Source organism: Mangifera indica, chromosome 6, assembly GCF_011075055.1.
Source record: "Mangifera indica cultivar Alphonso chromosome 6, CATAS_Mindica_2.1, whole genome shotgun sequence".
Lineage (NCBI taxonomy): Eukaryota > Viridiplantae > Streptophyta > Magnoliopsida > Sapindales > Anacardiaceae > Mangifera > Mangifera indica.
Window position 1 is genome coordinate 17,840,690 of NC_058142.1, and position 123,637 is coordinate 17,964,326.

General features: G+C 33.0%; 11 protein-coding genes, 1 long non-coding RNA gene and 1 pseudogene across 30 annotated transcripts; 6 read left to right on the forward strand and 7 right to left on the reverse strand.

Moving 5' to 3' along the window:
• Positions 1-10,813: 10,813 nt before the first annotated feature.
• LOC123219425 (DDB1- and CUL4-associated factor 4) lies at positions 10,814-19,209 on the reverse strand. 5 transcript variants are annotated; one of them, XM_044641388.1, is made up of 13 exons: positions 19,038-19,208; positions 18,890-18,955; positions 17,444-17,584; positions 16,843-16,973; positions 15,651-15,878; positions 14,962-15,140; positions 14,575-14,675; positions 13,975-14,130; positions 13,320-13,375; positions 13,184-13,241; positions 11,740-11,860; positions 11,547-11,657; positions 10,814-11,238 (listed from the first exon to the last, which is right to left on the reverse strand). In XM_044641388.1, exons 2-13 carry the CDS (start codon positions 18,935-18,937, stop codon positions 11,120-11,122), a joined length of 1,449 nt encoding a protein of 482 aa, XP_044497323.1. In that variant the 5' UTR covers positions 18,938-18,955; positions 19,038-19,208; the 3' UTR covers positions 10,814-11,119. The 5 variants fall into 5 exon arrangements, with proteins under 5 accessions (XP_044497323.1, XP_044497320.1, XP_044497322.1 ...); XM_044641385.1 differs by having other exon boundaries at positions 18,828-18,955; XM_044641387.1 differs by having other exon boundaries at positions 19,044-19,207.
• A 76-nt stretch (positions 19,210-19,285) lies between these two features.
• Positions 19,286-21,291, forward strand: LOC123219426 (pentatricopeptide repeat-containing protein At5g66520-like). Its single transcript, XM_044641390.1, has one exon. It carries the CDS (start codon positions 19,417-19,419, stop codon positions 20,713-20,715), a length of 1,299 nt encoding a protein of 432 aa, XP_044497325.1. The 5' UTR covers positions 19,286-19,416; the 3' UTR covers positions 20,716-21,291.
• A 373-nt stretch (positions 21,292-21,664) lies between these two features.
• Positions 21,665-23,668, forward strand: LOC123219427 (peptidyl-prolyl cis-trans isomerase FKBP13, chloroplastic). Its single transcript, XM_044641391.1, has 5 exons — positions 21,665-22,090; positions 22,414-22,506; positions 22,999-23,059; positions 23,145-23,213; positions 23,293-23,668. Exons 1-5 carry the CDS (start codon positions 21,734-21,736, stop codon positions 23,358-23,360), a joined length of 648 nt encoding a protein of 215 aa, XP_044497326.1. The 5' UTR covers positions 21,665-21,733; the 3' UTR covers positions 23,361-23,668.
• A 550-nt stretch (positions 23,669-24,218) lies between these two features.
• On the reverse strand, positions 24,219-26,921 carry LOC123219744 (receptor-like protein EIX1). Its single transcript, XM_044641727.1, has one exon. The coding sequence runs from the start codon at positions 26,919-26,921 to the stop codon at positions 24,219-24,221; it is 2,703 nt and encodes a 900-aa protein (XP_044497662.1).
• A 10,328-nt stretch (positions 26,922-37,249) lies between these two features.
• Positions 37,250-115,557, forward strand: LOC123219429 (vacuolar-sorting receptor 6-like). Of its 3 annotated transcripts, none has more exons than XM_044641397.1 (13): positions 37,250-37,885; positions 38,305-39,000; positions 39,087-39,175; positions 39,282-39,351; positions 39,451-39,534; positions 39,631-39,707; positions 39,789-39,870; positions 39,951-40,033; positions 40,133-40,196; positions 40,287-40,415; positions 114,792-114,895; positions 114,973-115,087; positions 115,180-115,557. In XM_044641397.1, exons 1-12 carry the CDS (start codon positions 37,594-37,596, stop codon positions 115,084-115,086), a joined length of 1,884 nt encoding a protein of 627 aa, XP_044497332.1. In that variant the 5' UTR covers positions 37,250-37,593; the 3' UTR covers position 115,087; positions 115,180-115,557. The 3 variants fall into 3 exon arrangements, with proteins under 3 accessions (XP_044497332.1, XP_044497331.1, XP_044497330.1); XM_044641396.1 differs by having other exon boundaries at positions 114,973-115,082; XM_044641395.1 differs by lacking the exons at positions 114,792-114,895; positions 114,973-115,087; positions 115,180-115,557 and adding exons at positions 40,504-40,607; positions 40,685-40,794; positions 40,892-41,272 and having other exon boundaries at positions 37,263-37,885.
• Positions 41,688-117,319, reverse strand: LOC123219432 (protein PHLOEM PROTEIN 2-LIKE A1-like). Its single transcript, XM_044641404.1, has 3 exons — positions 117,201-117,319; positions 116,975-117,093; positions 41,688-42,223 (listed from the first exon to the last, which is right to left on the reverse strand). The coding sequence occupies exons 1-3, from the start codon at positions 117,264-117,266 to the stop codon at positions 41,863-41,865; spliced, it is 546 nt and encodes a 181-aa protein (XP_044497339.1). The 5' UTR covers positions 117,267-117,319; the 3' UTR covers positions 41,688-41,862.
• LOC123219430 (pentatricopeptide repeat-containing protein At4g11690-like) lies at positions 44,629-47,560 on the reverse strand. Of its 3 annotated transcripts, XM_044641400.1 has the most exons (3): positions 47,404-47,530; positions 46,846-46,903; positions 44,629-46,757 (listed from the first exon to the last, which is right to left on the reverse strand). In XM_044641400.1, the coding sequence occupies exon 3, from the start codon at positions 46,723-46,725 to the stop codon at positions 45,016-45,018; it is 1,710 nt and encodes a 569-aa protein (XP_044497335.1). In that variant the 5' UTR covers positions 46,726-46,757; positions 46,846-46,903; positions 47,404-47,530; the 3' UTR covers positions 44,629-45,015. The 3 variants fall into 3 exon arrangements, with proteins under 3 accessions (XP_044497335.1, XP_044497333.1, XP_044497334.1); XM_044641398.1 differs by lacking the exon at positions 46,846-46,903 and having other exon boundaries at positions 47,404-47,560; XM_044641399.1 differs by lacking the exon at positions 47,404-47,530 and having other exon boundaries at positions 46,846-47,390.
• On the forward strand, positions 50,082-52,935 carry LOC123219435. 4 transcript variants are annotated; one of them, XR_006502880.1, is made up of 3 exons: positions 50,082-50,870; positions 51,195-51,359; positions 52,205-52,935. It is a non-coding gene; the product is annotated as an uncharacterized LOC123219435 (long non-coding RNA). The 4 variants fall into 4 exon arrangements; XR_006502879.1 differs by lacking the exon at positions 51,195-51,359; XR_006502878.1 differs by lacking the exon at positions 50,082-50,870 and having other exon boundaries at positions 50,884-51,359.
• LOC123219431 (protein PLASTID TRANSCRIPTIONALLY ACTIVE 14) lies at positions 54,148-58,851 on the forward strand. 2 transcript variants are annotated; one of them, XM_044641403.1, is made up of 13 exons: positions 54,148-54,307; positions 54,403-54,564; positions 54,856-54,993; positions 55,152-55,277; positions 55,483-55,611; positions 55,848-55,937; positions 56,051-56,201; positions 56,282-56,391; positions 57,165-57,236; positions 57,685-57,790; positions 57,865-58,062; positions 58,415-58,457; positions 58,542-58,851. In XM_044641403.1, exons 1-13 carry the CDS (start codon positions 54,251-54,253, stop codon positions 58,618-58,620), a joined length of 1,461 nt encoding a protein of 486 aa, XP_044497338.1. In that variant the 5' UTR covers positions 54,148-54,250; the 3' UTR covers positions 58,621-58,851. The 2 variants fall into 2 exon arrangements, with proteins under 2 accessions (XP_044497338.1, XP_044497337.1); XM_044641402.1 differs by having other exon boundaries at positions 54,166-54,307; positions 54,400-54,564.
• Positions 59,620-62,961, reverse strand: LOC123219433 (exosome complex exonuclease RRP46 homolog). Of its 4 annotated transcripts, XM_044641409.1 has the most exons (9): positions 62,805-62,958; positions 61,667-61,806; positions 61,473-61,586; positions 61,155-61,255; positions 60,898-60,918; positions 60,715-60,787; positions 60,597-60,627; positions 60,123-60,257; positions 59,620-60,000 (listed from the first exon to the last, which is right to left on the reverse strand). In XM_044641409.1, the coding sequence occupies exons 2-8, from the start codon at positions 61,770-61,772 to the stop codon at positions 60,251-60,253; spliced, it is 453 nt and encodes a 150-aa protein (XP_044497344.1). In that variant the 5' UTR covers positions 61,773-61,806; positions 62,805-62,958; the 3' UTR covers positions 59,620-60,000; positions 60,123-60,250. The 4 variants fall into 4 exon arrangements, with proteins under 4 accessions (XP_044497344.1, XP_044497340.1, XP_044497343.1 ...); XM_044641405.1 differs by having other exon boundaries at positions 60,123-60,627; positions 62,805-62,961; XM_044641408.1 differs by having other exon boundaries at positions 60,123-60,627; positions 62,831-62,959.
• Positions 93,950-103,608, forward strand: LOC123219428. Of its 2 annotated transcripts, XM_044641393.1 has the most exons (9): positions 93,950-97,247; positions 97,348-97,845; positions 98,016-98,558; positions 99,348-100,106; positions 100,516-101,121; positions 101,207-101,647; positions 101,770-102,264; positions 102,556-103,149; positions 103,263-103,608. In XM_044641393.1, exons 1-9 carry the CDS (start codon positions 94,419-94,421, stop codon positions 103,287-103,289), a joined length of 6,792 nt encoding a protein of 2,263 aa, XP_044497328.1. In that variant the 5' UTR covers positions 93,950-94,418; the 3' UTR covers positions 103,290-103,608. The 2 variants fall into 2 exon arrangements, with proteins under 2 accessions (XP_044497328.1, XP_044497329.1); XM_044641394.1 differs by lacking the exon at positions 99,348-100,106 and having other exon boundaries at positions 93,951-97,247.
• On the reverse strand, positions 106,342-110,466 carry LOC123219434 (annotated as a pseudogene).
• A 1,007-nt stretch (positions 117,320-118,326) lies between the features above and the next one.
• Positions 118,327-121,681, reverse strand: LOC123218184 (pentatricopeptide repeat-containing protein At4g11690-like). 3 transcript variants are annotated; one of them, XM_044639464.1, is made up of 4 exons: positions 121,516-121,681; positions 120,958-121,015; positions 119,194-120,869; positions 118,327-119,090 (listed from the first exon to the last, which is right to left on the reverse strand). In XM_044639464.1, the coding sequence occupies exons 3-4, from the start codon at positions 120,835-120,837 to the stop codon at positions 118,983-118,985; spliced, it is 1,752 nt and encodes a 583-aa protein (XP_044495399.1). In that variant the 5' UTR covers positions 120,838-120,869; positions 120,958-121,015; positions 121,516-121,681; the 3' UTR covers positions 118,327-118,982. The 3 variants fall into 3 exon arrangements, with proteins under 3 accessions (XP_044495399.1, XP_044495398.1, XP_044495400.1); XM_044639463.1 differs by lacking the exon at positions 120,958-121,015; XM_044639465.1 differs by lacking the exon at positions 120,958-121,015 and having other exon boundaries at positions 118,327-120,869; positions 121,516-121,679.
• Positions 121,682-123,637: the final 1,956 nt, after the last annotated feature.

Genomic DNA, 123,637 nt, shown 5'->3' on the forward strand with positions numbered 1-123,637 from the left:
TCGTAAGTAAACAATCTAATAGGTTTGATCCTCCTTATTATTATTATTATTATTATTATTTGGGTTATGCAGGCATACATCAACATAGATCAAAGTTCTAATAAATCAAAAGGAAATATGGTTAACGAAATCAAATTCTAAGAAGACTATTTGTGACAAACAAAGCCAATAAAAACAGATATATAAAAGTAGACTCATGAAAGATCCTAATATATGATATTTCACTTGTGATTCATCAACACTTCTAACTAAAAGTGAATCTAATCCGAACTAACTTAAATCAAATCTATAATTTCGTTTGAATGAGTTGATTTTAAATTAGAGTCCAACTCAATAATTGAGCTCAAATTGATTTGTTTATTCATATGATAACAATAAGTTTATCTATTATATATTGTTTACTTATCTAACAATAAATTATGTATCAACTCAAACTAGGTATTATGATTTCAATGTGATCTCTAATTTGATATTCAATTTGATTCGGATCAAATTTATCCATACTTCTAACCAGTTAATTCAGAAGTACTGGCATTCATACATCTTTGGCTTTTGGCGATAAACCAAAAAACGTTGTTTGACTCCTTGTGTACGTCTCTCCCATTCCCCAATCTCCTTTGTGGGCTACCCTTGGTCCTCCTTCTGGTAGACCTATACACAAAATCCCCTCCTCTCTCTCTCTCTCTTTTTCTCTTTCATGCACAGTCTCTCACAACGCAGCCCCTTTTATATTTATCTATTACTTTGTGTATTTTCACCGCCATAGCCAGAGTTTCACATTCATAAAGCCACCTCCATTCAGTCCTAAAGTATATCTCATCTCTCCTTCTTCCCTTTCCTCTTTCATCCCTCTTTCTCTCTCTCTCTCATTTGCATACACTTTTCACAAGAATATTATTGTGTTTTGAATGAACTCACTCTTAACTCTCTCTCTCTCAAACGTCAGAGCATCATGTTGATGAATATCACTTAAATTTATACATATATTTTGCATGGCCACCATGACCTCCTTCTCCCTCTTCTTCTTCTTCTTCTTCTTCCTCCTATTCTTTCACTTCAATAATCTCTCAAATGCTTCACCCTTTTTTCCCACAAGAAAACATGGCATGGAGAAGGACACGTTCAACACAAAGACTAATCCGTCATCGTCTTCTTCTTCTTCATCGTCATCATCGTTGTCGTCCTCTTTGCCATGGCCAAAGCAAGAAAGGATCTTCAATGCAAGTGCCCATGAAGTTCCTAGTGGTCCAAATCCCATTTCAAATAGGTAATTAAACTATATATTTTGTAGCTTGTGTTTTTCATAATTATTGTTCATGAGCTTCTTCCTGTTATATATATAAAATTACATCTGTTATCATTGTAAGATCACTACAGTTGATTCATATTATTATTTTTCGAAAGAGAAGAAAATTCCACCATCCAATCATTCGATTATTGAGGATGCTTATGAGCTTCTAGCAATCATCTTTCTTTCTTTCCATCAATATTTTCTCATGATTATGCCACATTTTCTTTTTTCTTTTTTTTTTCTTTCTCTTTTTGAAGTTGATACTATGAATTAATTTCTTAAATTTGAGAAACATCATTCCAGAAAAGTGATTACCCATATGATATTCTTTCACTTGCTTAATTATTCATAAAATTATAATTAATACTACCTTAATGGAAGAAATTGAAATTAATTTTGAAATTTTGAGTTATATCTTGAAGTTCATTCGTTTCACAACAATAACATAGAAGATCAGAAACCCTAAATTTGAGTATATGGGAGAAATGATAACTCATAGCCTTGAAGAGCTAAATATTTATTTTTCTACTTTATCGATGAACCATAAAATATAATTTAAATTTTTATTAATAATATAATAAGATATAAATAATAAAATATTTCATCCATCCAAAGTTTTAATATGTATTCTAATTTCTAATACCCTTATCACATATATCAAAATAATATATCTTATCATCTTTATGATGATCTATTAGATTCTTTTCTTATAAAATAATGATAAATAATAATGTTATATAAAGTAATGATTGTTTTTAATTAGATATTTAAATAATGTATTATCATATAATTCAAAATCATTCAATCATATAATAATAAATTATTTAAATATTCAATTGAATAATTTAAAATGAGTACATATGGTCTTATTGAACAATTAATAATATATAACATAACATAATATTCTTAAAAAATTATGATGAAAAATCTAAAGCTCACAAGAGCACAAAGTGTTACCGATATAACATAACATTGTTACATTCAAATTCATTAACTTGGATATTAATTTTAGGCGTAGATGGATAAAGAGAAAGGAGTTAAAAGAGAGAGGGGAAGGGGTGGGAGAGACATAATGATGCAAAATTGTATGTGGGTTGGGGGCTTTTTGTTGAAGACGAGATTAAAATGCAATCATGAAAGGGGTAAAGAGGTCCATAGAATTTCGTGTAAAGTCATACGGACTCTCTCTGGCATCCAAAGTAGCATTGAAGGGTACCTTTCTTTCTAATGAATTTCCCAAAATAACCCCAGCTTTCTTCCTATAATAACCTCATTCTGTCTCTTTCTCTTAAAAACTCATTCGCCCTTCAAAAGGCTCCTCCATGTCTTCTTGTGCCTTTGGTGCCCAATTTCTTGTATTCTTCTTTCTTCTCTAATGTCCTTCATCTCTCAACTTCTAATTTTGGGAAAAAAGCTTCACATGATTTTCATGGGTACCTCTTGTGTTCATTAAGACCATTAAAGGACCATGTTTGAGAACTATTTTTAAAAACTATTAACAATTCTCATTTCAAATTATTAAAATTATTCAAAATTTTGATCATGACAATAACCTAATTGTTAAAAGAAAAAAGTTCGATGAGTCAAGTTGGTTTGGGTTTGAACTAGTTGAAGTTCCAATTTGACAATTGGATTCAAGTTCAAGCGCTCTCCAACAATGATGTTTCATCAATGAGTCCTTTTCATTTTTCTTCTCTGGTGACTTATCGTCTTTTTTAACGTTATAGTTCACCATTTAAACCAACTGGAATTTAAACTTGAGTTCATCATTCTAAATTTAAGTAAAATTCAAATTAATCTTTGTTCAAACTTAATTTAACTCGAATCCACCCCTGATAATGAATCTACAATCAAGAAAAAAATACTTTCAAGTTTGGATAGTAAACACATATAATGTTACATTTTAATTAATTAATTTATATATATATATAAATGAACGTGTAAAAATAAATATTACTAATTTGTTTGTACAATTTGATATTGTAACATGTGATTGGATGATATAATGTTTACTTTTTTCGCATATTTTAAAATCATCTAATCACATATTAACATATGGGTTATATAGATAAATTTTGTATAAATAAGTTAGTAAAATTTATTTATATATATAGTTTCACTCATATTAACTGTTGTGGTTATGAAATAATTTAGTGATTAATTTGTGTTCACAATTGGATAAGATTCTAATTAAAAAGTACGTTACATCAATTTGTATATGATCATGAAGCATAAAGAATCGACATTATGGATTTGGTAATGTGTGACACTCTTATATTTATAAAAATTTAATTGACAATAGATTATATATATCTTTCACTAATAATCACTCAATACCACTAAACTAAGTGATGAATAATCCATTCTTTTTGTGCTTTAAAGGAAGACAAACAATCATTCCATTGATTAATACCAATAAAGCCATGATTCATTGAATATTCTCTTAGAAACCAATAAAAAATGCAAAACTCGATAACCCTTGAGGCCAGTTTCAGAAATTACAAATAAACCACATTGTTTATATATTTAATGAATTACTCCCCTATTTAAAGCTTCACATTGGGTCTTGTGTGTGAATTTTAAAATCTAATGGAGTTGGATAAAATTCGTCATACTAAAATATAAAAGTTTAACAAGGTAAATGTAAATTTTAGGGGGATGAATTTAAGAGTTTGGCATGTTAGGGATATATTGATATTATATTTTAGCCGAACATGAGCTTGCAAGCTCACCAAGCAAAAAAACAACAAGTTTAAGCTCGGTTCGACAATAATCAAGTTGAGCCGCAAATAGCTCACAAACGACTTGACTTGTTTGCAACCCTATACATATACAACTACAATAAATGGTAATGCCATTGTTTACTTATACAATAAAACTATATACATTTAGTTTTAAATACTTAATTGGGTATTCAGATGATGTGTCATCATATAACTTGATGAATTAAAAATAAAATAATACTCAATCACGTAATGATATATTATTCAGATACTTAATAGAGTATTTAAAATTAGATATACATAATATTACCCTTACTTATAAAATTAGTGTGTGTTTTTAATCATTTTGAACCTGTAATTTTCTTAACAAAGATATGTGTAAAAGACTTTATTCCATTACTTTTCATCATTCAAATGACTTTGCATAAAGCTAATTAAGCTTAAGTCAAGACAAAGACCCAAAATTAGACTCTCTCTCTCTCTCTCTCTCTCTCTCTCTCTCTCTATATGTATATATATGAATAGTTATTAATTTGATATGTCTTGGATTTGAAGAGGAGCTTATCAATTTAGATGACTTGCTTTTCGGCAATCAAATTGAAGCATGATTGTGTTTCATTTTTAAATTTTGAAGGAGTTGTATACATCACTTTAAAATCAAGAGACTTTTGTACCAATCACTCAGCCAAATTCGGCCCCATACATGAAAAGACACTACCAGAAAACTTAAGAGTTTTGTGATGATACATTTTCTTATAATAACATTATATATTTTGACAACATGAGACTTTGTAATTAGGATATTAATAAAAATAACTATTATTTTTATCTTTTATATATATATAGTTATCTTTTTTTCTATTATATATATATAACTACTTTTTAATTTAAGTTTACCTTTAAAAGAATAAATGATAAGATTTAAGATTGGCTAAATGAAATCAATTTTTAAAAATAAATTGGTTGGCTGAATGTTTAGCTAGTCGGTTGGTTGGGTGCTTGGCCGGCTAGCCAACCTTTCTATCGTCAAAGTTACTAGAAAATTTCACATTTTCACCTCATTTCATCTCATATTTCAGCTTTAATCGGGTGAGTAAGCAAGTTTAATGTCTTGATTTAGTGAGTTTATGCTTAGTTGGATAAGTTTTGGATAGGTGAGTACAAAGTCTAAAGTTGTTTTAGATATTTTATAATTTAGGCTATATATGTATATTAAAAAAAAAGAATATATATATATATATATATATAAGGGGAAAAAAAAAGAGCATTTTAATTAACATCTCTTTGTAATCATCTTGGCTTTTATTTTACGTTGTAATAAATATATGCTACAAGTTATAAGATGATATTGACAATACAAAAATATATGACTTTCCTTTCCATGTCATATGTATATGATACTTTACATATTATAAGATTAGGGCTAAATTGTATTTTCCCATAGAATAATAACAACATTATTAGGTGGATTCAATCTGAACCAAGTTAAGTTTGGGACCTACTTGATTTCGATTGAATCAATAATACGTAGTTTGAACTTAACCTCATTTGAACTAATATATAATGTCACAAATGGGTATACAACAAGATAAACATTGTCATCAAAGGTATGGACAATATCATTGACATATTGAGTAGTATTATTAGATGGATAAACAAGCTGATCTTAAATTGAGCTAAAGTTCTAAGTCAAAATTAGTTTGTTTTAATAGAATCAGTTTAGATTTAATCCACCCCTAAATATTTTATCAGTTAGCAAAAAAATGAGTAAGTTCTATTACAATAGAAATCTAATCAATGAGAGTATGTTACATCTGTAAAAGCATAACAACTTACTTCTTTTTGTCTGTGAATTCATTGTAATATAATGAATATAAGATTTCTTATTCTTAAAGGATTTGTTAGAATTACAATGATAATAAATTGATATAATAGGGGGTACAATTTCTTATAATTAATGTAATACTAATGTATCAACAACTTGATATAAACTTTGGGACCCAAAAAACTAGTTGTTGAGATCGTAGAGCTTAAAGTCATATAAACCTCACACTATAGAGCGCACACTTTCTTTTTTTAATATAGGATTCAAGTCTCATATCTTATATTTAGAAGTTCATATTTTTTCGATGCAGGATCTAAGTTCTATACCCTTACACTGAGATTCTAACATACCATTCTCCGTATGTAGCCTCAGTGCCCATGCGAACTAGATGTGAGTTATACTAAATTATATGAATTTTGAAAGAATCACACTTCAAAAACTAGTTGTTAAAAATAAATAGTCTAAAGTCACATAAACCCCACGCCCAAATTCATTTCAATACGAGATTTAAATCTCATACCTTATATTTGGAATCATAACACAATTATATTATTTGCAACCCAAATTTGATACCCTTATTTTGTATGTATAGATGATATAATTATTCCCAAAAATCACTAGAAATCTTGATAAATTTTAAGAAACATTTTTGGTGTTTTGATCTTAAATCGCCTGCAAAAATTACAGCGGACAAATTAACCTTCATTTATATTTTATCAAATGAATGATACTACACAAAAAATAAGAGTAAGCAGGTCCAGATATTCTGTTAAAACAACATAATTTAGAATTAATCAGTTCATAAGTTTTAAAAATAAAAATCAAGAACATGAATAAAAAGTTACCATTTGAAACTTACTCAATCGATTTCAATTTTGATTTCTTAGAGATGGAACTAAAACAAATTAAAACGTACCTATGGTTGATTGGTTTTGAGTAAAAATCAGAATTGAAAGTTGGATATCAGATAATTCCCCTCACAGACAAATAATTTGCTCACCCCTCTATACATATGAACACACTTAAATATTATTTACCCAATTGACTTTTTTATAATTAAAGATTTACTCTTTAATTATTTATTTTCTCCTTAAACTCATATAAAAAAATAGACAATCTAAAAGTTGAAAAGGTGGTAAACACTATTGAGTCTTGACTAGAGCAACACAGTCAAGGCATTGCATGAGAAAGAGAAAAGAAGTAGCTAGTTGTAGCAGTATTAGTGGTATGCAATTGCCACTTTTGATAAAAGTGCCTTCTGAATAAGCACTTTTATCTTTACTAAAAGTGAAGTTTGTAATGAGCAATGTTTTCTTGGGTGAAATGAAAATTAAATCAATGCTTTTGGGTTGATTTGATAGATTACAGTTTTGACATTTGTCTTGCATGCATTGCTCTCTGTCTATGCAATTTCTTTCTTTTCAGATTGGACCTTTCAACAGGGGATAAGACATTTTTTTTTGTTTTTTTTTAAAATTAAATATTATATATAAAAAAATAAAATAAAATATATTAATTATATTTTTAATTTAAAATTATTTAATCATATAATAATATATATAATATTTAAAATTTATTATTAAAATAAATAATTATATTACCTATCTTATATATTTAAAAAAAGATTTGAGATAATAAATTATATTTATACCGTATCTTTTTGTATTTAACATTAGAATGTATATGGTATAAAAAACACAAGTCAAATATAGCATATTTTAGATAAGGGTTGTGTCCCATTTTAATATGACATGACATATTTGGTATATTTTTTAGGCCAAACGACTATTTTTTATCCAAAGTATGTGTTTTTGTCAAGTTTCTCTCTATTAACTTTGAAAATACCATTTACCCACCCATAGACTGTTAAATTTAACGGAACCTTAACTCTTGAAAATTTTATCTCATTTTTTCTCTTAAAATTTTAAAAACTAACAATTTTTCCTAACCCAAGTTTTAAAAAACAACGTTTTCCCTCTTAGGGTTTTCAATTTTTCAGAATTAGTTTTCTGGTACCGTTTATTTCTCTCCGGTGACCTCTAGGCGACTCCTCTTCCTCTTTGGTGACCTCTAGGCGACTCCTCTTTTTTTCCGGTGCGACCTCCTTCCGACGATTATGCTAGGCACGGTTATTGAGTTGTCTTCGTCGATGACGAAGACGACATCTTTGTCGATGACGAAGACTCCTTGCCAACGAAGAGTCTTCGTCGTCAACGAAGACCTCATCTTCGTCTCTGGACGAAGACGATTCGTCTCTGGACGAAGACGATTCGTCTTCGTCAATGACAGTTTCCAAGACAATCGTCAGAAGGAGGCCACGCCGGAGAGAAAGAGGAGTGGCTTGGAGGTTGCCAGAGAGGAAGAAACGACGTCGGAAAACTAACTCAGAAAATTGAAAACCTTAGGGGGAAAAATATAGTTTTTTAAAACTTGGGTTGAGGGAAATTATTAGTTTTTAGAGTTTAAGGGAGAAAATAAAATCAAATTTAAGTTTATTTTTAATAATACATATAAAATGATAATTTTACCCTTGAAACCATTAATTTTAACTGGTCACGGGTGGGTAAATGGTATTTTCAAAGTTAATGGGGGGAAACTTGAGAAAAGCGCATACCTTGGGTGGGAAATAGTCCTTTGGTCTATTTTTTTTATTTATACATGAAATGAATTTAGCTATTTTAATATAAAACAATGTGATCTGAATAAGACATAACATTTATACACAAATTATATTCAGATTATAAACACAATCTTCTGATTATTTGTGTAAAAAATAGGTCAAAAGATTATTTTTCACCTAAGTTTTAATGTAAAGATAAATATATATTAACAAAATTTTAAAAACTCAAACATTTACCGATGAGTCAATTTTTGTTAATATTTTTAGTTATGGTGAAGAGTAAAACCATTATTTTAATAATATTATTAAAAATATATATATAATTCATTATATTTTCCCTTTTAGAATTTAAAAACTAACAACTTCACCATTGTCTAAAGTTTTTCAATTTTAGAAGTCACATTCCCCTAAAAAAAAACCTAGGGTTTCCATCTTTTTTCCATTTCATGCCCTCTAAATTTTTGAAAACTTCAATTTAACCCCCCTCTTCAACTTCAAATTACTCAAGCGACCTCTCCCATCGTCGACCTTTGCTTGTCTTTGGTGCTTAAGCTACCTTATGACAACGATGTGGCATGATGTCTTAGAGATCTCTTCATCGAGACGAATATCTCTTCGTTGGATGAAGAGATCTCTACTCATGTCTCTTTGTCGCACTTTGTGTGCCAACCAACTATTTCGATGGTGAGAGTCGAACGGAGGAAAAAGGAGAAGCCACCATATACAGGTGGTGGCTAGAGAGAGGAGAAAAAAATCAAAGATAACGAGAAATAGACACTTTTTAAAATTGAAAATATTTGAATAGAGATAAAATTGTTAATTTCTAAAATCTTAAAAGAAAAATAAAATAAAATTATATATTTTTTAATATTATTATTAAAATAATAATTTTATCTTTTAATTATAATAAAAAATTTTAATAAATCTTAGTTTATAAATGAATGTTTAATTTTTTAAAATATCTAAAATATATATTTATTTTTACATTAAACTCAATAAAAAATAGTGCTTCTGACAGTAAAAAATACCCAATCTGAGTTCACCTTTTTATCTATCATATCGAGTTTGTATAGCAACTTGTCAATTCTACATTGAAATAAAACAAATACCAAGTCAAAATAGGTCCAATCAAACATCCACTCTAAGAGATGTGACGATTGAAATAAATCAAAGTTTTGTCCCCCTAATAATGAGTCATGTTGCCCGACCAAACCTTATTCCAATCTTTCTATTAGCCAATTTCATTTTCATTGCTAGATACTAGTACTGACCAACATGTATAAATGTTTGAAAATTTTTAAAAGGCCAAAGGACTATTTTCCACCCAAGGCATGCTACCCTCTCAAGTTTCCCCTTTTAATTATGAAAATATTAAATACCCACTCATAAATAGTTAAAATTTTATCTCTTTTTCCCTCCTAACCCATAAAAACTAACTATTTCCCCCTAGCCCAAGTTTTGAAAAATAACATTCCCCCTCTCTAGGGTTTAGTTTTTAATCCCTGACGTCAAATCCTGTGTCATCGCTGACGACGAAGCTTCCCGATGCACCACCATGGTCCGATGACCTCTCTTCTCTCCTCTGGAACACTAATCGGCCCAGATCTGGCGAAGACGATGACCTAAAATTTGAAGAGCTTCGTCTTCACCAGATCTGGGTCGATCGACGTTCCAGAGGAGAGAAGAGAGGCCGTCGAACCATGGTGATGCGTCGGGAAGGTTTCGTCATCGACAATGGCTCCGGATTTGGCGTCAGGGATTGAAAACTAAACCCTAGGGGAGGAATGCTATTTTTCAAAACTTGGCCTAGAGAGAAATTGTTAGTTTTTAAAGGTTAGAGGGAGAAAAGAGGATTAAATTTTAATTTATTTTTAATATTACAAATAAAATAACGATTTTACCCTTGAATCCGTTTTTTTAACAGCCCATGGATAGTTAAATAGGTTTTTCAAAGTTAACGGGTGACAATGTACAGAAAAAGTATACCTTGAGTGGGAAATAGTCCTTTGGCCTTTTTAAAATTCCAAAGTTTCAATACAATCAAATAAAATATTATTTGACTTGAATACAATTCAATTATATATAAACGAAACTTCAAATCAATTATATCTAATTTTTTTATATAATTTATATATTTATCAATACTTTTTTATATTCAAAGATTGAGAATAAGATTTTAAAGATATAAATATTTAAACTTTTAAAAATTTATTGATAATATATTCAAATTTAGCCATTTACAACCCCATTGATACCATACTTCTAACAAGCATTTCAATATTTTCCAATAGTGCATTACCAAAATTTTCACCCTAAAAATACTTTCTACAAAATTAGAATCAGGTAACAACATAACCAAAAAATTGATATTTTATACAATAATAATACTTTGGTACTAGTAATGAATATAATCACAAATATAAACATTAACACATCATATTTGTTTGAAAATTTTAAATTAAAGATAAAATATTACTCTAATGCTTCCAGCTTCCCATCAATTGTAGGGTTTAACTGGAGCTTCAGTTTCAGACTGAATTTCCCAAAGGACTCTAGGATTATTGAAAAAGAAAAAATGTTGTAAATTTTCTTGCTTACAACAGTTGAAGACTAACTACATTCCTTTTTAGTTATATTTGATCTTGAAGACAATGGAAGAATCAGGGCCAGTGCATGTGGTACAGTCCATCCCGTGATCCAAACCAAGCTTCCCATCTGAGGCTCTCCGCAAACTGAAGCTCATTTTGGCTTTGCTCTTCGTCTGGCTTTCTGGAAAGCCCTGCATCAGAGATGAACACGAAATTACTATGAATGAAAGAAAAAAGCGAGTCAAATAGCATCCAGATATTGTTGATACACAGATGATACTTTATCATAACAAAAATGTTATAAAGCTTCCTGGCAATCATGATAATCTGCTAGTTTTTCATAAGAAACATGCGAGCTTGTATAAATTTAAGTATGATAAAGATGTGAAGCAATCCACCACGTATTTGTAATGTATTAGTTAACTTTAAAATCGGTGGAATGCTAAGAAATAAATAAGGAAAAAGATGATATAATAAATGAGAGGATAAGTGAAATTACTTTCGACTAGTCGCCAGCTTGCAGTGGATGGGACTGAATTAGAAACCTTTTCTTGAAAAAGCAGTTCTCCAGATTTGATACTCCAAATACATAAGTTGCAGTCCTCTCCACCTAAGATATCATATGTTTAGAGTTCTAATTTTTGACTGGTTAAAAAATTAATGTAAATTATGTGATTTAACATGTTTCAAACCTGCCATAACAAATCTCTCAGATTGGTCTACGGCAAGCTGTATCCGAGTGTGAGAATTTGCATGCCCTTCATATGATTGTAAGGGCCCTCTCTTAGTAAGCCGATGATCATAAAGCATAACCTATAAAAAGAACAATTAAAGTCCATCTGCACATAAAGGGCAGCTTTATACAATTTCTCCTATCCTATCAGTCTTGCTGAATGACACAGGTTAATAAAGTGAGATTCTGCAATGATCCATTAAAAGAAGGTTCAGATAGTTCATAAGTATTACACAGTTGCAGGCAAAAGAACAAATATCTCTCTTCACCGTGGGAAGAAAGATATGGCAACAATTAGTTGATTGAAGCATTTAAATAACAAAATTTAGATACATGAGATATATCTACAACTTACGGAAAGGATGTAACCTTAAGTTCTATCAATGCAGTAATTTTAATCTAAAACTAAATCCATGAAAAGATAATATTTAACATGAACTTCAATAGACCATGAAGCTAATTGACAGACCTTGTTCCTTTATGCCATGGCAGGAATTAATTTCAAGAATTTGCCCTATTATATATAATATATATTTTTTATAGTATCATCAAGAAAACAATGGTAAATTAACCAACAAAATATCTTGCTAAGTTGTGAGGTTTAGTACAAACACCTAGTACCGATTTGTTTCAATCTATTTTATTATTGAAAGTAGGAGTGGATTTGAGCTCAGCCAATATTTGAATCTATAACTTCTAGCTTAAGCCCTCGATCGCTTGGGCCAGTGAACAGTAACACAAGAGAAGTGAACAGTGACTCTAGCAAGGTGAATTGCCATTGAACCCTCTAACTATACTTGAACTACCAAACTAAAACTCCAGCTCAAGTTTGGCTCGTTTGAACCGAACATGGATTCAAACTTGAGCCAGCTTGGCCCAAATCCACCTCCTAATTGAAGAACATAATTTTACACCGAAAGGTATTTTGAGATTGTTATGGCTTCGAATGACCCTACATCCAGGCCAAGAAGCAGGCCCATGATGACTAGCTGTGCCAGGTCTAGACATCCTAGTTTGATGGATGTAGTCCAGGCCCCACCATTAGGGGCTTATAATTGCATGAGGCTACTGTCCATGGCATGCACCATTTTATAGAAGGGAGGAAAAGAAAAGAGACAGTAAAATGAGAAAATTAGAAATAAATATAAAATACAAAGATATATCCTAGATTAGGACTGGTTCAAGGAGAAATAATTTCTATCAGAAAAATACCTTGATGGTAATGGAGCCACAAAATTAAAAATCTAATTAATGTCTCTTCATAAATTCCTTAACATGACAAATTACACTGCTCACATCATACTAGCTGGTGCCATTTAATGTGATTTTGTTAAACCCAATGGAGGAATATGCCAAGTGAGCAAATATCAAAAAAGGAGTGCAAATGAAGAATGGACACTAACCGATCCATCCATTGCGCTAGCCAGAAAGTACTGATCATAGAAATGTAATGATACCAAACTACAATTTCAAAAACAGAGAAGTTATAAGATTGAAAGTGACATGTAAGATAATTAAATCTTGTATAAGTCAACTAACCTTGAAATTGATGAAGGCATAAAAGCAGTGCGTGCAGGACAAATGTTTCCACTCAGCTGCAAAACAAGAGTTTTTAGACTTATTATTACTGGTCTTTGTTTGACCAAAATAGCAGTTCCAAGCTGGTGTTCATGTTCAAAATTTATCTCATGAACAATCCAAAAAGGTCATATGAAATCAGTCAAACAAAATCAAAGGAAAAGTAATAGAAAACTACAAAAACTGTGGCAGACCTTTACCCAGCAACTACATGCTTGAATTAAGAAGAGTTTCTATATACACGTACAGAAGGGAAATAACTTTTCCAGAATTCACTAATAGTGGATGACCCTACAAAATGGATGATGAACCCACGGAGAACACCTCCCATCAAAAGCCCAACCAAGGTGTCCATGCATAAGGGTGGTACCCAAATGAAACCAATTACAAAATGCCCTTTGAATCAGAGCAACAAAAAGGACCCAAATAGGCAAGGCCATTTGATTTAAAAGAACAACCAAAGGGACCACTTGTTATAATGACACAACTACTCAGCATGCCAGACAAACTGGGGTAGGACCAACTATGTGACTTGCCAACAGCTGGAATGATGACAAGGGTGGTCATTCAGTAAAAATAATGGGTAGAATTCATAATATTAGAAGATTAGTCATACCTCAAACCATTGTTTATTAGTATTTTTAACGGTTCTTCTAAATGGTGAGTAAGGTATCCGGTGTCTAATAAGTCTTCTAGCAGACCCTTGCGGTCTCTCACGAACATCAACTGTCATAATCGCTCCGTTTCTAAGTCCACATAAAATGACCTTTCCCTGCAACAAGAAATAATTAGCTCAATTTTAAGAAATAGCAGAAGATGGTCAGCTTGATTGAAAAAATAAAAAGAACTCCAGAAACATGTCCATGTAATTAAGATTTCCAAAAAAACTGGAGCATTTTGAAATGCAAAAACATACACAATATGAAAACTAGCAAAGAATATATGCATATCTTTAGATTGGCATATTAGATTTCCATTCACTAATTATATAATGAATACCATCAGAAACAGAAAAACAAAAAAAAGTAAGAAAAGATAAAACACAGACAAAACCCAAAAAACAAATGCTAGACAATATAGACGTAAGTAATCCAAGTACAGATAGAATTGGGCTGATCAAGAAAACTCCATGACTGTAGAGAACCTTGAATGATTAAAGAGAACATGTGATGAACAAGCAACTTGAAAAATCTAAAAATTCTTAAATGAAAGTTACCGAGTCATCAAGTTGTTGCGCAAAAACGTCACTTTTACCACGGCACACCCATGATGTTGACCCTGTTTCCAAATTGACCATAGCAGCACCAAGATTGGTTCCTATAGCAAACAAAAGACCAAATAAAACATAGTAATATCTGAGAATTTCATGTTGCCCTGCCTACTCATTGAATTTACATTAATAAAGATTAGGATACAAGACAGTGTCTACATATTGAAATCTAACTAGGCTAACTTAAATTCATGAATTCAACTATTAAAATCAGAAGACAGAAAAAGCAGCAGTTGTCAATAGAAGAGAATATCAAAGTGAATTCAGGAAGAAACATAGTATAATGAAACAAAAATAGAAAATGAAAAATAATATTGGAAAAAGATAACTTGCCAACAACTGCTTTGCTTGCACTAGAGTCGCAATCTGCAGTCCATATGGTACAATTGAAAGAAGCAACTTGAGTCATCCTCTGCCCGATGGAAAAAGAGCTAGAAGAAAATTCAAATGGATCATCAAGACTAAGAACGTATATAGCACCACCAGATGTCTCTGATCCCAAAGTAGTTACCCTGTTTCGTTTCGTTAAGGCAAAGAAAAGAAATTATTCATGAGACAACTAACAAAGACCACATTGAAATCAATGGATGTGCCACAATGAGTTACTAAACTTCTAAGGACCAAAAGGTTGTAAAAGCGAAAATACAAATGCCACCAATCCAAGGAGGGCTTCTGCACCATCCATAGCATAAAAATCAGATACTGGATTTTCTTTCTTAAAAACCCAATGAAGACAAACTCCAGGATCATTACCAGGAAACTAGGGCCATTATTCTACCCAAACCAATAATAGATCCACAAGAGTAAAGACACTGACTAGATCCCTAACTGTTTCAGGAACCTGGGTAAATGACAAAAGATAAAATTTAACGAAGGCTTTGATCAACAGAATTGAAGTATTTTATTGTATCTCCAAAAAGTGCAAAGAAAAGCTATTACATACTAAAAAACAAACTAAAATTTGTCATATATGAAGCAACATATAGAAGAGTTCATGAAAATCATAAGTTGCAAAAGGATACACTGCACGTCGGCAGTTAAAATCATCATCCAGTTCACAAGAAGAGGATTTTCTAGGCAATTTTATAGAAGATAGACTAGATGACATTAGTATTGAAGCTCCTTCACGTATCCCAATATGCTCAGCTGCTTTATAACTTTCTGCTTTGTTTTCTTTAACTTGAGGCCACACAAGATCTGGAAGGAAATTGATTCCATAACCAAAACCAACTTTTCCAACTCCAAACAAACTGCGAGAGGACCAAACTTCAAAAGCAATAGCTTGTGATGAACATTTAAAGGCAGTATAAATATCTCAAAGAATCATATCAACAATAAAAAATTAAAGGGATGAGAAGTAAGATGCAGACATCATTTTGGAGCACTATTAAGAACAACAATTCTAAAGCAACAACAAGAAGCTTACTAAATATCCGTGATATATAAAAAGTGATAGTTCAGGTCAAACACTTTCAATCCAAAGTTCACTGGAATTCAGACAAGGTTTTCTTTTTAAGGAAACAGAGTATGCCATTAAAAACAAAGATCTTATATCATACACATATGGGCACTAACTAACCACAAAAGGCCTAAAAATGAAAACCTGTGAACTAAAAAGGCCTAATTAAAGGTTTGAAAAATAATCACAAAGAAAAGAAGAAGGTTAAGAGATCATCAGTTCCCAATTAAAAAGAAGGGAAAAGGAAAATCTCTAACTTCATAAAGAGAGAGGCCCATAATAAGAAGGACCAAAATTTAATCTTCATAAATGAAGCTCTTTTCCTCGATAATCTTCATAAATTCTTTTGTTCCTCTCAGTCCCCCAAGAAAACTACCCCAAACAATACAATCTCCCAAGAACTTGGACATCATTGCCCTTCATCAATCACTTAATTCCTGCCTATATATTTGTGAACCTCAGAGATGGCCTAATAAAAAACAACAAGTTCAATTACTCTTGGTTATTTGAAAAGAAAAGCACACACGCATGGAGAGACATGGAGTAAGACAAGAGAGGGAATCTGTCCAAACACCAATTAATGAAGTCACTGAAAGTAAATCATCCGGTTACTAACACATTATACTTCCTCTCAAATAATGATTACAGGAAGCTAATTGATAATGAAATTATCAACCATTAAGAACATTTTCTAGGTCTTGCATTTATTTCATAGGATGCAATAAAAATTCATCAGATTACAACTTTATATATACCTCAAAGTGCCATTTACACTACCAACTAATACAGCATCAGTTTCCTTTTGACCCGTAGTTGTGTATAATTTAACACGAACCGGCTGCAAAGCAGCATCAGCTCTATGTCCTGTACCTTGATACTTGAGTACCTAAATTGCATGAAATTTAACAAAAAACAATAAGATGATTTTGAAAAAGAAGAATTCCCAGAAGACATTAAAAAATTAAAATACTCACAAGTGATGAATTTACATCATTCCACTCAAAATATGTGAACTTAAAAAAAAAAAAAAAAAAAACTATCACTTAACATCTCAAGATTGATCACAAGAGTCAAAATCATATAAATGCATCATAAAATACAACCTATCAGAACTTTGATGAGAAAGCAAAAAAGGTCCTAAGTAAGTTATATTCGAATGTAAATATTCTTTTACTTTGTTTGTCCTCAACTCCAAATTTAATCTAGGTGTCACAAAAATTTTTCCAGTCATCCAACAAAATAACTTCATCACAACCAACCCCTTAGATTTGAAACCGAGGACTATGAGGGACTTAAGTCTATCAAAAAGAAAAGAAGTAACTTACAAAATTGCAATTTCATAGTCAATAAACTTACCATCGGTTGAGAAGCTAGCTTCTTTTGAAATTCCTCCATAAACTTGCACTTCCTTTTACTGAGAGACAGAACATTACCATTCAATTCCCTGACCTGAAGCAATTTCGAAGTTCTTTCTCCAGTCCAAGAGAACTTAGCTGGCTACAGTGAAACAGAGAAACTAAATCCAGGAATTTGTAACAGAGATTGATCATTAATCCTAAAGAAGAGAACTAATAACATAACCATAGTAACATGTTCAAAAGCAAGAATTTTTTAAATGTGAAATGAACATAATTTTAAAAGCTTATTAGCTTAAGTGACTTTAAAAAAACAGACATGGTTAAAAATTAATTTAAAAAAAAAAAGTGTCTTCCTGTCTTTCTCAAGGACGAATCAAACATCCAAGTACATTTAAAAAAATATACTAAATTTTCACTCTAATGATCAAGTGCTTAAACAAGGCACCAAAATTATGGTAACAATTAGTAAGTGGTCAGCACATAAATGCATAAACCTCAACTTAGAAGAGTTAAAAAAAGAGACCATTGAGTCCCCACAACTTGAAATTCACCTCCATCTAACAAATTCACTAATTCACCTTACATAGTCATATCTTCTAATCTAAAAATACATCAGTGGTCACATAAAATCATCTTCGCCTCTGTTATGATCACATAAAATGAACCCCATTAACTAAAACAGTTAAGAACACAAATGAATTTAAGCATGGTTTTTATAATACTCAATAGAATACATCTCTCAACAAAGCTATCAAATGCATTTGAAAGGTAGTTTAAACAACCACTAACATGTTCCAAAGAGTAAAAACATATGTAATCAACACTTAAAATTTATTTCTAAACTGGCAACGATATATGAGCACACATGCAATGCCTAGGTTGAAAAATAGAAAGGAGCCATTCTCTAGATTCTCAAAATCTTTATAAACCCTTCAACACTCTTCTAAAGTGTCAAACTTAATCAGTACTACGTAGTCCCTCCCTATTACTCACTTCAATTAAGCTTGCAAACAGCTCAAAATCTCAATGAAACTTTAAAATCAAGTACCAGCCTAGGGTTTGAATACCCTGAATGTTGACTTAATTATTTGCAAACAGTAACTCGAAAAACAGATCTCGGAATTTTCAGAATCTTCATAAAATAATTAACACCCATCTAAAGTTTCAATTTTTACCTAGTAATCAGCCAAATTACCAATGAAATTTTAAATCCGTAAATTTTAACCTACATATCTGCAAACTTTAATTTAAGAAACAGGCAAAAACCCTAATCAGATTTTCAAAATCTTGTTAAACCCGTAAACACCCATCTAACCTTCATCACAAATGCAAGGTCCCTGCCTCTAGATAACTTAAAATCTCAAAAAAAAAAAAAAAAGCACCTGAGTAGAATTTGAAAGAGGGTTCTGAGTTGAAGTAGTAGGAATACGAGGGCGAGAAGTACCGGGAATGGGACCTTTGATAGGGAAGTACCGGTTCTTCTCGGCATCATAATAAAACCCAGGAAGGTCTGCGACAAATAATTGAGTAATTAAATGTACAAAGCATATTACCAAAAAAAAAAAAAAGTGAAAGGAATCGGAGAGAGAGACCGAGACCTTGAGGCATCGTAGCTTGTTGTTCAGTTGAAAGAGTAAGAAGTTATTGTAAAGCAAAGTGAAGTGCTTGTGTTGTTGGAGTTGATAGAAGAGACGGTGGAAGCATTAAAAATACGGTGGCAGGTGGCCACTCGGCGGCGGCTCTAAACGGTGTCGTTTGAATCTTAAGTCGGACTCTGTTCAACAATTTTATATATAGGAAAAGGCATTTTGGAGCAATTTTCCCCTAAACGTTTTAATAAATCACATGGTGCCCCTATACATTTGAAATACTAATTTATCCCTACGGTACTTCTTCAAACTCGCAACAACGGTGGAGAACAAAAACTAGCAGCAAACTAAAAGCCATGCTGCCTCTTAAACCCTAAAAGCCATGCTAACTCTTAAACCCACAACAAAATATCCAATTTCCCATCTCATCAAACACCTCAATCCATGGGCTTTAGCCATAAAAAATGCTCTCACACCCAATGAAGCCTTGCATTTCTACTCTCAAATGCACCGCCAATCACTTCGCTTTGATAGCTTTTCAATCCTCTTCACTCTCAAATCGTGTACCCATTTGCGAAACCCCACAATTATTCAGCATCTCCACTCGCATATCCTCAAAATGGGCTTCATTTCACACGTATATGTGGCAACCGCTCTCCTTCATGCATACGTTGTCACGTCGTTTGAACACGGTTGTAAACTGTTCGATGAAATGCCTAACAGAAATGTCATCACTTGGAATATAATGATAACCGGGTATTCTAAGTCCGGAAATGTTGAAAAAGCGAGGGGCGTGTTTGATCATATGCCAATAAGAGATGTTTCCTCGTGGTCTGCCATGATTGCTGCGTATATGAATGATGGGGATTATGATCGTGGGTTTGCTCTTTTTCGAGAAATGATGAGGAATGAGGGTCTGAAGCTGGACCAAATGACTGTGGGTTCAGCTCTGTCGGGGTGTGCTCAATTGGGTTCTGTTGGTCTGTTGACGGGGAAATCAGTTCATGGAGTTACAGTTAAAAATGGGTGGGAGTTGAATGTGGATATTGGGACAATTTTGGTTGATATGTATGCAAAATGTGGTTTTTTGAAGTATGCTATTATGGTTTTTGAGTTGATGAAAGAAAGGAATGTGATGGCGTGGACTGCAATAATTTGTGGGTTGGCACAACATGGTTTTAGCAAGGAAGCATTGTGTTTGTTTGAGATGATGCAAGAAAATAATGTGAGACCTAATGAGATGACTTTCACCGGGATTCTTAGTGCCTGTGCACGTACTGGATTGGTAGAGGATGGGCGCAGGCATTTCAACATGATTGAAGAGTATGGACTGGAGCCCAGAATTCAGCATTATGGATGCATGGTTGACTTGTTTGGTAAGGCAGGGTTGTTGGAGGAAGCTTATGAGGTTATTAAAACCATGAAATTCAAGCCCAATGTGTTTATATGGAGCTCTTTCCTGGCAGCTTGTAAGGAGCATAAGCAGTTTGAGGTGGCGGATAGAGTGATTGAACAAGTGTTAAGAATGGTAAAGCCAGAGAATGATGGAGGAATTTATACACTTATTTGTGATTTATATGTGTTGAATGAGAAGTGGGATGATGCAGAGAGCGTGAGAAAATTAATGCTTGATAATAATGTAAGGAAAGCCAGGGGATCCAGTTTCATACCAGTGGGATAGATGATCCCTTTTCTAGCTGTTCTCAGAGTAGACATCAATCACCTTGGGAGATTTATAAAAACTACACACTGCAGTTTGAACTTCTAATATGTTTGAATGGTGCTCTTGTTTGCAAGCAAGAATCTTGATTTCATGAATATCTAATGTGCTCAAGTTCTTTTCTTTGATACTATTCTTTGTCCAAAGAACATAAAAAAGATGATGGAGAAATACATTGATGGAAGATGAAGAAGATTTCATTTACTCTAGAGTTTGTCAGGGTTTGAAGTATCTTATTATTGAAGAAAATATAGAATACACAGGGATTATTTTCTACCAATGTGAAGCTAGTTAGAGGACACATTGCATAGTTGCAATAGCTATATTTTGAATAGAACTGCTATTGCAGGGCTGACAACTAACTCAGCTGCATAAAGTTCAGACTGTTAAACTGTCTTATCTTTCAAACAAAATTGTTTAAATTTGAAAACTTGTCATTGAATGTAATCATATAAATTTTTGTTCCATTATTTAAAGTCATCTCTTGTTCATTTCAGTTCCCTTGATCTTGGGAAGAAAACAATATTTTTTTTGTTCTCTTGGTGTCAATCCTTTACTTTAAATTGAAAATCTTACTGTGCTATTCACTTCACCATAGATGTTTGTGTGAATCAAAAGGACTATATCTAATTTGAAGTAATTCATATCTAATTTGAAGTAATTCTGTTGCAAATATTTCAGTTTTAAATTCCTACTAAACTTATGATATAAAAGTGATTTATCTTCTGCATTTATAGAACTGTCCTAACTCTTTTTGGGAGAAGTATTAGTAGATGTTACTAAAAAAATTGGAAAAAAAGGTTGTTGAAAATAGTATAGTACTCCCAATTTCTTAAATCCTAAGAGTATTGAACAAACATGGGCTTATCCAGGCCCAGCCCAAATTGGATGGATATTTCTCTTAGAATATGGAGTGCCACTACTCTGATATGGCAGAGGTCTATCCTGTTTTTTACAATTCAAATTCTGGTTGGTCGAGATGACTTCATTAGCATTTTCAGTTGGGAATTGCTCTTCCACAAAACTAAGCACACCCACTGCAAGACTACTCATTACAAGTCTTGATAAATCAGATGTATCAACTATCAAATTCCCAAGCCAAAACTGTTCTTCTCAGAGGCTGCAGCTAAATGAGAACGAAACTTTGTTAAAGAGAAGAGAAGCCATTGGATTTGGCTTATGTTTTGGTCTCATTGATGTTTTTTGGAAACCACAACCCATTTCAGCAGCTGAAGGAACTCCACCATGTGAGTTAATTGTTGCCCCTTCAGGCCTTGCCTTCTGTGATAAAGTCGTGGGGTATGGCCCTGAGCCTGTCAAAGGGCAACTCATTAAGGTAAATATTCGGGAGACTTTATTTTCATTCTTTTTAAGGAAAAGGAATAGCAGGAAAGTGAAATGGTTGTATCTTGAACCGTGTATGCATTATGTTAATACTGTTTATAATTTCATTTGCATTGTTTGTCTTGGCATCCTGTCAGTCTTATGAGTGTTTAGTAGACTTGAGAGTGAGGAAAAGGAATCTCATTTTGGTCATTTGGTAACTCTAAGAGCTTAATTTCAGGTCATTATGTACTAGAATATGCTTTTTATACACAAAAAATTTTATTTTTTTTAACTTTTTTAGGGTTTTTTGATTGAAGAAATGAATATGAACAGGCTCATTATGTTGGGAGACTAGAGAATGGGACGGTCTTTGATAGCAGTTACAATCGGGGAAAGCCTCTAACCTTTCGCATTGGTGCTGGTGAGGTGTGTTCATGTTTGATACTCAGTAAATTCTCCTGATTTGATAACACCTGATTTAAATGATCATGATTTGTGCTCTCTATGGTGATTATGAGGAGACTAAAACTTACAAGTTAAACTTAATTCAACATCCTCAGTTAGTTATGAAGGCTGATGATCCGTTTTGCTTTTTCAAGAGGAGCTCAACCTGAAATTCATTTAGCTAGACCAGGCAGGCTTGATGAAAATCACCTTTTTGCATAGAAACCTTTTTCTTTATAATCAATATTTCTTTCTGGCCTTTAATCCTGTAAGAAAGTCATGCTTCTGATAATCAGTTTAGGCAACAAATTAACTCAGCAAACATAAAAGGATATCCTTTGTCCAACAAATTAACTCTGTAAAGGTTTCTGCTCATCATGACCGATAGGGTCAGTTTCACTGAATTATACTGGGTTCATATTTGCTATATATTGACAACTTAGCTGAAGAGTTGTCACTGTTGAATTTGAATAGGTCATTAAAGGGTGGGATCAAGGCATTCTAGGTGGTGATGGAATTCCTCCCATGCTTGCTGGTATGAATTCAAAACAATTCACTTTTTCTTTGTATCACAATTGGATCATAAACTTTCCTAATTTAATTTGTTCTACCTATTTTAGGAGGAAAACGCTTGTTAAAGATTCCTCCAGAACTTGCATATGGCATGAGAGGAGCCGGCTGTAGAGGAGGTAAGCGTTTGTTTCAATTTGTGACAGTATGTATGCTAAGCCCTTTGGATGTGTCTCATTTGGTAATACCTTCCTACAGGTTCATGCATTATCCCTCCAGATTCAGTTCTTCTGTTCGATGTAGAGTTCATTGGCAACGCATCATGAGAATCTAGAAACATCTGGAGTGCCTAAAAGACTCGATTTTTCCCATCCAAAAAGCAGTGATGAGATTTTATTTTTTTGTACTTAATAACATACCAGATGTTTTAATTATGTGAGAGATGAGTTGACAATGTATTTAAGGACTCAAAAGAGCAAGGTGAGTGCAAGAATTAAGTATCCTCTAGTTTAATGTTTCTGAAAATTGTACAAAGAAGCTATGATCAAGCTTAACAGGTGTACTGATATAATTTAAAATGCAGCAGCCTTATGTCATGATATGAAGCTTAATATGAGGTTCATATTTTATGGAATTTCCTTGATATTTATCATCGTATTTTTCATGAGATTTTGTCAATTTTTATGCTAGAATATGGGTTTATTTATAAATGTCTTCTATAGTTCGTGATTTGTTTGGGAAATGTTTAGAAATTCTAAGATACTGTTATCAATGATTATTGTGTGTTTTATGATTATTGTTCTAAGATTCTCTTTATATAAAAGACTTTATAAATTTGGTTTATGGATTTTGTGATATTATTATGATTATATAGATGGTTTGAGCTTAACCTATAAAAAGTCATTTTAAGAATATTAATAGATTTCTCTTCAAGAGAAGAATCTTAATATATGAACATATTATTCTTTTTATAGCTATTCAATATGTAAATACATTTATTGTAATGAGAGAGGTAAGCCTAATCCTATTTTGGGTGAACAAAGATAATATATATTGGTTTAAGTGTAACCGTGTGCTTTATTGATTTCATACACTCTCTAGTTTGTTCACATATGTCCTTGCAAATTTACTATGAAGATCTGAAAGAGAATATGGCTCCATGACTACATTATAACTCCAGAATTTTACAGCCATCTCCCTCCAGGGCATTTGGTAGGCAAAGGAGCTCCACATAGCGAGGGATTGCCCTCAAAAATGGATGGGTCATTGAATTGCGGCAGTGAAGGGATTCTTCCGACCAAGTTGTTATAAGATAAGTTCAACTGGGTTAGAGAGCTCAAGGTTGAAAAACTTTCCGGAATTGACCCTGAAAGATGGTTGTGTGATAGGTTCAACATTCTCAAAGCAGAAAGGCTTGCAATCTCTTCCGGAATTCTTCCTGTAATATTATTCCAGGAAAGGTCGATGGAGTTAACACTTGCAATAATGCTGCTGTACTCTGGATCTCTTCCATTTATCACAACATATATGAGCCATTCAAATACTTCTGTGTTGTTTCTGTAGACCAAGCCAGACAGGTTTCCAACACACTTGGGAATGTCCCCCGAAAACATGTTGTGAGAAAGGTCCAGGATGTGAAGATTGTTAAGATTGCATAGACTTTGAGGGATGTTCCCACTGAATAAATTTGATCGAAGGTGAAGCATAAAGAAAGAGGAGAAGTTTTCTATCCACAAGGGTAGATTTCCTGAAAATCTGTTTCCTCCAAGATCAATGCTTGTCAATCCTGTGCAGTTTTCCAAGGAAGAAGGGATTTCCCCATTAAGATAATTATTGTTCAACATCAGCACACTAAGGGAAGCTAAAGAGCCGAAGGAACTTGGAATACTGCCTGTTAATTTGTTGTTTGCTGCATCAATTCCCCATAACATCAGAGAATTGTGCCAGCAGTTTGGGAGTTTACCGTTCAGGTTATTGTTCCGAAGGGAAAGAACTTGCAGTTCCTCTAGTTCACACATTGACACTGGGATTTCTCCGTCAAGACAATTCCAGGAAAGATACAGTTTTTGCAGCCTTGGCATTAGGCTGCCTATGTTTTCGGGTAGAGATCCTGAAAATGAGTTTTCTTGAAGAGAGATATCAGTTGCATTTGTGGACCAAACTGGGAACGGGCCCTCAAAATGATTAGAACCCAAATCAAGTGCCCTTAAATTCGGAAATTCCAAATGCTGTGGCAGCTTCCCCTGGATCTGATTATTTGATAAAATCAAATAGGTGATTCGAGAAGATAGTTTTGAAAACCAGTCCCCTGGTATAGTGTCTGAGATTCCCGCATTTTGAATGCTAAAAGAGGTAAGTTCCCTTTGAACTTGAAGCCATACAGGAAAAAAAGGACCCACCAGGCAATTTTCAAAGTGAATGAAGTTGAGCCTGAAAGGAGGAACCCACTTGTAGGAAACATTGAAAACCAAGGACCTGGTTGGTTCTGTTGTGATTCTGATATATTCTAATCTTCCAAGCTTCATCAAGTGTGCTTCGTTTACGATTCCTGTCCAAGAATTCTCCATCAGGTCGACATGAAAGAGATCGGAGAGTTGGCCGAAACTTTCAGGAATTGTTCCATTCATCCTGTTGTAAGAGAGGTCCAATGTTTTCAATGATGACAAAATTCCTATGGATGATGGAATTGAACCCCAGAAAGAATTGCCAGAAAGGACTAGAAATTTCAGATTCTTAAGATTTCCTAATGATTCGGGTAATTCTCCTTCTAGTGAATTAGAACTTAGATCGAGAAATATTAAGTCATTAGGCCTGTTCGAGAAACCATCCAAAAAGTCCTGAATCTCGCCATTTAAATTGTTTGCTGACAGATCTAAAATCTTCAGCCTGGAAAGATTTCCAAACAGACTAGGAATTTCACCCCCAAGGTCCAAATTATTTGACAAATCCAGGACTTCAAGAAGTTTGAGGTTTGCAAACTCACCAGGAATGGGGCCACTAAAGAAATTCCATCGGAGATAGAGCTTGGAAAGGCTTGTCAGATTGAATAACCATTCAGGGATTTCAGAATTAAAAGAATTTTCTGACAAATCAAGAATTGAAAGTGAAGTGAAATTGATGAATGGCAATGAAAGTGGAGCTTGAAGTTCACACCAATGCAAACGTAGCTCCACCAGGGCAGAAAGTTTATTCAGTGCTTGCAGCCAATCAGTTCCAGCACTATCTAATTTCACAAATCCTAAGTTGAGGTACTTCAAAGAAGTGAGACCTGTAAGCCAGTTTAGATTCTTGGCGTGCGAATCCGGTGGACGAGTACTGCCATATGAATCTGCATAGAGATCAAGGTACTTCAAGCTTGACAAATTTCCAAGCTGAGGAGGAATGTTTCCACCAAATGATGCAAATGACAGATTGAGATAGACCAAGTCCTTAAACTGACCAAAGAAATCAGGAATTTGGGTTCCTTCAAAGTCATTCATGCTGAGGTCTAGGTACTTTAAACGTTCCAATTGCAACAACGAAGGATTGATTTTTCCACCTAAACAAGACCTCTTATAAGCTGTTGGATCACCTACTCCACCATTGATTAACTGATACGGATTCCTGAGGTTGAGCTTCACGATGCGACGTGTTCGGTTGCTGCATTCGATACCATTCCATTTGCAGCATTCTGCACCTGTCCAAGAGGAAAGCCTACCAGAAGGGTCAGTGAGAGTTGTTTTGAAGGAGAGAAGCCCTTCTCTCTCTGAGTCTAGGCATAAGATACTGATATTTGCGTCACACAGACACAGCTTAATGAAATCAAGAAAGGAAAGTGCAGAGAAAAACAAGAAACAAACTGGCAAAATGGGAAGATGAATTGAGCTGAAACCAGCATTAGCACCCATTTATGTCTTCTGAATTCTGAAAGGTCTTGTTCACAACACAACTAAGGATATTGCAACCAAATAAACTCGCAAAAATTTGGACTAACTGTCCAATGACGAAATTCACAACAATACATAGGATTTAGAAGAATCATGATGCTTATGTCAGAGAACTTTTGTATATATAAAGCAATCTCAAAAGAATGTGATAGGATAAGGAAATAGATAAAATCATAATTAAATATTGGAATTTAATAAGGTTGAATTAGGATAAGATTTTAGAATATAAAAGCATAAAAGGAGCAGCATAAAGAGAAATAAGGGAGGAAAGAAAATAGTCTTTTAGGCAACTTACGGTGTGGCAGCATCTTAAGGTTGATTGGGAGGCTTCTGACGTCTCCAATGGTTAAAAATGAAAGGTCTTGCTCCTTGAATTGCATATTTATTCATTGTAAATCTCTTTTATTAATAAAAAGTCCTTCTATTCTCGTTATCGTTTGTGTTTTTGCTATTATTTGATAAAATAATTGGTTCAAATCCCATCAAAATGTTAAGGATTATAATTCATTTCCTCTTTTAGTTTCTTTGTGAAGTTCAAGTTTGTATTTATTTAAGAAAACTTGTTACGATAGAAATAAAATTATAAAAGAAATAACAATTGTACAAGTATAAGATCTTAAGAATCATATAGCTTAACTATATGAAGGCATCACAAAGTTTGTCAACTTACAGAGGAGCTTTGGGAAACTCCTTTGAATATTAAAGTTTTTCGACATATAATGTGTTATACACGTATAATTTCTTGATTATAATATATTATATCAAACTAGATTATCATGTTATCACTCTTTCGTTTGTAAATGTAAATAGATTACATCAAACCACTTTAAATATAGTGTTTTTTTGTGTGATTGATGATTTATTTCAAGTATTGGTAATCTTAAAATTTATTATGTTTCCTCAAATTCCTAACAAAGAATGTCCCAACTCTTAATTTGTTTGACTTCTAAAAGAGCAGATAAAGACTGGTGGGAAAGAGATTGTGTGCTTGGTCCATTAATGTGGTGGAAATGCCCACTTAGAAAAGTGGTGCAAAGAATTTAAGTCATGGAATAATAATTTTGACAACATATTGAAATGCACTAGCTAAAGGGATAAGATAATATGCAAAATATAATCATTTAAAAAGTTGTATAATCTTAAAAAAAGACAAGAGTAAGATTACAACATTAATCAATACAAAATACACTAATTTTTATAATTAAGCTTTCTTCTATTCATTAATAAATTTGAAAAGGTAACAAATAATAAGGAACACAAATACTCTTAAGCAAGAACGCATAATTCATCTGTAAAATTCAGTATAGGAAAAATTTCAGATAGAAGATACAAAAAATTTTATTATGAATGAAGAAAACTACAAGATAGAGAAGAAATCATTTGTTTTATCTAATTTTGCGGCACGCTCGCTATATTTTTCACCGCATATATTTTAAAACAACTTTTACGTACAAATCTTAATTGCCCAATGCTTGATATAACATGTTGCACTTGTTCTACTTATAAGTTGCATCAGTTTTACTCTATGTTGTTATTATTATTTTTTTTAATCTAGTGTTCGTAGTATTTATTCAAGTATAATGAGAAGTTTATTTGTTCCCATACCATAAATCTTTTTGAAAATCCTTATGTGGTGGAATTCTTGCTTCGTTTTTTTTTTAAGAGCCCATTTCGGGCTCTCTCTGGGACCAACGGATAAACAAGGCCTTTACTATGGAAAATCATTAGGCCCACGTGTCTCTATATATATATACACACACCCCAAATACTCAATCACTACCTGATTTAAATTTGATTTGAATAAAAAATAATTTTATTAAAATTTATTAAACAAAATTAAAAATAATTCAAATTCAGTTTAAATAAAAAATTATTACACACTCATGCTTGATTTTATGGTATAAATTTGTGACTCGAGTTTATGAGTTTTTGACAAAACGTTATTATTTTGATAATTGATTGACATAATACAAATTGAGTTGTAAGCTAATGTTGAACTAAATCAAATCATCCCCTAGCTCATAAGTTATACTTTTTCTAACTCAAGTTCATTCTATTTAAAAAATAGTCGATCTTCTCGGTTTGAATTCAAACAAAATTAATTTAAACTGAGTTAAACCAAATCAAACTAGCTTTTAAGATTGAACTAGCTTGATTCGGGGATCAGTCTGAGTGGAAGGTTTACTAAAACCTGCACATTCTTTTTAACATTCCCTAATGATGATTCCTGTAAATTGTTTTCCCTCCGTCAGGTCTAAACTCTTCAGCCTGGAAAATGAATTTTCGAAGACTCCAGGAATTTGACCTGCCAGGCCCAAATTATTGGTCGAGCCTATTCATATGTGACCAGTAAAGAAACTCAGCGAGAATATGTTAATAATTATGTTTAACTTTACCTTTGATGTACTTTAAATTTTATTTTATTACTTAAAATTATAACTAGAAAATCAGGGTATTAATTAAAATAATATTTTTTTTACTTTTTATAGATATTTAGTAAATTTTTTTTACTATATTAATATAATCACTTTTTAGTTTAATTTATCAAGAAAACATGATTTAACGAAATAAATCATGAAATATATGATATTTCAAATTAAAGGGATTTTGAATCTTCTTACAAAATAAGCTATAAAGGTTTTAATCTATATTTACTTAAATTAAAATGATTTTAATGTAAGATTTTTAAGATTTTGTTTTGAATTTTACAAAACAGCAATTGAATTTGTTGAGAGTAGCCAACCAAAGTACTGGGCTTTTAATGTTAAAACTAAGGGTGGTTTGGTTTCGGTTTTTAAAGATTATCTTGATAATATATCTTTTATTTCTTTATTTAATTTATCAGTAATAAAATATTATAGTAATCTTTTATTATCAATACTGATATGACAGGTAATAAATGTGAGAATCTGATTATCACTTTCACCTTAGGTATTTAAAGATTACTAAGATAATCTTGATTTTATTATAATTATATTATTATTTATTAATTTTTTGAGACAAAAATAAATTTATTTTTAATTAATATGACAAATAGTATAAAAAATATTTAAAAATAATTATATTCAAGGTCATTTAAGTAAAATAATTTACTAATAATCTTTTATTATATTTAACTAAATACAATAATTATTTATACCTATCAAATATTATTAAATATAGTAATCATTTATACTCAGTAATCTTCTAAATAATCTATCTTCAAGGTAATCTTTCTATTTTAGTAATAAAATATTATTCAAATCAAACACCCTTAAAAATACGCGTAATATTATTTCAGATTTTTTATTATAACTGTATAATAAAAAATTATAGTTTAGTATTTTTTAATTTTTTAATTTTCTCTTTTCTCGATCTTATAAATTTATTAAAAAAATTCAACCGACTGCATGAACCAGCATTTATGAATCACATAAATTATTCCAAGGCTAATGCATAAGCGTGTGTGACCTTCAATGTACAAATGGGGTAGTGTTATTTGGGGTAGTAAAATTATTTTAATATCTCTACGATCTTTCTCCAATAAGATAACTTAGATTAATATTAGAGGTATGACGAAATCCAAGGTGTATTTGATTTTAATTGTCTCAATTGAATCCACGACTTTGCCCAATTGAGATTATTTTTTAACGAAAGTCGTAGTTTGACTTAACATTGATTTTTTATTTATTTGATTATATAATTTATTTTGTTAATGATATTATCTATTTTTTTGATAATACTATTTATTCAATTACGGTTTTGATTCGAACTTTATTTGAGACGCTAAAATATAATCTTTTATTGTATGAACTCTTTATAGAAAGATAAGAAAGATTGGAATTTTTATAACCACAAAAATGAAAAATAAAGAAAAATCATAATTTATACAAAATTGGAGATTTCTTAGGGAAGTAAAATCATTGGGGAAAAGTCCAAAGCAAGGATACTGAATACTTTTAGGGGGCGTTTGATTTGAGTTTTTTAATATTATTTTAGTAATTTATCTTTTATTCTCTTATTTGGTTTGTCAATAATAAAATATTACAGTAATATTCTATTATCAATACTAACATGACAGGTAATATGGGTGGTACTCTGATAACCACCTTCACCTTAGGTATTTAAAGATTCCAAGGTAATCTTAATTTTATTATTATTTACTAATTTTTTTAGACAAAAATAAATTTATTTTCAATTAATATGACAAATAATATAAAAAATATTTAAAAATAATTATATTCAAAGGTATTTAACTAAAATAATTTACTAATGATTTTTTATTACCTTTAATCAAACACAATAATTATTTATACCTATCAAATTTTATCAAACATAGTAATCATTTATACCCAATAATCTTCTAAGAAATTTATTTTCAAAATAATTTTTCTATTTTGATAATAAATATTACTCAAACCAAACGCTCCCTTAGATAAATTTAATATTAACAAAATATGAAAAATAATATTAGATATATATAAACATTTCACGTTACTTGAAAGCGATAATAAAAAATTAGTTAATCAGTTTATAAACTCCTCAATTATCCATATTTGTTTTATGTTTCAAATTGATATATGTATCCGATACAAATTACAGTTAAAGCTTTGTAATTTTCTAAGTCAATTCTTGTTTTTCGCATAGCCACAAGAAATTAAAGTCAACTATAATGTAAACATTATAATTACCAATTAAATGTATATTTAATTTAGGGGGATCACCAATCCAAACCAGTCATATATTTGTACAAAATGTAACTAATTATTTATTTAAAAAAAAAACCCCACTTATGTATTTGAAAATAATATTAATTTGATGCCACACATGAACCATGATGTATGAAATAATTATTAATTTATAAATTAAAAAAAAAAGTTTGGTGGTGATGGTGACACTTTTATATTTAATTTATAAATAATATAAGCATGTGTATTCTTGACTTTTATTATACTCTTGACTAAAGGTTATTAATTATTTTATTAATTGACTAATTTTATATTAACATTGCTTGCTTCAATGGACACTCAACATGCCTTTCTGGTTAAGTAATGTTATTCCTAACCTTTGGTAAGGGGTTAATGGTAATTTCGCTCTCAAATGTAGAAACGAATATATATGAATTTATTATAATACCCTTTATGATAATATATAGTTTAAATCTACCAAAATACGTATTAAAAGATAAATAATAAAATTATATATATATATTTTTTATATATAAATAATATTATCATATGATTAAATAATTTTAAATTAAAAATAAAATAACACACATAATAATATATAATTTATATATCTAAATTATATATAAAAAAATATGCAAATATAATAATACTAAAAAATAAATAAAATAACATAAAAGGTGATAAAATAAAAGATATTAAATTTATTTTTCAAAAAAGTTATTAGATACTTCTTAGTGCTTTTTTAATAATTAAAATAAAATTAAAAGAATGAAAAATTATATATATAATATTATATTATATTAAACATAAGGTTTTAAATTTGCCGTGAGTCATGGGTAATGACTAATGACCCTTGACTTTTAAAAATTTTCACTACAATTTAGCAACAAAATTTAACATGAACCCTTATATTTTATTATTAATTCACTTTGACCTTCAAAATTTTACAAGTAACCCGTCACTAACATTTTTTATGTTGATAAAATTATATACATAATTTTATGTATAAATAATAATATATTATTTTATGATTGAGTATTAGTTTATCTTTAATTTTAACTATATAATCACATAATGATATATTATTATTTATGCACATCGTATCACTCTTTTTATACAACAAACTAATTTAGTTTGTGGGTGTATTTGTAACGGTCAAAAACTTGTGTCATGAAACTGCTCTTAAACCTTAAGGTGGATGTTGATATAACTCCTCTATAGTAGTGACATCTCATCTCAATTTGTCTTTTTTTTTCAAATTACTATTATATTTTGTGATCTAATTTTATGTGAAAAAGAAATATAATTTTCAAGATTTTATTGTTAACCTTAGCAGTGACCGAATGCTTTGCATTCATTTATGTATTTTCTTATATTGAATCATGTTAATTATTATATTTTTGTGTATGATATATTATCGTCTTCATGTAGGATATTTTACTTATATTACATTATTAATAGGTCAAAAAACTTACTCTCGCCCAAGGTTTAGTGTGTTCCCAAAGTTTTATTTTTGAGATTTAAAAAACTCAAATACTCATCTATCATCTAACTTTTGTTAAATTTTTTAGTTAGTTACAAAAGTAAAATCATTATTTTATTTTTAATATTAAAATAAATAAAATTATATTTTTGTGATCCGACCATTTTGACCCTATTTTTGATAGTTTCCATGTCGGAAAACCACCGACTGACAACCTTCCCGAAATGGTCATCGGATTTGAAAAAATCAAACCCTATGAAAAAAAATATAAGTTTTCAAACTTTTAGGATGGGGTGAAAATATTTTTTTTTAAAACTAAGGGTATAAAAAATATAATTTTATTTATTTTAATATTAAAGATAAAATAACGATTTTACCGTTGAAACTAACTAAAAAATTTAATGAAAATTAGATGATGAATAAGTATTTAAGTTTTTGAAACCACGTGGATAGAATTTTAAGAATGTACTAAAACTTGGGTAAGAGCAAGACTTTTGGCTTTATTAATATTATAAATATTTTCAACAAGTAACAATATTTGATTTAAATAGTTTCGAGTAGGATTAAACAACAAAATACCAATAAAATTCAATTAAAAGTTATTAGTGATAATTTTAAATAATAAAATCCCTAAAATCGGATATTTTCGCTATTTAATCAAATTTAAAATAGAAAATAGATAAATAGATAATGTTCGTATTGATTATGTAAAAGCAATAATTAAATTATATATAGTAATACAAACTACTAAGTTATATAGTAATGTTGATATGTTATTATATAATTAAATAATCTTAAATTATAAATAAAATAATATTCAATCACATAACAACATATTATTTTAGTACTAAAGGTGTAATTGAGTCAAGCTAAGCTTATCTTGAACTTGAGTTGATCATTTTTTGACAAGCTTGAACTTAAGATAAATTTGGCTGACTCGAGTTTAGCTTAAAAATTAATTTTTAACTCTTGATTTTCAAAATGTTACATATAAATCATATTATTTATATATTTAATAATTATCTTTATATTTAAAATTTAAAAAAATTAGAGATATAAATATAAGCATTAAAGTTTTTAAAAGTTTATTAATATTTTACTCAAACTATGACCTCACGAGCTCACCAAGATAGCCCTCATTCAGCTTTAGCTTGACTAGACTTACATTCGTAATATATATACATACGAAGTAATACTTATTATTTATGCAAGTATGCAAATAATTTTCCATGGAGAAGAGCTATCAAAATAATTGAAGTGGTTGGCCATAATCAAATGCATACTTATTGCTAATTAAGAGACTAGCAATCTTGAAATCTCATTCTGATCCCACAAATATAATTTTTTATATTAATTATTAATTTTTTAGTACAGCCCATTTTATTGAGATTCCTTTACTGAATTTCTAATCCATCATTATTCTATAATTAAATTAATTTATGAAACAAAAAAAAGCTAAATCATGTGATAAGAAAATTATAAATCATTGATGGAAGAAAACTTAAGGTAATGAAATTGTTCTATATTTTTCAATGGCACGTATCGTATGTTATATATATGACAAAAAATGATAAAAATAAAAATACGAAAATGTTATAAATAAATTATTTTCTAATCGGAGGGCAATGACTACGGTAACTAAATTAACAAATGAACGTAATTGTCTGAATTCTTAATAGTTTCATTCAAACCGTTGATGAAAGATGTGGATAGATAATAGGAAAAAATTTCATTATGAATGAAAAATGTCATAAAATAAAAAAGAAATTATTTTGTTCTCACAATTTTGTGGTACAAACTCTAACTACTACATTACATACTCTTTAACACAATATTTATATACAAACTTTAGCTGACAAATATTAACATCTGAACTCGTTGGTCGTTTTTTTACAACAAGTCATACTCGCATTACAGTAAGCCACTCCAATCCATATATTGTACCCATTATATTCGATTATACTAACAAACGGATAGGATCCTAACTACTAAACTACTTAAGTGCATACAAAATTTTTATACATACCTAACAACATAATCCATCCGTTACCAGCACAAATTTCTTCGAAAATTTATCTTTTGAATCTACACTTCTTGAATTTGAGTAAACCCTTAGAAATTGAGTCACTAACATATAACAATATTAAAGAAGATAAAATATATGAGATCATTCTAACAATAAATATTATTACAATTTCATAGATATAGTGACATGAAAGTGATATATATAGACCTAATAATAATATTTATGAGTAATATTACTTGTACATATGTTTAGTACACAATTTACATATATAAATGATTTATTGATGCTACTTTATATTTAATTATATAATGACACATCATCTATGTATTCAGATTATATATAAAAAATATGTATATATTATTTTATTATATACTATTTTCAATGTTTAAACTAGAATATTGTTTTTTTTTTTAGATTTTTGTGTGAAAATAAAATTAAAAAAATTAAAAAAAAAAGAAAAATCTTTGGTGAGATGCCATTTTCGTGGTTCAAATGAAAGTATTTTTAATACATTGTTATTAAAGATTATATTATATTCTTGATATTTCTAAATAGGGTTGGATTCGAACCGAACTGAGCTCAGCTCTGTTTATATATGGGCGGCTCAAGTTCGGCTCAAGTTTGGCTAAGGCTGGCTCGTTTCGAGCTCGAGTTTGGCTCGGCTCAGTTGAGCTTATTTTTCGTTATCAAAACGACATCATTTTTAATATATATTGGTCAAAACGACGTCGTTTTGTATAAAAAAAATTAAAAAAAAAATTTACCGAGCCAACTCGAGCTCGATCGAGCTTGGTCAAGCCCGACTCGTTTCAGGCTTGATCGAATCGAGCTCGAGCTGGCTTGGCTCGAGTCCAGCCCTAGTTCTAAAAATCAAAATGAAATTAATTATGAAAAAGTTATTTCTCCTCATTCTCTTTCAATTGGAGGATAAAACATGATTTTGTACTTTAAAAGGGTTTATTTTATTTATCTTTTCTAATGTAGTTACTTAATAACTTAATATAAATTTAGATTGAGTTAATTCAAGTTTGGTCAGGTGTTCAACTCAAGAGAGTCAAACTTGAGTTGTGGTAACCCTAGTTGAAGTTCAAGTCCAACCAATTTAACTTAAGCAAGAATCAAATTCATTTTCTCTAATAATTTTGTTTTTTCTTCTTTAGTGCTTTTTAACGAGTAATATTATGTACATCCATTTTGATACATAATTTATATATACAAATAATATATTATTATATAAATACAAATTATTTTATATTAGAATATAAATTTATAAGCATAATTTTATATATATATATATAAAATTCAAAATTTTCATATTTTTAAAAAAGATTGAACATCTATTTCACGAATTTGAAGTAAATAATATATAAAACTTTAAAATGTAAATATATATGATACTATAATAATTGTAGAATAATATTATATATTTAAATTAAATTACAAAAAATGTTTTACTTTTTATTGTTTATTATGTGGATATTGTTTAATTAATTCTAAACTACTAATTTATATATTCGAATTTAAGAAAATTATGTATATATATTGTTAGAAAAAATAAATAAAGCAAAAAAAAATCAAAATTAACCATAAAAAAAAGAAAAGTTTATGTGTTTTCGCTGATAAAACTTATTTGATATAATTTAAATCGAGTTATGAATCAAATTTGAATCAAATCTAGCTATTTCTTGGTTTGTGAGTTAGACTAAATTGAACTAGCAACTCACGCTATTTTGGGTCGACTCTTTTGATTTAAACTTGATTTAAATTTAAATTAAATGGATTCAAATTAAATTAAACTAATTTCGAGGATTAGTTAAATTAGTTTAGGTCTAGCTCTTAGGAGGAAGAATTTTTGTCAGGATATTAATGTAATTTTCGGGTTAATAAGGTTACCAAGAGATTTTATTCAGTTTACTACTACAAAGAAACGACGACGCTGTGAAGATAAACGCATTACCGAATCACGTAAATCTGTGTCCTGTTGGATTGCCATTTTTGCCTTGATTTTTCTTCGATCTGTTGCTGATATCACAATTTTAAATTCCAGTAGCTCCAACAAATATAAAATTTTTTAAAAATTTCTGCATTTTCTTCCTCGGACCAACTCACATATGCCAAAATTTTCCAAAATCACAAGTGTCGTAATCAGTCATGGGTTCCAAGTTACTTCCCGAAGCAATAAGTAGTTGAGGAGTATTAGCTAGTAGTTGCCATGTACCCAGCAGGAAACGTCAGCTCTGCTGACTTTGTCTTCCACCTTACTTTTCCTCTCTTCTTCACGTCAGCTTCTGATTTTGACTCTTCACTTTTCTATCCAAACTTCCTTTAACTTCAATCTTCCACAAATCTCCTTCCTTTAACTTCCTTGCTATGTCTTCCCGTTAACTAAATTAACAGAACCCGGAAACAAAAACACAAACAAATACTAACCCAGTTCTCCTTTTTGCTTCTTCAGCTATGTTGTTGAAGCAATTCGCAGTGTTGGTTTTGATTTTGAGTGTTGGTTTGAGCTCTGTGTGTGCGAGGTTTGTGGTTGAGAAGAGTAGTTTGAGCGTGTTGTCTCCTTTGAGCCTGCGTGGAAAATACGACAGTGCACTTGGGAACTTTGGGGTTCCCGACTACGGAGGTTTTCTGGTGGGTTCTGTTGTGTATCCTGAGAAAGGAGCTTCTGGTTGTGAAGCTTTTGAAGGTGATAAGCCTTTCAAATCTAAGTTTCCCACGCCAACTATCCTGCTTCTTGATCGAGGAGGTGAGTTTTTCTGGGAATTTTTTCATGGGTCGACTTTGGAGTTTCTCTTGATTTATTAGTTTTAGAACCAAGATTTTCGTTTTGTAGTTTTATGTTTATGCTTCTGTTTCTGTTTTCATCTGCTTTATGAAGCATGGTTTGCTTTCGAGATTGGATTTCATACGGATTTAATAAGAGTTCTGTTTTTTGAGTCATATTTGAAATTAGGTGCTCGTTTTTCCCCAGTTTCTACTTTTGCGATTGCTTTATAGCATTTTGTAGGCCACAAAATTTTAACATTTCTCATAGCAGAAAAACTTTTAGTCTTCAATTGAGTGAGACTAAAATCGAATTATGTTTTGATTGAGTGATTTGAGATAGAGCAAATGAGGCATGAAGGTTTTTATTGTTTAATCTTGTGTTGATTGGTTTTCTTTTAGAGTGCTACTTTGCCTTGAAGGTATGGAACGGTCAACAGGCCGGAGCAGCGGCAGTTTTAGTTGCGGATAACATAGACGAACCGCTGATCACTATGGATTCTCCTGAGGAGAGCACTGATAAAGATGGGTATGTAGAGAAGATTGAAATCCCGTCAGCGCTGATAGAGCACTCCTTTGCCAAGAGCTTGAAGCAGGCCTTGAAGAATGGAGGAGAAGATGTTGTGATAAAAATGGACTGGAGAGAGTCAGTGCCCCATCCTGACCAGAGAGTTGAGTATGAATTGTGGACAAACAGCAATGATGAGTGTGGAACTCGCTGTGATGAGCAGATGAACTTTATCAAAAATTTCAAGGGCCATGCTCAAATTCTGGAGAAGGGAGGCTATACTTTGTTTACACCACACTACATAACCTGGTATTGCCCTATGGCCTTTACTCACAGCAGTCAATGCAAGTCTCAGTGCATAAACCATGGGAGATATTGTGCGCCTGATCCAGAACAGGATTTCAGTGAAGGGTATGATGGAAAGGATGTGGTTTTTGAGAATTTGAGGCAGCTTTGCGTGCATAGAGTTGCCAATGAGAGCAATCAGTCCTGGGTTTGGTGGGATTATGTGACTGATTTTCATATCAGATGCTCCATGAAGGAGAAAAAGTATAGCAAAGAATGCGCCGAGACTGTAATTAAATCACTTGGTAGGTCACTCGTGCTAAATTAGTACTGTTAAATTGAGATCTCACTGTGTTGTATCTAATGATTTCAATCTTATATATAAACACAGGTCTGCCCATTGACAAGATTAAGAAATGTATTGGGGATCCTGAAGCTGATGTAGAAAATGAATTGCTGAAAACTGAACAAGAACTCCAGGTAATTCAACTTCTCCGAAAAACAATATGTTATTGTGGTTCAATTTAGAGAACTCCTGGCAGCATCAACTAACTCATTGCCTTTCTGATTCATTTCTGAAATTTAGGTTGGCCGAGGATCTCGTGGTGATGTTACTATCTTGCCAACACTAGTTATCAATAATGTTCAATATCGAGGTTGGTAATTTAATGATCATCATTGTATCTGATCATTTGCTATCCTTCTACTGTCAGTTAAACCTGGATGATAAAACTCTTATTTTGAATATTTTAAAGGAAAATTGGAGAGAACTGCTGTGCTGAGGGCTATATGCTCTGGATTCCAGGAGACAAAAGATCCTCCAATTTGTCTAACTGCGGGTTGTTATACTTATTTGACACCTTATATTATGCAGTACCCAGAAACATGTTGCTTTTCATTTTCCCTTTCTGAATTTCCTTATTCTATTTTGGCAGATCTTGAGACTAATGAGTGCCTCGAAAGGAATGGTGGCTGCTGGCAGGACACGAAAGCGAACATCACTGCTTGCAAGGTATACATGATAGATTTTACAAAATTCATTTTTTGATTTATTCATATGTTGAATTTTAAGGGGAATCTGGAACTTGTTTAGGACACATTTAGAGGAAGAGTCTGTGAGTGCCCCACTGTGAAGGGCGTTCAGTTCAGAGGAGATGGATATTTATACTGTGAAGGTACATTTGTTACTATGAGATGACAATTCTGATATTCCTTTTCCTGTGTCCGCTACATACATTTGCTCCTTGATTTACAGCCTATGGACCTGGAAGATGTGAAATAAACAATGGAGGTTGCTGGACCGATGCCAAAAATGGATTAACCTTCTCAGCCTGCTCAGTTCAGTGATGCCATCCTGACGCTTGCAATTTTACTTGTTTTGTCATGCTATTTTATTCGTCTTTGGTAGCATACTGACATTTATTTCATACCGAGCAGGAGTCCCAGTTAACAGGATGCCAGTGTCCAAAAGGCTTCCGTGGCAACGGTCTTACATGTGAAGGTGCAATACTCTTCCCACTCATATAACGTTTTTGTCTTTGAAATCTTATATCTGATATTGTTTTGTTATGTTCTTCCTGTTTTGCACCAGATATAAATGAATGCAAGGAACGTTCTGCCTGTCAATGCAATGGCTGCTCCTGTACAAACACCTGGGGAGGATACGAGTGCAAGTGTAAAGGAGACCTTCTTTACATTAAGGAACATGATACCTGTATTGGTAAGACAAACAAATTTAGAACGTCCCATTTTTCATTGATCATATAAAAATTAATTTGCAGTCTAATCTTTGTTCATCCAATGTACAGAAAGAAGTGGATCAAAATTTGGATGGACCATTACTTTCGTGGTCCTAGCAGTTGTGGTGAGCGCTGGTTTAGCCGGTTATGTATTCTACAAATACCGACTCCGGGTATGTTTAAACATCTTTTCTCTGCATCCTAAACACTTGTCACATACTTCTAAACATGCTTGTTTTTCCATTTGCAGTCTTACATGGACTCGGAGATCATGGCTATAATGTCACAGTACATGCCAATTGACAACCAGCACAATATTGAAACGGCAGGTGAAGCACAACCGTCACGACAAACATCAGTGTAGGGTGACCACTTCTTGCTTCTAAGATCAACGCTCTATCCTATTTTATGCTATGGTTGTCAAAAAAGACTAAATGCGTCATATCGCTATCTGCAGAAACAAATTCTAAAGCAACTTACAAGACAAAAAAGTACTTTCGAATGTATAAGAGTCTGGCATTACACCAACCACAGAGATTCTTTACATCCTTTACTGTGCCTCTTCTGAGCAAACATATGAGTTATACGTACACAAACTCATTATTCACAGGACTGTTTCTTTTTCCACTTTGTAGATGCAAAGGTTGAGCTGTATATTTAAGTTAAAAGAATACCATTATCAGCACAAATAAGGGGGGGCCTGGTGAATGATGCACCATGTGTAAAAATGTGGATTGAAAGTTGCCATTGGGATGATACTGTGGATTGTGGAATCGGTTATCTTCACAAACTGGATACATGCATTGAGAAAGTGAAAACTTGAGCTCTACGTCTTCAAGTAAGCCTGTCCAATGAAAGGTAGTGGTTTAAAACCTGGACCAGATGGTTAGTTTGAGCATGAGCTAGTGAAAAATCTGGCCAGGTGATGGCTAAAATCCATTTTAGTCATTAGAACGGATTAATCCAAGGTTGAACTTGATGAATCGTACCATATTACGATTCAACTATCAAGTTAAATTGGTTTGACCAATATAATTAAAATCCTTTTAAAATTGTAATTATATCATTCTTATTTCAACCTTCCATCTTTGGATATGTTGACCCACAAATTGATCATTTGATTGGGTCAAGGCTTGGTACGAGGGAAAAACTGTTAAGGAAAGACAATGTTTTTATAATTAAATTAAACCTTAACCCAATCAAAGAGTCAATCCGAGTTTAAGAACAAATTGAGCCTTGCTTTGAGCAGAAAATAACTGTAACAAAGGACAAGCACTGCAAAAAATATTATTATGAAAATTAATCAAACATTTTTTTGGAGACTCATTATTTCAAACCGAACATAAGCTCATACAAATTTATTCAATCTCTCCAAATTTAGATCAACAAGCGACAAAATAGGGTTGATTAGCTAAGCTATATTGCTGGCTAAATCACGACTCCATTGATGATGATTCCTTTCTTCCAATGGAAGTCACTGGTTTCAGTCATGGAGAATTCCATCTCCCCTTGCTTCTCATCTTCATGGACTCTGAACTCAGCCACAAGGATCTCGATCCACTGGTTTTTGGGTTTATTCTTGAAGTTCTGTTTGCGTTGAATCTGGGTGCCATTCGGGAGATCAAGTTTCAGATTCACTAGATTTTCCCATTCAGAAGCATCGTCGTTAAACTTGACGACAAATGCAACCTTGTAAAAGGTCCCTGGAGTGAGCCTATTGGTGTTGAATTTCCCCTTGACCTCAGCCCAACATACTTGTAACAGTTCAGCCACCTCCACATAGGCACCACTGCAAGGAAAAACAATTCGAATCTAATCAAAATTTACAAATGAGTTTGATATGATCAACAGAGATAAATTTAATATATTTCATATGTTATTATATGGATATGTGAGATTCAATATAGGCTTTAGGGTCTAATAATATTCCACATCTTGTTTAAGTACCCTCTTCGAAACCACCACACTACTTTATTAATTGAAGAGCTCTACAGACTATATTCAAGAGCTCTACAGATTCAGAAGCATCATTTCCCCAAGTGATAGACATATTCCTTGCAAACAAGACGAAGCTATTGATCTTGGTAGTCTTGTCAACCCAATACTTCTGCAATTATATGTACAGTCAAGCATATAAGACCATATCCATCAAACTATAAAACAATAATAAGATGGAGAAAATATATAGAGATGGTTAATTAAGATGAGACTTGCCGTGAGGTTATTGTTCAGGAAAATTCCGAAGTGAAGCTGGTCATTGAACTTGTCCTGGGAGGACATGTCAATGTGGAGGTCTGATTCTTGAACAATTTCATGATAGTTGTGAGGAAGCAGAAGCTGAAGCGCCATGATCTTCTCTTGTTATTAATTTGCAAAGTACTTCTACTGACGATAATCTTGGCTTCCCATGCAGTAGTATTTATGGTTAATTGAGATTCATATGGTTAATTTTAGTAAGTAATTAATCATACTAATTTAGGGCGCATTTGGTTGGAGTTTTTAAGATTACCTTGGTAATCTATCTTTTATTTCCTTGTTTGATTTGTCAGTAATAAAATATTACAGTAATATTCTATTATCAATGCTGACATGACAGGTAATATAGGTGATAATCTGATTACCACCTTCACTTTAGGTATTTAAAGATTACTGAGGTAATCTTGAGTTTATTATAATTATATTATTATTTATTAATTTTTTGAGATAAAAATAAATTTATTTTTAATTAATATGACAAATAATATAAAAATATTTAAAAATAATTATATTCAAGGACATTTAAGTAAAATAATTTACTAGTAATCTTTTATTACCTTTAACCAAACACAATAATTATTTATACGTACCAAATTTTATCAAACATAGTAATCATTTATACCCAGTAATCTTTTAAGTAATCTATCTTCAAGATAATCTTTTTATTTTGATAATAAAATATTACCCAAATCAGAGTGTTAACACCAGCTCAAGTTTTAACGTTTGCTAGAATACCAACCCAAACTTTGCTTGTTAATAATAATATATTCAGATTTTCAAACTTCGTTGGACAGCATAGATTGCGAATGTTGAATACGGACCTAAAAAAAGAATTAGTTTTAAGAGGCTCGGCTCAAATGAGTCCAAACAGTACATGTATTTGTCAAATTCGAGCCTGGAAAATTATTTGTGGAAGCAGAAACAAGCTGCAAAACCACATGTTTTTTTTATTAAAAATAAAAAGAACTAAATAAAACATGAAACGTTATCGTGTCTCTCCAATATCCAAAAACGAAAATATCAATTTCGATTTGCATTTTAATCAACTTTGCACTTAGCACTCTCCACCCTAGTCTCTCCCAACCCATAGCATTATTTTCAAAATTAAATGAAATCAGCAACCAACAACAACCAAGCAAGTGGCAACCAATCGAGAGAAACAAATGATACCAAGCAACAATAATTGAGAGGACAAACGATCGATAGATGGCAATGAGAGATGAAATCTGGCTGACGAGATTAAGAGTCAAACCGAGAGGATGACCGACTGACTGATGAGAGTGAGAGACAATATTTTTGTTAATCTGCTTTCAGATTTCAAGTATGTAATCTGCTGTAGGTTTCAGATATGTAAAATGTATATTACAGAGAAGTGATAATTTCTCTTGGATATTATAGAGAAGTGATTTTGTATTCATTGTTGTCAAATCAGAATTTTTGATTAAGATAATTACAGATAAGTATTATGACATAGTGTTAATGGGGTTTACAAATAAAAAGCCCTAAAAAAGGCTTCACTCTAAAGATATGTAATAGAGGTTCAAAGTTTCATTCTTTATAAATATGAAGAGGTTAGATTACAATCTTATCTTTTACATATTAAACTAAAATTTGAAAATTAATTTCTTAATTTAGTTTTATATGAAGATATCCTAATTATCTCATCTTGATCCGGTAAAAAATTATTGTTTTCCTACTTAAACAAAAGATAATGATGAAATGTGTTATAGAAGATGGCTGTCTCTAGACAGCAGATTGCCACCCACATGCCAAGTTGTGTCAAAAATATATCTAGTTATTGTTCATATAGTTTATTGCTTTGTTGGGTGTCGTTTCATGAGTTGCCAACTCACGAAACAACACCCAAAAGGTAATAATCCCTCATAAGACAATGAGCCCACTTATACCAAGCTTTTCTTTCAGCAAGTGACAAACTTGTACATGAGCAACAAAGCTGAGGAAGTTAAATAATTAAATGAGTAGGACTAACACTTATAATGATGTTATATCACTATGTGATTGAATATTTCTTCATCTTTTATTCAAATAATCCAATCAAATAATAATATTACACGCATTAACACTGATTGAATATTTCTTCATCTTTAATTCAAATGTTCACATTCTGATCATAGATATATACCTTGGCTTTCAGCAATATGCAACAGTCTCCATCTTCTATTCAGCAGCTGGTTAGAGGGGCAAGGTTGCTCACCATTGAGGCTGAAAAAGCTTTGGTATGACTTTGCCCATTGAATCACTTCCCAACTCTGTTTCCATACATGTTGCTGAGAGAAAATAAAAATGCTTGAAATCTTCAGTCATCTAACATTTTTTGGCTCTCGATATTATGTTATATATAGAAACTGATGGTTTTAAACCTGACTCTACCATCTCATTAAGAAAAACCTCAGCCTCTTGCCATTTCCCATCCTTGCAAAGGACACCAATGGTGGAGCTATAGCTAGCAACATTTGGTACAAGTCCCTTCGTATCCATTTCTTGAAGCAACCTAAGGGCCCTATATGAGTTACCCTCTTTGCAGTACCCATGAATCATCATATTATATACAACATCATTCGGCTCCAACTGCATCTCACTCATTGATTTGAATAGTTTGGATGCTGCTTTCATATTGCCCCTCATACACAATCCGTGGATCAAAACACCATAGGTGTATACATCAGGAACCAAACCAGCCTTCTCCATGAAGGCATGTATCTGAAAAGCTTTCTCCATATCATCAGATCGAGCAAACCCATCTATTAAAATTGTGTAAGTAACTTTAGAAGGAGTTAGGCCCCTCTCCTCCATCTCCCTAATTATATCAAAAACTCTACGTAAATTTCCTGCTCTAGAAAAACATCTCATGAGAACATTGTAAGTCACTATAGATGGAGAATGACCAGTTGACTTTAATTGATCAAAGAATGTCAAAGCCTTTTCTAACTGCCCAACGTTACAAAACCCATCTATTATTGTGTTATATGTGATTAAATTTGGACTAATACTAGCATTTCTCATCTGATAAAATAACCTCTCTGCCTCCCGGATCCTCATCACTTTACATAATCCACCTATAAGAGTGTTATATGTAACAACATTGCAAGCAACATCTCTTTCACACATTTCATGAAACAGTCTAAAAGCTTCACTTATTTTTCCATCATTGCAATACTCATTAATCAAACAATTGTAAGTATACAAGTTCGGTGACACCCCATTAAACTGCATCTTCTCATATAGTTCAAACCCATCCTTTTTACGGCCTTTTTTAAACAGCCCACTCATCAAAGCTGTGTAAGTGTACTGATTAGCAATCAAACCTAGCTCACCCATTTTATCAAACAACTTTTTAGCTGTATCGATCTCACCATTTTTACAGCACCCATCAATCAAAGTAGTATATATAACAACATTAGGAGGCCAACCCGAATCCTCCAACTCATTAAAAACCTCAAATCCCTTTTTCAAATCGCCAGCCTCACAACATCCCTTAGCCATTATCCTAAAACTATGTGCATCCAATTTAACCCTACATTTATTCTCACTAAAAAACAACCAACTCTTCTCAAAACAAGAAGATTTGATAAGAAAGCTCAACAGATTATTAAACAAGTTTGATTTGGGTACAAGACCCTTATCAAACATTTGATTAAAATAAAACAGGGCTTGCTCTACAGACTCAGATTTTATAAGAGCATTTACAATTGCTTCATAGAGATGAAATTTAACAGTTGGGTTGTGATTTAAGTGTTGTTCTGTTAAGAGATGGAGAAAGGAGTGAGGAGTGACTACTGAAGAGAAAATGTGACCAGATAATATCTGTAGAATGAGAGACTGAACATGAGATTGCATATTTGAGGAGAGAAGAAGGTGGACAGTTATTACAATGGACTGTGGGGTGTGATGGAGGCCTTGGAGAGTCATGGAGTTAAAGATTGAAAAAGCTTTTAGAGGTGGAATTTTCATCATATTTGATATGAGAGCCAAAGCTTGCTGACTCTGAGACATTTTTGCAGCTACAGGTTGCATATCATGGCTTTTTTACTACAAAATTCTCCATACTGCACAAGAAAAAAAAAACTGAATATTAAGTTGTAACCGAACTTCCAGATCAAAGAAAAAATTTCCCATTTTTTAATTTTCCTCTACCATTTTTTTGCAGCTACAGGTTACATGTCATGGCTTTTTGACTACAATGTTCCTAATACTGCACAAGAAAAAAACAACCGAATAATATGCTGCAACCGAACTTCCAGATCAAAGAAAAAAATTTCCCACTTTGTATTTTTCCTCTTCCATTTTTGTTCTTACGCTACCAAATTATCCACAGATTCTTCAAAAGTACAGTTAAATCACCTCTTTCAATCTCAATACAATGATGTATCTCATCATCTTCACTATTACACAAACTGTCTATAAATGATTTTACCTTGTAACAATATAGCAAAATACAAAAACATCTCAAGCAAGAACTATTAGAAAAATCATCAAAATCATAATCTACCATTAATCCTTGAAAGAAACACGGGAAAATTTTTAAAATCTACCATCAACCCATAAAAGAATCAAAAGCACAGCTCAGTTTTACTTCAATTTTGAGTCTTGAATGTCTTTTTACTTAAATCTATTAAACAGAGCTCTAGCCAGATTGAATGCACCTTTCTTTAACTCATAAAAAAGATTAAGCATGAAAAAATTAGGACAAACCTCCATTGCGGAGTACGGCGGCGCGTGTGGCAGTGACTGACTGCAGCGACGGCCCAAGAATTTAATCAACCAGAGAGCTGATAGAGTTCGCGGGATTTGAAAGAGGGCCTTGTTTTAATATGATTTGTGTAATCACAGAGGACCCCTATAGATTCTCATGGTATTCTCTACTCTCCTTATAAATAATCATAGCCAAATATATGTCATTATTCATTAACCCTTTTTTATTTTTAAATAAAGGTAGGCCCAAATATGGGAAATTATAATAAATGGCCAAATTAACCCTTCATTAAACAAAAATGTCCAATTTCACTATTTCTAAGTAAAAATATCTTAATTCTCTATTTTTAAGCAAAAACGTCCTAATTTTTTTTAAAATACCAAAATTACCCTTCATCACATTTATATAAACTCTCTCACTCTCACTCTCATTACATATATTTCTTATATCATTTTTACTCTCATTTTTACTTAATATCAATTACTACAGGTAAGTTCAGAAAGAAAAAATTCGTATTTCTGAATTTGAATTAAAAAAAATCAATTCGTGAAAACTACATTGAAAATAACATGTTATGAATAAATAAATATATTAAAATATCCTAGAATATCAATAATAAAAAAATTACTCAAAAATCTAGAAAAAAAAATCTGAATTTTGAAAACTACATGTTCAAATAGCTTATGAACAAGAAAACTGAAAAATCAATAAAAAATTTTGTAATTACATCATAAAACGTGTCTAAAAAATCATAATTATAAATATCAAATTTGAAAATTACATATCAAAAAAGTTTAGCCCGATCACAAACAAACTCAAAATCATAAAAACCGAAAACCCTAAATTTGATAAAATAAAAAACTGTATAATACACATTGAAACAGTTTTATTTTGGCCTCCAAATTCGACGCAACTGCCAAGCTAGTTGTCGTTATAGAGCTCGAAACGAGCTTTGCGTTGATATATTACAGGCCCCGTAACTTCTTATGGATCAAAAGTTATGGTCATTCAAAGTCTGTCTCATATAGATCCTATAGTTTTAAAAAAGTTACTTTCCACCCAACCCATTACGGTTCAGTGTAAAATTTCCCACGGGCCCTCGTGGATCTCCCCCTGCTCCCCTTCCCCCTAAAATTTTGAAAACGTTAAATTTCCCTTCCACCCCATAGGCACCCATGAGAGTTACAGCAACGTCGGCAGATCTAATCCATTTTTCAGCCAAAAATCGGCATTTCAACCTCTAATTTCAACAAAAATCAAATCTATACATCTAATAACACAAAACCCCTCAAGAAATTCAAACAAAACAACCAAAAATCAAAACATTTTATGCATTGTTCAAAATCAAAACCCTAAACATTTAAACCTCAAAATCTCCCTCAAATTTTAATAATCCTAACAATAAATTGATTTAAACAAGAAGTAAGGTGATGTACTATCCTTATTTGTCATTTTCGGTTGTCGAAAAATACAAAAAGTCGACAAAAAAGACGAAAACCCGTTGACCCGTGGGAGATTCAAAATTTTCTCTGATTTTGAACAGTAAAACCGTGGGAAATGCGGGGCTTATATATACGGGCAGTTTGGTCATTTCCCAAATTGAGAGCATTTTTGCTTAAACCTTAGAGTTTTGAGCAATTTTGATTAACACCCTCTAATTTTGGACATTTATTATAATTTCCCGCCCAAATATGATCCAAGCGAGCTTGATTTAATTTAATTTAATTTGAATTTATTTGATTTAAATTTAAATAAAATCTTAGTTAGAAGATTTATCTTATTTTTTAAATCGAACTGAATTAAAGTTAGAAGGTATTCGATTCGATTCAAATTTATAACTCGAATTAATAATTCAGATTTATGACTTTATTCATTTCAAATCAATTCGAATTTATGACTCAATTTAACTTGAATTTGTTGATCGAATTAATATAGTGAATATTATTTGGGTGAAACGAAATTGTTTTATCAATGAATCATGACTCCGAATCATAAATTTAAATCATTAATTCAAATCATGAATTTAAATTGCATCGAACTATAAATTTGAACCATTGATTCGAGCTTCAAAATTAATCCAAATTCAAACAGAATTGAGCTGAACCATTTTTCATTTGAGTTGAACTCAAACCAAACTTTTTGGTTCGACCAATTTAAACCGAACTATTTTTTATTCGAAACAAACTTAATTCAAGATTTGTTTAGACTCATCTAGCTTGTATCCACCCCGAAAATAAAGAGTTATTTATTCATCCAATTATTAAAAGCATAGAGTTTTATAATACCAAGTCTTTATCATTGATTGGAATAAAAGGTAAAGTTAGATTCGATTTGAATTGAACGTTAGTAAGATCTACTTAAGATTAATTTAAATCTAAAGAGTTGGCATAAAATATGTTTAAGATTGACAAATTAAATTTTGAATTTGATTCAAAAATAATTTAATTTTAAATTTTACTATAATCAATTAAAATTTAAATATTTAAATTAATTCGAATTCAACTTATTTATAAAAACAAACTCCATTTTTAATTTACACTTAATCCATTTGAGTGAATTAATTTATGAGAAGACAGTCATTTGGTTAATTTGAATTTATTAATTTTTTTTTTAAAACAAAAATCGGTGGATGGTGGTGTGATTTTCTAAAATATAGCAGGTTTATAATACAGAAAACCCTTGGCAACTCCAGACTGGTAACTCAACATCTCCTGATGGCTGCAAAAATCAAATCTTTTAGAGCAAAACCTTTCCAAATCTTTTCCTCTTCCTCGAAGCTCTTAAAGTTGCAATCTTCTTCATCATCCCCAACAGCCGCACAACCTTCATTGAACCCAGAACCCAAAACCGCAACTGTAACAACACCATTAACCCAACAACAGCTGGCCAAAATCAACCTCTTAATACCACGATTATGCCTCACAAATAACATAAACACCACCATTAATCTTACTCTCACAGCTTTACAAACAAACCCACCTCCCAAGTCTTTCTCTTCCTCCGTTTTACTTAACAACCTAACTGGGTCCTCCGCATGGCTCTTTTAACCAAACTCAAACACACCTCGCAAGCACATTCACGGCTCACCTTAATCACCACACTTCTTGTGTCTTCATATCTCAAAAAGAGTAGGCCAAAAGAGGCATTAAAAGTGCACAACTAAATGCTGAGGACTGGCTCTCCATGTAAAGTGGAGACGGTGGTGTGTGAGGTTTTGGTTGATGTGTTGTGTAGAAGTCGTAGGTTGTGGAGGCTTTGAGGGTTTTAAGAGAAGTTTGGTGAATGAATTTGGCGGTGAAAGGTGGTTCGAGGAGAAGGGTTTTTAGGAGTTAGTTGAGAGAAGCTAGAATTAAGGGGGCTAAGGAATTGAATAAAGCTTTGGGGAGAGTTCAAGGGGAGGGCTTGAAGGAATTCTTGGCCTTGTTGGATCAGATTCTTGCTAATTGGACGGACTACTGCGGTGCAGGTTAGTCTCTATTGAAAAACATTTTGTGTTTATTTGGGATTTTATTGTTTATAGTTTTGTATAAGATTCCTCCATTAATTCAATATGTTAGCTTGATAATGATGTGGGAATGAACTTTAAGATTAATTGAATTGATGAGATGGAAATTACATTGTTTCATGATGAGCTTGAGTGTCTTTATCTTAAGTTACACAAATACTATTCTGATGTGTTTAAAAGAAGGAAGTTCTTGAAATCTTGAAATGATTATACTGAGTGAAAAGGGATTATAGTTGTTTCAAATTGATGTCTTATTCTACTGTGATTTGATGTTTGCTCGTGTAGCATTTATTGTTGTTGCGTGTATTTGGTGACCCGACATTGTGCTTGAGTTTGCTTGTTGATGGATGGTGGTGACTGGAGAAGATATATAACCATTGAATTGGGTACAACAACTCCTTTTAGTTTCCAATATCTGCAAAACAACAAAAGCTGATCAAGAATTTTGGTGTAAGAAATTTGACGATGATGCCCTGATAGATACATTTTTCTTTCGATGATATGTGCATATCCATGACACAAATTTGCATGGATAAGTTCTTATAGCATATATGTTAAGTAAACATTATCTGTATTCGTAGAAAATTTTGAGTGGTTCAGGGTAAAAAGGAAAAGGATTGTAAGCAAGATGACTGGTGTTTGACTTGCGGCATGCTTTACTTGATCTAGTCAAAGGAAAATTTCTCTGTATCTACTTGTGACATTTTCTGTAGCATCTGCTACTGATTAGGAACCTAGCACAGATTCCCTGTAGTACCTATGAACTGCAATATACATTCGATCCATTGCTTGATTAGTGAAGCAAGTTATTTAGGTTGGTTATCCCATTGGTCATGTCCCATCCTGGTACATGTTCATGCAATTAAATAATTTTAAAGTGAGTTTTTTGCTTTAGACAGCCCTTGCTTTTAACTACTCTGAGATAAATTTGCTTCAGTTTGATCAGTTGACCAGCTGGGGTTAAAGATAAATTAAGACAGAGATATTGAAGTGAACACTTGCTGATATGTTGTTGTGTAAATCTATATATCTGTCCTAGTGTCCTACTAGGTTGAGTTGGTCACTACAAACTGGGAAGACAGGTCGTCCCTGATAAACCCAATTTCAGTGATATGCAAAGGGTATATATTACTGAATGATATTCTAAATTCAAGTGGAACGTCAAAAATTTGTTGGGGTCATATTAAATAAGTTAGTGGAAGGTGAAAACTCATACTGTAACTTCTGTTCCATATGTTGCATTTTCGCATTTAAACATAATTCTATGTTTTTTATACTTTTTCCTTTGCATTTAGGGATATGGTGCAGCTTGTGAAGGACTACTAGGATCCAAAGCATCAACTTTTCACAGCCTCCATTTCTGATAGGAGCAAGCAAGTATCGAATCAGCAAAAGCATAGTAACCCATGTAAATTTTAGGTGAATTTATTTGTTTGATGGGTCGACTTAGGTGGCCTGAAATAGTAAAATGGGGTGAAGGCACAGTCATTTCATAAAAGGACATCGAAATTTCTACAGAAAAACATTCTTCCTTGAGAAGCCAGAGTGAGATGTCCTTAGAAATGAAATCTGTAAACATCTTTTATATACTGAAATTACTGAATGAGTTCTGTGTTTCCACATCAGGTACGTCTGGACTATCGGAACTCAAGCAAGTGACACTATTCAATCACTGTCTGCTCCACACACATACACAAAGAAAGAGCTTTACCAAGCGGTTTCTGATGCTGTTATTGCATGTTTAAAGATCGTTGAAGAAATCTGCTGGCAAAGTTTCTAAGAGCTGCAGAGTATTGTCACTCTAAATTCTATATGGGATGCTTAAAGACTGGAGAAGGCATCAAAGGAACAAGTTTTGACTTGGAGAAAGTATGAATCGAATTCATAATGAGGACCATTACAAAAAGCATCCCGGTTAACTTCACAATGTTGAGAATATTGATATGGACCTTGTGTTACTGAAATCATTTTGATTATAATTCTTTTTTGTTGTTGTTTTAATACCATCTGCCAATCAGTTCAACCAGCCTGAAATTTGCATCTGAAACCTTGCAAATGGATATAGTCACCAAATTTGATTTTAATTAAAGGCCAAAGGGTTATTTCCCACCCAAGTTTTAAAACAAATACAAATGTATGTGGTAGGATTTTAAAAATTTAAATATTTATTTATCATGTTATTTTTGCTAAAATTTACTGTTAATTACAGGGGTAAAATCATTATTTAATCTATAATATTAAAAAAATAAAATTTTATCTCATTCTCCTCTTATTATAATTAAAAATTCTTTTTATTCAAAAGTTTAAAAAGTTTTTTTTTTTTTTTTAGGGTTTCATTCATTCCCTTCTTTATCAGACAATGTTTTCTAACTAACATTCCATCTATCGACACTCTCTCTTGCATTTCAATTGATGATGTGGCCTCCATTCTCTTGTCACCAACGCAATGAATCATCCAAATATGTAGCTTGATAAATGCATTCTTTCCTACCATCTTAGTTCGTTTGTGGTTGAAGAATGATTTGGATTTGAATGAATCAACATTAGAAGATTTATTTGATGTCAATTTGTCAATTGGATGAAGAAGATTCGTTTGCGCCTGACCAAATAGACGAAGACAACAAATCGTCTTCGTCTTTTTATCAAACAAAGACAATTCGTTTTCGTCCAAAAAAAATTGGTCTGGTGAAAAGGTTGACAATAAGAGAAGAAGATGATAGGAAGGTTAACTGACAATAGAAACAACATCTATTTGTTAGAGAAGAAAGAAAAAATCTAAGGAGGATATAACATTTTAAAGTTTATTTATGAAAGAAAATTATTATTTTTTAAATTTAAGAGAAAAATTATTTAAAATTTTAGGATTTAGTGATAAAAGAACAATTTTATTTTTACTTCTAATACAAAATTTTAATATAGAAATTAACCTCTAAATAACTACTTAGGTTTTTGAACCTTGTAATTATGCATTTATCTTTGCATATAAGTTTGAGTGGAAAATATCCCCTATGACCTTAATTAAATGTAATTTAAATTTTCCATTAGTAATAAAATAAATAAAATTATTTTATATATTATTTTAATATTTATTGAAATGTTTCATGACCCCAATCGGTCAACTTATAAAAACTTGGGTCGGCCCTTCACCGAATCTAAAAACATTGTTTGTTTGTGAACAATAATGTAAAATAATGGATATGTTAATGGTTTTTACAAGAGGTAGAAACTGTAACTTGCCTGAACTGGATAACGCTGTCACTGAAAAACTTGTCTGAGGCACAGTTCAAAGTACAAGTTTTCAAAACACGAACTTGTAATAAGATTTTTCTTTTCTGTGTCCAATGGCCATTTCAGTTTCTCTTCATTATCTCTTTCGCTCTTTCTTCTCCAATTCCCAGGTCCATTTCTCTCTCTCTCTCTCTTTATATTATTTTATATGCGCGTAGATGTTTAGCCTTTGTAATTGTTTTGCTTTATGTGTGCGCAATAGCAGAACTTGACGCATAAAAATGGTCACTATGGATGGTCAGAGAGACCCAATTGCTGTTTCAGTAATAACTCCAAGAACAAACTCAGGCCTGTCAAAGCTTCCGTAGAGTCTCCTCCTTTTCCACTCTTTCAACCTCCCAAAGTTGAAGAATCAGATCCTGATGGGGTAATTTTTTACCCTTTCGACTTTGCTTAAGTTTAATAATCAGTCAAGCTTAGGATAGTGCAATTTATATCAAGCTTGTTTAAAGCGTTGTATTTTGCTTGAAGAGAGTTAAAGTTTGGTGTCGTTTCTAAGAGTTGAAATTATAGAAAACTGAGAAAAATGACTTTTTTAATTTTTTTTTTCAATTTATATTCATTTTTAGGAGTGCATCTGCAAAATTGTTCTTGAAAGCAATGAATTTTCTTGTATCCCTTGTTTCTGAATTTAATGCTTTTTGTTTTTGGTAAATAGTTGGAGCCAGCAGACCCGGATTTCTATAAGATAGGTTATGTTCGAAGTGTGAGAGCTTATGGAATTGAATTCAAAGAAGGGCCTGATGGATTTGGAGTGTATGCTTCTAAAGATGTTGAACCACGTCGTCGCGCTAGAGTGAGTTACATTGCTTGTAGATGAACAAATATAATTGATGGAACTATATATAGCTATGCTATTGCATTAGCTATCATGATTGGTGTTTCTCGTTGTCATTATGATCCTAATATCTGATTTTTCCTTATGTATGGATGATTGTTCACTTGACTGCACAGGTAGTCATGGAAATACCTCTAGAGTTGATGATAACCATAAGGCAGAAACTCCCATGGATGTTTTTCCCAGATATAGTGCCAATAGGCCATCCAATATTTGATATCATTAACTCAACTAACCCAGAGGTAACTTGATTATTCTTTAAAATTAGAGATAAGCTCTTAACCTTATTTCAATTGCATCAGTACGTATTACCATTTAAGCTTGGTCCTTAACTTTTATGCTTCCCACAGTAACTTCAATTTGGTTGTCTACCTTAAACACTGGTTGAATTTTAAACAGTTGAATGCCCTTTCATTTGTGCTTATGATGTGCATCTCTTTATGGCAGACAGATTGGGACCTTAGGTTGGCCTGCCTTCTTCTGTACGCATTTGACCGGCAGGATAACTTTTGGCAACTATATGGTGATTTCTTACCTTGTGCAGAAGAGTGCACCAGCTTGCTTCTAGCAACTGAGGTGAGTAAATGCTTAAAAGAGTAAGCATACTGTTTAGCAAAAATGTACAATGTATTCATTAAAATCCAATCATTTCAGCATATTTCCTTTTGTCATTCTAAAAGTTCCTTTTTTATTTTATTCATTTATTTATTTGGAGTCAATTTCATCTAGTTATCGTAATTACTTTTTACTTTACTGCTGTAGGAAGAAACATAACATTAGTTCTTGTGCTCATTGCTTTGTGTGTGCAATAGGAGGATCTTTTGGAGCTGCAGGATCCAAATCTTGCATCAACAATGAGAAAACAACAGCAAAGAGCATTAGAATTTTGGGAAAAGAACTGGGTAGGAAGAAATTCGATTTCATACAATATAAACACTCTGATCATCCCATTATGTTTATTTACTCCAATATTCCACCTTAACAATGAAACTCTTCGTGTGTTAACCTCACTCAGCACAGTGGTGTTCCACTCAAGATAAAGCGACTTGCTCATGATCCTGAGAGATTTATGTGGGCAATGAGTATTGTCCAGTCACGGTGCATTAACATGCAAGTCAGGATTGGTGCTCTAGTACAAGATTCAAATATGCTAATCCCTTATGCTGGTAAACCTTTTTCATTACATTCTAAATATTATGTGATGGCTTGCCATTATTGATATATAATCTTTTTCATCATTTTGCAGACATGCTAAACCATTCATTTCAGCCAAATTGTTTTTTCCATTGGCGCTTTAAGGACCGCATGCTTGAAGTGATGATAAATGCTGGACAGCGCGTTAGAAAAGGAGAAGAGGTCAATATCATACTTTCCTAAATTTTTTGCTTATTAGTGCCTTACATTTATTTGTATAGGTATATTCATGTAATGAATGGAGGAAATGGTACAAAACTTAAATTATATGCCAATATTTTATGTACCATGAATCCGTTATACGGTATGTATTCATTTATAGTCCTACTGGATTGGCAAATACCAATTCTGGATACGGTGAAGCCCTGTATGTGAGTGGTGAGTTTTGTAGAATTAGGTTACATTGGACCTGAAAAACAAGCTGATGATGCCTTTTGCCAATCAAGGCAAACATGAATCATGCCTTCTGCCGCATTTTTCTATTACCTGGATGCTGTTATTTAAGCGATATTCTTTTAACGTTTTATAACTCCTTGAATTCAAAACTTAAATCCTGGTATGACGCCGTGTATACCACTGTTTCAACAAGCTTTGTAGATTATATATTATTCCTTTTTTGTTTTTCTTTCTGGCCTCAAATATGTTATTGTTCTCAATAGAGTAATTATGTACAGAAAATTTCAGTAGTAGAGTCTGGTTACAAAAGTTTCAGTTGTTCCTTGATCTATACTGCATAAAATAAATTATTCTTGGAAGTGTTGCTTGACTGACAATCTGCCTAGAATTGGTCAGTTATTTTCTTTATTGATATAATTTTATTTTCTCCTGTATGCTGATTCACTCCCTTGTGCTTAGGATAAGATACTTATTTTGATAGTGCAAGCTTGTGGAAGTGATCTCTTTGATTTCAATTGTTTTCTTTCTCTTTTTTACAGATGACTGTCAATTACATGAATGGACAGATGAATAACATGTTTATGCAAAGATATGGCTTTTCATCACCTGTGGTAATTTGCTTTCTGCTTCGATCATTAAAAAAGATATTTCCTTAACTGTTTAAAACTGAACCTTCTTCACTATTACAGTTTGTTCTTTCAAATAGATTTTTCTTTGGTCATTCAGTGAGATAGTTCCAGATTCGTAAATAATGATATTCACCATGTTTAAGAAATAGCATTGTATATCATGGTAAATCTAAGAGATTGTTTGGTTTTGAAAAGTAATCATCTTTCGTGTGATCTAGTTGTCCTGGATATTATCGATTCTTGTTTGCAATTGTCAGTTGAACAAATTCTCTGATATTTTCAACCTAAACAAATCTGTCAAAGTTACTTGCATTTCAATTTTTGAAATCCTATTAACTTGCTTATTCTTACATTTCTGTTTAAATTTGATATTAAACTTGTAATTCTTCTTGAATTAATGCATAGGTATATTTCACTTGTAAAACTGCAGAATCCTTGGGACGTAATCCAGTTTTCTGGCAACGTGCGCATTCATTTGGATTCTTTTTTGTCAGTTTTCAACATAGCTGGCCTTCCTGAAGAATATCACCATAACAGTATGTGTTCTATGATCATTAACCACAATCCAGCTATAGTATTCGACCATCACAATCTAATAAATTTGCTGCAGGTCGGTTAGCAAGTGATGGAGATAGTTTTGTTGATGGAGCTGTCATCGCAGCAGCAAGAACATTGCCCACTTGGTCAGATGGTGATGTACCCCTGATCCCAAGCTTGGAAAAAAAAGCTGCGAAGGAATTACAGGAAGAATGCCAACGGATGTTAGCAGAATTCCCCACCACTTCTAAACAAGACCACGCAGTACTAGGTAAAGCTGCTATGCTTGTCTTGTATTTCTTTCACAACAAGATATTAGGATAAGTTTTCGACTCCAGTGAGAGCCTGTTAGAAGTTAAAACTCTGTTGTTGGCTTGTATCTTCTACGTAAGTGAAACATCCTGGTCTCATAGCTCAATCAATTGTTAAGATATTGTTCATTTTGGATACATAATGACTCTGATGTCATTTGTAATATCACAGACACAGATGAACTTTATGTCCAAAGTAGACAATAACTTGATAGTAGATTGGGCTATTGGACTGGGATATTACAATAAGTTCTTCATTGAAACGATTACTTTTAACTCTAATTTATTTTTCTTTATTCTGCCCACCAACAGATTCTATGTCTGAACCCAGGAGGACCCTGGAGGCTGCAATCAAGTAAGTAGTCCTGAAATGGTTTTTAAAAGTGACAATCCAGACCCACCTTAGTGATTTATTTGTCAAAAATTTGGAATCATGCAGGTATCGATTGCACCGGAAACTATTCATAGAGAAAGTCATCAAGGCGTTGGATATTTATCAAGATCGGATATTGTATTAATCATGAAGATCCAAGTTTTCAGGATCTCAGAAAGTTTTGATAAGTAACTAAAACCAACATTAGGTGAAATTTTTTCTGTTTGATGTAGAATTCCATGTTAATTTATCTGAGTGGTAGACTTTAATGTTCATTGCTGGACTGCATTGGATTCAATTGGCAAACTGAGAGGTTTCTAGAGAGTAATTTGTACCATGAAAGCAAAAATAAGGAAACAAGCAGTGTTTGCACAAATCTCTTCACATGTTCACAAAATTATGATATCAATAAAACTATGTGTATTTAATTTTGAATATTTAATTAGATATCTAAATAAAGTATCATTATGTGAATAAATGTTATTTTATCTTTAATTTAAAATTATTTAATTATATAATATCATATTATTTAAATATCTAGTTGAATATTTAAAATTAGATATTTATAGCATTACTCTTATGATATAAATAGGAAAAGTATAAAAATTAACAACAGGGGAGGTAGATTCTCACCTGCAGAATTCAGTCAAAATACAGCAAACAACCCAGCCAACAACTACCACAAAGCAACTAGTACTGAATATACTGGTTATTATTCATAAATTCAGGAGGATTACATGAAAGAATGAGTCGAAATGGAAATTGGATGGTTCTGACAATCCGAAGAGTTGGGGCCTGCCCTTTCAGCCAATGACAGCCTACAGCCCAAAACAATCGCCTCCTCCTTTTCTCACCTTCTGCTTATACTTTACCCTCTTGACACCTTAGAGGTCTATGTGCCCCAATTTTGAATTTTGAATTTTCAGCCAATACCACTCAGTTACATGTATTATTTTTATTTGTGAAGACTAGTGCGCTAAAAAATCCTAAAATAAAGTTAGAAGAAATAGAAGATTCTCACTAGCTAGCTATAATTTTTTAAATAATAAATAATATATTTCTGCTTATCTATTTGTTTCGTTGCATTATTTACTGTAAAAGTTGTAATGGGTTACATTCCAGTTTTAGTTGATAAGCAGGCAGGAACGACCAAAAATGAGATTTCTGCAATATATTGAAAAGTGCTTCCCAGTACAATGAGCAGGCTATGTTGTGGGATCAAGACCCCCTACTATTACAAAAGGTTTTGGTACCATTTGATGTTACACCAAGAGTTCTCATTCAGGCATACAATCTCATCAAATAACAATCTCATGAGCGGTGATAACAGGTGACCATGGATGGCAACAGTTTATCTGAACTAACCAGCGGAGAATTATGTGAAAAACGTTCAGTCTGTTGCCATGAAATCACCCTGCTTTGGATGAGTCTCTTGGGAATTGTGATTGCAAGCTCCTCCTCAGAAAATCAGACAACTTTGCACTCGCAGCATACCCTCCTTCGAGGCAGAGAAAATAGCCGTCCACTAGAGAACAAATTTATACAAGAAATCAGTAAGAAAAAGATCCAGCAACACAATAGTTCTCCCTGACACTGCATAATAAAATATCTAACAGAGGAAACATGGATAAGCTGGAGTTGGCATACCTGACATTGCACACCATGTGTAACAGATGTAATGATCCCATGCTCCATGGGTTCACCTTCCACCAATGACAATCCTTTTCGAAGGACCGAGAGAACTGAGTTTGGAAAGACTAAATAAGCAAATGCTTTCATTTTCTGTCATTGCACAAGATAAAGATTGTTAGGAGATAGGAATTTACATTAATTTCAGATGCCCCAGACTTGTCTAATTTCAGAACACACATTATCACACTTCAAAGAACATATATCATTCATCTACAACATCAATATCCATTGAGTAAGATCTAAATTTACAGGGACTTTGATGTCAGCAAAATGATTAATGTAAAATAGAGGAAGCAATTATAATTGAACTTTATTCTAGCTAGATAATTTCTGTAACCTCACTCAAATCATCAAAGAGATATTGTGAATTTAAACAAGGAAACTAAAGTAACCTCCTCTTCTAATTTCGTGTGGTCCAGAATCACATACCTACTCTCTGCCAAGCAGCAACATATGGCAACTGCAGAATCCAGTATAAAATAGTGAGCAGCAGTGCCTCAAGTTTAAAAAATATGAAAGATGACAGTAAGTTTTGCTGATTAACTACCAGGAAGATGCTTCATAGGAATTCCAGCATCTACAAGAGCAGCACATGCTGCATTTATGGCACAAGGTAGAAGCTATAAAAATATTCAGTCAAGAAACAGACATCAGCTTGGAGTACATGATGCATATCAGTCTTGATGCTAATGAAAACAGACTATTATAATATATAGTCATCAAAGGATACAGCACCATCATCGTGGACAACCTGCAAAGAAACCATAAAATTATTCAATTTTCAGATTGCATAAAGTAGATAGTGCAACATATAAGTAATATTAATGACATGGAACCATATTCAATCACTTGAAACCAGACCCTGAATCAAGAAATAGATTTGAAGCAACGGGTGAAGAAAGCAAATGCACAAAATAGGGGCAACTTCAATCACTTGATGAGAACTACTGCATTAATTTATGGTAGTATTAAAGGAAACAGCCTCACCTGAATTATAATTGAGGTTGTAGTATTTTGATTAACAGTCAAAATGCATCTGCTTTGTACAGTCCGCTTGAGTATCACCTCGTAATCTTTCTCCAGTTTCCCTTAAACATGTGGTAATTTTGACCAAAATTAGATGGAAAAATAGATGGCAAATTTGATATTCCTCAGTTGTATAAGAACTTATCAGAATCCTCCCCCTACATGTGAGCTTTCTACTTATTTTTCAAAGTAGGCATATCTGCCTACAATTAGACCAATTCTCAACCACAGAATTGACTCTAAAAGAATAAATGAATAAAGGAAACTAAAAGAGCTAACCAATTTGTCCAGTTTTAGGCTTCCAAATAACTTCAAAGCAGGGCTTCTCAGGATTTTCATTCTTTTTTGTTCCAGCTTTTGGTCCATAAACAGCAGCAAGAACTTTTGTGTCTCCTAGAATCAATCCCAAAAGACTTCAAAGCATGAATTTTACATATATATGAAAAAGGAGCACTTTTCCTAGAAGCATGTACCTTGAGACCAACTGGCAGAGCCATAGGCACGGTGGAGGGTGTTGCGAGAGTAAGAGAACAGTCTCAATCGATTTGGTGTATGACCAACAGCTCTATCAATCTCCATCAATATTTCTCTTAGTCAACACACAGTCTTTTTCCTTGTTATATTAAATAAAAAATATAACAAATATTAACTTCAACATTGGGGCATACATAAAGCAAAACAAAAAAAGCTGAGTGAAGGACACCAAGGTTTCACAACTAAGGTTTTAGCATTCTCTGTTATCCTCAGTTTCATCTTTCCTTGATGAACAATGACAATTACATCGAGTAGTGGCTGCACTGTGTGACCACTAACACCGCCAACGCCACACTGCTGAAGTGAAAGAAGCAGCCGCAATACACAGCACATCATTTCAATACATCTAATATATTCAAACTAAATGTACCAGGCCCATTGAGCTCAACACAATCACTGAATACATTGTAATCCAATATGTTCCAACTAGACTTACTGGACCACACAGTGATCAACACAACAACTAAAACAGCAATTTAAAAAAAAATAAAACCATATGCACTTATAATGAATATTAATTTGTGTACTAATAATGATATATCACCAAGTGGCTGGATGATTTTGAATTAGAGCAAAAAAATTACATCCAATCAAATAAAGATTTACTCATTTTAATTAGTAAACAAATTAGTTCACATTGTTAGTACAAGTAGATTCACTCATTTTAAAATGCATAAACCCTTGTTCAAAATAAAAATAAAAAATACAGTTAAGGTCCTTCCAACCAGATTAGTAAAATAAAAAGAAAAAAAAATAATCAAAAAGACCAACATTGCAAACTACAAAAATGAATCCATGTTTAGATATTTAGTGGAACCCATTGCATCAAACATTTGAAAACCATGAATTCAAATATATATATATATATATATATATATATATATATATATATATATATATATATATATATCTAGTTTATGTTTATATGCTGTTCAAAGTAGAATATATATATATATATATATATATATATATATATATATATATATATATATATATATATATATTTATATTCTACTTTGAACAGCATATAAACATAAACTAGAAACTTGTGACAGCTTAAGAAGCAAGAACAAATACCAAAATTTTGAAAGGAAGATGCCAACCAAGAGTCAAAGCGTACTAAGAACGGCTTCGCCGTTGATGGCGGCAGAGGACGGTTTGTCGTTGGCGGCAGGAGCGAGCAGCGGGATTAAGCGCTCATTCAGAAATTTGGCTTTTTAAATTTCGTCTCTATATTTTCGTTTAAATCTTTCTAATTTCTTTGACAGTTTAATCCCCTGAAAAATGATAACTGCCCATAATTTCCTTGAGGTTTTAAAAATGACAAAAGCCTCCCCATTATAATATTTTCATGCGATGTTTATAGTATTTTCTAGTTCTTGTTCAGTTAATTACCAAAGGCAGAATCATACCAAGCTATAAGAGAAAACAGAGAGTCTACAGCAAGTGGTTGAAGATAATGAAATGGAAGCTATGCATGAAGAAGATAGAGAAATTGAAGAGGAAGATGAATTATCTATTTTCCATGATAGTAATAACAATAGTAAAGATATAGATATTGACTTTGATTTTAATGATACGAATAATTGATAAGAAGATATTATGATTTTTGTTTGATGTGTTTCTAGCAATTCCTTTTTACTTTTGAATGATTGTGACCAAAAGTTAAGTTCATTCAAGAGTAAAAAGTTTAATATGTTATGTTATTGTTGTTTTGATTTGGTTATTGGATGTAATATTTAATAATATATTAAAGTTTGAAGTAAGAATGATTTTCTTATAGTAAAATTGGATATTTAATATATAATTTTATATTTTTATTTATTTTTTTATTGCATTATTATTTTTCATGATGAAATTGAATTCTAAATTATTTTTCTATACTCTTTTCTTGACTAAGTTAGTTATAATTTGATGAGATAATTTTAGTCTTTCATTTATGTTTGGATTGGAAACATTGGTTACATTAAATTTAAGTGGAATACAAAAAGAAAAATATTAAAAAAACTTTAATATATTTTTTAAAATTTATTATTAGAGGTCGGTTTGTTGTTGGCGATAGGATCGAGCAGAGGGATTAAGCGCTCATTCAGAAATTTGGCTTTTAAAATTTCTTCTCAATATTTTCGGTTTTATTTTTTAATTTCTTTCTTTTAATCTCCTAAAAAATGATAAGTTACCACAATTTCCTCGAGGTTTCATAAATCACAAAACCTCCCCATTATATTTTAAATGTTAACAGGGGTGTACACGATCTAGTTTGGTGCGATTTATAAATTTTTTCAAACCAAATCAAATCATTTTAGATTTCAAATCAAACCACAACAAACCAAACTGAAAAATATAATTTCACTTGGTTTGGATTGTATTTTGAACTTATTAATTATAAATATATATTATTTAATAAAATTAATTGAATTATAGTTTTTAAAAACATAATATAAATATGTAAAATAAATATGAAATATATATACAATAAAAATGTTATGGTGGATCATCTGGAGATGTTGATCTTCAATAAAATTAATTGAAAATCGGCATCTTCAAAATTGTCCAATGTCGATCTTTGGTCGGACAAAGACAAATTGTTTTCTTCTGACGAAAATGTTATGATGGGAAGGTTGACAGTAGGAGAAGAAGATCTTAGGAAGCTTGATTGACGACGGGAACAAATTTTGACAGCCAAAAAAAGAAGAAATATTTTTTTCAAACTTTTGGATAGGGAAAAATTGTTAGTTTTTTAAATTAATGGAGAGAAATGAAATGAAATTTTGGTTTTTTAAAAATTTTTTGTCAAAATTTTAACAGAATTACAAGTATTTATGTTTTTTAAGTCTTGCAGGAGGAAGTTTAGAAATACACCAAATCTTAGACGGAAATAATTGACAATTTCCTCAATATAAATTTCAAAACATGTAGTTATAGCCTCACAAAATGTATTCTCTATTTCTGACAACTATTATTCCTGACGATTCACTTCGTGGCATCGTCAACCATCTTGCTGATACCTTCTCCCTCACCAGTTGTATTGCCAATGCTTTTATCATGATTTTCCCAATTGAAAACGAGCAAGATATCCGACCCTCTTGCTCGTTTTCACGACATCGTTGACTAGTGAAGGAGAGGGTCAACCTTGAGCATCCTCCACTAATTGTTTAGTCTTTTGGGTATAGTATAGAATAATTGTATTGAAATTGTATTTGCAACGTACTATGAAAACATTAAGTATATAACGCATTGTCCTTGTTACATTAATAATGTTAACTTAGTGGACTCTTATAATTTGTTCACATTCTTGATCATTTATCTTTCTCAAAATAAAGCATAACACGAATGAATGTGATGGAGGACTACTTGAATATTAACACATAATGACAACTTTATATTGGTTTTGGGTAGGTTTCGACCGCTTTATAACATAAAATCAACATAAGAAACAGCCCCGAGCTTTATGGTGCAAAACATAAGTACGTGCAGTCTCCTTTTTCCTTTTCATGACTTGACACAAATTATATATCTACGACAAATAAAAAAACTCAAATACTCACCCAAGTTTTAATCTATTAGGACATACCTATAAATTTTTTATTTGGGTTAAGAAGTAAAATTATTATTTTATTAATAATATTAAAATAATTAAAATTATATCTTATTTTCTCTTCTTAGTTTGGAAAATTAACATTTCTCCTTCGATTAAGTTTTGAAAAATTCACTTTCCCCTCTAGGATACCAAACCTGAATCCAAGCACTTTCTCTGATGAATGGTGGACCAACAGTGAAGGAACAAGAGAGAGTCATCCAGAGGATGACTTCTAGACAACAAACATCATCCATTTAATCTGTTGTATCGGTCGCTAGTGGGCGGAGGGAGGGGTGAAAAAAAATTTAGGGATTTAGAGGGGGAAAGTCACTTTTCAAAATTTAGATACGAGGGTTAAATATTAATTTTTAAAACTTGAGAAGAAAAATAAAATAAAATAATATATATTTTTGATATTATTATTACATAACGGTTTTACTCTTATATTTAAAGAAAAATTTAATGGCTATTTAAAGATGGGTTAATATTTAAATTTTTTATTTACTGCATATATATTGTCAAGATTAAACTAAATCTTAAGTGGGAAATAGTCTATTGCCCTTATGCAAATTATATTTGTCCGGTGGTTGACAAGTAAAGGGGCCTGTGCCCAAGCCCATAGTAAAGCGCTTTTTTGTGGCACAACTTTCAAGGGTTTGGGATGTATTATGATAGCCCACAAATTGTGTCATAAGCCGGCTCAGTCCACTACAATACTATCTATAATTTTTTTAAAAATTATTATTTCTTTATTATTATATAGAAAATTCAAATAATTTATATGAAAAATCCAAAAATATTAACTACTGCTATGAAGAATTAAAAAGTAATATAAATTTATTATTAATTTTATGAAAAAACCAAATGATAATGTGATAAATCAAAATTTATTAATTATTTATCATTATTTTTATGGAGAAAACTAAAAAATTAGTATGGAAAACTCAAAAAATACAACAAAAACAATGAAAAATTGAAAAAATAAAAAAAATAATTTAATTAACACAATCCGTTATAATATAGGTCGTGTTGTAGGCTTATATATTTTTATGGATCAATGTGATATGAAGACGTATAACTATGTAAGTCTTGAACCCTATATGAACCACTATCATATCTATGTAGGGGTCATTCTTAACTATACACTCATTGTGGTAGTCTATTTTTATAAATCAAATTGTATTAATTAATCCTGCATTTTGTAGCTTTGAGGAAAGCTGTCATTATTTGGATGTTTCGAAATTATTGAATGGAAATATGAATGATTTTTGAGTGGTGTTAGCAGTAGTTGATGTTATAGTGGATCATTTGGAGATGTCGATCTTCGATAAAATTAATTGAAAATTGACATATCCAAAATCTTTTGATGCTGATCTTTGGTCAAATAAAGAGAATTGTCTTCATTTGGTGAAAATGTTATGACAGGAAAGTCGATGGTAGAAGAAGAAGATGATAAGAAGGTCAACCGACAATAAGAACGGATTTCGGTCACTAAAAAAAGAAGAAAAAAAAACCTTTAGGAGAAAAAGTGAACTTTTTAAACTTTTGGATAAGAAAAAATTGTTATTTTTTTTAAATTAAGAGGAAGAAATGAAATAATATTTTAATTTCTTTTAAATTTTTTGTGAAATAACAATACCTTGTAAGAGGAAGTTTGGGAATACATTAGATTTTTGAAACCTTGCAAGAGGAAGTTTGGGAATACATTAGATTTTTGAAACCTTGCAAGAGGAAGTTTGGGAATACACTAAACCTTGGGTGGGAAAAATAACAATTTCTCTAATTTAATTTTGAAAACTTACCTTCTAGCCCCCTTCAATCGGTCCTGTCAAATTTCAAAACATGTAGTTATACCCCCACAAAATATATTCTCTCTTTTTGACAACTATTATTTCTAACAATTCATTTAGTTGCATTGTTAAACATCTTACTGAAACCTTATCCCTCACAAGTGGTATTACTAACGTTTTTATCATGATTTTCCTGACTGAAAACAAGTGAGATATCTGACCCTATCGCTCATTTTCACGACATTGTTGACCATTGAAGGAGAGGGTCAACCTTGAGCATCCTCCACTAATTGTTTAGTCTTTTGGGTATAATATAGACTAATTGTATTGAAATTGCATTTGTAGCATAATATGAAAACATTAAATACTTAATGTATTGTCCTTGTTACATGAATAATGTTAACTTAGTGGACTCTTATAATTTGTTAATATTCTTATCATTTACATTTTCTCAAAATAAAGCATCATATGAATGAATGTGATGGAGAACTGTTTGAATATTAACAAATAGGCCAAAAGACTAATTGCCACTTAAGGTACAGTTAAAATCAAAATAATCCCCGTTAAAACCCAAAGTGACCCCGATTAATTTTCGAAAACCTAAATACACATTCATCCATTAGTTTTGGTTATTACAATCAGAGATAAAATCATTATTTAGAATTTTTATTAAAACAAAGAAAATGTTATTTCTTTTTTTCCTTTTAGTTTTAAAAACTAACATTTTTCCCTAGCTTAATTTTAACAAATTAATCTTTTACCTCCACCATATAGGTTTTTAGGGTTTTATATTTTAGAATGAACAACTAACCCACACAAACTTTGAAACATTACACTTTCACCCAAAAATTTTATTCCATCTTTTTTACTACCGTTCTTTTTCGCGTACCTCTTTGGCGACATCTCCATCCTCTCTAATAATTTTTCGATTCAGAAACCACCAAAAATCTTACTGAAATAATCAAATTTTTGTGCATGGATCTATGCAAAAATCACACAAATCCGTGCGATGATCTATGCATCAATAAACGCATAGATTAGCCGAATGGCATCACATGAATGTCAGCCACGTCTATATGACATCGTCAAACTGATTTGTGCATTTGCCGATGCATAGATGGTCACACAGATCCATGCGATTTTTTCACAAATTTGTGTACAAAAATCAAGTCATTTTGATTAGATTTTCGGTGGTTTCCATAGTAAGAAACCATCAAGGAAGGGGAGATGCCGTCAGAGAGGAACACTTGGAAGAACTATTGTCGAAAAGATGGAATAAAATTTTTGAAATGAAAGTGCAATGTTTCAAAGTTTGAAGGGGGCGGTTGTTCATTTGAAAATATAAAACCCTAAAAACTATATATGGTGGGGGTAAAAGATTAATTTTTTAAAATTAAGCTGGAAAAAATGGTTAGTCTTTAAAACTAAAGGGGAAAAAAGAAATAATTTTTTCTTTCTTTAAATATAAATTCTAAATGACAATTTTACCTTAAAGTATAATAATCAAAACTAACATATGGATGAGTATTTAGATTTTTAAAAGTTAATAGAATCACTTGGGTTTTTCACTAAACTCTAGGTGGGAATAAGTCTTTTGGCCTGACAGATAATGACAACCTTATATTGGTTTTGGGTAGGTATAAGTCACTTTAGAACATTATGGAAAACATGTGTAGGTGCAATGTCCCTTTTCCTTTTGATGACTTGACGCAAATTATTTAAAGGCCAAATGACTATTTCCCATCCAAGGTTTGATGTTTTCTCAAAAGTCTCCCCCTTTAACTATGGAAACACCAAATACCCACCCATGGCCAGTTAGATTTAACTAAACCTTAACTGTGGTAGGGGTAAAATCATCATTTTTGCTATAATATTAAAAATAAACTAAAATAGAATCTAATTTTGCCCCCTTAAACTTTAAAAACTAAAATTTTTCCCCAGCCTAAGTTTTAAAAAATGGCAGTTTCACCCTAGGGTTTGATTTTGAAATCTCCGGCGACCGTTCCGGCTCTATTGCCGATGGCCTCTCCCTCCCGAAGCAGCCTCTCCTTCCGGCGAATGTTTTCCTCCCATTTGGAGGCTCGATCGGTGTCGGCTTCGCCTTGGGAGACGAAGAACTTCGTCGTTCCGGCGAATGTTTTCCTCCCATTTGGAGGCTCGATCGGTGTCGGCTTCGCCTTGGGAGACGAAGAATTTCGTCGGGGAAGACGAAGTTCTTCGTCTCCCCAGACGAAGTCGACGTCGTCATCTTCATCTGGGAAGACGATCATCTTCCCAGAAGAAGACCTCTGAGAAGATGATCGTCTTACCAGATAAAGACGACGACATCGGCTTCGTCTGGGGAGACAAAGATTAAGAATCAGAGATGGATGTTTGTATTTTGTTGTTGGATGGTTTCGTATATTTATAATTTGAGTTTGTTGTATTGGAACATCACCATTTCATGTGTATTTGTCATTCTTAATTATGTATGCATTGGTGATAGTCCATTTTTATAAATTAATCCTGCATTAGGTAGAAAGTAGCTGTCAATGAGAAAAACTCGGCCATTTTTGTCTTTATATCGATGTTTCAAAGTTGTGAAATGGAAAAACTCACCCAAGATTGACCTAAAATCACTTTATCAGCATTAATCATATTTTTTATTCAAAATCTATCTCTATTAAATTTAAATTAATATTAAACGTATTTATTACATATATATATATATATAATATTATAATTGATTATTATTTTATCTTTAATTTAAAATTATCTAATTATATAATGACACATATTACACACATATATATATTTATTTAAATTCTCAAAATAAATACACATAATTTTATTATTAATTTTAATAATAAAAATATATTATAGTCATTTAATTTCCTAAAATTTTGATATAAACAAAATTAGTTAGAAGTTGTGAGCCAGATCACAACCAAGGTGCCATTAAACCAAATATAAAAATTAAAATCACTCAAAAAAAAAAAAATCAAATCAAAATGACACCAAAGCAAACCCACTCGAACAAAACCACCTTCTCATCTTGTCACATTGCCGAACCACTTTTACTTGCCATCCCAACCCATTAAACCAACAATACAAAACTTGCCAACTTTGGTGAAAGTCATAAAAGACCTTGGGATGGAATGTTTCAGTCATGAAAACCTCAATTTAGTCAAATCGTGACCCAGGTGATGCAGCTTATGTTGTGATAAAGCCAAAAAAGGCAGCTCAAGCAACATCACGGTAGAGTTATCTCTTAGAGACAATGTGATTTATGCATATGTAATTGAATATTTGTTGTTGTTATTATTATTATTAAAAAGGTTTTATCATTTGTTCGTATTTGTGATTCAATAATATGTTCGTAAAAATAATAAATCTTTAGAATGATACAACTGTGATGAGAGAATCATATAACTGATTATAAGGCCGTATGTACACATTAAATACTTATTCTATAATTATCTGTAATCCTAACATTACATTGATTAAGGGAACAAGTAACGGTGAAGAAATTTTCATAGTATTGAGTGACTCTACTAAAAAGTGGTAATAATTCCTATATATCAAAATTGTTAACCGGTGGTTTAGTGTAATATATAAGTGTATGTTATAGACATATCTACTAGATTGATACGATTGAGGATTTTCATAGGGATTGATGCTATCGTATGTATGGAATAAATTTTTTAACTTATGGATGCATATGATCATTTGACTGAAGTCATTGAAGCATCCTGCACAAAGATCCATGACTGTGTAAATCTTGAGCCAGACATAACCCACTACCGTGCCTACATGGTGGGCATTTTTAATTATATATTCATAATAGTAGTCCATTTTTATATATCAAACTGTATTAATTAATCCTGCATTATGTAGCTTTGAAGAATGTTTCAAAATTGTTGACTGGAGATATGATTGTTTTTTCAGTGTTGTTAGCAGTAGTCGATGTATTTATCAATATAGTAGTTATATTAGAAAGACTGGGGCCTATCATTTGACGATCGTCAGGTAGGCGGCCAGAAGAATCAGAGATGGATGTTTGTATTTTGTTGTTGGATGGTTTCGTATATTTATAATTTGAGTTTGTTGTATAGGAACATCACCATTTCATGGGCATTTGTCATTCTCAATTATAGATAGTCCATTTTTAGGAATAATTTTCCCGCGTTCGGTAGATATTAGCTGTCAACTATGAGAAAAACTCGGTCATTTTTGTCTTTATATTGATGTTTCAAAGTTGTTAAATGGAAATATTATTTTTTTAGTGGTGTTAGTAGTACCAATTAACATTTCTTATCCAAGTTTCGCCTACAATCACTTACTGAGATCAATTATTAATGGATATCAATTCATATTGAGAATTTACTTAGATAAATATGTATTTGTGTCTCAGTTTTGAGTATATTAATTGATAAAAAAATCATATTACATGTAATCGTGAACTTAATAAGATTTTAAAGTTGTTCATTGACACTTTGTTGACTTAATAGAGAGCTTATGAGTTGTACATATATACAGAGTTGTTTTAAACTTAAGAGGTAGAGGATTATCAAAGATAGATTTGATTTAGATACTAGATTGAGAGTTTTAAGTCTGAGAATGTCTTAAAGACCATAATGTAGTAATTTTAGAGAGAATAATGAAAAAGAGAATGGACAAAATTATTGAATTGAAATATGAATGATTTTTGAGTGGTGTTAGCAGTAGTTGATGTTATAGTGGATTAGCTAGAGATGTCGATCTTCAATAAAATTAATTGAAAATTGACATCTTCAAAATCTTTTGATGTTGATCTTTGGTCAAATAAAGAGAATTGTCTTCATCTAGTGAAAATGTTATTATAGGAAGGTCGATGGTAGAAGAAGAAGATAGTGAGAAGGTCGACCAACAACAAGAACAGGTTTCGGTCGCTAAAAAAAGAAGAAAAAAAAAACCTTAGGGGAAAAAGTTAACTTTTTTAAACTTTTGGATAAGAAAAAATTGTAATTTTTTTTTTTTTAAATTAAGAGGGAGAAATGAAATTAAATTTAATTTTGAAAACTTACCTTCTCCCCCCCGTCAATCATTCCTGTCAAATTTCAAAACATGTAGTTATACCCCCACAAAATATATTCTCTCTTTTTGACAACTATTATTTCTAACAATTCATTTAGTTGCATTGTTAAACATCTTACTGATACCTTATCCCTCACTAGTGGTATTACTAATGTTTTTATCATGATTTTCCTGACTGAAAACAAGTGAGATATCTGACCCTATCGCTCATTTTCACGACATTGTTGGTCATTGAAGGAGAGGGTCAACCTTGAGCATCCTCCACTAATTGTTTAGTCTTTTGGGTATAATATAGACTAATTGTATTGAAATTGCATTTGCAGCATAATATGAAAACATTAAATACTTAATGTATTGTCCTTGTTACATTAATAATGTTAACTTAGTGGACTCTTATAATTTGTTAATATTCTTATCATTTACATTTTCTCAAAATAAAGCATCATATGAATGAATGTGATGGAGAACTGTTTGAATATTAACAAATAGGCCAAAAGACTAATTGCCACTTAAGGTACAGTTGAAATCCAAAATAATCCCTGTTAAAACCCAAAGTGACCCCGATTAATTTTCGAAAACCTAAATACACATTCATCCATTAGTTTTGGTTATTACAATCAGAGATAAAATCGTTATTTAGAATTTTTATTAAAACAAAGAAAATGTTTTTTTTTTCCCTTTAGTTTTAAAAACTAACATTTTTCCCTATCTAATTTTAACAAATTAATCTTTTACCCCCACCATATAGGTTTTTAGGGTTTTATATTTTAGAATGAACAACTAACCCATGCAAACTTTGAAACATTACACTTTCACCCCAAAATTTTATTCCATCTTTTTTACGACCGTTCTTTTTCGCGTACCTCTTTGGCGACATCTCCCCCCTCTCTAATAATTTTTCAATTCAGAAACCACCAAAAATCTTACTGAAATAATCAAATTTTTGTGCATGGATCTATGCAAAAATCACACAAATCCGTGCGATGATCTATGCATCAACAAACGCATAGATTAGCCAAATGGCATCGCATGAATGTCAGCCATGTCTGTATGACATCGTCAAACCGATTTGTGCATTTGCCGATGCATAGATGGTCACACAGATCCATGCAATTTTTTCACAAATTTGTGTACAAAAATCAAGTCATTTTGATTAGATTTTCGGTGGTTTCCATAGTAAGAAACCACCAAATTTGTGAAAAAATGCATAGATCAGCCAAATGGCATCGCATGAATGTCAGCCACGTCTGTATGACATCGTCAAACTGATTTGTGCATTTGCCGATGCATAGATGGTCACACAAATCCATGCGATTTTTTCACAAATTTGTGTACAAAAATCAAGTCATTTTGATTAGATTTTCGGTGGTTTCCATAGTAAGAAACCACCAAGGAGGGGGAGATGCCGTCAAAGAGGAACACTTGGAAGAACTGTTGTCGAAAAGATGGAATAAAATTTTTGGAATGAAAGTGCAATGTTTCAAAGTTTGAAGGGGGCGGTTGTTCATTTGAAAATATAAAACCCTAAAAACTACATATGGTGGGGTAAAAGATTAATTTTTTAAAATTAAGCTGAAAAAAATGGTTAGTCTTTAAAACTAAAGGGGAAAAAAGAAATAATTTTTTCTTTCTTTAAATATAAATTCTAAATGACAATTTTACTTTAAACTGTAATAATCAAAACTAACATATGGATGAGTATTTAGATTTTTAAAAGTTAATAGAATCACTTGGGTTTTTCACTAAACTCTAGGTGGGAAAAAGTCTTTTGGCCTAACAGATAATGACACCTTATATTGGTTTTGGGTAGGTTTAAGTCACTTTAAAACATTATGGAAAACATGGGTAGGTGCAATCTCCTTTTTCCTTTTGATGACTTGACGCAAATTATTTAAATTATATTTGTCCTTTTAATGTGTAGTGGCAGACAAAGGGGGCCTGTGCCCGAGCCCAATCTAAACCCCTTTTTTATCACACACAGCTTTCCAAATGATGTTTTTAGGGTTTTATATTTTAAAATAAACAACTATCGTACTCAAACTTTGAAACATCATACTTACACCCCAAAACTTCATTCCATCTTTCTGACGACCATTCTTCTTCGTGTACCTCTCTGGTGACATCTCTCCCCTCTCTAATAGTTTTTTGATTTGGAAACCACCAAAAATCTTACCGAAATAATCAAATTTTTGTGCATGGATCTATGCAAAAATCACACAAATCCATGCATCAGCAAATGCATAGATCAACCAAATGGCATCGCATGAATGTCAGCCACTTTTGTATAATATCGTCAAATTCATCTGTGCATTTGTCAATGCATAGATGGTCACATAGATCCATGCGACTTTTACACAAATTTGTGTACAAAAATCAAGTCATTTTGATTAGATTTTCGGTGGTTTCCATACTAAGAAACCACCAAGAAGGGGGAGATGTCGTCAGAGAGGAACACTTGAAAGAACGATTGTCGGAAAGATGGAATAAAGTTTTTGGAATGAAAGTGCAATGTTTCAAAGTTTGAAGAGGGTGGTTGTTCATTCGAAAATATAAAACCCTAAAAATATATATAGTGGGGGTAAAAGATTAATTTTTTAAAATTAAACTGAAAAAAATGATTAGTCTTTAAAATTAAAGGGAAAAAAATAACTTTTTCTTTATTTAAATATAAATTTTAAATGATAATTTTACCTTAGACTGTAACAATCAAAACTAATATATGGATGAGTATTTAGATTTTTAAAAGTTAATAGAATCACTTGGGTTTTTCACTAAACTCTAGGTGGGAATAAGTCTTTTGGCCTAACAGATAATGACACCTTATATTGGTTTTCGGTAGGTTTAAGTCACTTTAAAACATTATGGAAACACCTTATATTGATGACTTGACGCAAATTATTTAAATTATATTTGTCCTTTTAATGTGTAGTGGCAGACAAAGGGGGCCTGTGCCCGAGCCCAGTCTAAACCCCTTTTTTATCACACACAGCTTTCAAAATGACGGTTCACAACAATGCAAGCCTATAGACCATTGTCGAGTCAATGTAGTGGTTATTCTTAATTATATATTCATAGTGGTAGTCCAATTTTATAAATCAAATTGTATTAATTAATCCTTTGAGGAAAGCTGTCATTATTTGGATGTTTCGAAATTATTGAATGGAAATATGATTGTTTTTTGAGTGGTGTTAGCTGTAGTTGATTGATGGGGAAATTTTAAAAAATAGCCAAAATGCCCAAAATCACTATTTCCAAGCCAAAATGCCCAAAATCACTGTTCCAAAAAAAAAAATGCCTATGACTTTTTTTAAATACCAAAATTACCCTTCCCCTCATATTTATATAACTCTCCCACTCACTATGGGGGTTTTAATGGAATATTAGATAAATATGGGGGGTTTTTGGATATTTTACACTATAAAAGCATTTTGATATTTATTTATTTGTTTAAAACTTTTTCTAAAATGACAAAATTACCCCTCCCTTCATTTATATAACTCTCCTCACTCACTATAGGGTTAAAATAATTTAGGATAAATATGGGGGGTTTTTGGATATTTACATTGTAAAGGCATTTGCATATTTATTTATAGGAAAATTTTAAAAATTAGGCAAAATTAAAGGGGTCTAAACGAAATTGCCCAAAAAATTCAGGTTTAAGCAAAAATGCCCAGGTTTTGTGAAATGACGAAAATGCCCCCATATATAAAAACAGCAAATTTTCACTGTGCAATTCAAAGAAAATTCGAATTTTTAACGCATCCCACAGCAATCCCACGACGAACGTTATTTTCGTCGATTTTCTTGCTTTCCGGCAACCGAAAATGGAAAATAATGTTATCACATCTCCTGTAATCTTGTTTGGATCAAGTTATTGCTCATATTATTGAGATTTGATTGAGAATTTTCGGTTTGAAATTTTAGGGTTACGGTTTGAACAATGCTTAAAATGTTTTGATTCTTGGTTGTTTTTGTTGAATTAGTTGAGGGGTTTTGTGTTATACAACGTGTAGATTCGATTTATGTGAAAATCAGTGGCTGAAACGACCAAAATTTGGCCGAAAATGACTGCCGAAGAGATCGGCACTCCGACGTGGGAACAGTGTTTCCCACGTCAAAATCATCAATCCCACGTTCAGCCAAAATTTAGGGGGGTAACTTAGCTTTTAAAACAATTGGGTTGTCGTGGGAGCTCCTTAGCCCACGTGGGGTTTTTTTGAAATTTGTCACGTCAACGTGAGTTTGGCGAAATTACGAAAATGTCCATATATATAACACAGTCAAATTTCCTATTTCCCACGTTAATATTAGCGAATTTACTGTGCATTTCTCTCAAATTTCAAAACATTTTCACGTCACCACGTTCATCCCACGGGCGAGCTGATTTCCGTCGATTTTCTTGATTTCCGGCATCCTCAAATGGCAAAGAAGGTTAGTATATCTCCCGTAATCTTGTTTCGATCAAGTTATTGCTCATATTATTGAGATTTGATTGAGATTTTTCGGTTTGAAATTTTAGGGTTTACGGTTTGAATAATGTTTAAAATCTTTTGATTCTTGGTTGTTTTTGTTGAATTGATTGAGGGTTTTGTGTTAGACAACGTGTAGATTTGATTTATGTGAAAATCGGAGGCTGAAACGACCAAAATTTGGCCAAAAATGACTGCCGAAGAGATCGATAGTCCGACGTGGGAACAGTGTTTCCCACGTCAAAATCGTGAGTCCCACGTTCAGCCAAGATTGGCTGTTTTTAGAGGGGTAAAATAGCTTTTTTAAAATATTGGAAAGCTGGGGAAATTCCTTAGAACACAGTGGACCTTTTAGAGTTTTAGTTTTCATGAGGGTGTAAATTGAGATTTTTCTTATCTAGGGTTTTTGATTGTGTAGTTTTCGAATTGTATATCCGTTTTTTCTGTTCTAGGGTTTTTCAACTTTTAGAATTCGAATTTCAATTCCGTTTTTTCGAATTTCACTGTTTTACGAGATATGGACTCGTATTTTTCAGATTTCCAAAGGATTTTTTGATTATTCCCATTCTAAGGTTTTTCAATTTTTAGAATTCGAATTTCAATTCTGTTTTTTCGGATTTCACCGTTTTACGAGATATGGACTCTTATCTTTCAGATTCCCGAAGGATTTTTCGATTGTTGTCATTCTAGGTTATTTCAACTTTTAAAATTGGAATTTCAGTTCCATTTTTTCTAGTTTAACTATTTTACGAGATATGGATTCGTATTTTCCAGATTTCTCAAGGATTTTTCGATTGTTCCCATTCTAGAGTTTTTCAACTTTTAGAATTCGAATTTCAATTTCGTTTTTTCGAATTTAACCGTTTTACGAGATATGGATTCATATTTTTCAGATTTTCGAAGGATTTTTCGATTGTTTCCATTCTAGGGTTTTTCAACTTTTACAATTCGAATTTCAATTCCGTTTTTTCGGATTTCATCGTTTTACGAGATATGGACTCTTATCTTTCAGATTTCTGAAGGATTTTTTGATTGTTGTCATTCTAGGTTATTTCAACTTTTAAAATTGGAATTTCAGTTCCATTTTTTCGAATTTAACCGTTTTACGAGATATGGACTCGTATTTTCCAGATTTCTGAAGGATTTTTCGATTGTTCTCATTCTAAAGTTTTTCAACTTTTAGAATTCGAATTTCAATTTCGTTTTTTCGAATTTAACCGTTTTACGAGATATAGACTCATATTTTTCAGATTTCTGAAGGATTTTTCAATTGTTCCCATTCTAGGGTTTTTCAACTTTACAATTCAAATTTCAATTCCGTTTTTTCAGATTTCACCATTTTACGAGATATGGACTCTTATCTTTCAAATTTCCGAAGGATTTTTCGATTGTTGTCATTCTAGGTTATTTCAACTTTTAAAATTGGAATTTCAGTTCCATTTTTTCAAATTTTAATCGTTTTACGAGATATGGACTCGTATTTTCTAGATTTCTAAAGGATTTTTCGATTGTTCCCATTCTACAGTTTTTCAACTTTTAGAATTCGAATTTCAATTTCGTTTTTTCGAATTTAACCGTTTTACGAGATATGGACTCGTATTTTTCAGATTTTCAAAGGATTTTTCAATTGTTTCCATTATAGGGTTTTTCAACTTTTAGAATTCGAATTTCAATTTCGTTTTTTCAGATTTCACCATTTTACGAGATATGGACTCGTATTTTTCAGATTTCTAAAGGATTTTTCGATTGTTCCCATTCTAGGGTTTTTCAACTTTTATAATTTGAATTTCAATTCCGTTTTTTCAGATTTCATCGTTTTACGAGATATGGACTCTTATCTTTCAGATTTTCGAAGGATTTTTCGATTGTTGCCATTCTAGGTTATTTCAACTTTTAAAATTGGAATTTCAGTTCCATTTTTTCGAATTTAACCGTTTTACGAGATATGGACTGGTATTTTCCAAATTTCTGAAGGATTTTTTGATTGTTCCCATTCTAGAGTTTTTCAACTTTTAGAATTCGATTTTCAATTTTATTTTTTCAAATTTAACCGTTTTGTGAGATATGGACTCGTATTTTTCAGATTTCCGAAGAATTTTTTGATTGTTTCCATTCTAGGGTTTTTCAACTTTTAGAATTCGAATTTCAGTTTCATTTTTTTAGATTTTAACCGTTTTACGAGATATGGACTCGTATTTCCCAAATTTTTGAAGGATTCTTCGATTGTTGCTATTCTAGGGTTTTTCAACTTTTAGAATTCAAATTTCAGTTCCGTATTTTCGGATTTCACCGTTTTTAGATATATCGACTCGTATTTTTCATATTTTTGAAAGATTTTTTGATTGTTCCCATTTTAGGGTTTTTCAACTTTCAGAATTCAAATTTCAATTCCGGTATCAGGCAGTTAAATCTTGTTTTTTAAGTTTTGTCATTTCTTTTTTGATTATTTGGTATTTTTCATCTTTTTATGTTTTTTCCACGTATACATTTGTTTACATATTTGGTTTTACTCATGTCTAACGAATTTTTTACATTGTCTCAGGATATTTCTCGTAAAAGAAGACGGGTTGACAGCGAGCTGCGAATCCCCGACGAGACTAGACACTTCCGGGCAGAGCGATTATGGTTACTTGCTGATATCCCGAGCTCGACCAAAAAAATTGTGGATATTGGTTCACAGGAGGAGGACTTCCAGGAGGACGATTTTGAGGCTATCCCTATTGAGGTATATCAATTATACTTAGTATATAAATAGTTGTATATACTGGTCATCGAGATGTTCAAAATTTGTATTTTCTAGTCTGCCGAGGGAGCACGCGTGGTGGACTTGACTGTGTTTCAAGATTCTCCAGCTAAACCTCCTCCCGCATACGTGGAGAAGGTAAGATAAATCGATTAATGCTAATTGTTGCGTAAGATGAATGATGAATGATGAATTAATTATTTTTTTGGGATCATGCAGATGATTCGTACAGCACGTGGCCAGATCGTCCGAAAGGGTCTGCTGGTTCGCACCCCGTATACGAATCCACTCAAAGGGAGGGCGAAACGGCAACCTACGGCCATTCCATCCTCTGCCTCTGAGCGTGAGGAATCTTTCCTCACGTGGTACACCAGCGCTGCGGCTTCCGACTCACATGATGTCTACTTCATCGGGTCGAAGTCAAAGGATAGCTTCTGGAGGCTTGTTGTAGAGTTACGCGAATGGTTGACCGACGATGTGAGTTGTTTATACTATATAATTTGATAAAAAGCTAGATATATTTATTAATAAATAACACGTGAACTTGTTTATACCATTTTAGCATGTGAATTCCTTTTTGGCTTTATTACGTCGGCAGCAGGACGATCACCAGTCGAATATCTCACAGCGTTGGACGATTGCCCACACATTCTTCGGAGGCCATATTGAGGTGGCCTGGAAGAGTTGGCAGACCACACCGATTGGAGAGTTTGAGTTTTCGGGGCTCTTCACAAGGATGGTTGATGCATCGTACACCCCGGGATTGTTGTACAAACCATGAGGGATGGTCGATCAGGTAGAGTTTATATATATTTCTATTATATTCAATTGGTTAACGACAACGATAAGTAACTAAAATGTCTCATTGTTTATAGGTTTTCATCCCTATAAACTTCGAGAACGCACATTGGGTCGCCGGAGTTATAGATTTCCGTGAGTGGTCGATTACGGCGTACGATTCAGATGTTTCATATTCGGGGAATATAGGGACTCTGGAGCAGCGCATGTGATCGTACATGACCTTTATTCCCGCGTTATTAGAGGCGACAACTTTTTGGACAGCTTCTATGAGGACTCCACGACGTGATCCCCTCACTTTACATCGAGCGTCGGATGTCCCTCAGCAGGGGTTGGGCTCCGGTGACTGTGGCATCTTTATGTTACGATTTTTTGAGTGTTTGGCGTTGGCACGGAGCTACGTTTTTCCCCGAGAGTCGTCTACCTCTATGCGTCGACGATTAGCGACACAGTTGTATTTTTATTGTATCGAGTAGCTCACGGATGTATATTTATCGTTATTCCTATGTTTAGATGTATATATTTATTGTATGTTCATATGTGTATGATATACTTTATTTGTGGTTATATATGGATGTGTATCGTATTTGAGTTCATTTTTTAAATAATCTTGTCATGAAAAAACAATAAAAACGTATAATTACTCAAACATTTACACAATTGAAACAATTAGAGAAAATAAAGTAATACTGAAATAAAGTAACACTAAATTTATTACATCAAATGACAATACAATTACACATTTGAAACAATAATAAAAATACATCGGTTACATAAACCTGAAGTACAACAATGAAGAATCATATAAAAAACAAAATTGAGTATAAGCATGTCAAGATCTCGTTCCTTTGCCTTTTGTATGTGAACGTTGAGGGGCAGAGCTCGGGACCGGTGCTGGGGATTTACATTGGGTTCGTGTATGCCCCGGTTCATGGCAATGACTACAAATCCTCGGTGTAACAATTTCTCCTTGTGATGGACGTCGATTTCTATTGGTTGGACGACCTGGACGACGACTATCGAGGACGGGGGGCAATATAACTCTGTCTTCCGGTGAGTGTAACCAATCACATTGATTTCCAAAAGGATTGATTGGTTCCTGATATATTGCACGATAAATATCGGTGCGGAGGAATGGATGAACCCATGCGTGCACATTCGTCAGTCTCATATGTCGTGCAACGGCAATGGCATGCTTGCACGAAATACGTGAAAGCTGAAACTTTCTACACGTGCATGACATGTCACCAAAGTCCACAATACCCATGAATCCACCAAATCCAACACCCTGATACCGAGTAGGTGTAATCGGTCGAACATCCAGACTTGCAGACTTTGAAAGACGATTACTGATCTTATCTTCCACCTAAGGGGTGAGGAAGTTATGACATTCACCTGTAATTCAGAAAAAATATTAAGAACACATTTGGTAATATGATTAACAAAGTGGAAAAAAGTATATGAGACAACTTTTAATTAATATCGATTTGATACTTACTTGCATGGGTTCTCCTCTCGTAAAACCATCGTTGCATTGTACCACGAATAAACTCCAAGAGCATGGTTATAGGTAGGCCCCGTGCATGTCTAACAAGGGCATTAAATGACTCAGCAATATTTGTGGTCATGATATTGTATCGATGCCCTGGAAAGTACGCTCTACTCCAACGGTGAAAGCTGATATCCCGTAGATAAGCTCCAGCTTGGGGGTTCAATGAGTCAATGGATTGCATCATCGAACCAAATTCAGACTTTGTGTATGATTTAGCGGCTTTCCAATATGCACCCGCGACCTGTAAGAGGGAAAAAAATATGAAAACTCATTGTAAGCAAAATGTTTGAAAATGATAAACTGTTATAAATTTAATTACTTGTTTACAATATACCTTTGAGTCCCGTTTATACTTTGCCCGCATGTTACACAGAAGGTGATGACAACAGCATCCATGGTGGACATCTGGAAAGACTTCAGCCATTGCCGAGTAGATAGCATGATGTCGATCGGAGATTATTGCAAGCTCAGAGAGGTCAGGGGTGCATTCTTTAATTCTCATAAGAAACCAACACCACGTGTCGTGATCTTCTTTTACATTGTAAAGGCATTTTCATATTTATTTATATATTTCATTACTTTTTCTAAAATGTCAAAATTACCTTTCCCCTCATCTATATAAACCCTCCTCACTTATTTTATTTCCACACTTCTCATATCACTTAAACACTCACTCTCACTTTCATTTTTTTTGTTAACATCAATTAGTAGGGATTCGTTCGGACGAAGGAAGTTCGTATTTATGAATTCGACTCGAAAAAATACTATTCATCAAAAAAAGGTATTTATGTCAATCTTATCCTAAAACTTCATTTTATTTGTTAAGTATAGTTTTTATGTCGTAATATGGGGGTTAAATATAATATTTGATAAGTATAGGGGGTTAAATGTAATTTAGGATAAATATGGGGGGTTTTTGGATATTTTACATTGTAAAGGCATTTTCATATTTATTTATATATTTCATTACTTTTCTAAAATGTCAAAAATACCATTCCCTTCATCTATATAAACCCTCCTCACTCATTTTATTTCCACACACTTCTCATATCACTTAAACACTCACTCTCACTTTCATTTTTTTTGTTAACATCAATTAGTAAGGATTCGTTCGGACGAAGGAAGTTCGTATTTTTGAATTCGACTCGAAAAAATACTATTTATCAAAAAAAGGTATTTATGCCAATCTTATCCTAAAACTTCATTTTATTTGTTAAGTATAGTTTTTATGTCGTAATATGGGGGTTAAATGTAATATTTGACAAGTATGGGGGGTTAAATGTAATTTAAGATAAATATAGGGGGTTTTTGGATATTTTACATTGTTATGGGGGTTTTAGATATTTTACAATATATACAGGATTTATATAACATGTTAAAAATATATAGGGATTGTTTTGATACAAGACGACATACAAGGGTGTCAAATGAAATGTTATTAAAATTAGGGCGTATTTTCATATTAAACATTGTAGGCGCATTATAATTGAAATTATAGGTTTTTTCGAGTTTCACCGCTTTAGGATATATCAATGCACATTTTTCTTATTTCTGAAGAACTTTTCGATTGTTGTCATTCTATGGTATTTCAACTTTTAGGATTCAAATTTCAGTTTTGTTTTTTTGAATTTCACCGTTTTAGCATATATCAACTCGTATTTTTCAGATTTTTTTAGAATTGTTCGATTATTACCATTCTAGGGTATTTCAATTTTTAGAATTCGAATTTAAGCTCAATTTTTTTTGAATTTTATCGTTTTAGGATATATCCACTAGTACTTTTCAGATTTCTGCAGAAATTATTTATTATTGACATTTTAAAGTAAGGCCAAACGACTATTTCCCACCCAAGGTTTAGCGTTTTCTCAAAAGTCCCCCCTTTAACTATGGAAACACCAAACACCCACCCATGGCCGGTTAGATTTAACCAAACCCTAACGGCTAAAAATTTTATCTCCTTTTGCCCCCCTAAACTTTAAAAACTGAAATTTTTCCCCCGCCTAAGTTTTAAAAAATGGCAGTTTCACCCTAGAGTTTGGTTTTGAAATCTCCGACGATCTCTCCGGCTCCGTTGCCGACGGCTACTCCCTCCCGAAGCAACCTCTCCTTTTGGCGATCTCTTTCCTCCCATTTGGAGGTCCGATCGGCACCCGGAGACGTCGTGGGAGACGAAGAACTTCGTCGAGAAGATGAAGTTCTTCGTCTTCCCAGACGAAGACGACGCCGTCGTCTTCGTCTGGAAAGACGATTATCTTCCTAGAAGAAGACCTCTGGGAAGATGACCGTCTTCCCAGACGAAGACGACGGCGTCGGCTTCGTCTGGGAAGACGAAGAACTTCATCTTCTCGACGAAGTTCTTCGTCTCCCACGACGTCTCCGGGTGCCGATCGGACCTCCAAATGGGAGGAAAGAGATCACCGAAAGGAGAGGTTGCTTCGGGAGGGAGCGGCCGTCGACAACAGAGCCGGAGAGGTCACCGGAGATTTCAAAACCAAACCCTAGGGTGAAACTGTGATTTTTTAAAACTTAGGGTGGGGGAAAATTTTAGTTTTTAAAGTTTAGGGGGGCAAAATGAGGTTCTATTTTAGTTTATTTTTAATATTATAGCAAAAATAACGATTTTACCCCTACCACCGTTAGGGTTTGGTTAAATCTAACCGGCCATGGGTGGGTGTTTGGTGTTTCCATAGTTAAAGGGGGGACTTTTGAGAAAACGCTAAACCTTGGGTGGAAAATAGTCGTTTGGCCTTAAAGTAATTCAAAGTATAGAATTTGAATATCTATTTCAAAGTATAGATATTATAAAAACGTTTTAAATAGAACGTTACAAACAGATAGATGCATTTTGATATAAGATAACATACGAAAGTGTTATATACATTGTTAAATAATTATAGAGGGATAAATAACATATTAGAAAAATATGAGGAGTTTTTTTAATTATTAATAATTGTACGGTTGATTTACATAGTTATTATTGATTTTTTTTTTATACCTGAATAATTATCTTCAAAAACTTGTCATTGCAGGATTGATATTTAAAATGGAGGGTTATGCATCGGTTCGTTACCAGGGAGAATGGATTCAAGGTCGCAACAACACAATGAAATATGTTGGAGGAGCCAAACAATTGATTAAAATCCCTTATGGAACAACATTCGAGGGATTTATTGAGCTTTTGACGGAGTATTGTAGTATTGATCCAATGAAAAACTACATTCAAGTATCAATGAAACCAAGAAAAATTAAGCTCGACTGTCCCATCCAGATCCAAAATGATGAAGATGTGCAAGGTCTTCTTGATATGTCCCAGTACTTTCAGGAATGTATTCCTATTTTTGTTACATGTACCCCAATTGAAGGGTAGAAGGAAGAAGATGAAGATGAAGATGAAAAAGAAAGCAGTTGGGTCAAAAAAGAATACGATTTGGAAAAGTTGATTGATTTCAGTAATGACCCATTATATATTGCAAACTCATGGGCTCATGGAGAAAAAGATATAGTTCCCTATTAGGGTGACTTCGATGGAAATGATATGCCCGACATTCCTTTAGACGATGTAGAGCCTGAGTATATGGCATCAGTAACCGAGGGTATGGATAGTTTACAGCTTGAAGATCCTACTTCAGGTGGTGGAAATTATTATGGGTCGTTTTTTGACAATGTCCCCACTGATCCATTTAGGTGGCTTCCTGATTTTCCTCCACAACCATCAGCATCATCAAGTGGTTCCAGATCAATCCGAGAGGAGAATGGGGTCAAGATTGGTGATATTTTTCACAGTAAAGTCCAATTGATTGACGCCATGAGACAATTCGCCTTACTTAAAGGATTTCAATTTGGTGTCAAAAAGTCTGACAAGAAACGGTGGGAAATTAAATGCAAGGCTGAAAATTGTAAGTGGTATATACATGCAACCAAGTCCACTGTCGGTGATGTGTGGGGGATCAACTCTATGAATCCTACCCACACATGTTTAGTTGATCAAATCATGCCACATCAGAGACAAGCTGGGGCCCGAGCTTTAGGTCAATTAATGAGATCAAAGTTTGTGATGATTGATCGAATTTATCGGCCTAAAGAAATAATTGTAGACATCGCCGACCGATATAAAATTGATATTTCCTACTCACAGGCTTGGCGGGCAAGAAATTGGGCTATCAATTCATTGAGAGGTTCACTGGAGGAATCTTTTATACTGTTACCAGATTATTGCTACAATTTACAACGTACTAATTCGGGCACCGTTACTGCTATTGAAACAGATGATGAGCATCGATTTACAAATTTTTTCATGGCGTTAGGATGTTCCGTTCGTGCGTTTAGTCAATATCTTCGTCCCGTTATTTGCATTGACTCTGCTTTCCTTAAAGGTTGATATCTGGGGCATTTATTTATTACGGTGGCTCTTGATGGTAATAATCAAATATACCCTATTGGTTTCGGTGTCGGCAAAAAAGAAGATCACGACACGTGGTGTTGGTTTCTTATGAGAATTAAAGAATGCATCCCTGACCTCTCTGAGCTTGCAATAATCTCCGATCGACATCATGCTATCTACTCGGCAATGGCCGAAGTCTTTCCAGATGTTCACCATGGATGTTGTTGTCATCACCTTCTGTGTAACATGCGGGCAAAGTATAAACGGGACTCAAAGGTATATTGTAAACAAGTAATTAAATTTATAACAGTTTATCATTTTCAAACATTTTGCTTACAATGAGTTTTCATATTTTTTTCCCTCTTACAGGTCGCGGGTGCATATTGGAAAGTCGCTAAATCATACACAGAGTCTGAATTTGGTTCGATGATGCAATCCATTGACTCAATGAACCCCCAAGCTGGAGCTTATCTACGGGATGTCGGCTTTCACCGTTAGAGTAGAGCGTACTTTCCAGGGCATCGATACAATATCATGATCACAAATATTGCTGAGTCATTTAATGCCCTTGTCAGACATGCACGGGGCCTACCTATAACCATGCTCTTGGAGTTTATTCGTGGTACAATGCAACGATGGTTTTACGAGAGGAGAACCCATGCAAGTAAGTATCAAATCGATATTAATTAAAAGTTGTCTCATATACTTTTTTCCACTTTGTTAATCATATTACCAAATGTGTTCTTAATATTTTTTCTGAATTACAGGTGAATGTCATAACTTCCTCACCCCTTGGGCGGAAGATAAGATCAATAATCGTCTTTCAAAGTCTGCAAGTCTGGATGTTCGACCGATTACACCTACTCGGTATCAGGTTGTTGGATTTGGTGGATTCATGGGTATTGTGGACTTTGGTGACATGTCATGCACGTGTAGAAAGTTTCAGCTTTCACGTATTACGTGCAAGCATGCCATTGCCGTTGCACGACATATGAGACTGACGAATGTGCACGCATGGGTTCATCCATTCTTCCGCACCGATATTTATCGTGCAATATATCAGGAACCAATCAATCCTCTTGGAAATCAATGTGATTGGTTACACTCACCGGAAGACAGAGTTATATTGCCCCCCGTCCTCGATAGTCGTCATCCAGGTCGTCCAACCAATAGAAATCGACGTCCATCACAAGGAGAAATTGTTACACCGAGGATTTGTAGTCGTTGCCATGAACCGGGGCATACACGAACCCAATGTAAATCCCCAGCACTGGTCCCAAGCTCTGCCCCTCAACGTTCACATACAAAAGACAAAGGAACGAGATCTTGACATGCTTATACTCAATTTTGTTTTTTATATGATTCTTCATTGTTGTACTTCAGGTTTATGTAACCGATGTATTTTTATTATTGTTTCAAATGTGTAATTGTATTGTCATTTGATGTAATAAATTTAGTGTTACTTTATTTCAGTATTACTTTATTTTCTCTAATTGTTTCAATTGTGTAAATGTTTGAGTAATTATACGTTTTTATTGTTTTTTCATGATAAGATTATTTAAAAAATGAACTCAAATACGATACACATCCATATATAACCACAAATAAAGTATATCATATACATATGAACATACAATAAATATATACATCTAAACATAGGAATAACGATAAATATACATCCGTAAGCTACTCGATACAATGAAAATACAACTGTGTCGCTAATCGTCGACGCATAGAGGTAGACGACTCTCGGGGAAAAACGTAGCTCCGTGCCAACGCCAAACACTCAAAAAATCGCAACATAAAGACGCCACAGTCACCGGAGCCTAACCCCTGCTGAGGGACATCCGACGCTCGATGTAAAGTGAGGGGATCACGTCGTGGAGTCCTCATAGAAGTTGTCCAAAAAGTCGTCGCCTCTAATAACGCGGGAATAAAGGTCATGTACGGTCGCATGTGCTGCTCCAGAGTCCCTATATTCCCCGAATATGAAACATCTGAATCGTACGCCGTAATCGACCACTCACGAAAATCTATAACTTCGACGACCCAATGTGCGTTCTCGAAGTTTATAGGGATGAAAACCTATAAACAATGAGACATTTTAGTTACTTATCGTTGTCGTTAACCAATTGAATATAATAGAAATATATATAAACTCTACCTGATCGACCATCCCCCATGGTTTGTACAACAATCCCAGGGTGTACGATGCATCAACCATCCTCGTGAAGAGCCCCGAAAACTCAAACTCTCCAATCGGTGTGGTCTGCCAACTCTTCCAGGCCATCTCAATATGGCCTCCGAAGAATGTGTGGGTAGTCGTCCAACGCTGTGAGATAGTCGACTGGTGATCGTCCTGCTGCCGACGTAATAAAGCCAAAAAGGAATCCATATGCTAAAATGGTATAAACAAGTTCACGTGTTATTTATTAATAAATATATCTAGCTTTTTATCAAATTATATAGTATAGACAACTCACATCGTCGGTCAACCATTCGCATAACTCTACAACAAGCCTCCAGAAGTTGTCCTTTGACTTTGACCCGATGAAGTAGACATCATGTGAGTCGAAAGCCGCAGCGCTGGTGTACCACGTGAGAAAAGATTCCTCACGCTCAGAGGCAGAGGATGGAATGGCCGTAGGTTACCGTTTTACCCTCCCTTTGAGTGGATTCGTATACGGGGTGCGAACAAGCGGACCCTTCCGAATGATTCGGCCACGTGCTGTACGAATCATCTGCATGATCCCAAAAAAATAATTAATTCATCATTCATCTTACGCAACAATTAGCATTAATCGATTTATCTTACCTTCTTCACGTATGCGGGAGGAGGTTTAGCTGGAGAATCTTGAAACACGGTCAAGTCCACCACGCGTGCTCCCTCGGCAGACTAGAAAATACAAATTTTGAACATCTCAATGACCAGTATATACAACTATTTATATACTAAGTATAACTGATATACCTCAATAGGGATGACCTCAAAATCGTCCTCCTGGAAGTCCTCCTCCTGTGAACCAATATCCACAATTTTTTTGGTCGAGCTCGGGATATCAGCAAGTAACCATAATCACTCTGCCCGGAAGTGTCTGGTCTCGTCGGGGATTCACAGCTCGCTGTCAACCTGTCTTCTTTTGCGAGAAATATCCTGAGACAATGTAAAAAATTCGTTAGACATGAGTAAAAACAAATATGTAAACAAATGTATACGTGAAAAAAACATAAAAAGATGAAAAATACCAAATAATCAAAAAGGAAATAACAAAACTTAAAAAACAAGATTTAACTGCCTGATAACGGAATTGAAATTTGAATTCTGAAAGTTGAAAAACCCTAAAATGGGAACAATCAAAAAATCTTTTGAAAATCTGAAAAATACGAGTCGATATATCTAAAAACGGTGAAATCCGAAAAAACGGAACTGAAATTCGAATTCTAAAAGTTGAAAAACCCTAGAATAGCAACAATCAAAGAATCCTTCGAAAATTTGGGAAATACGAGTCCATATCTCGTAAAACGGTTAAAATCTAAAAAAATGGAACTGAAATTCGAATTCTAAAAGTTGAAAAACCCTAGAATGGAAATAATCAGAAAATCCTTCAGAAATCTGAAAAATACGAGTCCATATCTCGTAAAACGGTTAAATTCGAAAAAACGAAATTGAAAATCGAATTCTAAAAGTTGAAAAACTCTAGAATGGGAACAATCAAAAAATCCTTCAGAAATCTGGAAAATACCAGTCCATATCTCGTAAAATGGTTAAATTCGAAAAAATGGAACTGAAATTCCAATTTTAAAAGTTGAAATAACCTATAATGGCAACAATCGAAAAATCCTTCGAAAATCTGAAAGATAAGAGTCCATATCTCGTAAAACGGTGAAATCTGAAAAAACGGAATTGAAATTCGAATTGTAAAAGTTGAAAAACCCTAGAATGGGAACAATCGAAAAATCCTTCGAAAATCTGAAAAATACGAGTCCATATCTCGTAAAACGGTTAAATTCAAAAAAACGAAATTGAAATTCGAATTCTAAAAGTTGGAAAACTTTAGAATGGAAACAATTGAAAAATCCTTCAGAAATCTGGAAAATACGAGTCCATATCTCGTAAAATGGTTAAATTCGAAAAAATGGAACTGAAATTTCAATTTTAAAAGTTGAAATAACCTAGAATGACAACAATCGAAAAATCCTTCGAAAATCTGAAAGATAAGAGTCCATATCTCGTAAAACGGTGAAATCCGAAAAAACAGAATTGAAATTCGAATTGTAAAAGTTGAAAAACCCTAGAATGGGAACAATCGAAAAATCCTTTGGAAATCTGAAAAATACGAGTCCATATCTCGTAAAACGGTAAAATCTGAAAAAACGGAATTGAAATTCGAATTCTAAAAGTTGAAAAACCCTAGAATGGAAACAATCGAAAAATCCTTCGAAAATCTGAAAAATACGAGTCCATATCTCGTAAAACGGTTAAATTCGAAAAAACGAAATTGAAATTCGAATTCTAAAAGTTGAAAAACTCTAGAATGGGAACAATCGAAAAATCCTTCAGAAATCTGGAAAATACGAGTCCATATCTCGTAAAACGATTAAATTCGAAAAAATGGAACTAAAATTCCAATTTTAAAAGTTGAAATAACCTAGAATGACAACAATCGAAAAATCCTTCGGGAATCTGAAAGATAAGAGTCCATATCTCGTAAAACGGTGAAATCCGAAAAAACAGAATTGAAATTCGAATTCTAAAAGTTGAAAAACCCTAGAATGGGAACAATCAAAAAATCCTTCGGAAATCTGAAAAATACGAGTCCATATCTCGTAAAACGGTGAAATTTGGAAAAACGGAATTGAAATTCGAATTCTAAAAGTTGAAAAACCCTAGAACAGAAAAAACGGATATAAAATTTGAAAACTACACAATCAAAAACCCTAGATAAGAAAAATCTCAATTTACACTCTCATGAAAACTAAAACTCTAAAAGGTCCACTGTGTTCTAAGGAATTTCCCCAGCTTTCCAATATTTTAAAAAAGCTACTTTACCCCCCTAAAAACAGCCAATCTTGGCTGAACGTCTGTTCCCACGTCGGACTGCCGATCTCTTCAGCAGTCATTTTCGGCCAAATTTTGGTCGTTTCAGCCTCCGATTTTCACATAAATCAAATCTACACGTTGTCTAACACAAAACCCCTCAATCAATTCAACAAAAACAACCAAGAATCAAAAGATTTTAAGCACTTCAAACCGTAAACCCTAAAATTTCAAACCGAAAAATCTCAATCAAATCTCAATAATATGAGCAATAACTTGATCGAAACAAGATTACGGGAGATATACCAACCTTCTTTGCCATTTGAGGATGTCGGAAATCAAGAAAATCGACGGAAATCAGCTCGCCCGTGGGATGAACGTGGTGACGTGAAAATGTTTTGAAATTTGAGAGAAATGCACAGTAAATTCGCTAATATTAACGTGGGAAATAGGAAATTTGGCTGTGTTATATATATGGACATTTTCGTAATTTCGCCAAACTCACGTTGACGTGACAAATTTCAAAAAAACCCCACGTGGGCTAAGGAGCTCCCACGACAACCCAATTGTTTTAAAAAGCTAAGTTACCCCCCTAAATTTTGGCTGAACGTGGGATTGATGATTTTGACGTGGGAAACACTGTTCCCACGTCGGATTGCCAATCTCTTCTGCAGTCATTTTCGGCCAAATTTTGGTCGTTTCAGCCACCGATTTTCACATAAATCGAATCTACACGTTGTATAACACAAAACCCCTCAATTAATTTAACAAAAACAACCAAGAATCAAAACATTTTAAGCATTGTTCAAACCGTAAACCCTAAAATTTCAAACCGAAAATTCTCAATCAAATCTCAATAATATGAGCAATAACTTGATCCAAACAAGATTACGGGAGATGTGATAACATTATTTTCCATTTTCGGTTGTCGGAAAGCAAGAAAATCGGCGAAAATAACGTTCGCCGTGGGATGCATTAAAAATTCGAATTTTCTTTGAATTGCACAGTGAAAATTTGCTGTGTTTATATATGGGGGCATTTTCGTCATTTCACAAAACCTGGGCATTTTTGCTTAAACCTGAATTTTTTGGGCAATTTCGTTTAGACCCCTTTAATTTTGCCTAATTTTTTAAATTTCCCTTGATGTATTTATCAAATGTACTGACAGACATGGGCCTCTCGTCAGGTAGGCGGCCAGGAGAATCAGAGATGGATGTTTGTATTTTCTTGTTGGATGGCTTCGTATATTTATAATTTGAGTTTGTTCTATTGGAACATCACCATTTCATGTGTATTTGTCATTCGTAATTATAGATGGTCCATTTTTAGGAATAATACCGGCGTTAGGTAGATATTAGCGTCAACCATGAGGAAAACTCGGTCATTTTTGTCTTTATATTGATGTTTCAAAGTTGTTAAATGGAAATATTATTTTTTTAGTGGTGTTAGTAGTAGCAATTAACATTTTCTTATCCAAGTTTGGCCTACAATCACTTACTGAGATCAATTATTAATGGATAACAGTTCATACTGAAAACTTAGATAAATATGTATTTGTGTCTCAATTTTGAGAGATATTAATTGACAAAAAGATCGTATTACATGTAATCGTAAACTTGATAAGATTTTAAAATTGTTCATTGACACTTTATTGACTCAATAAAGAGCTTATGAGTTGTGCACATATATAGAGTTGTTTTAGACTTAAGAGGTAGAGGATCACCGAAAATAGATTCGATTTAGGTACTAGATTAAGGGTTTTGAGTCTCAGAATGTCTTAAAAACCATAATGTAATAATTTTAGAGAGAATAATGAAAAAGAGAATGGATGAAAAGTAAAATTAGTTGGTGCTAGCATTTGCTTTTAGGCAGGATACAACCAATTCACTAGTGAAAGTTTTGAGGGTATTATGATAATTTTTCAAAATTTAAACAGTTATGGTTAGTATGTTAATTTAACTTTTTGATATTATTACATAAGGAATCCATCCTAATTTTTAAGCCACCGAATTTGCTTACTCATTCTTATATTATAACAATAATTTATTAGTTATTTTAAAAAATGTATTATTACATAAGGAATCCAAATAATTTACTTAGAGAATCCAAAAATATTCACTAATGTTATGAAAAATTAAAAAGTACTAATAAATTTATTATTAATTTATGGAAAAACCGAAAGATGATATGGGGAATCAAAAGTACTAATAAATTAAAAAGTACTAATTTCTAATTTTTTCTTCACTTTCCCTTTGGCCATCATCAACTGACATGGCTGGGGGTTAAACGATGAGCATCGTTCGGATCTGGATAATGCTCGTCGTCTTTCGTAAGACGACAGAGCATTATTCATTCTCTAACCGATGATCATCGTCCAGAGGACGACCTCTGGATAAAGACAACTCCACCGTTGGTTAGCCATTGCCAGAGAAAGTGGTTGGATTTCAAAGGGGAAAATAAATTTTTTAAAACTTAATTCGAGGAAAAATATTACTTTTTCAAATTAAAGGAGAAAAATGAGATAAAATTTAAATTATTTTAATATTATTAATAAAATAACGAATTTATCCTTTAATCCAAACAAAAAATATTTAAGTTTTTTATCTGTTATAGATATATATTTAAATTTTTTATCTATCATAAATATACATTTATCATTTGAATAAAAGTAGAGGGGATGGGGGGAAGAATGCCCCTCTCCCCTATATTTTTGTTTAAAATATTTTTTTTTTTTATAAGTTAGAGGATGAAATCGAATCTTTTAATTATTTTTATTGGGCAAGTCAAAGGATAAGATAAGTTGAAGATGAGGTTGAGGAGATTCTCAGCCAATTACATTTTTCTTCGTCTCTCTGGGACATTATATTATTTTTTATACTCAGTATCAATAAATTCCCTATGAAATAGCATTTTTCTCAACCTCTCTTAGCATTATTGCTCGTTGCTATCTGTTTGCTACAAGCTAGACTACGTTCATTCAGGGTTTGCTCTCAAAAACTCCAACTTTGATAGTTGTTTGTTGTGTGTCTTTCTCTTTTGTTTTCATTATTAATTAGCCATGCTTTTATTCTCAGTGTAAAGCTAGATTTTGTTTACTAAGCTTTTCTCTCAAGCATTTACTGAATTTTTTTGTTATATAATATTTCCAACTCCAATTCTTTTTCTTTCATTTCCCTTGCCTCCTAAGTACCCTTTCATTGTACAGCTTTACTCGAAACAAAAAAAAAAAAGAGAGAGAGAGAGAGAGTGTGTGTGTGTGTGTGTCTGTACAGGTATTTATCGGCAATGGCTGAGGAAATAGTAACCAGTACTGCCGCGCAACTTGCATCAGAAGCTACAGTGTCGGGATGTGATTTGCTTAAACAGCATATATCATATGTGTTCAAGTACCAGAGCTACATCAACGACCTCAAAAAACTAGTTGAGGATCTCAGAAATAAAAAAGAAACAGTGGAGAAACCTGTAGAGTTAGCTGAAAGACAGGGTGAAGAGATTTATAAAGCTGTTAAGAAATGGTTGAGTGATGTAGATGAGTTTACTGAAAGGGTAGCAAAAGCCATCATTGAGGATGAAGATAAAGCAGACAAGGGCAGCTGTTTAAAATTGAAGTCATGTCCTAATTTGATTCAAAGTTACAAGCTTGGAAAGGAAGCAGTGAAAGCTGCAGTGAGTGGGGCCGATCTGTTAGGGAAAGGCAACTTCAGTAGTATTTCCTACCGTCATGCTCTACAGAGGACAGAATCCATGTATGTCAGAGGCTACGAGGCCTTCGATTCCAGAGAGCAAGTTTTGCAAGAAATTTTGGACACATTGAAGGATGCTAATTTTAACATGGTCGGGGTGCATGGGATGGGAGGTGTGGGCAAAACTACACTGGTCAACAAAGTAGCTTGGCAGGTGAAGGAAGACAGGATATTTCATGAGGTGGCCATTGCTGAGGTAACACAAACCCCAGACTACAAAAAAATTCAAGAAAAACTTGCTTCCGATTTAGGCTTGGAATTTTGTCAGGAGAGTGAATATCAGAGAGCTAGTCAACTACGTTCCAGGATAAAGAAGGAGAAGAGTTTACTTATAATACTGGATAATATTTGGACAAAACTTGATTTGGATGCAATTGGAATTCCTTTTGGGGATTCTGAGAAAGGAAGAAAAGATGATCTTTTTGGGGATGCTCATAAAGAAAGAAATGATGATGAGATCAAGCCATGCACAATATTGTTAACTTCTAGATATCGGGATGTATTAAGCAAAGATATGAAGACTCAGAAGAATATCTTTGTTCGTCCTATATCTAAAGATGACGCATGGAATTTGTTTCGGAAGATTGTGGGTGATTCTGCAGAAAGCTCTGATTTTCATCCTTTAGCAGATGAGTTTGTTACAAAATGTGCAGGTTTACCGGTTGCAATCTCAACAATTGCAAATACATTGAAAAATGAGAGTCTTCCCTTTTGGAAGGATGCCTTGGTTCGACTTAAAAGGTCTACTCCAAGACATATTCCAGATATGGAAGAAAGTGTGTACTCTACTATAGAGCTGAGTTACAATTTTCTGAAAATTGAGGAAGCTAAATCACTATTTCTTCTTTGTGCTCTAACAGATGCTGGTAGTAGCATGTCCACTGATGACCTATTAAAATATAGTGTGGGTTTGAATTTGTTTGGACATGTATATACATTGGAAGAAGGAAGGGATAGATTGCACAGTTTGATAAATTATCTCAAAGCTTCTTGCTTGTTGTTGGACGGTGACAATGACCATGTTGTTAAAATGCATGATATTATTCATGATGTTGCTGTGTCGATTGCTTCAACAGAGAAATTCATGTTTAATATTCAAAATGGCATCTGCTTGAAAGAGGTGCTGGGGGAGAAAATACCGAAACATTCAACTGCTATTTCTCTGCCCTATAGAGATATTTATGATAAGCTTCCTCAACGATTGGAGTTTCCGAAACTGGAGTTGTTCTTTCTATTTATGAATAATCGCTCACTACAAATCCCAGATGCTTTTTTCGAAGAAATGAAAGAACTCAGAGTTTTAGATCTTATCGGATTTCTTTTCTTTTCATTACCTTCATCCCTTTCTTGCCTAAAAAACCTTAAAACACTATGTCTGGACAACTGTCTGGTGGAAGATTTAAGAATTCTAGGAGAGCTAAGTAAATTAGAGATTCTTAGCTTCTCGAGGTCTCATATTAAACAGTTGCCTACAGAAATCAGACGGTTGACTCGGTTGAAGTTATTAGATTTGAGCAATTGTATAAATCTTAAATACATTGCACCACAAGTCCTCTCTTGCTTGTCTCAATTAGAAGAACTATATATGGGCAACTGTTTTGTTCAATGGGAAGTTGAAGGAGTGGATAATCAAGGACGAAGAAATGCTAGCCTTGAAGAGTTAAAGCAGTTGTCGAACCTAACAGCTTTACATCTTCATGTTCAGGATGCTCGAGGTATGCCACAAGACTTTTTCTTCAAGAAATTGAAAAGTTATCATTTATTTATTGGAGATAAATGGAAGTGGTCTGATAAATATTACAGTTCAACTTCAAGAACATTCAAACTAAAGATAAGTAATCATGTTTATTTGGGCCAAGGAATTAAAACTTTGTTGGAGATGACCAAAGATCTCTTTCTTGAGGAAATGACTGGAGTTAGATTTGTTGTTTATGAACTCAATGTGAATGGTTTTCCACATTTGAAGCATCTGCATGTAAAGGACAGTCTTGATATTTTGTATATCATTAACTCGGTTACTTGGAAAGTAGCCTTTCCCAAGTTGGAGTCCTTGATCCTTTGTAATTTGATTAAATTGGAGAAGATATGTCACGGTCAACTCAATGCAGGGTCTTTTAACATATTAAGGATCATAAAAATAGAAAGGTGTGATAGATTGGAGTATCTTTTTGCATCCTTCATGGCAAAAAACCTTATGCAGTTGCAAGAAATTGAAGTGACAAATTGTAAGAACCTAAAAGGGCTTTTTGGTGAAGAAAGTGATGACCATGGTGATGGAATTGAAACGAATAATAAGATGGAGTTCAATCAATTGTGTTCATTAACACTACAATGCCTACCCAAATTCATTAAGATCGATTCCAACATGATGGTATGTTTTATATTTTTCATTTTTCATTTTCTTTTGATGTAAAAAGGAGTATTCTTTTTAGTTCTTAAGTTATGTTTGAGGGCAATGTTTTTTTCTACAGGTTGTCTTTCCAAGATTGGAGAACTTGAAACTATATTCAATTAATATTGACAATACATGGCTTAATCAACCTCTATCAATGTTTTCATATAGTCAGTGCTTAAAAAGCTTAAGCATTCAGGGGTGTCATGGCTTGAATTATTTGTTTTCATCTACTATGGTCAAAAGTCTTAATGAACTTCAAAGGTTGGTGATAAGCGGTTGTATGTCAATGGAAGTAATAGTCAACTTAAAAGGAGCACAAGGAGAAGAAAAGATCATCAATATGAGTTTTCCTAAACTGTTGTACATGAAGCTTGAATTTTTGCCAGAACTCACAAGTTTTGGCACTGGGAAGTTAATTGAATTCCCCTCCTTAAAAGAACTTCACATTAAGATGTGCTCAAATTTGAAGACATTCTTCGGCCAATCTTCTTGTCCAAACACTGTGAGAGAAGAAGAAGTAGAAGTGAATTTGGAAAACTACTTTATGAATATAAACCCTCTCTTCGACGAAAAGGTAATTTATTTTATTCTTTCTACTAAAAGTTAATGTTGCTGAATGCCTTCAAAATGTTTTATGGGTTTTGAGAACATATCAACTTGACATGATATTTTTACAGCTTCCTTGTTGTGTGCTTGTGGGTCTTTTGTACACAAAATATTAACATGATGAATTGTTTGCTGCAGGTTGCTTTTCCTAGCTTGGAGGAGATGGTGCTTTCACACTTGGATAACTTGCAGCTGATATGGCACAACCAAAAACTCCATGGGGAATCCTTTTGCAAACTAAAAGTAGTGAGAGTCCAATTCTGTGAAAAGTTATTGACTATTGTTCCATCTAATACTCAAGGAAATCTGAGCTTTCGCTATCTAAAGAAATTGACTGTTATGGATTGTTGGAGTATGAAAAGTCTCTTTCCAGTTTCTACCGCTACTAGTCTCATGCAACTTGAACATCTAACAATAATGTGGAGTGGGTTGGAGAACATTGTTTCTGAGGAGGAAGTTACGGGAGCCCCAACATTTTTGTTTCCACAATTAAAATCTATCTTCCTTTACTGTTTAAGGGAGCTCAAATATTTCTACCCGCGGTTGCATACAATAGAGTGGCCGATGCTAAGCAGTTTGCGTGTGTCTATTTGCAAAAAGATAAAAGTTCATGATTTTGAATTTTCTAGCTTCCAAGAAAGAGACGAGGAGAGGCAACCTCCTATTTTTTATTTGGAAAAGGTATTACTTTGCTTTTATCCGCATTCATACATACAACATCTTTACGTTATCCAGATTGATTTAATATCACACTAATTTAGTATGATAACTGTGCTACCCAAAAGACAAGCCCAATATGTGAAGGAACTCAATATTGAGTGGGATGTCAATTGGGCCAAACAGTACAATATTCCAACTGAAAATTAACATTTTAAATTAAATGTTTGTCAACTTCAGTTTCCAAATCGTGAGTGAACATTAATGTTTCTATTCCAATTAAAATAAACGGACGAATACTCTTCCTTCGGCATGATAATAATAAATTTATTTTTCTCTTTGAATCTATCCAGTTAATAGATCAATTAAATGTTTCAGTTGCAAGATATTATTTATTTTGTTGATTAAAATTTTTGTTCATTTATGTAATTCTTGTTTCAAGTGTATTCTTATTTAATTTATAAATTTTAAATTTGTATATATATATAAAGTAATCAGCTGAAGAAAGTAAGTTAGTGAGTGATTTGAACTGCCCACATTATAAACCAATTTCTTTTTTCTTGTATTAATAAGTGACTCATAAAAGTGGATAAGACTTTTGGCTTGTATTTTTCTATTTACAACAATATTATTTACATTATTTCCAGATTAAAAATCTGGTTAGATATGTTTTTCCTTATAATTAGATGTATATAACTTGTAACATTTTGTACCGTTTGTATATAAAATTTCTAGTTACTTATTTGTGTGTTGCTGTGGAATTGTTGATGACTTAATGCTTACACCTATTTATTTACTTTTCATGATTTTTAGGTCATACCAAATTTGGAAACGCTGGATTTAGGCGCTGATGACTTTGGATTGGCATTCCTTCACAGTAATCTAGCTGAGAGGCTTGGCAAGCTTAAACATCTCGGGTTGAGTAACTTTGATGATGAATCTGTTTCTTCTCTGGTCAATTTCCTTCAAAAATTAAATTGTTTGGAATCACTAAATATTCTTGATAATAGTTCAAAAGAGCTATTCCCTTACAAGCAAGGACATAAATGGAAACAAGATTTTCGAGGGGACTCATTTCTTCAGAGTCTTCAAAAGTTATTTGTATATGGATGTCATTATTTGACAATTTTAATGCCATCTGCGACATCTTTTAAAAATCTTAAAGATTTATCCATAAGCAGTTGCAATGGATTAGATAAGGTACTAACATGTGAAGCAGCCAAAACTCTTGTAAATATCACAAAATTGAAGATAGGAGAATGTAAGTTAGTGACAGAAGTAGTAGCAAATGTGGGAGACCGGGAAGAAGAGATTGTTTTTGGCCAATTGACCACTTTGGAGCTTTCCTGTTTGTCAAGCCTTACTTGCTTTTGTTCAGCCAATTATTCCTTCAAATTCCCTTGTTTGGAGCAAGTTGTTGTGAGTCAATGCCCAAAATTGAATATCTTTTCTCAAGGATCTTTAAGCACACCATTGCTAAATAAAATACAATTGACAGAAAGATATAATGATCAAAAAGATTTTTGGGAGGATGATCTCAATTCTACCATCCAGCAAATATTTACAAAGATGGTACTTACACTTTCACAAAATTTTTGTTTTTTATCCATTTACAGCATTTTTGTTGATATGTAATTTAAATATTACTAATAATAAATCTGTTTATTTTTAATCATTATAATTTCCATTTTACCATATAGATTAAGTTGCCAAAATCATGAATTCCACGAGCATTATCTTCTATAGAGGATGAAAGGTTGTCAAACTCGTATTTCAATTTGTTAATTCCATGAATCTCATTTGACTAATGACATACACAAATCAATTGCATGCTAAGCAAGTTTAAAAAACAAGGAAGATACTTGTTCAAAATTTTTGCTAAGTTAGTTTTTGAACAATTATTTTGCGTTCTAATTCAGGTTTTGGTTTTTTGAATATGCTATGTAAGAGTCATTATAATTTAATATTTTTTGTTTTATAGGTTGGCTACCGTAACTTTATTCATTTGACACTCTCTGAATTTCCCAACGTGAAAGAAAAAATATGGAACGGTCAGTTACCAATCAACTTTTTCGAGAATTTAAAGTCTCTGATGGTGGATAAATTTTTGGATATATCAACTGGTATTTCATCCAATGTGTTATGCTGCTTCAAAAATTTGGAATTGTTGGAAATAAAAAGTTGTGAGTCACTAGAACAAGTGTTTGATTTGGAGGAAAATCATCAAGAAATTTCAGGCTTAGAGAAATTGAAATCATTGAAAATTGATGATTGCAATAGCTTGAGATGCATATTCACTCCATCTATACTGTTGGGTCTCGTTCAACTCCAAAAGATAGAGGTGAAAAACTGTGCATTAGTTGAAGAAATCATCAAAAAGGAGGAGAAACAGGATGGAGTGAGTGATAAAATTATAATTCCTCAATTAAACTCTGTTATGCTTGAGTCATTGCCTAGCTTGACAAGCTTCTATTCTGGAAGAAATATTTTGGAATGTCCTCCCTTGGAGACTATTGTCATTAAGGACTGTCAAAAGGTCCAAATGAAGGAGTTCAATATTCATCTTGCTGCATGTTTCACCAAAAAGGTGAGCTTGTTTCAGTTCTTATTACAGGATAAGTTAATTTTATTAGAATGTTGTTCAATAATGCAGACATTTTATGTGCATGCAGGTTGAAATTCCCACCTTGGGATCATCTTCTTGCTTCCAGAATTTAACAATCTTGCGCATCGGTGGCTTTGATCATTTGAAATATTTATTCCCATCTTCTATGTTGAAAACTTTTTTCAAACTGAAGGAGCTTGAGATATCTAATTGTATGTTCATGGAAAGAGTAATTGATGAGGATGATGGAAGAACAACAACGATGTTGTTTCCTAAATTATGCCGGTTGGAGCTTAGAGATCTTCCAAAACTCACAACATTATGCAATTCCACTGCAAGTTTTGTAGAAATGTCCTCCTTATTCAAACTTTGGATTGACAATTGCCCTAGTATTCAAACATTCATCTCTAGTTCTATATATGGTGATATGACATCATCAAGCAAAGAACCTAAAGGAATGAATGCAAAGGAGGGCTCTACCTACATGCTCTCTCTTTTTGATAAGAAGGTGATCCATCCCTTCATTTTGTTTTCAAGCATTTCTCATACTTGATATCTGATTTATAATTTTTTATGATACTAATAATGGCTTTTTATATTGTACTTGTAATTGTATTTTGAAATCTTCAGGTAAGACTCCCTAGTTTGGAGGAATTGGAAGTCACCTATGCTGATCAGTTGCTAAAATTATGGGACAATCAAGTCTCTTTGGATTCATTTGGAAAATTAGTTAGAGTGACTGTAAGATTTTGTAAAAGACTTGTAAGTGTTTTTCCATCTAACATGCTCGGGAGTCACCAGAAGCTAGAATTTTTGGAAGTGCAAAACTGTGAATCAGTTGAAGAGATATTTGAAGTACTTGAGAAAAGCTTTGGCATGGTGGGGGGAATTCTTGCCAAGGAGGAAACTATCCCTAGCTTTGTGTTTTCTAAATTAATCTGGTTGAATTTACAAATGCTACCAAGTCTCAAAAGTTTCTACCCGGAGAAACATATTTCAGAATGGCCAGATTTAGAAGGGTTGAAGGTGCATGGATGTAATAACGTGAAGATCATTGCTTCAGAATCATTGAGCATCCCAGGGAGTGATGGAGACAGTCAACAAACACTGTTTTTTGTTTACAAGGTATGAGCATCAAGTACTCAATTAAATCATGTCTACAATTTAATAAGTGGAAGGCACTGCTACTAATTTTGCAAAATTTTGACTGTCTTTAACTTATTTTATCTTATTTCTTAAAAGATTATTATTAGTAATACAGAATTTGTCTTACTAGACAACATTATCATCATTATCATTATGGATATAGTAAGTCTCAAATATCACAGATCTCAGCAAATATATTGCTACCCACCTAAATTAATCGTCTATTCTTTTTTGGTTAAACACTCTTTTTGTGATTGATTGATTTCTCAGGACGCATTCTCTAGTTTGAAAGAACTAGAATTATGTGAAATGCCCAGGCTATCGCATCTGTGGAGAGGAAATTTTCAGCCTTGCAATGCTTTTCAAAATCTCGGGACTCTAAAAGTGTCAGAATGTAGCAGCTTAGAAAATTCCTGTTTCTCAGTTTTGTCTCTCCAGAATTTAAGAACTTTGCAAGTTTCTAAGTGTGATGGGTTGAGATATTTACTGACCCCCTCAAAAGCTAAAACGTTGAATCGACTTAAAAGAATAAATGTATCGGATTGCAAATTGATGGTGGAAATTATAACAAATTTGGGAGATGAAGTAGTAGAGAATTCAATTGTTTTCGGCGAGTTGGATTGTTTGGAACTTCACTGTTTGTCCAGCCTTAAAAGCTTTTGTGGTGGGGATTATTCTCTTGAATTCCCATTCTTGGAAAAAGTAATAGTTAGAAAATGCTTGGAGATGGAGACTTTTTGTCATGGAGTATTAAGCACACCAAGTCTCCAAAGACTACAGTTGACAGATGGAGGAGAGGATGCAGTAGAAGAATGTTGGGAAGGCAACCTTAATTCCACCATACAATATTTGTTCAAAAATATGGTAATATGACTGACTCACCAAGATACCTCATGCATTTCTGTTGTTTAATGAATTAAATTGATTGAATTCATGTTTTTCCTTTTAATCAAATCGTCTATGCTTTATGATTACAGAATGTGCAGTACTCCAAAGAAGATTGAAGTCCTTCCTTTTCTAGTGGGTGATATACCACAGCTCCATTTCCTCCGGGTGGAGAGGGACTCTGTTTCTACTATCTCAACTGACTTTATCTTCACATTTTGTTGAAGGTGGAATGCCCTCTGTATACATATTTGTTCTGTTGTTGTAGATGAGTTTGTTTATGTATGCCAATTTCTACTTTTGGGCAAACAAGACACAATATGCAGTTTGTTAACTTCAATGTGTATGCTTTATTGAATACTTTCTCCCAGGAACAACGATGATTTTAAAGTTAAATGAGGATATTTAACAATCTCCATTTCAGGCTAAAGCCACCCACGTGATGAGCTCGGTACAATTTAGTTGTCGTGGTTTCTCCTCGCGTTTGTGACTTTCTATTTTGCCATTCGCTTTGTCCATCTCCTGCCCATATATTTTCTTTTCATATTCTTCAACAAGAAAACCCAACGGAAATAACGGACTCATTGTAATTTCTGAGTTCTCTCCAAGAAACCAACATAAATATATGGGCAAGAAAAAACAACGTCCCTCTTCTTCCTGTCTCAACACACAACCATCATCATCCACCACTGCTTCCACCTCTCAGCTGCCACAGCTACAGCCACAGCCACCGGCTGAATCATCACTATACCCTGTGATCTTCCGCGAAGACTCAAAGTTTCAGGAGGAAATGAAATGTGGAATCTACGAGAAGCATGTAGCTTGAGACCAAATGGCAGAACCATGGGCACGGTGGAGGGTGTTGCGAGAGCAAGAGAAGGTTCTCAATTGATTTGGCGTACGACCATCAGCTCTATCAGTCCCCATCAATATTTCTCTTGGTCAACGCACAGTCTTTTTCCTTATTATATTAAATAAAAAATATAACAAATGTTCAACATTGGGGCATAAATAAAGCAAAACAAAAAAAGCTGAGTGTAGGACACCAAGGTTTCAAAATTAAGGTTTGGCCAAACGACTATTGTCTACTCAAACTATGTTGAATTGTCAAAGTTCCCCTTATTAACTATGGAAATACCGTTTACCCACCCATGATTGGTTAAATTTAACGAAACTCGAACCCCTGAAAATTTAATCTCATTTTCCCCCCTAAAAATTTAAAAACTAACATTTTTTCCCTAAGCTAAGTTTGAAAATATTGTATTTTCTCCCCCTAGGGTTTAGTTTCCAAAACCCTTCACTTTCTCTGGTGTCATCGCCGGTCGTCTCTCCCTCCTGATGGTTTCTCTTCCACCGACGGCCCCCCTCAACTCCACCCCAACCCATCTGACGCCGAGAGACGTTGTCTAGGAAGAGAAATCGTCTTCCTAGAAGACAACGAGTCATCTCGTCTTCGTCTGGGAAGACGATCGTCTTCCCAGATAAAGACAACTAGGAAGACGAAAACTTCGTCTTCCCCGACAAAGTTCTTCGTCTTCCACAGCTTCTTCAACGTCGATAGAGCATCCAAATGGGAGGAAAGAGATCGTCGAAAGGAGATGATACTTCGGGAGGGAGAGGTCATCGGCAATAGAGTCGGAGATGTCGTCGGAGATTTTAAAACGAAACCCTAGGGTGAAACTGTCATTTTTTAAAACTTAGGCTGAGGGAAAATTTTAGTTTTTAAAGTTTAGGGGGGTAAAAATATATTCTATTTTAATTTATTTTTAATATTATAGAGAAATGACGATTTTTTCTTTACCACCATTAATTTTAACTGCTTATGGGTAGGTGTTTGGTACTATCAAAGATAAATGATAGAAACTAAGATTGTAGCATACCTTAGGTGGAAATAGTTGTTTGGCCTTAAGGTTTTAGCATTGTCTATTATCCTCAGTTTCATCTTTCCTTGATGAACAATGACAATTACATCAACTAGAACAATAATTTTAAAACAATAAAATTATATGTATTTTATAATAAATAATAATTTGTATACTAATAATGATATATCATAATATAATTGAATAATTTTAAATTAAATATAAAATAATATTTAATTAAATAACGATATTTTATAATTAGTAAAAAAATTAAATTACATTGATTGTGCGCATAGTTTTTCCTCAATTTAAAATGCATAAACCATAGTACAAAATTGAAAATAAAAATTACAATTAAGGTCCTCCCAACCATATTAGTTTGCAAACTACAAAAGCGAATCCATGTTTAAATATTTAGTGGAACCCATTGCTATTTACTTTTAAATATAAATTATTTAATAAAAATAAATAAATTACAGTTTCATAAAATATAATATAAATATGTAAAATAAATATGAATTTTATATATATATAAAAAATATACATGTAGCTATTTGTATATTTACTAAAATTTGGTGATATTTACTAACTCATTACAAATTAAAAATTCACTAGCAATCTTTGCATATTAGATTATTTGATTGAATAGCATATTTTAATTTCCAATCAAACTATTTGTATCTAATTTTGAGTATCCAGTTAGTCAAAGATACATTATCAGATAATTATATGATTTTGAATCAAAGATAAAATAATATCAATCCATATAATCAAGTATTCAGTTGAATACTTAAAAGTTAAAACTGATTGTACATAACATTATTATTTAATTTAAGTGAAAACATTGTTAGAATTGTCAAAATCATATTTGTCAATATCCTACGATACGATACAGGTGAGAAACGATATATATCATAAAGTGTATCAAAATAATACGACACAGTGAATATATCAAACAATACAATACATATTATCAATATGGAACAATATATTTTTTTAGAGAAAATGATGATATAATAGATAAATATATGAAAATTTTTAAAATTTTAAGAATTTTTGTGACATTTTTAAAATGATAATGTATCAGGTGTAATTTTATTTTTTTATTAATATTATTTTATTTTTTAAAACGCGTATCACACAATACAATAAAATACACGATATAGAAAATTAGGTTTCAATACACAATTCGACTCTCATGATAAAAATACATATATGAGAAGGTTTTCTTAGAATCATACGAGGAGATTTACTTGACTAAACTAGAAATATAAGACACTTCTCTGGAAAACGGCTGCATTGGTGATCATCTAACAATTTCTTGTCTGTTTTTGATATAAATGTAGGATTAAAAGATACAAAGAAAAAAAATAAAAATTGGACATACTCTAGGAGTCACAAGAAAAATTTTCTTGCAAGAATAAACAATCAAGCTTTTCACCGGTAATCTCCACAGGAACAAACGGAACCCCTTCACATCTCTCAGGATGATTTTTCTATCCTCAATCTTTGAGATAAATTTACTAGCAAGATGGCAGTCATTGCAAACTCTGCGGTTCTTGGCAACTCCAATGGTGGTAGGAGGGGTATGGAGTATCCCAAAAGCTGTGGCCAATTTCTCGCTGTGTCCACGGAGTAAAGTTTCTTTCTCCTCCTCATCAACATTGTGAAGAACACAAGAAGTATCAGGCACATAACCCTCCTTTCTTATTCTTTTGGAAAGGATTTCGAGGAATCCATGGAGCCGCTCACTTTGTTCATGCGATCCATCCCCAGCTATAAACTTTGTGAATCTCATCCCCAAACTCAATCCAACTGCAACCCGACTCTTTTCTGACTCCCATTTCTCTCATCTTCATCCGGACATCCATTGCCTTGTCCCAGAGTCCAGCAGATGAATAGATATTGGAGAGGAGAACATAGTGGCTTGCCAGGTCAGGTTTTAAGATCAAGAGATTATGAGCTGCAGTTTCCCCAATTTTAACATTCTGGTGTATCCGACAGGCACCAAGCAAGCTACTCTATGCACCTATTTTGTCAAACTCTGCAGGCATTGTGTTTATGAGTTGATATGCTTCCTCCACTTGACCTGCCCAACCAAGCAATTCAACAACACAAGCATAGTGATCTGTTGTAGTTTCTATCCCATGGTCTTAGTTCATTCCGCAGAACAAGTTTATTCCTTCATCTACCATCCCTGCATGACTACATGCTACAAATATGGCAGTAAAAGTAACTTCATTAGGCTTTATGTCCCCGCCCTTAGCTCCTTCCATTACCATCTTTCTGAACAATTCTAAGGCTTCACCTCCTTTACCATGCATCCCATAAGCCATGATAACAACATTCCAGGTTATCACATTTCTAAAGGGCATCAGGTCAAAAACTCTTCTAGATAAGTTCAAATAGCCACATTTGGAGTACATGTCAACTAATGCACTTCCCACGGCAACATCAGTCGCCAACATATTTCTTGTGGCATAAGCATGGATTTCTTTACTATTTGCTAAAGCTGACAGAGCACCATAACCAAGTAGAACTGTCATGAGGGTTATTGAATTGAATTTGGTTTCAATGAAATTGATGTCTGGTGTGTTGTCGTAGGCAACCAAAAATTAAAACCTATACTTCTAAAAATATAATGTGATAGTGCAAGTAAAGGATCGTCCCACGAAGAGTGTCTAATCTAATTTCTATGCTAACGTGAATAAGATTAAAGAGAGGGAGTTTGTTTATAACGAAATAAAAGTAAAGAAACAACTAAAAGGCAAATTAAATTAATTATCAAAATTAATGAGAAAACACGCCTTGGTCCAAGTCAACATTCACTATCAGAACCTCAACAACTGATCATTGATGCACGAATAGATTTATTCATACTTTAAATATTCACCGTTAGAATTACTTTCCTATCTCTCCTTAGTCATAGTTAATTAGAAGCAAGCGATCTACTTAACCCTAACTGTCAAACAACCTAAGTCAAGCACTATAGATTTAATTTGAGAGCAACATTAAAAATTAGAGAGATCAATGAAGCTAAACAACACAAGCGATTGTATTTAATTTAGTTGAACGTTCTTCTTAAGATTTAATAATCGCTAAAGTAGTAAATCATTAACCCTTAGTTGCTTCATAGATTAGAAAAATCAAACTATTACGGATTTGATATCTAATCTAGCAGTAGGTTATAATGAATAATTAACTAGTAGGCCTCCTAGCAATCAAACAAAATAACTATTGAAATAAATCAAACACAGAAGAACAATCGATACTCAAAGCATAAATTGAACAATAAAACTAATTAGATCTCACAGTTTATGAATTCTGAGGTTTCAGTTTCCTTTGACCAAGCCAAATAAATCAGCCACGCAGGGCCATGGAAGAGCACGCAGAGAAGAGAAGAGAAAAAGAAAAATAGTTGTTCTTTTTTTTTCCTCTCCTAGAGTCCTCTAATAATAGGATATTCCCACTAATTATGGGAAATATTAAAAATAAAATAAAAGTCCTGATTTAAATAGGAAAGGACAACATAGCAGCTGTGAAAGTCGTCCACAACCTGGAGACTTCTAAAAGAAATATCATGCATCTGATCTGCCACTAAAATCACAGAGCAGGAAACGTTCCAGTCCGGGTGCAGCAAATTAAAGCCCGATTTCGACCCTGATTCGATCAGTTCTAGACAAATCCTAAAACATGAAAGTTGTAGATCTCTTTCTTGGCTTTCCATAGCATCTTGAATCGTCTCATTTGGAGCTCGGATGGGAAAATTATGCCCAAAATACGGAGACACGTCAAGACTGTCCAAAAATTGTGACATTAATTCCGTTTTTATTCAAATGCCTCCAAATGTTACCTAAATCAAAATTTAAACTTAATAAGTATAATTGGGCATAAAATAAACATAAAAGACTAAGTATTAAGGAGTAAAATTATAGCATTATGCAGTCTTATCAATGTCTCATCCTTATTTTCCTCATCATTCTCACTCAATTTTTCTTCCGTTTTTTGCATCTCACACAACAGAAGAAGTGCCTCACTATGACGTCCGCAAATAGCGTAGCCAGTGTTCATTGTGTTCCAAGATACTCTATGTCTAGCCTCCATGCTGTCAAAAATAGTTTCTAAAATCTCTATCTTCCCCCTTCTAGAGTACATATCCATAAGTGCATTTTGTACATATTGGTTTCTCTCTAAACCCCCCTTTACTACATATCCACGGATTCCCTCTTTGCAGGGAAACGCTTCACTATGCACACAAGCAGGCATGACACTCGCCATTGTGGTGACATTTGGACAAAGCCAAGCAACCTCTTCCATCTCAATGAATAGTTTCAATGCTTCCTCATCATACTCATTTTGTGCGTAACCAGTAATCATAGCATTCCAAAGTGCACTTTTTCTATCCAAAATACCATCAAAAACTCGCCGATCACCATCAATCTCTTCACAATTACAATACATATCAACTAAAGCACTACCAACAAAAGAGTTACCCCTCCATTTCTCAATGCATAAGCATGAATTTCCTTACCACCATCTAGCATCTCCAAGTGTGAGTAAGCAGGAAGGACATTTGCAATTGTGACTCCATCAGGTTTAATCCCATGTACCATACCACTCAAAAACCACAATAAAACTATCGCTTTGAGGCAATGAGCTTATAATTGTATTCCATGAAACCAAATCACGATCTTTGAATGAAGCAAACAAAAATTTTGCATCATCAACTCTATCGAACTTTGCATACACTGCCATCAGAGCAATAATGGTAAATGTTTTCCAGTTACCACTCTCAGACTATACCCATGTACTTCCTTCCCAAGCCTCAAACCCTGGCACTTTGGCAAATTTGAACACACAAGCGCCATGATCACCAAAGCAATAGTACTAGCCTCCACATCATCACCCAACATCAACCTAAACGCATCTAACGCCAGCTCCCACTCCTCAAAACGACACAATGCATTAATCATTGAATTCCAGACACTTGGTCTCTCTCACTAATTTTATCAAACACCTTATACACTGCCCACAAAACACTACTACATTTACCATACAAATTCACAAGAGAATTGGCTACGCTCACCGAAGATGACCCGTACCTGTATTTGAAAACATGAGCATGGATCTGTTTCCCCAAATTCAAATCCTGAAGACCCGCCACGGCCTTCAGAACTGCAGGGAAAGCAAAGTTATCGGTTGGGCCCCGGAACGGGTCATTTCAATGTAGGTGAAAATGGTTCATGGAATTGGTTGGAGCGGAGAGACTCGACCCATGAGGCGTTGGAGCTTGAATGGGAAATGGGTGGTGGCCGTGGTGGCGGGTGGGTTTGGCGGGAATTGTGTGGCTGTGAAGAGAGGGAAATGAGAGGTTGAGTATAGGACATTTGTTGAATGTCTGGCGATAGAAGGTAAATCGAACGCTAAGGTGTCGGTGTTGGCCTTAGTGGGCATTAACCCCACATAATTCAAATCATGTTTATTGGTTTATTATTATGATACATTATTCTATGATGTTATACCACATAAATTTTTAAAAAATGTATATTAAAATATATCGAATGAATTGATATAATATACGTATCAGTAGGAAATAATATATATTATTGATAAATTAATGCACTTAATAATATGGTTAAAATATAAATACAAGAAATTCTAAAATTTGAATGGATACTTATAACATTTTCAAGGTACATGTTTATTTTGTTTTGTTACTTCAATAGGTTTTTCATTGCTTTGCTTAAAGAAACTATATTCTTGAACGGCGTCATTAAATATTAAGGTGTCCATAAGGATTTGAAATCTCAGAAATAACAATGCATATTTTTTTTTCAATAAAATTATGTGTACCCACTTTGGGTATACAAATGTATACACATTTATATGTGTCATCATGTGATTGGATGATTTTGAATTAAGAATAAAACAATAACCAATCATATGATGACACATATGAGTGTGTATACATTTGTGTACACAAAGTGAATACACATAGTATTGCTTTTTTTTTTTTTTAATCTCTAAGTTGAGAGAAAACATTGAATCTACATGTATCATTAATTGTAGTAATAGTTCTTTATGGTGTGTCTATAAAAGGAAACACATTATCATATTTTTCATTTTTTGTTCAATTTTATCAAAATACAAAAGTGAACATTCGTCACTTATATACTCACATCCGTTCGCATGACCTAACAGTTTATTATAAACATTTTCTAACCTCTATTGTATTCTAGTTTCGTGTGAATACCTAAGTTCCTCTCTACCTTAGGTTGGAGAGTGTATTTCTCGCCATGAAAAGATCGATGGAGCCTTTAAACATAGGTATGACATTCTTGGACACCCTTTGGTTGAGAATGCATGTTCATATGATGTATTTGTTATCATGGGATCCATGCATGGAGTATTCTTTGTTGTTTGAATTTTAAACTTATATCTTCTGCTACCATTGTTGGATTTAGATCTCTAGAATACTCCTACATGTTGCCCAAGTCATGATTGGTTATGTCACCACCTAATTGACACCTAGGCTACAATTAACTCGATTGCAACCTAATCAATGTTGTTTCAATCACAATATTGTCGGTTCTTTTATAACAATCATATCATATCATCTTAAAAATAAATCTCACTCATTATCTTCTCGTTCACAAATTTCACACTGACTCTATAACTTATATTTATTGTAATTGTCAATTTTTTTGTTATTTTATTGGTGGGTATGACTGTATGAGAAGCATTGTTATGTAGGACATAAAAATGGATTGTGGTATAGATGATAGAGGCATTATTAGCCCACCTAATTTGGTTTAGTCTTTTGATCATAAAACCTTAGAATAAACTCAATTGATGTAGCAATTAAGGAAGGAGCTTCATAACAAAAAGCAGATGTGAGTGGTTCAAAACATGTATTAAACCATCTGATTCCTTCTATCTATTCTTTTTATCAATATAAATGTGTTTATAAATGAATAGAGAGTAGTGAAAAAGAGAATGGATGAAAAATAAAATTGGCTGGTGTTAGCATTTGCTTTGAAAGAGAATATAATCAATTCACTATCAAAAGTTTTGAGGGTATTATGATAGTTTTTCAAAAGTAAAACAGTTAGGGTTAGTATGGTAATTTAATTTTTATGACCTGGGCCTGAAATCTTCTATTTCTTCAGTTTCTTCGTCTGCCATCCGACGCTCATTGAATCATCGATGTTTCTTACCTGCAAGCTAGTAAAGTAAGCATTTGGTGGTGCTTGAAAACTTAGCTCTGCTTTTGAGAGAAACATACATACAGATCAAGCCATCAAGCTGTACTTGTACTTGTTCTAAACCTTCCCTTTCATTACTTTCCTTTAATTGTTTATTGTTTCAAATTGCTTTTCTATAATTTTCCTTTCCCCTGTTTTAACCATCAATTCTCTATCATCTAGCGTTTTTCTCAACCTCTCTTAGTATTATTGCTCGTTTTTATCTGTTTGCTACAAGCGAGACTACGCTCATTTAGGGTTTGCTCTTAAAAACTTTAACTTTGGTAGTTGTTTATTTGTTGTGTATCTCTCGCTTTTATTCTCTGTGTAAAGCTAGATTTTGTTTATTAAGCTTTTCTCTTAAACATTTACGGAATTTTTTTGTTATATAATATTGTCCAATTCTTTTTCTTTTATTTCACTTGCCTCCTAAGTACTCTTTAATTGAAGCTTTACTTGAAAAGAAAAAAAAAAAAAGAGAGAGAGACAGAGTGTGTGTGTGTGTGTCTGTACAAGTTTTTATCGGCAATGGCTGAGGAATTAGTAACGAGTACTGCTGCGCAACTTGCATCAAAAGCTACAGAGTCATCATATGATTTGCTTAAACGGCAGATATCATATCTGATCAAGTACCAGAGCTACATCAACAACCTCAAAAATCAAGTTGAGGATCTCAGAAATAAAAGGGAAACAGTGCAGAAACCTGTAGAGTTAGCTGAAAGACAGGGGGAAGAGATTTATAAAGCTGTTAAGAAATGGTTGAGTGAGGTAGATGAGTTCACTGAAAGGGTAGCAAAAGCCATCATTGAGGATGAAGATAAAGCAAACAAGGGCAGCTGTTTAAAATTGAAGCCATGTTCTAATTTGATTCAACGTTACAAGCTTGGAAAGGAAGCAGTGAAAGCTGCGGTGACTGGAGCTGATCTGTTAGGGAAAGGCAACTTCAGTAGTGTTTCCTACCGTCCTGCTCTACAGAGGACAGAATCCATGTATGTCAGAGGCTACGAGGCCTTTGATTCTAGAGAGCAAGTTTTGCAAGAAATTTTGGACACATTTAAGGATGTTAATGTTAACATGATTGGGTTGCATGGGATGGGAGGTGTGGGTAAAACTACACTGGTAAAAAAAGTAGCTTGGCAGGTGAAGGAGGACAAGTTATTTCATGAGGTGGCCATTGCTGAGGTAACACAAACCCCAGACTACAAAAAAATTCAAGAAAAACTTGCTTCCGATTTAGGCTTGGAATTTTGGCAGGAGAGTGAATATCAGAGAGCTAGTCAACTACGTTCCAGGATAAAGAAGGAGAAGAGTTAACTTATAATACTGGATAATATTTGGACAAAACTTGACTTGGATGCAATTGGAATTCCTTTTGGGGATGCTGAAAAAGGAAGAAAAGATGATCCTTTTGGGGCTGCTGAGAATGGAAGAAAAGATGAGAAGATCAGGCCACGCACAATATTGTTAACTTCTAGAAATCGGGATGTATTAAGCAAAGATATGAAGACTCAGAAAAACATGTTTGTTCGTCCTTTATCTGAAGATGACGCATGGAATTTGTTCAGTGATGCCATCCTGACGCTTTCAATTTTTCTTGTTTTGTTATGCTATTTTATTCGTCTTTAGTAGCATACTGACATTTATTTCATACTGAGCAGGAGTCCCAGTTAACAGGATGCCAGTGTCCAAAAGGCTTCCGTGGCAACGGTCTTACATGTGAAGGTGCAATACTTTTCCCACTCGTATAACGTTTTTGTCTTTGAAATCTTATATCTGATATTGTTCTGTTATGTTCTTCCTGTTTTGCACCAGATATGAATGAATGCAAGGAACGTTCTGCCTGTCAATGCAATGGCTGCTCCTGTATGAACACCTGGGGAGGATACGAGTGCAAGTGTAAAGGAGACCTTCTTTACATTAAAGGTGCGTTTGGTTAAAGGTTTTTAAGATTACCTTGGTAATCTATCTTTTATTCCCTTGTTTGGTTTGTCAGTAATAAAATATTACAGTAATCTTCTATTACCAATGCTGACGTGGCAGGTAATATAAGTGGTAATCTGATTACCACCTTCACCTTAGGTATTTAAAGATTATTGGGATAATCTTGAGTTTATTATAGAAAAATTATTATTTATTAATTTTTTGAGATAAAAAAAAAATTTATTTTTAATTAATATGACAAATAATATAAAAAATATTTAAAAATAATTATATTCAAGGGCATTTAAGTAAAATATTTTACTAGTAATCTTTTATTACCTTTAACCAAACACAATAATTATTTATACCTATCAAATTTTATCAAACATAGTAATCATTTATATCCAGTAATCTTTTAAGTAATTTATCTTTAAGGTAATCTTTCTATTTTAATAATCAAATATTATTCAAACCAAATGCCCCCTAAGGAACATGATACTTATATTGGTAAGACAAACAAATTTAGAACTTCCCATTTTGAATTGATCATATAAAAATTAATTTGTAGTCTAATCTTTGTTCATCCAATGTACAGAAAGAAGTGGATCAAAATTTGGATGGGCCATTACTTTCGTGGTCCTAGCAGTTGTGGTGGGCGCTGGTTTAGCCAGTTATGTATTCTACAAATACCGACTCCGGGTATGTTTAAACATCTTTTCTCTGCATCCTAAACACTTGTTATATACTTCTAAACATGCTTCTTTTTCCATTTGCAGTCTTACATGGACTCAGAGATGATGGCTATAATGTCACAGTACATGCCAATTGACAACCAGCACAATATCGAAACGGCAGGTGAAGCACAACCGTCACGACAAACATCAGTGTAGGGTGACCACTTCTTGCTTCTAAGATCAATGCTCTATCCTATTTTATGCTATGGTTGTCAAAAAAGACTAAATGTGTCATTTCGCTATCTGCAGAAACAAATTCTAAAGCAACTTATGAGACAAAAATACTTTCGAATGTATAAGAGTCTGGCGTTACACCAACCACAGAGATTCTTTACGTCCTTTACTGTGCCTCTTCTGGGCAAACATGAGTTATACGTACACAAACTCATTATTCACAGGACTGTTTCTTTTTCCACTTTGTAGATGCAGAGGTTGAGCTGTAAAATTTAAGTTAAAAGAATACCATTATCAGCACAAATAAGGGGGGGCCTGGTGAATGATGCACCATGTGTATAAATGTGGATTGAAAGTTGCCATTGGGATGATACTGTGGATTGTGGAATCGGTTATCGTCACAAACTGGATACATTTATTGAGACACTGAAAACCTGAGCTTTATGTCTTCAAGTAAGCCTGTCTAATGAAAGGTAGTGGTTTAAAACCTGGACCGGATGGTTAGTTTGAGCAGGAGCTGGTGAAAAATCTGGCCAGGTGATGGCTAAAATCCGTTTTAGTCATTAGAACGGATTAATCCAAGGTTGAACTTGATGAATCGTACAATATTACGATTCAACTATCAAGTCAAATTGGTTTGACTAATATAATTAAAATCCTTTTAAAATTGTAATTATATCATCCTTATTTCAACCTTCCATCTTTGGATATATTGACCCACAAATTGATCATTTGATTGGGTCAAGGCCTGGTATGAGGGAAAAAACGTTAAGGAAAGACAATGTTTTTATAATCAAATCAAATCTTAACCCAATCAAAGAGTCAATCCGAGTTTAAGAACAAATTGAGCCTTGCTTCGAGCATAAAATAATTGTAACAAAGGACAAGCACTGCAAAAAATATTATTATGAAGATTAATCAAACATTTTTTTCAGAGACTCATTATTTCAAACCGAACATAAGCTCATACAAATTTATTCAATGTCTCCAAATTTAGATCAACAAGTGCCACAATAGGGTTGATTAGCCAAGCTATATTGCTGGCTGAATCACGATTCCATTGATGATGATTCCTTTCTTCCAATGGAAGTCACTGGTTTCAGTCATGGAGAATTCCATCTCCCCTTGCTTCTCATCTTCATGGACTCTGAACTCAGCCACAAGGATCTCGATCCACTGGTTTTTGGGTTTATTCTTGAAGTTCTCTTTGCGTTGAATCTGGGTGCCATTCGGGAGATCGAGTTTCAGATTCAACAGATTTTCCCATTCAGAAGCGTCGTCGTTAAACTTGACGATAAATGCAAGCTTGTAAAAGGTCCTGGAGTGAGCCTATTGGTGTTGAATTTCCCCTTGAACTCAGCCCAACATACTTGTAACAGTTCAGCCACCTCCACATAGGCACACCACTGCAAGGAAAAACAATTCAAATGTAATCAAAGTTTACAAATGAGTTTAATATGAATCAACAGAGATAAGTTCAATATATTTCATATGTTATTATATGTATACGTGAGGTTCAATATAGGCTTTAGGGTCCAATAATATTCCATATCTAAGTTAAGTACCCTCTTCAAAACTATGACACAACTTTATTAGTTGAAGAGCTCTACAGGTTTAGAAGCATGACTCATTCAAGTTTTTTCTATAACCCTTTTATATATAAATAAAACTATGTATATCAATTTTTGGTACACAATTTGTATACATAGATGAGGTGTTATCATGTGATTGGATGTTTCTTTATCATATGATGACATGTTTTAAAATCACCTAATTACATGATGACATATCACTGTATATATGAATTATGTACCAAAAATGAGTATACATAGTATTGCTCTTTATATATATATATAAAAAAATATAATACCCTGTCTCCTTTTCGTAGGTCCATTTCCAATAACGTTCATCATTTCCCCAAGTGATAGACAGATTCCTTGCAAACAAGACGAAGCTATTGGTCTTGGTGGTCTTGTCAACCCAATACTTCTGCAATTGTATGTACAGTCAAGCATATAAGACCATATCCAGTAAACTATAAAACAATAATAAGATGAAGAAAATATATAGAGATGGTTAATTAAGATGAGACTTGCCGTAAGGTTATTGTTCAGGAAAATTCCAAAGTGAAGCTGGTCATTGAACTTGTCCTGGGAGGACATGTCAATGTGGAGGTCTGCTTCTTGAACAATTTCATGATAGTTGGGAGGAAGCAGAAGCTGAAGTGCCATGATCTTCTCTTGTTATTAATTTGAAAGCTCTTTGATTAACTTGCTTGCCATGTTCTTTTACTGATGATAATCTTGGCTATCCATGCAGTCGGATTTATAGAGAATTGAGGTCCATATGGTCAGTTTTAATAAGTAATTAATCATATTAATTTAGTGTTAACACCAGCTCAAGTTTTAACGTTTGCTAGAATACCAAACCCAAACTTTGCTTGTTAGTAATAATATATCCAGATTTTCAAACTTCGTTGGACAGCATAGGTTGCGAATGTTGAATACGGACCTAAAAAAGGAATTAGTTTTAAGAGGCTTGGCTCAAATGAGTCCAAACAATACATGTATTTGTCAAATTCGAGCCTGGAAAATTATTTGTGGAAGCAGAAACGAGCTGCAAAACCACATGTTTTTTTATTAAAAATAAAAAGAACTGAATAAAACGTGAAACGTTATTCAGTCTCTCCAATATCCAAAAACGAAAATATCAATTTCGATTTGCACTTTAATCGACTTTGCACTTTCCACTCTCCACCCTAGTCTCTCCCAAGCCATAGCATTATTTTCAAAATTAAATGAAATCAGCAACTAACAACAACCAAGTGACAACCAAGCAAGTGGCAACCAACCGAGAGGAACAAATGATACCAAGCAACAATAATTGAGAGGACAAACGATCGATAGATGACAATAAGAGATTAAATCTGGCTAACGAGATTAAGAGTTGAACCAAGAGGATGACCGATTGACTGATGACAACGAGAGACAATATTTTTGTTAATTTGCTTTCAGATTTCCAGTATGTAATCTGCTGTAGGTTTCAGATATGTAAAATGTATATTACAGAGAAGTGATAATTTCCCTTGGATATTATAGAGAAATGATTTTGTATTCATTGTTGTCAACATCAGAATTTTTTATTAAGATAATCACAAATAAGTATTATGACTTAATGGAGTTTACAAAAAAAAAAGCCCTAAAAAAGGATTCACTCTAAAGATATGTAATAGAGGTTCAAAGTCTCATTCTTTATAAATATGAAGAGGTTAGATTACAATCTTATCTATTACATATTAAATTAAAATTTGAAAATTAATTTCCTAATTTAGTTTTATATGAAGATATCCTAATTATCTCATCTTGATCCGGTAAAAAATTATTGTTTTTCTACTTAAACAAAAGATAATGATGAAATGTGTTATAGAAGATGGTTGTCTCTAGACAGCAGATTGCCACCCGCATGCCAAGTTGTGTCAAAAATATATCTAGTTATTGTCCATATAGTTTATTGCTTTGTTGGGTGTCGTTTCATGAGTTTCCAACTCACGAAACAACACCCAAAAGGTAATAATCCCTCATAAGACAATGAGCCCACTTATACCAAGCTTTTCTTTCAGCAAGTGACAAACTTAAACATGAGCAACAAAGCTGAGGAAGTTAAATAATTAAATGAGCAGGACTAACACTTATAATGATGATATATCACTATGTGATTGAATATTTTTTCATCTTTTATTCAAATAATCCAATCAAACAATAATATTACACATATTAACACTGATTGAATATTTCTTCATCTTTAATTCAAATGTTCACATTCTGGTCATAGATATATACCTTGGCTTTCAGCAATATGCAACAGTCTCCATCTTCTATTCAGCAGCTGGTTAGAGGGCCAAGGTTGCTCTCACCATTGAGGCTGAAAAAGCTTTGGTATGACTTTGCCCATTGAATCACTTCCCAACTCTGTTTCCATACATGTTGCTGAGAGAAAATAAAAATGCTTGAAATCTTCAGTCATCTAACATTTTTTGGCTCTCGATATTATGTTATATATAGAAACTGATGGTTTTAAACCTGACTCTACCATCTCATTAAGTAAAACCTCAGCCTCTTGCCATTTCCCATCCTTGCAAAGGACACCAATGGTGGAGCTATAGCTAGCAACATTTGGTACAAGTCCCTTCGTATCCATTTCTTGAAGCAACCTAAGGGCCCTATATGAGTTACCCTCTTTGCAGTACCCATGAATCATCATATTATATACAACATCATTCGGCTCCAGCTGCATCTCACTCATTGATTTGAATAGTTTGGATGCTGCTTTCATATTGCCCCTCATACACAATCCGTGGATCAAAACACCATAGGTGTATACATCAGGAACCAAACCAGCCTTCTCCATGAAGGCATGTATCTGAAAAGCTTTCTCCATATCATCAGATCGAGCAAACCCATCTATTAAAATTGTGTAAGTAACTTTAGAAGGAGTTAGGCCCCTCTCCTCCATCTCCCTAATTATATCAAAAACTCTACCTAAATTTCCTGCTCTAGAAAAACATCTCATGAGAACATTGTAAGTCACTATAGATGGAGAATGACCAGTTGACTTTAATTGATCAAAGAATGTCAAAGCCTTTTCTAACTGCCCAACGTTACAAAACCCATCTATTATTGTGTTATATGTGATTAAATTTGGACTAATACTAGCATTTCTCATCTGATAAAATAACCTCTCTGCCTCCCAGATCCTCATCGCTTTACATAATCCACCAATAAGAGTGTTATATGTAACAACATTGCAAGCAACATCTCTTTCACACATTTCATGAAACAGTCTAAAAGCTTCACTTATTTTTCCATCATTGCAATACTCATTAATCAAACAATTGTAAGTATACAAGTTCGGTGACACCCCATTAAACTGCATCTTCTCATATAGTTCAAACCCATCCTTTTTACAGCCTTTTTTAAATAGCCCACTCATCAAAACTGTGTAAGTGTACTGATTAGCAATCAAACCTAGCTCACCCATTTTATCAAACAACTTTTTAGCTGTATCGATCTCACCATTTTTACAGCACCCATCAATCAAAGTAGTATATATAACAACATTAGAAGGCCAACCCGAATCCTCCAACTGATTAAAAACCTCAAATCCCTTTTTCAAATTGCCAGCCTCACAACATCCCTTAGCCATTATCCCAAAACTATGTGCATCCAATTTAACCCTACATTTATTCTCACTAAAAAACAACCAACTCTTCTCAAAACAAGAAGATTTGATAAGAAAGCTCAACAGATTATTAAACAAGTTTGATTTGGGTACAAGACCCTTATCAAACATTTGATTAAAATAAAACAGGGCTTGCTCTACAGACTCAGATTTTATAAGAGCATTTACAATTGCTTCATAGAGATGAAATTTAACAGTTGGGTTGTGATTTAAGTGTTGTTCTGTTAAGAGATGGAGAAAAGAGTGAGGAGTGACTACTGAAGAGGAAATGTGACCAGATAACATCTGTAGAATGAGAGACTGAACATGAGATTGCATATTTGAGGAGAGAAGAAGGTGGACAGTTATTACAATGGACTGTGGGGTGTGATGGAGGCCTTGGAGAGTCATGGAGTTAAAGATTGAAAAAGCTTTTAGAGGTGGAATTTTCATCATATTTGATATGAGAGCCAAAGCTTGCTGACTCTGAGACATTTTTGCAGCTACAGGTTGCATATCATGGCTTTTTTACTACAAAATTCTCCATACTGCACAAGAAAAAAAAAAATGAATATTAAGTTGTAACCGAACTTCCAGATCAAAGAAAAAATTTCCCATTTTTTAATTTTCCTCTACCATTTTTTTGCAGCTACAGGTTACATGTCATGGCTTTTTGACTACAATGTTCCTAATACTGCACAAGAAAAAAACAACCGAATAATATGCTGCAACCGAACTTCCAGATCAAAGAAAAAAATTTCCCACTTTGTATTTTTCCTCTTCCATTTTTGTTCTTACGCTACCAAATTATCCACAGATTCTTCAAAAGTACAGTTAAATCACCTCTTTCAATCTCAATACAATGATGTATCTCATCATCTTCACTATTACACAAACTGTCTATAAATGATTTTACCTTGTAACAATATAGCAAAATACAAAAACATCTCAAGCAAGAACTATTAGAAAAATCATCAAAATCATAATCTACCATTAATCCTTGAAAGAAACACGGGAAAATTTTTAAAATCTACCATCAACCCATAAAAGAATCAAAAGCACAGCTCAGTTTTACTTCAATTTTGAGTCTTGAATGTCTTTTTACTTAAATCTATTAAACAGAGCACTAGCCAGATTGAATGCACCTTTCTTTAACTCATAAAAAAGATTAAGCATGAAAAAATTAGGACAAACCTCCATTGCGGAGTACGGCGGCGCGTGTGGCAGTGACTGACTGCAGCGACGGCCCAAGAATTTAATCAACCAGAGAGCTGATAGAGTCCGCGGGATTTGAAAGAGGGCCTTGTTTTAATATGATTTGTGTAATCACAGAGGACCCCTATAGATTCTCATAGTATTCTCTACTCTCCTTATAAATAATCATAGCCAAATATATGTCATTATTCGTTAACCCTTTTTTATTTTTAAATAAAGGAAGGCCCAAATATGGGAAATTACAATAAATGGCCAAATTAACCCTTCATTAAACAAAAATATCTAATTTCACTATTTCTAAGCAAAAATACCCTAATTCTCTATTTTTAAAATATCAAAATTACCCTTCATCACATTTATATAAACTCTCTCACTCTTACTCTCATTACATACATTTTTTATATCACTTTTACTCTCATTTTTATTTAATATCAATTACTACGGGTTAATTCGTAAAGAAAAAATTTGTATTTCTGAATTTGAATTAAAAAAATCAATTCGTGAAAACTACATTGAAAATAACATGTTATGAATAAATAGATATATTGAAATACCCTATAATGTCAATAATAAAAAAATTACTCAAAAATCTAAAAAAAACATATCTGAATTTTGAAAACTGCAAGTTCGAATAGCTTATGAACAAGAAAACCGAAAAATCAATCAAAAATTTCGTAATTACATCATAAAACGTGTTTAAAAAATCACAATTACAAATATCAAATTTGAAAATTACATATCAAAAAGTCTAACCCGATCATAAACAAACTCAAAATCATAAAAACCAAAAATCCTAAATTTGATAAAATAAAAAAACTGTATAATACACATTGAAACAGTTTTATTTTGGCCTCCAAATTTGGCGAAATTGCCAACCTAGTTGTTGTTATAGAGCTCGAAACGAGCTTTGCGTTGATATATTACAGGCCTCGTAACTTCTTCTGGATCAAAAGTTATGGTCGTTCAAAGTTTGTCTCATATAGATCCTATAGTTTTAAAAAAGTTACTTTCCACCCAACCCATTACGGTTCAGTGTAAAATTTCCCATGGACTCTCGTGGATCTCCCCCTGTTCCCCTTCCCCCTAAAATTTTGAAAATGTTAAATTTCCCCTCCACCCCACGGGCACCCATGGGAGTTACCCCAACGCCGACAGATCTAACCCATTTTCCAGCCAAAAATCAGCATTTCAACCTCTAATTTCAACACAAATCAAATCTACACATTTAATAACACAAAACTCCTCAAGAAATTCAAACAAAACAACTAAAAATCAAAACATTTTATGCATTATTCAAAATCAAAAACCTAAACATTTAAACCTCAAAATCTCCCTCAAATCTTAATAATCCTAACAATAAATTGATTTAAACAAGAAGTAAGGTGATGTACTATCATTATTTGTCATTTTTAGTTGCCGAAAAACACAAAAAGTTGACGAAAAAGGCGAAAACCCGTTGACCCATGGGAGATTCAAAATTTTCTCTGATTTTGAACAGTAAAACTGTGGGAAATGCGGGGTTTATATATAAGGGTAGTTTGGTCATTTCCCAAATTGAGGGCATATTTGCTTAAACCTTAGAGTTTTGAGCAATTTTGCTTAACACCCTCTAATTTTGGACATTTATTATAATGTCCCACCCAAATATCATCCAAGCTAGCTTGATTTAATTTAATTTAATTTGAATTTATTTGATTTAAACTTAAATAAAATCTTAGTTAGAAGATTTATCTTATTTTTTAAATCGAACTGAATTAAAGTTAGAAGGTATTCGATTCGATTCAAATTTATAACTAGAATCAATAATTCAGATTTATGACTCTATTCATTTCAAATTAATTCGAATTTTTGACTCAATTTAACTTGAATTTGTTGATCGAATTAATATTGTGAATATTATTTGGGTGAAATGAAATTGTTTTATCAATGAATCATGACTCCGAATCATAAATTTAAATCATTAATTCAAATCATGAATTTAAATTGCATCGAACTATAAATTTGAACCATTGATTCAGACTTCAAAATTAATCCAAATTCAAATAGAATTGAGTTGAATAATTTTTCATTTGAGTTGAACTCAAACCAAACCTTTTGGTTT

Excerpts from the sequence above, each read along its gene's own strand:
- LOC123219425 (XM_044641385.1), bottom strand. Across the intron at positions 15,141-15,650 it reads TTTAACTGCCGACGTGCAGT|GGTAACTACTTTGGGATCAG; the intron begins GTATCCTTTTGC and ends GAAACGAAACAG. Across the intron at positions 13,242-13,319 it reads ATGCCTTCATCAATTTCAAG|TTTGGTATCATTACATTTCT; the intron begins GTTAGTTGACTT and ends TTGAAATTGTAG.
- LOC123219426 (XM_044641390.1), top strand. The coding sequence starts at position 19,417 with ATGCTAACTCTTAAACCCACAACAAAATATCCAATTTCCCATCTCATC.
- LOC123219427 (XM_044641391.1), top strand. The coding sequence starts at position 21,734 with ATGACTTCATTAGCATTTTCAGTTGGGAATTGCTCTTCCACAAAACTA. Across the intron at positions 22,507-22,998 it reads TTCGCATTGGTGCTGGTGAG|GTCATTAAAGGGTGGGATCA; the intron begins GTGTGTTCATGT and ends GAATTTGAATAG. Across the intron at positions 23,214-23,292 it reads AGGAGCCGGCTGTAGAGGAG|GTTCATGCATTATCCCTCCA; the intron begins GTAAGCGTTTGT and ends ACCTTCCTACAG.
- LOC123219744 (XM_044641727.1), bottom strand. The coding sequence starts at position 26,921 with ATGGGTGCTAATGCTGGTTTCAGCTCAATTCATCTTCCCATTTTGCCA.
- LOC123219429 (XM_044641396.1), top strand. The coding sequence starts at position 37,594 with ATGTTGTTGAAGCAATTCGCAGTGTTGGTTTTGATTTTGAGTGTTGGT. Across the intron at positions 39,176-39,281 it reads AAACTGAACAAGAACTCCAG|GTTGGCCGAGGATCTCGTGG; the intron begins GTAATTCAACTT and ends TCTGAAATTTAG. Across the intron at positions 39,708-39,788 it reads CGAACATCACTGCTTGCAAG|GACACATTTAGAGGAAGAGT; the intron begins GTATACATGATA and ends GAACTTGTTTAG.
- LOC123219430 (XM_044641398.1), bottom strand. The coding sequence starts at position 46,725 with ATGCAACCTGTAGCTGCAAAAATGTCTCAGAGTCAGCAAGCTTTGGCT.
- LOC123219431 (XM_044641402.1), top strand. The coding sequence starts at position 54,251 with ATGGCCATTTCAGTTTCTCTTCATTATCTCTTTCGCTCTTTCTTCTCC. Across the intron at positions 54,308-54,399 it reads CTTTCTTCTCCAATTCCCAG|CAGAACTTGACGCATAAAAA; the intron begins GTCCATTTCTCT and ends TGTGCGCAATAG. Across the intron at positions 54,994-55,151 it reads AACCACGTCGTCGCGCTAGA|GTAGTCATGGAAATACCTCT; the intron begins GTGAGTTACATT and ends TTGACTGCACAG.
- LOC123219433 (XM_044641405.1), bottom strand. The coding sequence starts at position 61,772 with ATGGAGATTGATAGAGCTGTTGGTCATACACCAAATCGATTGAGACTG. Across the intron at positions 61,587-61,666 it reads CTCTGCCAGTTGGTCTCAAG|GAGACACAAAAGTTCTTGCT; the intron begins GTACATGCTTCT and ends GATTGATTCTAG. Across the intron at positions 60,628-60,714 it reads TCCTATGAAGCATCTTCCTG|TTGCCATATGTTGCTGCTTG; the intron begins GTAGTTAATCAG and ends TGGATTCTGCAG.
- LOC123219428 (XM_044641393.1), top strand. The coding sequence starts at position 94,419 with ATGGCTGAGGAAATAGTAACCAGTACTGCCGCGCAACTTGCATCAGAA. Across the intron at positions 97,248-97,347 it reads AGATCGATTCCAACATGATG|GTTGTCTTTCCAAGATTGGA; the intron begins GTATGTTTTATA and ends TTTTTTCTACAG. Across the intron at positions 103,150-103,262 it reads AATATTTGTTCAAAAATATG|AATGTGCAGTACTCCAAAGA; the intron begins GTAATATGACTG and ends TTATGATTACAG.
- LOC123219432 (XM_044641404.1), bottom strand. The coding sequence starts at position 117,266 with ATGTCCTCCCAGGACAAGTTCAATGACCAGCTTCACTTTGGAATTTTC. Across the intron at positions 117,094-117,200 it reads TCCTGAACAATAACCTTACG|AAGTATTGGGTTGACAAGAC; the intron begins GCAAGTCTCATC and ends ATACAATTGCAG. Across the intron at positions 42,224-116,974 it reads ACCTACGAAAAGGAGACAGG|TGGTGCCTATGTGGAGGTGG; the intron begins GTATTATATTTT and ends TTTTCCTTGCAG.
- LOC123218184 (XM_044639463.1), bottom strand. The coding sequence starts at position 120,837 with ATGCAACCTGTAGCTGCAAAAATGTCTCAGAGTCAGCAAGCTTTGGCT. Across the intron at positions 119,091-119,193 it reads AGGTTTTACTTAATGAGATG|CAACATGTATGGAAACAGAG; the intron begins GTAGAGTCAGGT and ends ATTTTCTCTCAG.